The 144,179-nt window shown below is 39.2% G+C and overlaps 3 protein-coding genes across 8 annotated transcripts in view; 2 read left to right on the forward strand and 1 right to left on the reverse strand.

Moving 5' to 3' along the window:
• Positions 1-16,129: 16,129 nt before the first annotated feature.
• On the forward strand, positions 16,130-88,064 carry USP9X (ubiquitin specific peptidase 9 X-linked; the record flags this gene model as incomplete). The annotated part of the gene is made up of 44 exons (XM_079539686.1): positions 16,130-16,225; positions 17,508-17,653; positions 17,963-18,042; positions 24,369-24,481; positions 25,250-25,468; positions 26,597-26,712; positions 26,971-27,222; positions 27,299-27,437; positions 28,659-28,811; positions 33,971-34,075; positions 34,439-34,645; positions 35,492-35,628; positions 40,147-40,280; positions 44,889-44,976; positions 46,502-46,844; positions 48,405-48,500; positions 49,686-49,897; positions 50,758-50,998; positions 51,199-51,348; positions 51,470-51,590; positions 52,041-52,175; positions 52,374-52,648; positions 54,855-54,980; positions 57,170-57,295; positions 60,556-60,722; positions 65,379-65,487; positions 65,718-65,864; positions 65,995-66,141; positions 67,042-67,264; positions 69,184-69,404; positions 69,791-69,981; positions 70,432-70,605; positions 71,831-71,972; positions 72,169-72,919; positions 73,401-73,524; positions 74,760-74,985; positions 75,538-75,667; positions 78,723-78,908; positions 80,545-80,765; positions 82,635-82,723; positions 85,192-85,348; positions 85,738-85,950; positions 86,414-86,509; positions 87,930-88,064. 44 exons carry the CDS (start codon positions 16,130-16,132, stop codon positions 88,062-88,064), a joined length of 7,659 nt encoding a protein of 2,552 aa, XP_079395812.1.
• Positions 88,065-99,254: 11,190 nt separating this feature from the next.
• Positions 99,255-102,158, reverse strand: RPL8 (ribosomal protein L8; the record flags this gene model as incomplete). The annotated part of the gene is made up of 5 exons (XM_079549228.1): positions 99,255-99,454; positions 99,697-99,812; positions 100,492-100,710; positions 101,148-101,289; positions 102,021-102,158. 5 exons carry the CDS (start codon positions 102,156-102,158, stop codon positions 99,296-99,298), a joined length of 774 nt encoding a protein of 257 aa, XP_079405354.1. The 3' UTR covers positions 99,255-99,295.
• Positions 102,159-129,465: 27,307 nt separating this feature from the next.
• DDX3X (DEAD-box helicase 3 X-linked) overlaps positions 129,466-144,179 on the forward strand; it is a 14,921-nt gene continuing 207 nt past the window's right edge. Inside the window, exons 1-16 of one of the 6 annotated variants that reach the window (XM_079534759.1) lie at positions 129,466-129,550; positions 131,944-132,001; positions 133,046-133,096; positions 136,716-136,843; positions 137,960-138,090; positions 138,178-138,277; positions 138,845-138,980; positions 139,397-139,482; positions 140,046-140,144; positions 140,216-140,376; positions 140,574-140,718; positions 140,811-140,955; positions 141,278-141,459; positions 141,551-141,668; positions 142,693-142,849; positions 143,721-143,848. In XM_079534759.1, coding sequence (XP_079390885.1) covers positions 129,506-129,550; positions 131,944-132,001; positions 133,046-133,096; positions 136,716-136,843; positions 137,960-138,090; positions 138,178-138,277; positions 138,845-138,980; positions 139,397-139,482; positions 140,046-140,144; positions 140,216-140,376; positions 140,574-140,718; positions 140,811-140,955; positions 141,278-141,459; positions 141,551-141,668; positions 142,693-142,849; positions 143,721-143,848 — 1,870 coding nt within the window. In that variant the 5' untranslated portion in view covers positions 129,466-129,505. Of the gene's footprint in view, positions 129,551-131,943; positions 132,002-133,045; positions 133,097-136,715; positions 136,844-137,949; positions 138,091-138,177; positions 138,278-138,844; positions 138,981-139,396; positions 139,483-140,045; positions 140,145-140,215; positions 140,377-140,573; positions 140,719-140,810; positions 140,956-141,277; positions 141,460-141,550; positions 141,683-142,692; positions 142,850-143,720; positions 143,849-144,179 lie in introns of those variants that run through there. The other 5 variants (XM_079534760.1, XM_079534757.1, XM_079534758.1 and 2 more) reach the window with 5 other exon arrangements.

The following is a 144,179-nucleotide window of genomic DNA, read 5'->3' on the forward strand; positions in this document are numbered from 1 at the left end:
TGTGTTGTCTTCTGTTTTAATGGTGAAAAATTAAGACACAGATCCAGTTCTTTCAGAAGGAACTTCTCCGGTAGCATTTCTGCAGGTTTGTGTTAGATGTTCAGTTGTTACAGACACAGCTCAAGTCAACATACGTTGCTCTTATGCTTCTTCAGTCTTTGTTTTACCCACATATCTCAGTAGCCAGAGAAATGGGGAGAAGATGAAGAGGTTAATGTGGGGGAAAAAGCCCAAGCAAGCAGATTTCTTCAGCAACACATGTGATTGAGATGCAGACAGAGTTCAGTTCTCAGTGCTTCTGTTTATCTGCTTCCAAACCCTGAGACTTCCCTTTGACTTCTTTTCTTGTGAAACATCATTGAATTTCTTCAACAAAAAGGTAAAGGCAATTTTTCTTCCTGGTGCCTCAGGTGACTGCTGTCCATACAGATGACTTAGTTTGATGGAAGAAAACTTTAGCTTGCTGCAAGTTAAATTAGTGTGGAATCTGGTTTACTCTGAAGATCCCCAATTGTGCAGGAGAAAAATGACAAATGGAGCCTTTGAGCAGTTTAGAGAGCACGTGTCTTTCTCTCTCAGAATTGTTATATGAAAGTTTCTTTTGCTAACAGGTAGTGAGACTTGACTGTTATGGTGGACACTGCTCTGTCAAGTCCATTTTTTTGATATGTATGTGCAGATAATATTTGAACTGTGCAGAGTTGTTTACCATTTCATAACTCTGCCCGTTTTCTTGATCAACAGAAACAAGTTTTGCTTGCTTCTGTGTGTTGCACACATCTTCTGCCTTACCTGCTGCAGCTCTCTCACAGTTACATGTAGTTGCGGTCCGATTATTCCAAGCTTTACTGCTAAATCAATTTTCCTGACTCACTGTGATCTGAGTGCCATTTTCTGTTGCTCCTTGCAGTGGTTTTATCGTAATGTCTGGGACAAATGCATTTTTTTGCCTTCATCTTCTTAAACTTCTCGCACTTAGCCCATATTTGCTCTGGCTAGTTAATATTTCTTTCATGACTGAACTTGTACTGTTTATGAGTTGGCATTCCTGGCATTTATTGTACACTAATCAGCTTTCTCTGTGTGCTATTTCCTGTTAGCCATTATACTTAAGAAGTGCTTCAGTCTTCGTGACATTTCTGCATTGTTAGGACTCATCTCTGGTTTTATATGTGTGAATCTTCATTGCTCTCATAGATAAATAAATGCTACCTGTAATTATCCAATTATCCATACACTGTTCTTTCTTCTTTCTTCCATCTCAGGTCTATTTCATTACAGATTTGCTCTGATGCCTAGAGTCGATTGTGTCCAAGGACATATATATTCTACCTGCCTCTTGTGCCATTGTTAGTGTTCATATGGCGTGTGATCCAGATAAAAATGAAAATTTTCATTCCTTTCCCCTAGTTACTTTTCAGCCAGAGTGATTTCTTGATGGTGGCTCACTGTGTGATGATGTGGTGAGGAGCAGGATAGGATGAAAGCAAGCCAGATCATCTTCCTCTGCTTGTGACAACATGGGCTTACCTGATTTCAAACAGACTGTGAAACTGTACCTTCAGTTGAGGCTTGTGCACCTGCAGAAGCGCAGTGAAAGTCTGTTCTAAAATGTACCGAGGTATAATGCTTTTATGGAGGAATAAGATCACCTTTTCTCATTGAGATTCCAGCAATACAAGGAGAGCAGAAGAATTTAAGCACTGTGATGGTAAAGCTGCCTTCTGAGAGTTCTGTTGCTTTTGTGTTGTGCCAGTATAGGCACTGGCTGTTGAATGGTTGAACAATCTTGTTCTCTCCTGGCCCATTATGGGGTTCAGCTGAAAACCAGCTTCTTAATTAGTCTGTTTGTGCACTGGAGGGAGATGGTGCCTTGGTGGTTCTTGGACTTGCATGATTTAACGCTTAACCATTTTACTGTGATTTTTGCTTTTGTTGTTTGTTGGCTTTTTTTTGTTCTGTGGGTTTTTCTTCTGTTGTTTTTTTTCAAATTCCTGTTTTGTTTTTTAGTCATAACTTCAATTTACAATTTTTAATTTTACAACCCGTCCTCAATCTTTAGGATGTAATAATATAATAGGTAGCTATCACCTGCATTTCCTGGAAAGGAAGGCTGTGGCAAACTTTCTGATAGGTTTTACAGCTATGTGAGAGTACTGTGTTTCTGGAACATTGGAGACACTTTTGGGTTTTGTGGGGAAGTGGGTATGCAAATGACTCCTGTTTCTAGCCCTGCTTGTTTCTTCATGTGTTTTCTTGGGGCTTCCTTATTCCTACCCAACTTCCTCTGCTACTACCTTTTGGCTTTTAAAACAAGCTACCACTTTTGTTGTCTTGGCAGAAGGAGCATTAAGAAGATGTTCCTGTTGCCACTTATTTTCCTTCAAAGAGGCCAGGATTTTTAAGGGGATTTGTTAAACAAGCCCTCTGGAGCAGATAGATAATTCTTAGTGATTGTTTGAATGTGCAAATGGCTTGTGTGAGTTGAATTGGAATGGAGTGTGTATAAGGCAGGCTGTCTTTGTGAAGCTTCTCTCTCTACAAAACCTCCTGGTTACAATAGGCAGTTGGTACACTGAAAACTAGTTCTAAGTTTGGCTAAGCTTCAAAAGCAATTAGGAAGAAACAGCTTATAATTAAAATCAAAATTGAAATTTTGATGCTGGTAAAACTTTTATCTGTGTTTGAGGTATTTTAAGTTAGGCTTGATGGTAGTGGTAGCGTCTGAATTCATGTGCTTAGTTTGTGCTTTCTAATAGAGTATTACATGAAACTCATAAAGCTTAAGTTTTATAGTTTTTCTACGTGATGCCATATGGTGTGGAATATCCCTCTGGCCAGTTTAGGTCCTGGTTCTGTGTCCTCCAGCCCCCTCACTGGCAGGGCAATGTGAGAAGCTCAAACATCCTTGGCTCTTTGCAGCACTGGTCAACAACAACTAAAACACTGCTGTGTTATCAACACTGTTTTTCTCCTGAAGCCAAAGCATAGCATCATACCAGACTTGATGGAGAAAAGCAACTCTATCCCAGCTGAAACCAGGACAAAAATGCTTTCAGCTTAATATCTGGCTTGGATGCTGCAGCACTCTAACTTGCATTAAAGCAAGCAGTAAGTTTTCTGAGTTTTATTCTTTGAGGGAGAACTTCTATAAGTTGTTGATAACGTCGTGGAGTGTTAGGAATACACACTCTGAATATTTTTTTTTCATGTTCTGCATAGAACATAAAAACATAAAGGGAGTCAGAAGGGGCAAGCTAACTTTTAACTACTTTTGTAACAGAAGTCTTAGAGTATTATACTCTTGAGTTGCTTGAAGTCTGAAGTGTGTTATGCTGTAAATACTTTCGTATTTTAAAGTCATAGGTGGAATGAATATGGAAGATCCCATTTGCTTCTCTTTGAGTACTTACTAAAGAGTGAAGGTAGCAGAGCCTATTTAGCATCTGCCAGCAGCCTGGTGGAAAGTATGAACCTTGTAAATGATAGAAGCCGGAGGTATCTGTGTGTCTCTGGCAGAAAACAAGCATAGGAATGGCACAGGGAATGAGAAATCATAATTTGAGCATTTGTACAGTTCTGTGTTAAGTGGGATGTTCCAAGTGTTACTGCCTTTTTCGTTTTATCCCCCAGCAAGAATTGAAGTTGTGAAATGTATTAAATTACTCTAGTGTAGGAGATCAAAAGGAGCATTTTGTTTAAACTTTTTTCATTAAGTTTTTCAATTTTTGTCTGCTGTGGTAGATAGGAGAATTGTTATCTCTAGCTCTTTTGTTGGAGAAGGAGATACATACTTCTTGGTTACAGCTTCATCCCCGCTGCCTACAAAAACGTGCTAAAATTCCTAGAGATTTTTGTGAGCCCTGCAATAAAGGAAGAGCACAGTTCTCAAGGAAGTTCCAAAGGTCACTAGAGTTAAAGCGTAAAGGTTCTTCGCAGTCCTTTGTGGTTTGAGCCCAATTAAAAAAAAGAAAGTGAGATATTTTGTAGGAGCTCCTTGGAATTTACAAACCTCATGTTCTTCTCTGGTTAACTGTAGATGTAGAAGGAAACCACAGATCCTAATGCAACCTAAAATCACAATTAAAACTGCTTACGTAAGTTGTATGTAATATCTTTCATTGGTTTTCCCGCTACTCTTATGTCATCAGAGGCAGAAAACAAATGTAAAAGTTCAAGGATTTGATCATGAAAGAAGAAAGGAATAACCCTTTGTATGCAGAGTTGAAGGAGATTGTAAAATTAACTAAGAAAGTAGAGTTTGCATTTTGGAGGAAGACTCTGTAGACGCATCAACATTTGTTTATTTGAATGCTTTAAATTAAAGCAACCTGAGTAAGAGATGAGCTGTATTTACTGCTCTTTCTCTGGCCTGATTTGAATCTTAAAACATCTTTTTGCTGTAGTACTTCTTTTGGCTTTGTTTCTCAACGGTGAGGGCTTGCCAGTATTCTTTCCTGTACATAGCTGGTAGTAGGTGTTTTTACCCTGTTATTTCTCATTTTGTTTCAAGCATATTGAATCTAGAATTTCATCTCCATTTAGCTTTGAACTTTGTCTATATTTTTGTCTGCTCTCTGCTTGAATTTCCAGTGCAAAGTTAAAACAGTGTTAATTAGTTAGTTTTGTTTGTTGTGTGTCGGAGGATAAAATTTCCAACCCCTTTCAGCAGGTTGTTCCTGAGTCTATTGCAACAGATGGAAATACCAACCTGATGTTTTGAGTATACATTCGATATCCTCCTTTTTCATCTGGTATGAAGAACAGTGTTACTGAACTTATTCTTTTCCATCTGCGTTTTCGAAGTTATGTTCAAAGATGGTTTCTGGGCATTAGTTTTTAATTGAAAATGTAGCTCTGTATAGTTAGGAGGGACATCAGCTGGTCTTCTTAGTTTTGTGTGCTATTTCAAACAGCCAAGAAACGTTTTTGTTCATACTAGCCAAAATTTAGCAAAACACACATTTCAGATGTATTAGTTCTGCTCTTGAGGTCTGCAGCTTAAAATCTCATAGCATGAAATAATATCTTAGTATATTTATAACTTTGTGCTTGAAAACTGAAAAGGATGTATTATGTCATGTTTGGAAAACAACACCTCTCCTCCAAAGTTGCAGGGCGATGGCAGGTCCTGTCTGCTTTTCATGATTTTGTTTGTGTGCCTCATTGGCAATGATTGCTTCTTTGAAAATGTCAGTTTCAAATACAGTTTGTGCAGTACTTGCCTGTTGACTCCTCAGGGTTTTTGTCTCTTCTGAGCGGCTCAAAAGCTGAAGAATAAGAGTAGAAATGGCAGTCTGAAAAGGATATCTTTATTCCTTTACTGTAAGGATGTAAGATAAGCATCAGTTGAAGACCCTGAAATAAGTAGGCTGTCTGAGAAGTACGTGGTCTCTATCTATAGGTGCCCTATCCTGTGGCCAGTCTTATAATTAGTTCAGATAGTTAATACAGCATGTAGCTCTCTCTGGGTGATTAATTCATATGGGTGGTATTTTTGTTGCCTAGATGTAAGAGGCTGTAATTCACGAATTTCTTACCAGTTCTGCAGATAACATCCTAGAATTGTAGAATGGCTTGGGTTGGAAAATGATACACTTCTTCTAAGAAGATGATGATCCTGAGATTTGTTGTTGCTAAAAGCATGCCGTTGTAGTGTTTGCGTTTGGGTGCTTTTCCAGTATAAGCATTCTTCCAGTTCTGTTTCCAAATACACAGAAAATTTTCTGTACACCCTGTTTTTGTAGTTGGATGACCTGACACTTGGCTATGTTAGTGCACATTCTATTGTGCCAGGCTTATCAGATGATAGAGATTACTCTATTATCGTCTCATTGTTTTATTATCCCATTTACTTGTCATGTGCAAAAATGTATTAGAGATTGTATAGTTCTGTTTAAGTCATCAGTAATATTGAGCACTATGGAATAGAGAATTGATATCTGTGGGGCTTTGCTAGAAGTGTTGGCCCATTTCCATTAAAACGCTCTTAGGAGTTTATTCAGTGATCTAGTGACCCACCTGGTGGATGAAGGAAAGGCTGTTGGTGTGGTCTGCCTTGACTTCAGCAAAGCCTCTGACTGTCTCCCACCGTGTTCTCCTGGGCAAGCCAGCAGCCCATGGCTTGGAGAGGTACGCTCTTTGCTGGGTAAGGAGCTGGCTGGATGGCCAGACCCAGAGAGTGGTGGTGAATGGAGCTAAATCCAGCTGGTGATCGGTCATGAGTGGTGTTCCCAAGGCCTTGGGCACCCTCAGTAAGTTTGCACATGACACCAAGCTGGCAGGAAGTGTCGATCTGCCTGGAGGTAGCGAGGCCCTACAGAGGGATCTGGACAGGCTGGATCGCTGAGCTGTAGCCAATGGGATGAGGTTTGAGAAAATCAAATGCCGGGTCCTGCCTTTGGCCACAACAGCCCCAGGCAATGCTACAGGCTTGGGGCTGAGTGGCTGGAAGACTTTGTAGGAGAAATGGACCTGGGGGTATTGATTGATGCTTGGCTGAGCATGAGCCAGCAGTGTGCCTGGGTGGCCAAGAAGGCCATGGCATCCTGGCTTACATCAGAAATACTGTTGCTAGCAGGAGCAGGGAAGTAATTGTCCTCTGTACTCAGCTCTGGTGAGGTTGTGCCTTGAGTACGGTGTTTGGTTTTGGGCCCCTCGCTGCAAGAGAGACATTGAAGCCCTGGAGCGGATTCAAAGAAGGGCAGCAAAAGTGGTAGGGGTCTGGAGCATAAGTCTTGTGAGGAGTGGCTGATGGTACTGGGATTGTTCAGTCTGGAGGAGAGGAGAATCAGGGGAGACCTCATTGTGCTCTGAAACTATGTGAAGGGTTGTGGTGAGCTGGGTGTCAGCCGTCTCCCTTGTTTAGCGTGGTAGGACCAGAGGGAATGGTCTCAGATCGCACCAGGGGAGATTCAGGCTGGACATTGGGAAGAACTGCTTTTCCAAAAGAGTGGTCAGGCAGTGGAATGGGCTGCCCAGGGAGGTGGTGGAGTCACTGACCCTGGATGTGTTCAAGCAACATTTGGACATTGTGTTGAGGGACATGGTTTAGTGGGGAATATTGGTGATAGGTGGATGGTTGGACTGGGTGATCTTGTAAGCCTTTTCCAACCTTGGTGATTTTATGGTTCTATGATTTATACATTTAAATATTTTTAAAAAATTATTTGATATTGCCTGTTTTGTTTACTGTAAGCTTAATCAAAAAAGCATGTAAAAGTGTGAAAAATCAGGTAATCTCCAGCATCTTTCACATTAAGTGTTAAATTGCTCTAATTTACAAGACTGTAGGAAGTCTTGTATCCTGCATTAAAGGCTGCGTGTTTTATGAGATAGGTTCATGTACAGAAATGGTAGTTTGATTTCCTCTCTTTATTCCCTCCACTTCTCCCCCTTTTCCTTTCTGTGCTATTGTGGACTATATCCTGTTTTCAGAGATCTACTAGGAGTTGTACCTATAGATTTCTTTGGGTTCTTCAACTCATAAAGTAATTTTATACAGCTTACCTTAGTTTTTAGATTTTAAAATATTTAGTATAAGTTATTATCATGTGGTAAATGGTATGTATTGGAAACACTTTTTGTTATGACATTGAATGCTAGACCAGTAATGCATCTGATCCAAAGCAGGAATATTAATATCACAGCAGAAAAAGTAGAGAGGTTTAATATTTATCTAATGTTTCATATGATGATTGCTAGGATGTTTTGAATGTCTTTCTAAATTATGGATGGTGATCACATGTCTATGCTGGGAAATATGTACTAAATAAGAATAATCAATTAGAATAGTTTTTTGGACTGTATATTAAATGAACTGTGTGCAGAAAAAATATTTAGAAACACATTATTGTTTTGTTAGTATATTGCATTGTGCTTACTTAAAAATTAGTCCTGTTTCAAAGTGTGGGAAAAATGAGGTGTTTTCTACCTGCCTTGGTGTACTAGGCCATATATTCTGCTGAAAATTTTAAAGACTCATTTCACCAAAAGAAATTTGCTATGGCTGCCCATTTATTGCTTCCTGAACCGTTGCTACATATTGAATGCTAAGAAGAATACTAATTGGCTAGAATGGGAGACTATATTGTATGTATCTTCATGCAGAGAGAGTGAGGAGATGAGTACTGTTATGTAAATGTATGCTTCTGGTCTGCTGGCTCTTTCAAACTTCAATAACATCCTACTTCATACATTCTGAAAACTCTTCATTTTCCCTTTGCGGTGTGCTTGGGGAACTCATAGGAAGTCAGTGATATGTCAGTGCTCAGAAGTATTCACATTTCATCTGTTCCCCTATTGCTTTGCTGTAGGAATTCGTATCTTACTGAGAAAGCTTTCATTTTTTAAGTGGAGTTAAGCCTATATTTTTTGCTACTGATAATTGTGGGAATGTGTTTTGATTTTTCCCATTGACTTTTGAGCATCCAATAACAATGCTTTTTTTTTATTATTATTTTTTGTAGGAAAAAAGCGAAGCAGTCAAGTTGAATATGAAATAATATTAAAAGTTAATTATACCTTTTTTATAAATCAAGTGAGATTAAATCTTTCCAAAAGCCTAATAGTGTAACATCATGTAATTACGAGCATTTGAATTAATGCTTAAGGAACGAACAGCACTCTTGAAGTATTGCAGACTGTAAACTTTGCTATGCAGCTTTGAGAGGTGTAATTATTATGAGGACTACTCTGAAAGTAATGCCTCCTATTTTGTATGTTGGCCCACAACATCAGAGGCAGATGTTGATGGTATGGCAGTAGAGGCTGAGCCATCTCACCAGCATCCCATTCCATTTTGCTGCCGTGTGACAGATGGCAGCGGAGGGGCATTATGACACAATGGCATCTGATGTGGAAATGCAGATGAAGCAGAGGTGTGGAACTGAAATCCTCCATGCAGATAACACGGCACCCAGTGACATTCATCAACACCTGCAGAATGTTTATGGAAACTAAGCACTGGATGTGAGCACAGTGAGGCATATTCATTACTTTCCTGCACTAGCAATCAGTAGACATAGTATTTCCATAGCTAGTAGAGTATCAATTGCAAATATGAGTATTCTAGGTTTATAAAAAGGACTACAATATAAATATAAGCATGAAGCCATGATTTGTCCTTGCTTGTAGTGTTCTAGTGCTGCCTGAGAAGTACCAAGATTGCACTCAAACCCACAATATCAACTTGATCCTTGTTGGTTGCATTGCTAGGAATACATTTTTGGAATGCAGAAGTGTAGCCTCCTGAGTAAATAAACAGTAGCATAACTGGAAGAAGCATAGCACTGTGTTGCTTAGCTGCATGAGATTTAATCTAACTCTGAAACAAATGCACATAATAAAATTCTTTGATCTGATTTTTTTTTTTCTAGTCTCGAACCTGTTGTAACTTGTCATTTCAATGTAAAGTGGAAGGAAATCTTACCCACTTTTTTTGCATATTCATTGTGAATTCAGGAAAAGATTTGCATAGGCATATGCAATGGCATGGAAGGCGTCCCTCAAGACATTTAAACACTTTTAAAATAGATATTAACATTTTTCATATAGAAGTAACTCTAAGTTATTTAGGTTACAGTGTGTGCATTTACCAAAGCTTTGTTTATTTACCTCTCCTGATGATGTTGCAGAGTCTGACTTGTTTTACAGCAGTAATCAGAATTGTCCTCTTCCAACATAACAGGTGCTTTGCATACTTGCTTACCAGTGGCTTCAATGTAGTTTCTTGATTGCCTGGAAGTGTTTAAGAATTGAAGTATATTGCAGGATCTGTAAATCCCATATTCCTCTTCATTCAAATGTATTAAATCTTACTGGGACACACAGTTTCATACCAGTTGAACCAAGTTAGCTCTTTCTGAAAGCTCTTGAGAATGAAAGAATGATCATACTCATTCTGTCCGTGTTTTGTTTAGGGCAGCCTGAACTTGTGCCTACAGAAAAATATAGCAAGGCTGTGGCTTGCTGTGGAGCACAGTTAATTGCCTTAATATTTGCTGGTTTTGTCTGTAAGGCATTGACTATTTTCTTTCTTGGTGCTGTATATATGGCATTCTGCCCCACGCACAATCATATGAGCAAAGCAGTTTTTCTTGCTCAGAATAGGAACTGAAATTGATTTTGTTTCCGTTTGGTGGCCAGAGGAACTGTGTGTAAGATCTGAATACTTGACCTCTCGCTGTTACGTTATCTGGGGAACAAGTATCCTGTAAGTTGGGGATCCACTGGTGTACTGTTCAACTGTTCAGAGTCCTTGGCAAGTGTGTGTATTCTAAGCTTAGGTGGTTGCACCTCTATCCAGTTCCCTTTTGAGAGATTGAACTTCACTCATTCTTGACTTCAAGCAAGACAATCCTTCCTGTGTTCTAAAGGATATCCTTGTTGGTTTTGTTTGTTTTGGTGCTGTTAGTGTTTTATCTTTCTTTGTTTTCTTTTAAGTCTTTTGGGAAGTTATTCCAGGTGGAAACAAGAAAATAATGTTTTGATTATTTCAGTTTTGCTGTCTGCAGGACCAAACTTTGGTTTCTCTGCATTAGCTTGAAGATAGCTTGCTTTGTTTAAGACTTCTTAGATGAGATCAAGACTGAAAAAATTGAGTGGAAATCGGGCAGCATTAGCCATGGAAGCCTGAGAAGAGGCTTTACTTCTGATGACCTGATAAGGTTTCTATTTGAGCCATAAGCTTAGGCTGGCTGGCTGTTAGATCTGGAACAGCTAAATGCAGCCAGATTCTGCTCTTCACCAGTACGTCTCAAGTCTCATTTACATGAGAAGCCAGTCCCAATTTCGATTCAAAAAAACTTCTTAAAAGGTCAAATAATTGTTTTTGCAGTAACAGAACGATCAAAAAAACATTTCTCTTTGCATCTCTAGCCCTGGAAAAATACAGAGTTCTTTGTGTTCTTGAGTTGTGCTACATGTATCGGTATTACAGTTCTTCTAAGGCAGGGTGTGTAGATGTGACGATTTAATTGCTTTGGTGGTGTTGAACTTTGTTTTCCACGTACCTTGATTCACATCAAGGCTTCAGTCTTTGAGTGTCTTCTGAATTGTAGCTTTTCCACCAGACTTCTGCATTCCACAATTCTCTAAAATACGGGCGGGAGGCTCTCACTTCTCTAAATCTGTAATACAGATTATATTCATATTTGTTACTCAAGCAGGATGAAACACTATTGTGTAGAACTAGCTTTTTCTTTTTTTTTCTTTTTTTTTCTTTTTTTTTCTTTTTTTTTCTTTTTTTTTCTTTTTTTTTCTTTTTTTTTCTTTTTTTTTCTTTTTTTTTCTTTTTTTTTCTTTTTTTTTCTTTTTTCTTTTTTTTTTTTTTTCAGCTTTCTTGTGCAGTCTTTTCAGCGCAGGATGCTACCTACTTGGTGCGGGATGATTTGAATGTGTTTAGACAAATCCTTTGAGACCATCCTGAAGCAGTTGAGAGCTGGGGTCCTTTTACTTTGCCCTTGAGGCAGTAGTAACAGGTGATACTTTGTTATGGTAGTTTACTCTCTTGTGCTTGTGCAGCTTGCTAAATTCAAGTGAATGGTGGGAGTAGGAGCTTATGGGTAGAAATGAAGTTGCGTGCCATTACGTAGGTGTAGTTCAACCTTAACCTGTCTCAACGTTATTTTGAAATTTTAAATATTATGATGATCTGTAAATCATTTCCTCCTTCCCGAAAGAGACAATACACAGAGAAGGCTAATGAGGAATCTGCTGGGGTGTATGTAGAATGTAACTGCTGAATCGGGTCAGTGTTAGACTTCTGGAAAGGTGTTTCTAGCTTAGAAGGCGTTTTGATGGCAAGAGAAGAATAGGACAGAAGGTCAAATTCCAAGTCTAGAACTTTGAAGATGAGAATCACATCATATCCCTTGTGATGAGTTAGTGTTTTATTAGCACTTTAAGAAGGCAGTTCCCAGTATCCTATATGAAATGAAGCTGCAATACCTTTGAACCCTATATGTGTATTGCTGCAGTTATGGGTTTTGCAGTACAGCACTAAGGAATAAAAAGCTTATCTTCTTTGAGATGCTGGGAAGGTAGGAACGTGTCTACAAATAATCTTGGAAAAAGCTCGTGTTCTTTCTTAGCATACTTGTATGATTTTAGGGAGCTCCATTCTTAACATGTTGAGTATGTTAGAATTCTGGTGTGTGGTGTTAACACCGCAGAGGAGGTTTGGTTTTGTGGCAAATGTAACCGGGATCTTTTCTATAGAAGGAAAATAGGTTTGTGTTTCTAGTAGGGCTCTAGGTAATGCATGTGAATGATGAGTTGTATTTTGAGGTCTGCTGTGATCATCTGTCTGCCTGCATTTGCTTTTTTTCTGAGACTTGGCATTACAGGTAGCTCACTTGGAAGACTGCACGTACTGAGATATTTCAGGTATTTCAGAAGTGACTTTGAGAAACTCAGATGAAAGGTGTTCTAGAAATGAACTGTATTAGAAAATTACATATATTTCTTCATCGTTCCATGCTGGAAGTCAAAGCTGAAGTCAGGTTTAAGCATGCTACTGTCCCAGTGGAACACTACCAGCAGCTGGTGTATTCTGTACTTGCCTTTTCCCAGTGTCATTAAAGTGGCAAAGAGACAGGTGAAGCAAAAACTGGAATTTACCTGTCTTTTAACAGTGGGTTGACATGATGTGAAGAAATGGAAGATGGCACAGCACATCAAGATTTGCTGAGTTGGCAATCAAAACTGAATGGCAGTGGGATGCATTTGACTCAGTTTTCATAGCCTCGTACATTGCTTGATGAACAGTGCAGTAGTTAATGTGACAGTTAACAGGTGTGTCTTCATTCTGATGCTGTATCAAAACATCCATTGAAAGCCTTTTGATGAGGATGGTGATTTTTTTAAAACACTGCTTAGTATGTTGAAACCAAATTTGAATATAGTAGAAATTAGCCATGGATTTAATAATAATAATACAAAGGCTCCACGTGCTTCAGTTGAATACTGGCAGTGAGGGCTGCCTACGGGTGCAAAATGAGGTGGCATTACATCAGTTTATGTTTGCTTATAGACAGGTTAATTATGAGTAGGTGCAAAGGTTAATTTGGAGCTGAGCCATGCCACGTGCCTTAGGGAGTTCTAATTCTTAAAAATTGAAATTGAGTAGTCTGGATGAAGGGATTGGAATTCATCATTTCCTGGTTAACAATTCCTGTAAAAGTTAAAACGGTATTCTATGGGTGTGTACCATTTAATGTATTCTGTAAAACAAACGATTAAATTGGCACTGGTAAATGACTCCCTTGTAATACTGTTTAAAATATATAAATTGACCTTGATTTGTGCTTACACAAATGTGTTTCCTTCTCTAATTAGAAGGAAAACCTCAACAGGGATGTCTTCGCAACTTAGAACATGTGAATACTATAAGAAGCAGTCAGGTCATTTCTTGGAAGTGGAGTGTGCTTAGCTGCAGCATAACTTGATGTTACTTCTATATCTCTGAAGATACATCAACACCTTCCCACCACCCTTCCCAAATATTGGGGTGGAAGGGATAGGAATAGGAAAGAGAGCATCTCACTCATGTAGTTGTCCTTGTCTTAAGCAGTCACGGAATCATGGAATTGTAGGGGTTGGAAGAGACCTCTAGAGATCTTGTCCAACCCCAAAGCCAAAGCAAGTGATGAACTTCTGGAAGTCCTGACGTGCATTTTAATGAAGAATGGGAAGGTAGTACATGGAGCCTGTCACAATTAGATGTGATCTGAAAGTTACTTTGTAAATGTTCTGTTTACTAATATCTACAGAATTCTGGATGTTTTTCCTACACAGATTTTGTTTTAATCTGTGAATCTGCAAGATCCTGAGTTACGTGATCATTTCAGTAGTAGTTCTCTTGTGTCTCTTAGCTACATTGTCACACATCTTGAGCAGGAAGGAATTTACGAAAATATTGTACCCAAAATCTTGAGATAAGCACAGAGGCAAAATCTGAGTGTAAATTCAAGCTAGTATAAGGTCAGGAAACAGGAGACAGGAGAGCTAACAGGAGAGCTGCAGGGTTGTATTGGCTCTGTGGCTTGCACTAGGATGAGTATGCTGTGGCTTATTAGTATTTGTAGTTCAGGTAATTACAGAAACTGAGAAACAATCAGTCTCTAAGGTTTTCATTTTGGGATGTTTGGTTTGTTTGGGTTTTTTTTCAGGGTGGGGGGTGGACATGCAGTTGGCAAAGTTTTCTTGTTTTTCATAGGCTGAATGGGATCACTCAAGGATGAGCCAAGCAAAGGAATGAAAAGGGGCAGGACTGAAGCAGTTCCCCTTCACTGTGAATTGCTGGGGCATTACAGCTGTCGGGAGGTTTGCAGTTTAGGGAACTGCAGGGAACCAGGACTATTGCTGAAAGCAGCTCTTACGCCCTTTCCCTGTCTCTTTGCTGCCTCACTCAGTGTGGTAAATTTATAGACCAGACCTACTGAGGAAGGAGGGAGATGTTTATTGTGGTCATAGAGTTGGTTTAAGGCTGTTGAAAAGTACAATGTAGGTTTTGGAGAAGTTTGATTTCATTGGTATAAGCAAATACCTAGAAGCTTCACGCAGGTAATGCAGTGGAAATGAGTGCACTGAACTGCAGTAGAGCACAGTGTATGGCTGGAAATTTACTTTTATTCATATTTTCTGCCTAGCAGTCTTTCTAAACTGAATAGAAAACAAATACTTAAAGGAGTGCATTTGAAAAAAAAGAAAAAAGCACCAATGAAAGCAAGTTGCTCTGTAAGACTGCATTTTTAAAAGTAGATAGCCTGCTAAAGAAGGCTTGCCTTGGTAATGCCTTTGCTTGATTGGGCTCGCTGCACTCTTAGATTTTAGTATTAGTCCTAAAAGATGGTGATGGATTGCAATTGAATGTGTACCAAGTACACAGCTGTGTTCAGAAAGCAAGCATTATTTTAATAGCAATATTAGTATGAGTTCCCTAAATTTTTTGGTAATGTTGGAGACTGAGTTGAGAAGAAATAGCATATTTGGTCAAAATTGGTATTGTATTTGAAGCTGGCTTTGCAAATTTACACAGTTCAGGAGAGGATTTTGAAGGGTCTTAAGGAAAGACAGCAAGAGCCTATAAAATGAATTGGTATGTTTTAACAAAGTAGTTATTACCATACATACTGATGCAGCAGAAACTTTAACTTGTTAATGTGGATAGTTCAGTTGTAGGAGCTTGCAAAGATCTTTGCTTTGAAGTGTGATCTCTTCATTGTTAACCAAAAGTGAAAGCGCCTTATAGAGGGCATTGCTCAAATGCCTCTTGAGCACTGATAGACTTGGGCATCATTAGCCTAAACATAATGAAGTTAAATATGTAACATTTATGAATCTGTTGCTTTGTCACAGTTACAACATCGGAAAGTAAATCTGATGTCCCCATCTTACTGGCTAAAGTACTTGTTGGGGTTGAGGTGGACTTTGTACTGGGCTTGAAAATTCAACAGATCCAGGTGTCCGTACACAAGTGCTGAAAGAAAAAGGAATGCAGGTCAGACATTGGAGTGAATACTGGTGTACTAATAGAAGTGTGGCTGCCGGCTCTGTTAATCTTAGCTGAGGTGGAAACAGTTTTCCTCCACTCCCACTCATACAGCTGCAGTTTGGACAGTCAGGAGTAGAATATTCGGCAATGTGATAAGTGTGGTGGTTTGGTTTTTTTTTTTTTTTGTGCTCTTAATCAGGTCATATTAAGCTGTTGCATTTGGACTTGTCTGGTTCTCAGTGATATAAAGGCGGAATTCTCACTTGGAGCATTAAAACCGTGTTAATTATTTCAAATGCTACCTTCTTTTGATGTCAAATGTACTCAGTAAAAAGAAATAGTAAGTCTAAAATAAAAGAGTTTTTTAATGGGAGTATGTTTGTTTTTGTAGTGCTCTTTTCAAGATTCAAGTGACTTTTCTTTTATGTGCATGTATCTCTAAAACATACTGTCTTTTTTTTTTTTTTCCCCCCAGGTTATGCAATGGTCTCTGCAAGATGGCATGTTCTTGAGTTGGAGCTTTTTAAAGCAAGCATATGCTGGTACTTCAACTTTACTAAGTGGACTATAATTTCTTCTCTCACAACAACTACTTAAGCAGACAAAATTGCAAAGATCTGCCCTGTGTCGAGTATGACAGCCACGACTCGTGGCTCTCCGGTAGGAGGCAATGATAGCCAGGGCCAGGCTCCTGATGGACAGTCCCAGCCTCCCCTCCAGCAGAATCAGGTATGATACTAGCAATCAAGTTATCTAGAAGTTGGTTCTTTAGAACAGTGTTTCTGATTTATCTGAACTGTGAGTTTATGTAGTGCTAGAGATGTCTAATTAAGTGAACTCGTTCTTTGTTTTTGGGAGTGCAAAAGGAATTTAAGGGATAAAGACAGTGCTGTTGACAAAGTAGATAATGTTAGGGAACACCGTGTTGCAAAAAATACTCCCTTTTCAGGCAGTGACATAGTTCTGTAAAGCATATTTATTTGGAATATGAAGTCATCTTGGAATGATAGCAGAGGCTTCCTCACAACTCTGTTGTTGAGTCTGCCACACGTTGGTATAAGTACTCTGTGACTTCAGTTTATGCTCAATTCTGTAAATGCACTTTGTGGATAAAGGAGCTTATGGAGGTGGTTATCTTCTCTCTTACATTGTCTTCTGCTGAGTCCCTGTTCATTGTACTAGACTGCCTGAATGACATGGCATGTTTCTTTTAAACACAGTGTTCTGCTTTCAAAGAAGAGTAAAAACCTTCAAACATACAGCATCATAATGCAACGGCTCTTCTTTATCAGGAAACCAGAGAAGATGCATTTAAAGACTGTAGCCCAAACCAGTTAATAGAAAAAATACTCCTTTGCTTTTATACAGTATTTAGATGATGTTTATTAAATATCATAGGTTTTAATATTTATTATTCTTGAGAATCAGTTGTTGTTTGGTACATGTGTGATGGGTAACCTCAACTGGCAGGTAAGCCACTGTGTCACTTGCTCACTCCCTCTCTGTGGAATGGGCTTAAGTAATTGTGTGCTTGTAGTTGGCTAGTAAAGTACAGTACTGTTCTACTTGTTGTAAACTTTCAGAAAATGTTTTCATGATCTTTTTGCTTTGCTGTTGCTGAAGTTTTTCTACATATAATATTCAACTTCAAAAGATAGGTAAAAACAGAGTATCCATATGGTTTTTATTTTCATCTTCTAGATAGCTGGTCTGCTGAAAATCAATCTGTTACAAAATGAAATAAAAAATAATAATAATTTTTTAAAAAGTTACAGCAATTTTCTCTCCGGGAAAGTACGTTAATGCTTAAAATGTTCAAATAGAAAACATATAGCACATTTAATGTCTTATTATTTTTTTTAATAGATCTAAAATGAAATTATTAAATATTATTGGTAGTGACAGATGTACAGTTCAAGTGATAATTTGAAATATAATCTGAATGAAAAAGCCAAAATAAGTGGCACACAAGCGTAGACTGTATTTCAAGTATTTTCCGTACCAATTTTAGACATCTTCACCTGATTCTTCAAATGAGAACTCTCCAGCTACCCCGCCTGATGAGCAGGGCCAAGGAGATGCTCCACCTCAGCTTGAAGATGAGGAGCCTGCGTTTCCACACACAGACCTGGCAAAGTTGGATGACATGATCAACAGGTACTTTCACACTTAGTGCATTTTTTCATGTAGATTATTTGTGAAAACATCCTGATAGTGAAAGCAGGATTTGTGCTTCTTCGATTCACTGGATTGCTTGAAAGACTTCTTGTTTGGTTAGAGTTTGAAAGAAATGCTCATATCAAGTTTTGTGGGCTTTTTTTTTTGTTTGTTTGTTTTTGAAAGCAGAGCCTTCATCAGGGCCTTTAAAAATGGGTATTTTTTATCTTTCATTAAAAAAGAACAAAGATTCCTCATTTTTAAGAAGCACAGTTGAGATGCATGGTTTTGTTTTGTTTTTGAATATAGGCCTCGATGGGTTGTTCCTGTGTTGCCGAAGGGGGAATTAGAAGTTCTTCTAGAAGCTGCTATTGACCTGAGTAAAAAAGGTAAGCTGAAAAGGGAATGAATGATCATTGAACTAGCTGACGAGTGATAGGACATGAGGAAATGTTCTGTGTTGGACCAGGTGACAAATGGTCTTAGATTGTGCCGGAGGAGGTTTAAGTTAGATATATGGAAGAATTTCTTCACAGAGGGATGTGGTTGAGTCTCTGTCTCTGGAGGTATTTAAGGCATATGTGGCACTGAGGGATGTGGTTCAGTGATAGAACTTGATGGGTCAGGTAGGTAGTTGGATTTGATGATCTTGAAGGTCTTTTCCAATCTAGATGATTCTACAGTTTGCTGCATAAGCTTTTCGGTTGTGAGGATTTTAAGCCTCCATTGGAGGCTTAGAAGTTCTCAGTTATTTCTGTTACAGCCCTGGTCCTAAAGATTCAATATCAGTGAGCAGTATGCAAAGCCTTCATAAATCAATAACTTGAAGAAATTATCCATGTATGTAGAAATTAGATGCCTTATATGGTATAAGTAGAAAGGTTGAAGAAGCTCACAGCAATAAAAAAAATCTTGTCATTCCTGTCCTACCTGTTTACTCTGTTTGCTTTGATATCAGACCTGGGGGGTTTGGTCTTGATAGCAGATACTAAAACTCAAAAAATGTTAGTTTTTATATGGTTTTTTTGTTTGTTTTTGTGTTATCTTAACTGAGTTGCTAATCTAGATTCTCAGTTGTTTTGCCATAATTTTAAAATTCAACTTTGGCATATGCATGCTTTTGAGAATATTAGAGGAAAGTTAGAATGGTAAGTAGCATAATAATAACCTACCATATTTTTTGCTGTGTCTGACTTGCTTGGAACTAGGACAGTTCCCTGTCGAGATTGTGTACATGTTCACTAAATTGATAATTTGTCATGTATCTGTAATCTTGTTCTTGCCTCAGTATGTGAGTGATGCCTAAAGTTAGATACTTTTCTAGTGTACCTATACTTGCCAGTTGTGTTTTAAATATAGTGACATACAAAATGCCTGTTCCTTCTGTGACATAGCTACATCGAGATGACTTCACTTCTATGATGATAAAGGTTATACTTAGGCGGTGCTAAGAATAAAAAGCTGGCTTTGGTCAGGAAATTTGGAGTTACCCCTTGTTTGTTTTCTGTCTCTTCTTTCTCTGGAGAAACAAAAGTTGAACTGCAAAAGTGGTCCAAAATAGGATAATGATGCACTGTTGCTAACACTGATTTATCAGCTGGAGTTGCATTTTAAATCAGCTTTCTTTGCATATAGCTGGATTTGGCAGGAATTTTAGGAAGACTGCAGACTTTTTTAAGAGATTGCACCTGTTCAGGAACTACAAAATTCACCCTTCTGTGTGTGTAGGCTGTTGAAGCAGTGCAGTGAGAAGAGATTTTCTGCTTATGATTTACGGGAGAGGAGATGTATGTACTGCCAGCTGTTAAGTCATATTAAAAAATAAAACGGACACAAAAACATGTCAGTGCAATGCAATGAAGTAATATGAGTAGAATGAGATTTTTGGCTACTCTTAACATCGCTGTTCTTCTCAAAAGCATCAGACGTAGCTGAAAGTTCTCAAACAAAGAGTCTTTTTCTTTTTTTCCTCTTAAAGCTATGGAAAACAGTGGGAATCTACGCATACTCTTCATGTGAAAAGTGCTTCTGCTTTGCTATTTCCTCTTGCCCTCTGGATGAATTTCTTTGTGTTGACATATAAAAGGATTATTGGCTAAGGATAAAAAAAAAAAAAAAAAAAAAAAAAGGGAGAATAAGGGAAAGCTGATAGAAATAGTTGCTCTTTAACCGTTATTTTTATAGTTAAATCCTAGATTCTGTTTTTACCTGCGATTAGAAGTTATCCAGTGGCTAACACTGTCCTTTTCCATTTGTTTTTTAATGTACTTTCCAGCATTCGATGTATGTGGTAGGGCGCTCATTTGCTGTAGCAGGCACTGCTTTTATAGTTCCAAACTAGACTGACACTGTTTTAATAAGTAATACAAATAATTATGTAAGTATATATACTTATATATGCCTATACTTGAAAATGTATTCTGTTACTTCAGTAAGACCTGAAATGGCTACCCATCTGTGAGCGTTCTTCTTAACCTGGGCCCTGTTTCAGGAGAGAACTGACAGGAGAAATTGAGAAGTAACCGACTGTTTGAACTACATACATACATGCAGCCTGTATTTCATTTTATCTCACGACTTCATTTATTGTATTTGTTTTGATTAAGCACCTTTTTCTAGTGGTTGGAGCTCTCAAGTGGCTTTTTATTCCTCATGTTGTCAGTGGCCATTGGCTTTCTGGAGGGACTTTGGGGGAATTCCTTTCTTTGTGACCTTATCTTTAGAAGAAAATGGCTGCATTCTCTTGAAATAGTTTCTGGAACTGAAATTAAAGGAACTTCAGAATTGAAAGTATTCATGAAAACACAATTTCGTCATTGCCATATTCAAGTGCAGTGAGCATATTTGACAGAGTAGTACAAATCCCGCCTAGACTGTGACTTGCATTATTCCTGACAGATGTTTGTTTGTGGAAAAGTATCTTTTTGTGTCTTGGCATCAATGGGTTATTATTCATTAAGCGAGCCATAAGACTATCAAGTGATAGTCTGGAATAACTTCTTGAAAAATAGCACTGAACAAGAATGATGTTTATCTTCACATAATTCTGGAACATTTGTTAACTGTTTTGGATGAAATTTGCTCCAGAAATAAATGTCATGGTTATTTGGATACTAGAAGTTTATAAGGGAGAAAAATTGTTCTTAGTTCTGTTGTTTTTGAACGGCTGAAATGTTCTCTGCTCTTTCTTCTAAAATTCCCTCAGTAGCTCTATATTGCTTTGTTCTTTATAGTGTTTATGTTCAGTTTTTAACGTGCTGCTAAAGCTTTGCTGTGCCACATGTAGAAATGAGATACAAGGCAACTTTACATCTCAGAGGTTATTCAAACTGAAATAAAATGTCACCACACAGATTAAATCTTCAATTTCAGTCCCAAATCTTTGTTTCTGATGGATCACAAAGGCTTGTAAGAGAGGCAGGTCCTTAAAAGTATGTTAAAAAAATAAACTTTTATCTGGATGAACATCTGCATTTCTGTGGGACCACCCTTGAGTTCATTACTGAAACTATATTCTGCATTTTCTTAGAGTACTCTTGTGTTCCAAAACTTAGCCAGTTTTGTTGGGCTAGAACCAATGGAGCAAAATGATCAGCAGGTTCACTGTGATGCTCTGGTGTAAAAGGACTCAAGTATTCCTGCTGATTAAGAGCAGAAAGAGCAGCAAGAATCTGAGTGTGATGTGGATGCACTGCATCTGTGAACAAGTGTTTTTTCCTCAGAGCTCACTAGCTCCAGGTCACTGTTCTGCAAGGTCTGATGTATCCTTGTCAAGCCACTGTTTGCGTGCTGCACTGTCTGAGACTCCAGGTCTAGGGGGAGCTTCAGGTTGCCATGGCAATGCATGGAGTCAACTTAGGTCTGAGGTTGCAGCTACAAAGTTATTTAGTTCAGTGTACTGGAGAGGAGTTGGGTGTCTGTGCGTGGGGTTTTGATGCTCCAGCTTTTCCTCCTCCAGTCCCCCTAATTACAGCTTCCATATAACTGTATGCTGCATATCACCTTAAAATACTTGCTTTGTTCTCTCTGCATCGTCTATTCCACCACCTTTCTCTAAATACTTAGCTTGGTGCTGCGTGCTTGCACTTCTCAGCCATTTTCTTCCTTATCCTTCTCTGTCCCCAGAATTTGGAGAATGGGCAAAAAAGGCTGCTTGTGGTCTTACCTCAGAGTTAGGGATAATACTGAATCTGATTCAAACAGTAGATGGCAAGTAACTAATGTAACTAGTGGTTCTTTTCTTGGTATCTTTGAATTGCTGATTGCTTCTTCTTCCACTCTACTCTGTCTCTAAGACTCCTGTTACCCTGATACTCATGTCCTTGTAGACACCCAGCCCTGGTTCCTTCCATGAGTACTATATGTTATTTCAAGAGCTTGGAACACTGTAAAAAGAGGTAGAAGGTGACTATGTATCTAGGAGTCATACAAGTTCTGAGATTCTCCATCTTCCCTCTTCTTCCAAGTTCATTGAAACACAGAAAGGACAATACATTTTTGAAACATAATCTATTTTAGTGTTCTTTGAACCTGATTTGAAAAGTCTTGCTGATTGAAGCTGGCCCACCACTGTGGGAGGAGATGGTGCTTGAAAGAGAGATGTTAGTGCTGCACTTGTACTCAAGGGAGCATTAAATTGACTTGAGGGCATGCTTTAAATCTGTGTTCAAGAATTAAATTCATTGTTAGATTTGAACGGAACATTTCCTCTAGGTCACACTGAATGAGTTGGATGGCTTCTCTTATCCTCGTCTTTTTGTAGGGTGAATTTGTAGTGTTTACACCCTTGAGTTTGTCAAGTTCTTTGTTTTGTTTCTTTGTTTGCAAATGCCAAAGTTTGAGGCAGTATCCATCTCTTGCGTTCTCTTTTTGTCATTTTGTTGTTGTGGTTTATGGCCTTTTATTGTTGCTCTTTATACTTCATAGTAGGGATATCAGCCATCCAGACTATGAGTTGCATAGGAAGTTAATGTGGAATTTTTGATACTTGGCTAACAGTGTGTGTCATGTACCTCTGGTAGTGATAAAAGAGAGTGCTGGCATAGGTCTCAACATAGCTCTCCAAAGATTCTTGCTTTACTCAAGCTGCTTGAGATCTGCACCCACCGTAAATGTATAGGCTGACAAACACTGTTACAAGAGTTTGGAAAGTCTTTGTGGGATGTAATAACATGCAGCACAGAAGTTTCTCTTGAAAACATCTGTTGCACAGTTATTTGTGACCATGAACAACTTTCGATTTGATAAGCCAAATCAGTCCTTTGAAACTAGTAGAACTTTACTGTCAGGAAGTATTAAGAAGTTAAGGGTTGAGGAGAAGAAAAAGACAGCAATTCTTGTGAATCTGGGTGCTGTGGGTTTATTGAATGCTAAAATTACCTGATTGAACATTAAACTTGTTCTGTAGAGAAACTGTGAGCAGGTCAGTTTTCTTTAATGTGCCCAGAGGCTTTTCTTGTTTGCATTGTGTATTCATGCGTATTGGGTATGCTTTCCTGTTGACTGTTAGTCCTATTTTGTTTTTTGTAATTGAACTTTTAAAAGGGAGATACAGTTTTATATTGAGTTCTAAATAACTTAAGCATTTTAAATAACTAAAAGAAAAGTATGGAGGACTTGTACTTAATTTTAAATTTCGTGCATATTGGATTGAAAAGATTTATGGCAGTGTTGGCATCTAGTTATATTGGGTTCATCAAGTTATATTGGCAGCAGAACTACAGAAAACTGTACTTTAGTTGACAGTGGCAGAAGAAAAGATTAATGTTTAATTCTGCAGATCAGTTGCATCTGGGAAGTTGAGCAGATCTTACCCTTTCTCCTCTTTGCTTGCTGAATTTTACTGGTACATCAAGAACACAGAGGTCACACCTGGAGTACTGGGCCCTTCAGTACAAGAAAGACCTGGACATACTGGAAAGACCTCAGTGGATGGCTACCAAGATAATAAAGGGACTGGAGCACCTCTCCCGCGAGGAGAGACTGAGAGAATTTGGGCTGTTTAAGCTGAAGGGAAGAAGGCTTGGAGAAATGTTTTCAATGTGTATTTGACCCTTTGTACAAAGGGAAAGTACAAAGAAGCTTGAGCCAGCTGCTTTTCCATGGTGTCTAGTGCCTGGACAAGAGGCACCACTAACTGGAACACAGGACACTCCATCTAAACACCAGGCAGGACTTCTGTGCAGATGACAGAGCACTGGCACTGGGTGCCCAGAAAAGCTGTGGGGTCTCCTCACTGGAGGTCTTCAAAAGCTTGCTGAACGTGGTCCTACACACTGTTCTCTGTGTGTCCCCACTGGAGCAGGGGTTGGGCCCTGAGACCTCCAGAACTTCCGACCAACCCCAGCCATGCTGTGATTCTGTGAAATGCATGTATTATGGAGGTGTAAAAAGCAAAGATTGTTCTTACTTTTGCTATTATACCTCTGGTGTTACAAGCACAACAAGAACGATTAGTTTTAAAATAACTGAAAAACTAACTAGAGGAGTGAAGTTGTTGAAATGTCTTTACTAGAATATTAATTTACCATATATTTTGTATGTTTAAGCTTATGTAAGTTTAGCTTCATACAAGGCGTCCCTTTTAAAAATAATTCTGAAACTTTGATCACCAAACCTTTGTCTAAATCACTACTTTCAGTATTTGTAAGCGCATGCTAATGACAGCTAATGAAATTACATATATCGTAATTGTTTCTTTTTTATTTTAAAATAGGCCTTGATGTCAAAAGCGAAGCATGCCAGCGATTTTTTCGAGATGGGTTGACAATATCTTTCACAAAAATCCTTACTGATGAGGCAGTGAGTGGCTGGAAGTTTGAAATCCATGTAAGTTGATTTTTTTGTTTGTTTGTTTTGAAAAGCAAGTGATTTTAAAACAAGAATGGAGGCTGCATTTGTGATGTTGAGGCGACAGCAGAGACTGAATGTCATTTTCAAAAATGAGCACAACAGAGAAATGGGAGAGTTCTTACATATGTGGCTTTTGGAAGGAAAATAATCTTTCGTCATATTATTGCCTCTGCTGTTTTTGGAAGGAAATAAAACAAGGGATGATGCTGGCAGAAACTGAACTTTGTACGTTCAGTAGAGCAACTCCTGTTCAATGGGCTGTCTTTGGATGGATGTCTAGATACCTACTTATTTTTGTGTCCATGCTAGGATGAGAAGGCTTGCTTTTTTTAGTAAAAGCTTGTAGCTGCCTACTAAATTCTGGATATTTGTGGCAGCTATTTTAATATTCAAAGCTATCTCTTGGACAGCTGGTCATGTGCTGTATGAGAAACTGTTGAAGATCTTGATAAACAAATTAAAATCTGTGACAGAAATGACTGAAAGAAGGAAAAGTTGCTAGTTTGTTGGTGATTCCTAAGTGTCTTAAATAACCAAAAATATTTTAGTCTTTTTTCTAAATTAATTTCTAGCTAAACTCAGATTAAGTTTGTTCAAAGCCTTTATTGGAAGAGGTACAAAGTTTTAAGTACAGTGTTGTAAAACTCTTAGGCAACTCTGAACCATTTGCAACTAGCTTTCAGAGTTTATAGGTTGTATTGGAATAGTCACCTGCTGTATTGGTGTGTTGTTTTTTCTTAATAGAGATGTATTATTAACAACACTCATCGACTAGTAGAACTCTGTGTGGCCAAGCTGTCCCAAGACTGGTTTCCCCTTCTTGAACTTCTTGCCATGGCCTTAAATCCTCACTGCAAATTCCATCTATACAATGGTACACGTCCCTCTGAAACAGTTCCTGCAGGAGTCCAGCTTGCTGAAGATGAACTTTATGCACGTCCTCCTGACCCACGCTCACCAAAGGTATGACAGTTTTTTCAGAACTGTTAAACTGAATGTATTCATTTACTTAGTGTTACCTAACTATCCAGTAGCCATAGAGAAGAGTTTCTGGGGGAGGCATGGTGGGAAGTACTTTTGTGGGGTTACTTTGTTTGTGTATCACCAAAAAAATTTTGCTGGTTTTGACCCTCAATAAGTCTTTATTTGATGTACACTTGCCCTTACAGCTCTTTCAGTCATTGGTCCACCATTGAACTGTATTGTGTTTTTGTGATAAGCTGGCGTAACTTTTGCAGTGCCATTCCTTCTGTGTTGTTAGGCTTGTTTCTGTTTGCTGGGTGGTGGATGTAACTTCTCATTCCCTGTGATTTTTTTAGATGCCGTATTTTAAGAAGGGGGTTATGTAATAATAACGTAGGATTTTTTTGTAATAGATCCCAAGTATAGTTTTGTTGTGTTTTTTGTTGTTTTGTTTGTTTTTCTCAACTGACGATTCAGTTTAGTAACCTGTTTCAGGCCGTGGGTCTGGATTTTTTAGAACTGTGTTTTAAGTGGCATTGGTACAAACTCAGAAGCTAACTAAATTGTATTTTGTTGCTTGCTTTCTTTCTTTTCTCTCTCTCTCTTTTTTTTTTTTTTTTTTTTTTTTTTTTTTTTTTTTTTTGGTAGTACTGCTAGCTATTGATATATGAGAGCAGAAGATAAAGAACTGTGTCCTTGGTCTTCTTGCATTGCTGGGTCTTATAAATAAGAATGTTATTTTGTGTTTTTTTGCTGTGTTTTTATGCAGCATTATCACATCTAGGACTGGAAAAGAATACCAAAATTGACCTATTTTCTGTAGAAATTTAGCAGCCAGACCTGAAATACAGACATGTTTATTCTTGGGTATTTGATAAGTTACCTTGAGTAACTAATATACAGCATTTGTACTTTTCTATGATAATGGGAAAGTTAGTATTTCTAAGTATTTCCTTCAAACTTAATATTTAAATTATATTAACTAGTTCCTTGTCAATTCTGTTACCTTCTAGCAACTTACTGTGATAAGTCATTTTTTTAAAGTAACATGATTATCAGTAGATACTTGAAAGAAATCCTACATAGTTATTTATAAATGTCAGATAATCTTTGGTTATTATATTGCAGGGTTGGCTAGTAGATCTTATCAACAAATTTGGCACATTAAATGGATTTCAGATCTTGCATGATCGCTTCATGAGTGGATCAGCATTGAATGTTCAGATAATTGCAGCTCTCATCAAGTAAGTTTTTAAAGAATGTTTTACATATTTGGGAAAGTTGAACTATGTTAAATAAAAATATGAAGTTAGCATAAAAATTAGTGTTTCGCTGAAGCACTCTCTTGCTACATCTTATTTTTTAAATAGATCCCTTTAATTTTGTATGTTAGTAAGCAGACTTGAATTTCTAGAATTAATTGCTCCTTACTATCTTAATATTACACAACTATTAATTGTGGCATTTTGATTGATTTTTTTTTTTTATTTCTTTCCTTTTAGGCCATTTGGACAATGTTACGAATTTCTAACATTGCATACAGTGAAGAAATACTTCCTTCCAATTATAGAAATGGTTCCACAATTTTTAGAAAATCTAACAGATGATGAACTGAAAAAAGAAGCAAAGAATGAAGCCAAAAATGATGCTCTATCAATGATAATCAAATCTCTAAAGAACTTAGCTTCAAGAGTTCCAGGACAAGAAGAAACTGTAAAAAACTTAGAAATATTTAGGTTAAAAATGATTCTTAGGTAAGATGCTACTCCTAATATGATATGCTGCTGTTGATACTTGTTTCACACTAACTACATTCAATTTGTCTTACAGGTTATTACAAATTTCTTCTTTCAATGGTAAAATGAATGCACTAAATGAAGTTAACAAAGTAATATCCAGTGTATCATATTATACTCACCGGCATGGTAATCCTGAAGAGGAAGAATGGCTTACAGCTGAAAGAATGGCAGTAAGTTCTCTTCCCCATAAATTATTGAGGAGACTTTCTTCCTCCTTATTGCTTTAACTGTAGAATGGGTCCTGCACACTGCTAATTTTGCTATGTAATATTCTAAACATCATGGTAATAAGTCATTTAAGTAGTAGTCTTTCTGTTAAAAATTGCTGCATTTGTTCCAAAACTTGTGTTAAATATTTTCTGTGCTACAAAAATCCTGCATTAAAAAGAGATCCTTGAATAGCATGGTTTCTATATAGTGTTTAAAAAGCAAATGAAAAAACTGAATCACACCAGTTTCATCTTTTGAAACTTTAGTGACACCAGACCTAAAAATGGGTATTCATTAAATAAATGTTTGTTGAAATAAGGATGTAGTCCTGTTGTGCATCAAATAATTTTTTTCTAGTCAGAATTCTGAGTAATCATTCTGCATTTCATTTTTCAGAAGTTGAAATGTGTAAAAAATAAAATGTTGATTCATATTGTTTGATAAAGGAAACTCTAGACATCCCCTTTTGTGATTGTTTAATATTCAAATACTTCAGATATCCTTCTGCGCTTGTGTGTGCGTGTGGCTAACTAATAAAATGAGGGCGTATAAAGTTAAGAATTTAATTCTTCTTTTAAACTTCGTAGAACTTGAAGTTATTTTTTCACCATTGGTCAACATCGTAGCTAGTTACTGGCCTGTAATCTGCAGAAGAACTGCTGGCAAAAAAAGATATTATTGCAAAATTTGACCTTTTCAATAAATAGAAGGAAATGCTTTTTTCACACATTCCTTGTAGTTAGTCATCTCAGACAAGGCCTCTGTTTTCAAGTAAAAATATCTAGATTTCAGGATTTTATGAGACTGGATTGAATGCTTTTCTTCTGTAGTCAAGGATACTGTATTTGATACAACACTTGTTTTCTGACATTAGAATGCTGCTTTACTTCAGTTGGTGTATGAAGCTATTTTCAGGCATTTACACCACTGGGATAAATGCATCTACTTAAATATTGCTTGAATATTTGCCTCTAATTCAATTATTATTAACACTGATTCTTTTTTTAAGAGAAAATTAGATATAAACACCTTCTTGACTGCATCCTTCATAGCTTTTCCCAATTGGAACATTGTGTATAAAAACATCAATATGTAACAGATTGAACTTTCTCTTTTTAGCCTAAATATTATTAGTAGCACTTGAGTAATTTGAGATGACGCTACTTTCTTTTTATAATCAGGAATGGATCCAGCAGAATAATATTTTATCAATTGTGTTGAGAGATAGTCTTCATCAACCTCAATATGTAGAGAAGTTAGAGAAGATTCTTCGTTTTGTCATCAAAGAAAAAGCCCTCACTTTGCAGGATCTTGACAACATTTGGGCTGCACAGGTAAAGTATTAAGCTGTAGTCCACTCCGATGCAGGAGTAAACTTGTTCTGTGTCATGAACTGAGATGACTTGTGCTTCTTATGACTGGTATTAGACAAAACTTAGGAAAAATCTGCAACCAAATAGCGTTTGTTTTTGGGATTTTCTGTCTCAGATTCTATCTTCTCAAATGTGTTCAGTAAAGGAGATCAACTGCGCATGTACGTAAAGTCTTCAAAGAGCTGTGTCCTCTAGGAATCAGTTTTCATGGCTCAGGTCCACAAGTGCTGGTTACTTAAGAGCTACCTTTTAGAAGCACAGGATCGGGCAGTCCCACATGCCGTAAGTCGAGTAAGTGGGACAGAAGACCGTCTTGGCAAACGGGACTCTACTTGGAATTCAAGCAGTTAAAGAAAACGTATGATCTCTCTAATCAATGTCAGGCCACACAGGAAGATTACAGAGCTGCAGTTTATACTTGCAGGAAGAAAACAAAGGCCAAAGCTCAACCAGAGTTAAGTCTGGCTGGTGATGTTCTAGAGAGCAAGGAAAGCTTTTTAAATTGTGTTAATGGCAGGAGGAGGTTTAGGGAAAATGATTGTTCGTTACTGGATGATGCTGTTCTTCTGCATTTCTGCAGCCCCGCTTGGAGTGTTTTTTGCAATTCTGAGCTCAATAGTTTAAAAAACAAAAAACAAAACAAAACAAAAAATTAAGATACTTAACTGTGTCCAGAGGAAGGCAACAAAGCTGATAAAACAGCTGGAAGGCATGTGTTATGAGAAGAAGCTAAGGGCACTGGACTTGTAAAGGCTCAGAGTTCTTCAGTGTTCTCTCCTTTTCTGAGCAGGGCAAGTGGGGAGAGAGGTATTCATCTTTCCCTCATGTTATCTAGTGACGAGATGCTTGAGAGTGGCTCAAAGTTGCATCAGACTGGATGTTAGGAACAACTTTTTTTCCATGAGGGTGGTCAAACACTGGAACAGGCTTGCTGGAGATGTAGCTGATGCCCTGTGCCTCTCATTGAGGCATTTGGATAATGCCCTAAATGATATGTTTTAATGTTTTTCGATGTGTTTTTTTTTTTTTTTTTTTAATATTATTAAGTGTTTAGAAACCCTCAAGCTTGAGCAAAGTCTAAGTTATTGGAAAAAAAAATATATATGTGTGTGTGTGTGTGTGTGTGTATATATATATAGATGAGGATTTAATGTTTTAAAATACATCAAGAATATGTGTTGTTCTGTAAATTCACCACAGTTGTACAGCTTTTCCCCTGTGAAGGGAACTGTTTAATAAGGCTTATAATAACAATTGTTCTAGATCTTGTTTAACAGCAAGTTCTTTGATCTGTGTTCTAATAATTGGGTTGTTCTGTTCGTTTACTGTTTATTTTTATTTTTATTTTTATTTTTATTTTTTTCAAAAATTGTAAATTTTGGAATATTTACTTGTTCACTTAAATGATCATTGAGGCTGGACTTCTTAGTTGTGTGTACTGCGTGAAGTTAGTTTACATAAAGGGCAGTTAAAAGGACAAAATGATAATTAAATGTTGAGTAGTCAGAAAATAAAGGGTAGTTTTAGGATAGCAATAAGCATCAGTGAATTTATTTGTGAACAAGGATATATTTATAGTAAAGCTCTAAATATAATTGTATAAGACCTAATATCAATTCTACTATAGGAAGGAAGGCTACATCCTGGTTTGAAGACAGAGGGCTAATACAGGAATTGAGTGATAGTATATCCCTTCTTTCCTTGTCTTCACACTCTTCTGAACACTCTTCTCTTTGACTTAAATGAATTTGCCCAGGTGTCCCTGTTTTCAGGCATGTCATTTTCAGGATACTTTTAAACTACTTGGTACTCCAGGTAACATAGTGAAGGGTTGATTTTTTTCAGATTTCTGGTGTTTCAGGCTGGATACCTGGGCTGAAGTCAGTGGGATGAGGTTCAGCAAGACCAAATGCTAGGTCCTGCACAACCCCAGGCAACGCAGCAGGCTTGAGGGAGAGTGGCTGGAAGACTGCATAGAGGAAATGGACCTGGGGGTATTGATTGATGCTTGGCTGAACATGAGCCAGCAGTGTGCCTGGGTGGCCAAGAAGGCCATGGCATCCTGGTTTGCATCAGTAATGATGTTGCCAGCAGGAACAGGGAAGTGATTGTCCCCCTATGCTCAGCTCTGGTGAGGCCACACCTCGAGTACTGTGTCCAGTTTTCAGCCCCACACTGTAAGAAAGACATTAAGGCCCTGGAGCGGGTTCAAAGAAAGGCAACAAAGCTGGTGAGTGGTCTGGAGCACAGGGCTTATGAGGAGCAGCTGAAGGAGCTGGGATTGTTCAGCCTGGAGAAGAGGAGGCTCAGGGGAGACCTCACTGCTCTCTATAACTACCTGAAGGGAGTTGTAGTGAGCTGGGGGTCGGCCTCTTCTCTCATGTAACTGGTGATAGAACTAGAGGGAATGGCTTCAAGCTGCGCCAGGGGAGATTTAGGCTGGACGTTAGGAAGTACTGCTTTTCTGAAAGTGGTCAGGCAGTGGAATGGGCTGCCCAGGGAGGTGGTGGAGTCACCAGCCTTGGAGATGTTCAAGGAACGTTTGGACATTGTGTTGAGGGACATGGTTTAGTGATAACTATTGGTGAAAAGTGGATGGTTGGACTGGGTGATCCTGTGGGTCTTTCCCAACCTTGGTGATTCTATATAGTAAGTGCACAGGCAAGATCTTTTTTTTTTTTTTTTTTTTTTTTCCCCTAGTTATCCCCAAATGTCATTCAGGAAATTAAAAAATGTAGCTTAGAGTAGTATGTGGATCACTTGAATGAAGGTCTATGACCATACTGTTTGCTTTTGCTTGTGGTCTGTAGAAGTTTCCAAGCTATCTTGGCAGAAGGAAAGACTTAAAAAAGTAATTATACTACTAGTAGACTTGTATTAGCTTTATTAGAGCCTCACCTGCTATAGGAAAAAGTAACTGAAATTTGGAAAAAGTTTTCCAAGCAGTTAAATATTATTGCTAAGTATTAATAACTAATAACTATTGCCTGAAATTTGGGATGTATGGATAAGCTAGTTTAAGCCATGCTTACGTTATTCCAGAAGAGTGTGAGCATGTTTTGCAACCCTTGAAAGATAGGGGAAGTACACTCCAGCAGTTGCAAAATAACTTCAGGAATAAATCTTTCATGCCCTCAAATACTTGGCTTGCTCTGCTCATTCCTTTTTTGCTTTCTGTTAGATAGTTGCCACAGTGCACTTGCAGGTTTGTCTAGTTTTTTTTGTTTTTTTTTTTTTTTTTCATTGAAATTTGGATTCAGTAGGCCTTATTCAGGTAGATGTTTTCACCGTGGCTTTGCCCATGGAATTAGATCAGATAAGGGGGTAAGAATAAATCTGCTAATATGGAATGATTTTTTTTTTCCCTCTTCATTACTGTACATGTTTATAAGTTCTTATTAAATAAGTGCTTCTCAGAGCAGGTGGAGCACGAAAGTCAGTAGTGAGGAGTTGATTTACTTGGTAGCTTTATATAACAGGCAGGCTATTTTAACTCTGACTCAGTGCAGTACTGATGTGGTTCTGCTTTCAGACTGGAGCCATTATGTTTTTGCCTAGATTTAGAGGTTGAGCAGATACAAATATACAATTAATGATATAGAAGTGCTCTGAGAATCTCAGCATACAATAAGAATTTAAAAAAAAAAAAAAGTTCATGAGAAGTAATAAAAGCTTCTTCTGGCTTTAAAAAGCAGCATAAGTTTTACTGATGTTTTCCATTGTCTTAAAAAGTCAGCACTCAAAATCAAAGTATATTAGATTTGAAGAATAATGTTGATGTATCTAAAGGCAGGCATGAAGTTACAGCCCCTGCAAGAATTCATCCAGTTGGACAAGGAATAAAAGTTTCATTACTGATACTCCAAAGTATTTAACTAGAACTTTAGGCTTCCCTGTTTCCATACAGCAAGTTCACAGGGTCACACTCTGGATTCCTTATCTCCTCCTGTGTTACCCACCTCAGTGATACTTCTTTCATATGTCAATCTAGAGATGCTCTTCCAGTTTTGTATGCTGTTCATTTTTCTTTCTATCCACAAAGTAGCCTGATGAAAGAGGGGGGAAAAAAAAAAAGCAGATGATCTCAAAATTGAGTGCTGCAACTGTTTTAGTAATTCCCTTTCTCCTAATCTGACACAGAAATAAATGTTACAGCTTTTTTTGGTAAATGTAGGGCACACAATTAAGATTTCTAAGACACAGCATATTAGTTTATTTTCTGCTGTTTTTAAGTGAACCACTGATGCGAGCTTTAAATGATTTTCAAAACTGCTTATGCATCCATTTTTAATATTGTACTGGATTAATTGCATCAGAGGGTTGTTTTTTTCTATGTATGCTTTTAATTTTTATTCTCCGCTTAGAGGAAGTTTTTCTACAATAAATCAGCTATTGATTCACACAGTCTGAAGTTGTTTTTCATGAGTGCAGATGCAAAGTATGGAATGCATTTATCCTACTGGGAATTGAAGGAAAACTCACACAGTGTTAAAAGTCAGCCATTTTTTTCTTCCTCCTTAAATGTCAAAATGATGATAAACAAACTGATTAAAAATGCTACCAAGTATATAACTCAACACCTTGACAGTTGTAGTAGTTCAGTTGCTATATTTTATAAAGTTATAAGGTTCTGCTTAATTTCAAAATGCTATCTTCTAACAAGTTCTTAATGAAACTGCTAGCACAAAGGAAATACTTCAGAAATACTAAAAATTGTTTTACAGCTTAAATTCAGTGAAATACATTAAAGCAGGTTTTGAATACTTAAGAAAAAACTGTGTTAAAATGTTTATTTGTAAATTAAAATACATTTACAAACTTTCTTTTACTATCCTGTCATGATTTAAAAATGAATGCTGCGATGATGCAGTATTCCTCCTACAGAGTAAATACGCATTTGCAGTGTGTGCACTTGAATACTTACATACCAAATAAATCCGAATACTGTGATTTCCAGTGAAGTCAGTGCCAGTTTGCCCACAACACTGGACGTTCTTGCTAGCCACTACAGATGGCCTTCTTGTAAAAACAATAGAGGGTATGTTAGTACTTAATAAGAGGATGTCTTAGTACTTAATATTAATTGTTACAGATGTTGATCGATTTTGTTGTCTTAACAGGCGGGAAAACATGAAGCCATTGTAAAGAATGTACATGACCTCCTTGCAAAATTAGCTTGGGATTTCTCTCCTGAACAGCTTGATCACTTGTTCGATTGTTTTAAGGTAACCATGCATGTTTTGGTTATATTCAGGAAATGGGTTGCACTTCCAAGAAGTAGCTATGTCCAGTCTGTTTTGCCGACTAATGAACTAGTTAGTGGTGTATTGTTAAGTTTTACAGGCGTATCTGTGATGTTTATTTAAAGATCCTTAAAGTCTCAAAGTTGAGTACATCTTATCTGTAAATGCTAGAACTGCTCAATTTTGACTTACACATTGCAATTATTTTTAACGAAAGAAATATGACTGAAATATGACTGTTTATATAGTTGCATCTTTTTATTTTCTGCTTCATATTTACAGTTCAGATTATAATGTATGAAATTAAAAAGCGCGGTTTTCATATTGAGTAAAATCTTTCTTTAGGCAAGTTGGACAAATGCAAGCAAAAAACAGCGTGAGAAGCTACTCGAGTTAATCCGTCGTCTCGCAGAAGATGACAAGGACGGCGTGATGGCACACAAAGTGCTGAACCTTTTGTGGAATTTGGCTCACAGTGATGACGTACCAGTTGATATCATGGACCAGGCTCTTAGTGCCCATATTAAAATCTTAGATTACAGCTGTTCACAGGTGGGTAATCTGGTATGATTTTGTTGCGAAATCATTAACTAACAGTTTCATTTTACTCCCTGTGGAAAGTATGTGGTATTTGATGATTTAATAAAAGAGTTCTTTATAATGAAATGAAAGAATGAATATTCAGGCATTTCTTAAAATATGACAATGTATTTTAAATAGCACACTTGTGGCTTTAATTGGAGAGTGAAATAGAGATTTTCCTGTCTTGTGTGCAACTACTAAAGCAATTGGCAATATACTATAATAACCATATGTGAATTGCCAAGAACCCAATCAAAGTAAGTAGGAGAAGCATCCCTCCGTTCATCTTCTGAATTGGAGAGGGAGATGTCTTCTATCTTTGCTATTCCCCAAATTTTTATGCTAACTTGTCTTTTCAATAAGTCCTTACATGCCTTAGCTAATACCAGAAAAGGCCTAGCAACAGACACTGAAAACTACTACTTTTTTTTTTTTTTTTAACAGCCATTGACATGTTTTTTTCTTAGTTAAGAAACAGCTCCTTATTGTTTCTTAGTATACTGTAGCAATTTAGTCTGACCAATGAGTAGAAATAAGTGAAAGAAGAAGAAAAATTAATTTAAGACCATTGATCCTATCTGGCTATACTTTTTCTTAAATACAAGTGCTTGAGTGGATATAGCAGGCAGAGATACTGTATCATGGTAGTATCTTCCTAGCATGCAGTCCTGTTTGGTTTATCTTACAAATGTATGCTTCAGAGCTCAGTTGGATGTAGTATTGCATAGCTGTGCATATTTTGTGTTAGAAGCAGGTAAGTAGGGGGATGATTATGGTTTTTGAGATGCACTTAATTGCAAACACTTGTTCTTTAAGGATCGAGATACACAAAAGATCCAGTGGATAGATCGTTTTATAGAAGAGCTTCGCACAAATGACAAATGGGTCATTCCTGCACTGAAACAGATTAGAGAAATTTGCAGTTTGTTTGGTGAAGCACCACAAAACTTGAGGTAAGAATGAAATGCAAGTACAGAACTGTCTCTTCAGCAGTGCATGGTGACAGGGCAAGGGGAAACATCCATAAATTGAAGCATAGGAAGTTCCGCCCAAATGTGTGTAAGAACTTCTTCACAGTAAGGGTGATGGAGCAGTGGAACAGGCTGCCCGAAGAAGTTGTGGAGTCTCCTTCTCTGGAGATATTCAAGACCCACCTGGATGCCTACCTGTGTAACCTGTTCTAGGTAGCCTGCTTTGGCAAGGGGAGCTGGGCTACACGATCTCTAGTTGTCTCTTCCAGCCCCTACAGTTCTGTAATTCTATGTCCCTTGTAAGTTGAAAAGGTAAAGATGATCAATTCTTTACAGGCTTTTTTTTTTTCTTTATGGAGGTAGGGAGAACTTGAGTTAAATCATTTGTATTTGAAGATGCTTTTGGTTTTTTTTTTCATGTATATATAGACAGCATTCAAATACACAGTGTTTAGTAAGAAAACTAGCATTTTTTTCTCAAACACGCTTTTATTCATTTTTAGAATGGTAGATGTGTTGTTTATGGACTTCTGTGCCTAACAGTGAAATTAGTACACGACGTATAAAGAATAAACATTATTTTGTGTGTAAGTTTAAAAAAAAAAAAAAAAAAAAGTTTGGACTTGATAATATGTAGGAGCTGGGTTTCATTACACTATATTCTCTCTCACCACTGAAATTGAGAATTTTTTTTATAGCCACGTGAGTCAATAATGTTAATTAATTCTTTTGTTTTAATTTTTTGTAAGCAGGTAAATTATTCAAGACAGTATTACTGTCTGCTTACAAGAAAGATCAAGGAAGAAAAAAACCCCAAACCTTCAATTTAGCCAGCTCTACTTTTTACTGATATTAACTTAAAGGACCTGTGATAACATTGCTTTTCTAGCTATTAAAGGCTTCTTTATTAATTTAGTTTACAGTATTTCTTGCTTTCATGATATTCTAATCCTTTACAGCTTTTTATTAACGATCATTTGAATTTTTTCTAGCAAGGTCACAAAGTTACCAACTTACTAGGACGTAAGTCAGCTTTTTTGTGTCGTAGAGTCCTTAAACTGTTACGTTCTTGAAGATCTAGGGGAATTGTAGCTATCTGGTTACTTGTGGTACCTGTTCAAGTGAGGCAGTTCTTGGTACGATGCTGTAACAAAGAAGCTTTGCTTTAATTTACTGAAGTAGAACTCATTCAAAGCACCAATTGAGTTTCTGCTCCAAATTAATCTTGGGAAGAACCTAACTTCTCTTTTTACTGTAAAAATTCAGGCTCCTTGTAAGTCAAGCGGTTAGATTACTGTCCATTTGTGAGATCATGTGTCCATTTGTCACATTTCAAGGAAACCTTCACAAAGTAAAATATCAGTCTTATGCAGAATTTGAAAATATGTGGTTGGAAAACAAACTTTGAAATAAAGGTTTTTTAATCGAGGGACATATTTCTCTTCTTGTGAAGAAGCCCTTATTAGCAAGATACATTTGAGGGAATTCTTTAGTCAGATGTTACTGCAGTGGTGACTCAGACAATATAGTGAGTGAAAACATGTTTTTGAAGTAATTAATGACTTTCCCAGTCCTCTGAACTTTCTGATAACTCTTAACATTGATACCGTTTGGAAATTCTAATGCATGCAGTCTAATATTTAGCAGCTTAGAACTTTAATTTCTATCATCCTTTTAGAATTTGGGTTGAAAATAATTGTCACAAACATGTTTCAGTCTGTCTCAGAATCATTTCACTGAGCTTTCTGCATGCGATGTTCATTCTGTTATCCATGTACTACTCTTCAATTTATTGACTAGTAGAAAGTCACTCCAAAACAACTAAGGCTGCAGATGGTTTGCATAGATAAGTTACGTTATGCCATTGGTATTGTAGAGATTCTTTTAGGGATCGTTGAAGTGCTGCTAGTAAATTTTGAAGTTGAGCAAAGCGACAAACTGGTTATACAGTTGCTTTGGCAACATTTAAATTCCAAAAACACGCGGCATTTCTTTGTGGAGTTTAGCTTAAGTAGAATTGCTGTAACATTAGAAAGTAATTATTGCATTGGTCGTAGGATACCTGTTTCTATTAAGGAATAGTCAACTTCGTTACTCAGCAGATTGATTTTCAGTGTGTAAACAGTTGTCGTATTTTTCTGTGTTGGATGACAGGGAATGTCTCTTGTAAACCAGTCTTAGTTTGACCTGGATCTATCCTAGCGATATGAGATTAGTCTCCAGAATTACTTGTTGAGAAGAATAAACTGAATATTGGTAGGACCTTGTGCAAGAGTTAAGGAGTTTTGTGGCTGCATTAGGGCAGCAGTCAATTTGGTCTCAAGTTTTGGGTTTTTTTTTAACCCAAAAGTAGAATTTGCTGTTTTCAGCCTGTTATTTACACTTCTAATATCTGTTTTTAATGTTTGGCCGTGTGTATTGGTCTAATAGAAGATCCATCAACTTTGAAAACTGAGTTATGTGCAGCATTACATTAAGCAAGTTATACATGCAGATAAATATTCTTACTGTTTTAAAATAAATCCATTTAAATTAAGTATTTGGGACTTAGTCACTCTGTGAATAGTTGTGAATAGTTTTCTAGCAAATAAAGATGCAGTTTAGTTATTGTATGCTCTTATTAGCATTTCCAAAGTATTTTGGCATCCATTTCAAAATGAATATTTTTTCTTGCTATACATTCTCTTTTAATACCCACTGAAGAGAACAGCAGTGAGAAGATGACAGTTTTGTTGTTAACATCAATTTTTCAATGCTCATCAACTTAATAGTAAAGCGGTATGTCACGCAGAAGTGTCATCAATTAGCCCAACCTTAGATGCTTAAGGAATAATTCTGTAGTTTCATGTGAATTTGTTTTAATTGTAGAAAGCAAGCTTGAAAAATCTTGTCAGATTAGCTTTTTTTCACGTTGCCTTGGACTCTGTCCTAGCAGATGGGCTAAACTAGCAGTATACCTGTTCCTCACAAATACTGTGCAACCACTTGTAGCTCATAACTCTAGTTATTATAATTAAACTTTTTGAACTGGTTGCTAAGCAAAGTGAATCCATGTATCCAAATTTACTATTTGTGCATGTGATTGAGGGGAGCAAGGAGAAGCGAAAAATACATCTTGGAAGATCTACTTATCTTTTGCAGATCATGCTTTCCTATGGCTGTGTTTAATAAGATTGGTACAAATGCATATTATTTTGAGTACATGAGTATGTATGCCAGTAGCTTGATTCAGCAAAATATTCACTTGTTTGTGCTTTTTCCTTTGGTTTCATCATATGTATTTCCCAAAGTATCAGAGTTCTTTTTTTAATGTTGCCCTTTGTAAATGCATCTTCTTGTCTAGAGCTGACCTCCCAGGTAGCTACTGAAACAGGCATCCAGTTTTCTGCTAGTTTTACTGCTAGTTTATGCTGAGCAAAGGGAGTTGACAGAGCTGGAATGAAGTATAACTGGAAGCTTCTCACAGAGAAAACAAAGGATATTCTTTCTGTGTATATGAAGTTCTTTATGTTTTCTGCCTTTGTGCTTTCATTTCACTTAAGCTTTTTAACACAATTTCTATTTGTTGCCTTTTTCAAAGTATTCTGAAAAACTCTGCATGTTATGCAACTTAATCTTTTGATGACTTCTCTGCTTCGCGTGCCAAATTCTCTTGGTAGCAGATAATATAGCTGGATATCTGCTAATTGCTTCTGTCTTTTAAACCCAGATTGACAGTGCTCTTTGGTCTGATGAATCAATTTAGCTGTTGTTGCATCTACAGTGAAATGTGTTTTTCAGATGCATAATCAGTAACAGCTGGGACTGGAATCTCTTGCCTTCCCTACTGTTCTCAAAAGATGTTGTGATAACTGTAGAGTGTTGTAGGTATTGTGGTATGTAGACTTAAGTATCCAAGGAAGGTGTTAGTTCTACCAGTAATTTAGTCAGCTAATTCTGGAGTCTACTTTAAATGCTGAAGGAAGGAAGAATAGTTCTGAAACCTTGTTTAACTTCTTCTTGGACAGCTTATGGGGTCAGCAGAAAAGCAGTACAACAAACAGCTGCTTTTTTTTCCCCTCTCTCTCTCTCTTGGGAGAACTGTGCAAATTGGTGTTAGTCATGCAGATGATACTGAGTGCCCTGGAGGAGCTAAGGCATTCTAGGGTTATTCTGCAGGGCTGATTAGTCCCATGCTCTAGAATTTGATAGTGTTCATCGCATGTGGTTTTGGACTCTAAAACTGCATCATATTTATCTGCTCAGATGCTTTGATATTTTTTATACATACTGCAGCTGTGCCATCCTTGTTAAGTAACTACTGCTAATAACTGGTAAAACTACTATTGTTTTCAGAAGAGGAAAAAAGAATACTGTCAGAGAATTAATACTCTGTATGTTGTAGATACTTTATCAGAACTTGAAGCTTGCATTAAAGGCATGGATTTCCTAAATACATTTATGAACTGTTACATCCAAATCCTCTGTGCTTTTCTGACAACGTTTGTATTTTAATTTCAGTCAAACACAGCGAAGTCCCCATGTGTTTTACCGACATGACTTAATCAATCAACTTCAGCACAATCATGCCCTAGTGACATTAGTTGCGGAAAATCTGTCTGCCTATATGGAAAGCATGAGGCAGTATGCTAAAGGTAAGTTTTAAATAAAAAATTAGCCTCATAAAATAGTGTGTGAGAGCTCCAGTTGAAAATGAAGTTGAAAGCAGATTCTCCTCATGAAGTAGCTGTAGGGAACCTGCTGTAGGGAACCTGCTTTGGCAGGGGGGTTGGATACGATGATCTCTGGAGGTCCCTTCCAACCCCTACCATTCTGTGATTCTGTGAAGTAACTGTCGTTCATTTGTTTATTTTAGAACGTTTGTGAGTTTGATGGCCTTTGGGGTGTTGTCAGACTGGTCAAGAAAAACTTGAAACTGTTTTTATTCATGATCCCAATTATCAGGAAATGACTGTTCTTGTTTATCTGTGGACTGGTAATCTTGCCCTACTTAGGCTAGAGTGGTTATTTTTGTGGAAAGTCCTAATAATAATCTTGGATTTTCTTCCACATCTGTTTTGCATTTTTTAGAATCCTTTGAGAAGTTCTTTAATCACTTCTGTTGTTTGTTTTGTTTTTCTTTAACCATACAGTTCAATTTCTGTTTAGCTCTCTCTGTATTCGTTAACAGCAATACTTTGGCAGCACACTGTTGCAAGTATTTCAGCGTAGACTCAACCCTGCGCTATTTTACCCTCTTAACCTTGAAGGAAGCTAGCTTTCTAGCTACTGAAGTAGAGAAATGAGAGTGTTGGATATGGACCTGCCCTTTGATACTGTATTGCAGTACTCTATATTAAACAAAGCCAATGAAATTTCACTCTTTCACTGACGGAAACTAGGGACCATTCTACTCTGGAATAGAGTGCTACCAGGCTTTCAGTTGCATCTCAAAAGTGACACAGTATATTCTGTAGGAATTTAGTGCTGATCAGAGAAGACAGGGTATGTGCATACTGCAGTGTGTGTTTGTGTGTGGCTATCTTTTCCTATGCCTACATCCCTTTAGTTCTGCAATTGATTTAGTTTTGGAGTACCCAATATGAATACCTAAGATAAGTCTCTGAAGACTTGTCTTAATAGTGGTGCAGTGTGAAGAAGACAGCCTCAGCTTGGTACGGGTCGATGAAAACATTTAAGCTAAATCTGTGTACCGCAGTAGCAATGTTTTGCTGTTCAGTGAGGGGGAGTTTACCCTAACCGGAGTTACTTTGTTAATGATAACATTGTTCTAGTTAGTATTAAAATGTTACTAAGTGCTTTATTCTCTTCTCAAGCAACAGTGTCTTAAGCTTAATCTTGTCTGAGAAGGTGGAATACAATATATGTTATTCTGTATAACTACTGTAAACTGTTAAGGTATGCAAAAGTGATGTAAAAACAGTTCTATTTATAATGAGTTTCTGTCTCTTAACTGTGTGGATAACTCAATTTACTTTGGCTTTGGCCAGCGATGAAAATCTAGGGTTCAACCTTAGAGTTATGAAGGAAACGTAATCATCAACTATATTCCAGTGCAATTTTGTGTTTGTCCAAAAATAGCCTACACACGTTATTCAAAAATGAACTGTCATCCATTAACTTTAATTTTTAACTCTGAAATGAAAAGGTCATTTTTGACAACATTTACCTATCAAATGGTCAACGACTTTGGCAAAAAATTTAAGCTAGTATTTTGCAGTCTTTTTTTCTTCGGCCAAACAGCACATCCCATTTTCCTGCTCCACCCACCTCATTCTTCGCACACACTGTGACTCTTAATGAAGTAGTAATTTAATTATCTCTAGCACAGCAGGAATTAAAAACGTGTGGAGTATAACTGGTATGTACACAAAAAGCAATTAAATTGAGATGAAGCTGCTGCAGTACTTCTTCCCATTTGCAACAAAATGCAAAAACAGAGGAACAGTAATATTTTTTTTTTTGTTTTTTTTCCTGTAAGCTATGAATGCCTCATCCTCAGAGGGAGATGTTCAAGGCCAGACTGGACAGGGCTTTGGGCAGCTTGATCTAGTGAGAGCTGTTCCCTGCCTGTGACAGGATGGTTGGAACTGGATTATCTTTAAGGTCCCTTCCAGCTCAGGCTGTTCTGTGATTCTTTTTCTGCTGTCTTTATACTAAACTTGCTCCTTCTCCCAGCTCTGAAGAGCTGGGGAGAAGTCGACAGTCCTCTGTGAGCTAAGGTGACTGGTACTGTATTATTATCCTGAAAAAGGGCATTGTTGTGGTTTTTTTTTTTTTTTTTAAGTAACCATATGTTATATCATTAATTTTATGTGTCTCTGCTTATTCTGTCTCTTAATGTAGACACTTTCAGTTTTCTTTTGTGCTGGTTAATATTATCTTGGTGACAAACAATGCTGTTCAGACGCTGAGTTGATATATGAATGATAGAAGATCTTAATTCTAAATACCTGAAATTTGTTTGTCATAAACTTTGCGAACACCAGACTTGACATAATTTAATTTATTTCAATAGATTAGATTTTCTCCATTTATACTTCTTTGAGTTTCTTGATTGCCCTCCTTTTCCTGCTCACCTTATTTCTAGGTCATGTTTCAGTCTGTTGAACTCTAAGCATTGTATAGAAGCATAAGATGTGAAACTTGCCACCTCCGTTTTTTTTTCCTCAATTTCTTCTGCTTTTTGCTCAGTGATGAGTTACATCTTAGCTCACAGTTCCATCTTGACTTTTTATTAAAGACCTTCTCAAAAGTTGGATGAATTGCCAATTCTTCATCTTCTGTTTTCTAAAAAAAAAAATTGAAAAAACAAAATCCAGCTGTGTGAATGAAACGTAATTATTTATATAAATTTTACTATGTGATCATCCATATGTGTTTGTGCCTAATTATATTTAAATTTTCAAACATTTTTTTTAATCTGTAGTTTTACTGACTGTTCCTTTGCTCTTCTATGTGGAGAAAATTTGTAAGGAGATTGTGATTGGACTCCCTGTTAGGTGTGTGGTGTAGAAAGCAAATTGAGAGAGAAGCTGAGAGTGGAGGATAGTTGTAGAGACTGAATTTTTTTTTTTTTTTTTTTGTAGTTCAGTGTTTTTCAATATTCTTAAGCACTTGCACATTGGCTTGGGGCAATCTTTAATACTTGAATTCTTCAATCCCTGCCACACTTGGCACTTCTCTGTGAATTAACCTACGTTCATCGGGGGAAAAAAAAAAAGCCCAGACATTCATTCTCCCCTCCAATAGGAATAGTTTAGCTAGCACTAATTTTAATTTCTCTGCAACTTCCGTAGTTGTTCTTTAATTTCTTAATTGCCTTAATTATTTCTTTTTTCTAATGAATATTTTTTATTTGCTAATTTTATATGCTTTATTTTGTTGTTTTTTCTCGGTTTCTGTAATTACTCATTTATGCTCACTTCATTAGGGTTTTGAAGGTGGACATAATGTTTTCACATTTTTAGTCATTATCACTTAAGTACTGGAAATCTTCTGATTTCCCTTTTTCATTTTTAATGTACCTTTTGTATATTGTATGTAGTGTTGTATTTATGACAGTTATTTTCTGTTTATTTTGAAACACATATGATGCACTTCAGATGTTAGACTTGGTGTCTTTTTGTTTTTATATATAACAAAGTGCTTCCTGTTCTGAAGGATTTAAAAATGTACAGATGTCCATTGATATCTAATATACGACTAGAAATTATTATCTGAGCTGCTGAACAAAAGGAATATTTTTTTCTGAATTTGAATTGGTGTAATGTATTTAAGTTCTGCTTCTGAAGGTAATGTCTGTATGCAGTAGTATTTCAACAGTAAATCTCAATCAGGGTACTCATGTTTGGAAATACAACTGGCTCCTTGATGTAGCTGTTCTCTTCAGTTTGTATGAGGAATTAAAGAACGTGATTATATTAACAAGTAGAGAGATACCTAGCCTTCAGCTCCCATAAAGGAAAAAATCAAAACACAGACTTGTTTGTATGAAGCAAACAGCTGTTTGCTAAACATTACTCTGAGATTTGACAAATTGCAGATAAAAAGTTTTATGTATTATTTTCACATTGTGCAGCTTCTGTTTTCAATTTGTCAGTATCCACAGGGATTTGTTTTTATCCTTGCAAGCTTTATAGTAAGTAAACATCATACAATTACTTCTTCTGTGTGTTCTCATGCATGTAGCTACTTAGAAAAGAATTAAAGAGCTGGAGTTGTGGTTATCTCTGGGGAGCAAAGTCCCTAGCAGTGTAAAACAAGCTATGGAAAAGATGTTCTGTAGTGAAACTAGAACATCTTTAGGAAAAAAAAGAAAAAGAAAAAAAAAAGAAAAAGAAAAAAAAAAAAAACTGGATAATATGAATTGTGTGCTTTTACTTTAATTGACTTATTTCCCAAAGAAAATGTGTTTAAGCAGGGTAAAATGTAAGTTGAATGCGGATTCTTAGTTATTCTGTAATACTTTAATTATTCTGAATGAGGAGCACATGCATCTGCCCTTAAGAATTTGTTGATAATTCTCAGCAATCTTTTCCTGTACCCATTTTCAATTAGAATGTATATTAACTGTTAGCAGGTTTCTGAAAATGACTTTCTTACTCCTTCCTGAAAATGCAGTATAATCAAATGCAGATTTTGATTGTGTTCAGGCCATGAAGTCTTCAAATATGTTCTGTCTTTCAGAGTCTGCGTGTCTTCTTAGCATGTGTTGTCTGATAAGATTTTTATATTTGCAGAGCATGGTGAATATGATCCGCAAACTGTAAGGCCAGGAAGCAGATACAGTCATGTGCAAGAAGTACAGGAGCGACTTAATTTCTTACGGTTAGTTTTAACTTGATCATTTTCTTGACTTCTCTAGGAGTATTTCAGATACTTGAAAGAAAGTCATGGTAGCTGTTTCTTTGTCTTTCAAAACTCAGACGCAATAATGTTCTAAATGTGTTTTTTTGTTTTCCTTCAATTTTTTTATTCCAGTATTTTTTCTAGTATAAGAATTAAAATTTATTAGCATCTATGTAATTCAAGACTTTAATTGTACTGTAAGATCTCTATGGGATATTTCTGTGTCCAGAACCCTACTGAATTGAGTACAGTGTGTATATGTATGCAGTTACACACATATTAGGATAATGTACCTGATAACTTTAAATACTCCATAGAAGATGTGTCCATATTTGTTGTACGACACCAAATTTAAGGCCAAAGTCATAAACTGACATGTGCTGATAGGTTGTTAGTCTTAGGAGGAATAAACAACAATTACTTGAATTACTTTTTAATTTCAGCTGTTTTGAATGAAATAAAAAGCAGAGGTTCTCTGCTTGTGACAGAGCTGCAGTCTGTTGATGCTTTGCAGGCATTCTTGCAGCTTGCTTTTACTCTGTTCTTATGTTCAGGCAAGCAAAATTATATGAACTGTCAAGTTGCGATATGTTTTAAACTTATTTTTAAGGACATTTAAAAAAGTATTTTAAAACTTTACAGAGTAATTTCTGCGAATTAAAATGAAGTGCTAAACAGCCACTTAAGTTATACAGTAGTATACACATAGCCAACTTGATTTATTTATCACTTGATTTGTTTATCACTCTTAATTGGTTAAAAAAAAAGATTATCTTAAGTTCACTGTTCACTTTTTAGTTCTTGATTGAAAAGAATTAATGATGTCCCATGGCATTTCACATGGAAAATATGTAGGTAGCAGTTTCTGAACAGTGATGTCGTAACGTAGTCCCTGTTTTCTTTTCAATAAAAAAAGATCGAGTCAAAAAAAAAAAAAAAGATTCTGGAGAACACTGATTATTCTGTGTTTTTCCTGTAACACTCTTAGTACTAACTTTCCTAATTAAAATTTTTAGTGGTTCTTTAATAATAACGTAACAAAAGAAAAACTTAAGACTAGTGTTTTTTACTTTTGACTTCTGCTCCTAGTTCTGCTCAATGTAATTGGTGCATCCTTTTGTGATTTTGCTGATGACTGTAGAAATAATTCAATTTCTTATTATGTGACCTGACTGTTAAACTGAATTGTTTATCTTAGGAGATGAACATTTTTATATAGTATGTATAAAACACCTGGTATTTTTCTGTAAAAATATTTCTCTCTAATTTTATTTCTTAATTGGAATGTGATGTTTTGATGTCTGCAAACTTTTGCTAAGAAATCACGGGACTACAATGAGAGGGCTGATGATATAAAGTTTTCATTATCGTATTTTCATGACTGACTGTTGTTGTTGTGTTTGTATAAGATACATATTCAACTTGTTCCTTGTATTTCTTATTGAATTGTAAGTCCAGATGCCGATTAGACAGTGCTGTTAATTGTCTCTTTGTTTTGCTCAAGATTTTTATTGAAGGATGGTCAGCTGTGGCTCTGTGCCCCTCAGGCGAAGCAAATATGGAAGTGTTTAGCTGAAAATGCTGTTTATCTTTGTGATCGCGAAGCCTGTTTTAAATGGTATTCCAAACTAATGGGGGATGAACCAGACTTAGACCCTGACATTAATAAGGACTTCTTTGAAAATAATGTGCTTCAGCTGGATCCTTCCCTATTAACAGAAAATGGAATGAAATGTTTTGAACGTTTCTTCAAAGCTGTGAACTGTCGAGAAGGAAAGCTAGTAGCAAAGAGACGAGCCTATATGATGGATGATCTGGAATTAATAGGATTAGACTACCTTTGGAGGGTAAGTTAATTGGAGGAAACATCTGAAAGATTAACAGTTGAAGTCTTTTTCGGTCTTGTTTTCTTTAATAAACTACACATTCTTGAAAATATATGTTAGTTACTGACTTAAATTACAGAAAACTTATTTTTCAAATTAAACACGTGGGCATAGTCTCCTGTATTTCTAGAAGGTAAGTAAATCCGTGGCTTTGCAGGCTGCTCAGTGAACTTGAGAGTTTGTGTATGCGCATGAGATGAAAAACTTGCCTATGCTGTTTAGGAAGAAAGGGTCATTCCTGGTGAATTTTCTGTGGGTCTCTTTTCCCCCCTCTATAATTCACCCCACAGACCTTCACTTCATTTTATGTGCTTCGTTGTTCCTTCTAATATGGTAAACTTGAGTGATTCCAGATTAGTCTGAGTGATGACTGGTTTGATTCTCTCTTGTATCCACAACCTTTTACCTAAAGATGGTTATAGCTTTTCAATAGAAGCATTGTAATATTTGTGTAAAAGCTTTCTGAAACTTGCCAAATCTAGGAGTGAAAAACAGAAATTTGGTGCTTAGTTGTTTTCAGACTTTGTAATATTGAAGAGCTGCATAGAACCCACAGTAGCATGTGGTATGATTATCGTGGCTGTGTTTCAAACAACGTGCTGTTCATAAAGCAAGAATCTTCAATAATTTTGGCTGTGGCTTGTTGAACATGTAGGTTTTTTAAGCATCATAATCATCATTGTAACAGTCAAAACCAAAGTAGATATTTTCTTACAAGTAAGTTTGTGCAAAGTGCTTGTGCACATAATGCATATGTAATGCTAGACATAATGACAACATATATTAGTTGTGGAAATCAACTTACTTGGCTCTGCCCAACTGTTTGGCAGCATGGGAACTCATGACACTTCAGACCAATATCCTGTAGAGGCCCCCTGTAGGGTCTGTTTTCAGTATCCATTCTGACCTGATGAATAGTAATGAAAACTTAGATTATCAGGTAAAAAGGACAACTCAGATCCTTACATTCCAACCACCCAGCCCTAGCCATCTAAGATACTTGGAAACTCTGGTGTTTTATTCATCTTTAATGTAATTTGTTTAAGCATTCAAGAACTTCTGTTTTATAATGCTGTTATTATTGTATTTTAAATGCCCACGTATCCTCAAGGAACGCTAACAGAGTTTGCAAATCTAGCTCATTTAAATGGAGCCAAATGTATGTTACTTGAAGACAGACTTGAAGGCTATTATTTTAACAAGTTGTTTTGTTCTCTGAAACGAGTGAAAATAAATATTCGTGTTCACACACTTTCGAAGTCTACTTTCATTCTGTTTGTAGAAATATTAGCTTTTGTTCTGAACTCCCTTAAAGTACTAATTTCTTAATTTTGAGTCTTACACAGTTATTCATAATTTGTATTGGTTATGTATAACTAAGAATTTTAACCATATGTAAGTCTTATAAGTTAGACTACTGTTGTGTGAATGTATGTAGTCATCTTGCTTTTAAATTTTATACCAGAAAATTGTATCATGTTCTAATACTTGGTTGGTTGGTTTGTTTTTTTACTGTGCTAGGTTGTGATTCAGGGAAATGATGACATTGCAAATAGAGCAATTGATCTTCTTAAAGAGATCTATACTAACCTTGGTCCACGGTTACAAGTTAATCAGGTAAGATTATAATATGCATTATAATATGGTAGGAAAAAAAAAAAAGTAATAAAATTCAGTGCAGTATTTTTATACTTGAAAGTTTGAAATCAGGGAATATTTTCCATGTTTTAAAAAGTATACTCAGGAGTCCAGCTGTCAGATTCTGGTCAGATACAGAATTAAGAGCACCAACATGTTTGTTAGCTAGATATGTTGAGTGTTGTAACAAGCTAGTCTAATATTTTTATATTTTGTCCCTTTCAAAGGATCACAGTGTCCCATATAATTGTCAAGCTGAACTCTAACAAATCAGATATTTCCTCCCTCTATTAGTATTTGCTGGGAGAGATTTCAATGGATAGAGAGAAGAGAAAATGAGTTTCTGATAGGTGAGGGGAGGTACGGTGTTGGGATTTCATGAGTTTGTGGGGGAATATTGTCCAGACAATCTCCAGCTGGTAGCCTGCCAGTTGTATTTCTTAAAAATCTCATGATTTGTCCTCAAAAAATAAAAGAACTTCTTATATAGTCTTCAGTGCTGCCAGTCTCATAGATTGAATACAGCTGCTGTAGGTGGTGTGCTTACAGCCATGCGAGCTGCATCTTGCTGTAGTGGCTGAAAACTGGTAGGCATGCATAGATCTGTCCATCTGCAAGTGATTACATCAGATATTTCTAGGAAATGTTGGTTTTGCTAAACGTAAATGCGAGTACTGTGCTTCAGTATGCTGGTAACTCCTCTGCTCCTGAATTGTTGCCAAGAAAAATGAATAGTGGATTGGGTTTACTGCCATGACTATGATGTAATGTAGTCTGCAGTAGAAATGTTTTTCTCACACCTGGAAATTTTTGCAGATCTTCTTCAATGATACAACAGGTTGTATCAGTGTCAGTCTAGGGCAGATGCAAGTTGATGCTGTGTTAGGAATCAAGCAGAAGGAAAAGAGTCCAATTTAGTTATTTCTCTGTACAGACTTCCACTTTTTCTATTGAAGGGCAGATTTGCACTCTATGCTAAGAGCTACCAATGGCCTGTGCAAGATTTTGAAGTGCATATGAAGTTAGAGTGCGTCATCAATGGGAGCTTATTTTAACACGGAATAAAACAACTTTATAGAGCTACTTACCTGGTTTTTTACTTATGATTTGATTATCCAGGTTTTTCAGCATTTCTTGTAATTATGACAATTTTTATGTCATTAGGTAGTGATTCATGAAGACTTCATTCAGTCCTGTTTTGATCGTCTCAAAGCCTCCTATGATACATTATGTGTGTTGGATGGAGATAAAGATAGTATTAATTGTGCAAGACAAGAAGCAATACGAATGGTGAGAGTGTTGACTGTTTTAAGAGAATATATAAATGAATGTGACAGTGACTACCATGAAGAAAGAACTATTCTACCTATGTCAAGGTACGTGTGAAAATGGGTTTATTGACCCCCTTCTTTGAATACATTTCTTGACAAGAAAATTAAGAGATCCTGCTTCTATCTGCTGTGACAGAGATTGTATTTCTCCTACAGCATTGTTGTTGCATACACTGATTAGATAAAATACGTGTTCTGTTGTTTATTGCAGATGCATCTTGTCTGTACGGGCTGCTTATGTGATTAGACTAATTTTTTTCATAGGTCTTGCTAGCAAGAAGCTCTTATAAGAAATTTTTGCCTTTTTTGTTGTTGTTGTTTGGGGTTATCTAAACACACACTTAATAGCAGATGCCCTATCATACTAAGTGTGGTCACTAGTGTTGTGAAAATTTGTATTCCTTTTTTGACCTTTACTTTTTTAAACCATGGTGTTTTTATAAGCAGACTTCTAATATGGAACTTTTAAAAGCTTTGGACAGAAATGCATATTAAGACTTGGTGACCTGATGGCTTTTTTTCATCTTGCTATTTTTAAATTTTTACTGTTAACTGCACTGTTACTAAAAGAACAAAACATAGTTTCTAGTTGGAGTTTTATTTCCTTTTGATTAGGAAATTACAAACAAGAAAGAGGATCTAAAACCTTTATAAAGGACTTGATATGCTCCAATTAGTGTTTCTAACCTGACTATAAAATGACCGTATTTTAATGTGCTTTTGCAACTTCTTGAAAGTTACTTTGTGTGTTAAGCTTGAACAATTACTGATACCTTCACAAAATTATCTGGAGTATACCATCGTGTGTACAGATTTGCTGTCATAATATCTGAAGCACAAAATGCAGAAGGAATGAATTAACTTAGTGAGGTCAAAAGAACTTTATCCGGTTTGTTTATTTGTAGAGCTTTCCGTGGAAAACATATCACACTGGTAGTTCGTTTTCCAAACCAAGGCCGACAGGTGGAAGATTTGGATATTTGGTCTCACACAAATGACACCATTGGCCAAGTGCGGCGTTGTATTCTCAATCGCATCAAAGCCAACAGTGCGCACACAAAAGTAGAACTGTTCATTGGTGGGGAGCTGGTGGATCCTGCAGATGATAGAAAATTAATCGGACAATTGAATCTCAAAGATAAAACGGTAAGTGTTGCAAGTTGATATTTATGTAAGTTAAAATATTGCTTGCCTTTTCTAAATACTTAAAAAGTACCATGAGTGGAATCATTTATTCTGGTGAAGTAGTTCTGTTCATTCTTATAACACGTCATTAAAGTTATGTTAGACGATTATTTAATGAAGAATTTCCATTTTTGCATTAAAACTCTGATTATGTTTTGCAGCTAATTACAGCTAAGCTTACACAGATCAATTCTAATATGCCCTCAAGTCCCGATAGTTCTTCTGACTCTTCAACTGGTTCTCCGGGCAACCATGGCAATCACTACAGCGATGGCCCAAACCCAGAAGTCGAAAGCTGTTTGCCCGGAGTGGTAAGCGTACGCTGAAGTGATGGTTTTAAAATGTTTTTTCTTCTCAACTTGTCTTTAACTAATGATTTTTATGTGTTGTGTTTTTATTTGTTTTTTAATTTATTTATTTGCTTGTTTTAAGATCATGTCACTGCATCCTCGATACATTTCTTTTCTTTGGCAAGTTGCAGACTTGGGCAGTAGCCTAAATATGCCACCTCTTAGAGATGGAGCACGTGTTCTTATGAAGCTCATGCCACCAGGTAAAAATTAGTTTCTTCATTTACTTTAATGACTTCATTTCTTGCCTGTTAGATAAAAATTATGGTTGAAATATTTTATATTTTCTGCTAATTTATTGGGTATTTTAATTCATTACGTTTATGCTAATTGGGGTTGTAGATGTATGTCCTAAATTAGTTATTTCACGTCCTAAAAATGCTTGCAGTTGACAGTGGGATCTGATGTCACAGTGCGGTGAAAAGGGAGAGAAGCATTGTATGTTGAGAGGTTTTGTTGTACTAATTTCTGTCTAGTGACAGAAATAAACATTGCACGACCTTTCTGCAATAGTCTGATCTTGTCTGTCATTCATGTTTTTTGCAACTTTTTTGGCATACTGAATTTTTTTCATATTATTAATTGTGAACAGTACTGACTTGTTCTAAAGTAGCTACATTTCAAGATATTTATAAGTTTTCTTTGTATTGCAGATAACACTACAGTTGAGAAACTAAGAGCTATTTGTTTAGATCACGCAAAACTTGGAGAAAGCAGCCTTAGTCCATCCCTTGACTCTCTGTTTTTTGGTCCCTCTGCCTCACAAGTGCTGTATCTAACAGAGGTTTGTGATACTTTGCTTTTCTTTAAAAATAAAAATCTCCAACTCCTTTTTTTTTTTTTTTTTTTTTTAACTATCTTTTCAGTAACCTTGTGAAAGCCTGTAGTAAGCTGGTGTACAGTCATATTCCAGCATAGTCTGTTTAACCACTTACATTCAAACAAGTGTATCTCTGTTAATTAACTCTCTCTTGTTCTACAGGTAGTTTATGCCTTGTTAATGCCTGCCAGTGCACCTCTGGGAGAAGATGCCAGCGACTTCCAGTACAACTTCTTAAAAAGTGGTGGTTTGCCTCTTGTATTGAGTATGCTGACTCGAAATAACTTCCTGCCAAACGCAGATATGGAAACTCGGAGGGGTGCCTACCTTAATGCTCTAAAAATAGCCAAGTTATTGCTAACAGCAATTGGATATGGCCACGTTCGAGCTGTGGCAGAAGCTTGTCAACCAGTTGTAGAAGGCACAAGTACAATTTCACCGGTAATATAAATCTTCCTTGATGCAAATATGAGTGTGTCTTGTATACTGTCTGCAGCAAATATATATCTACATCCATTGGCAGTCTCTTTGAATAGTGTGTGTACAAAAAACTTCCAATACTTCTGGATAATGTTGTCTCACAAATCTTAGTGCCCTGTTTCTTTCAATCTGTGAAAAGTCAGGCATGAGACTGACTGGCCTTTTATATGCTTTTCAACAGTTTGTATGATTCCCAGTACAGGCATCTTCCAGTTTTCAAATATGTCTATACCATTAACATAAACTCAGATTCTTTTGGCTGTTAAAGTGTGTCGCAAAGTTAAGTGATTATAGTAGAAAGGTATCCTACACGAAGGCGTCTTAGAATTGGAAAGGGCAAGTGACAAAGGTGACATATCACCTCAATGACATGTTTAAAGCAGTAGAATTTGTGCATGTTTAGTATGGTCCATACATTTTTCTATACCTGAACAAATATGTTGTAGGCCAAGATTTTATTTCTGCACTCTTAGAATATGCCTTTGGCAAAGAGCTCAAAGCTTTAGAGCAGTTTATACCAGAATATTTAGCAAGTTTTCTCTTTGAAGCAGAGAATTAATTTCCCCTTAAATCTGGAAAAATAAATACCTATTCCGGTTATGTGCCTCTGTTGGAGGATACCAGATTCATTCATTTTCAAAGAAATCAAATCTTGATGACTGTTAAGAGGTGTAAAGAAGTTTTTATGTCGCATGAGAATGTGCTGGAGACACCTTGAAGAGGCTTGTTTGCCATTCTAGTCTTCATCTATTAAAATGAATAAAATTTACTGCCATTTTTTTTGTGCAGATTAAAAAGGCAGTTTGGAGCACAGCATCAGTTTAGTGTCTTAAAACACATTTATGCTGACCACTTATGTGATTGAAACCTTTGTCTGTGACAGCTGATATTCACTATATAGAGCTGCAGACATCTAACTTTAATATTAACTGATTTGCTGCAAAGAGCCGTTTTCACAGCTTTCACCATCGTCCTCTTTGAAGGACTTGGGTCTTGATATTCCTAACTGCTGCAGAACCAATAAGCTTACTCCTTGAGATGGAGGTGGGATTTGTAAATTGTATCTAAATCAGAAGTAGCATAGTTTAACTCTGCTTTGGCTTTCTAGCAGTACTCAAGAGAGTGAGGAAACAAAGACTGTCTACAGTCTTCTTGTTTTCAGTCTGCTGCTATGACTAGGGCCTGTTAAAGGCATTGCAGTATTTTTGTTCTTCTGTTGAAAGTTGTTGAATCAATAGGGTAGTTAAATGTAGTATTCTGGTACGTAGATCCATGAGTTGCCCCATATTATGCATGATCCTTTTATAGCCTGCTTCTGACAGCTAATTGTCAACTGTTGCTGTTTTCAGTGGGACTTATGTGATTTTGTTCCCTGAGTCAAGTATTTTAGTGAAGCTGACACAGCAAAGGAAATGACCAGTGCCAGGTGTTACAGACCAGCTTTGTAGTGTGTCTTCTGAGCAGCATCTGAGAGAGGTTTTTTGAATGGAGTTGTACCAAAAAAGTGGATAAACCCTTTTGTACAAAAAATGTTAGCTTCTATCCACAGCAGTCTTTTCAAACAAGTTTGCATTAAAAAAGGAATCCTTTCAGGTTTGAATGATCAAGACTGTAGAGTCAGACTAAGCTTCATGCCCGAACCAATACTGAAGGAATAAAAGCTTTTCTTGCTGCTCTTTGTCCTGTGAAAATATGGTAAAAAAGAGGACAAGTTAAGAGCATTGTTAAATTCTTTTTTAACTCAAATGCTTAAAATGGTACTTAATTATAGTGAACTGTGTTCAGTGTAGATGGTATTAGATAATCTGGAGGGAAATCCATTTCTTAACAAACCTTTCCGTACATCAACAGAAAAAGGAGGAGGTATTGTAATTGACAGTATTCAGTTAATTTGAAATAATCTGACCAGTGACAAACCCCTGAATAGAAATAGTTTCAAGTCCTCCTAACTTCATGATTTTACACTATGGCATACGTACAGTGAATCTTGATATGTGATGGTATCCATTCAAAAATGTTTCTTTTTTCTTGGTCTATAATTTCTCTAAGTATTTATCCATGATCTTGCCTACTACTAATAAATTATGTTAAGTAAGTTTATATTTTTGTATCACTTCGCTTTCTTTTTTTCTTTTCTGTGTAAGAAGTAAGAAATCCTTTCTTACAGATAAACCAGGCTACGCATGACCAGGCAGTGGTGCTACAAAATGCCCTACAAAACATTCCTAATCCAACTTCAGAATGCATGCTAAGAAATGTAGCAATACGTCTTGCACAGCAAATATCTGATGAGGTTAGTGAATTCCTTTGTGTATATTTCTTCTGCTCCCTCTCCCCCAGTCAGTTTTTTTAATGCTTAAATTTATAACTTTGTAATAAATGGATTTTCTTCCTGCAATGCCATAAAACCTTAAAGTACCATTCGCATGGTTAATAAGCTGTAAACTGTTTAAAAGTATTTCATGAGAAGGTTCCATATGCAATTATGAAATACAGTCTAATGGTGTGAAGAGGCTTAAGTGAGATAAGTTCTGTACAAGTTTTTTAATGGATTGTGAATACTGTTGCACTTGCACCAGAACTTCAGAAACACATTGCAGTGGTTTTAAATAAGTTAATTATAATTATTGCAGGTATTTTGTTTGTTTCCAAGAGCATTTTTGTGATATTTTCTTGTTTTTATCTTCTTTTACACTTTGGTTTCTAAGTAATTTACTTCTCTTGAGGAGAAACACAGAAAACAGGAGGAAATTTTAAATATGAATAGAAATGCTGAAAGATAAGTGTGAAATCTCTAACGGTGTATCTTTAAATGCTGAAAATCCTTTAATGGTGCAAGTGAGAAATTTGACTGTGGAGCTAGTAATGTTAAGCAGTGTCCTTTAAAAACAGAGCATCTGTATGATACTGTATGGTATGACCAACCCCATTTGGAATTGAGTCATGTTAGTGAATACATCTGTAAATTTTGCTGAATTGAGTAGAAGCTAAAATCAGATCTGCTACAACTATTTTCAAGATCAATTGAGAAGCTTCTGTTTCCAGTATGGAAGCAGTGAATATTGATTTTTCAGTACGGTATAGAATCTCTGCAAAGCTATCTTCAGAACATTTGTAAGACACCTAAATAAAAGCAATCTTAAATGACCATCTTTATGCTGAAAAGCATACAGCAACTCTTGTGAAGAAAGAGTACTGTCTAAAGTACACTGTAGTAGACTGTCTGAGACATCTGTCTTCCATTAGTGGTGGTTTTAACGTCCATAGTTGATTTTATGTGTAAAAATTGGCCAGTTGAACTCCGATGTCATTCCACAAAAGCCTCTTTTGAGGTGAAGTGTGGATAAGGCTCATCAGAGCAAACAAACACTGGATGTCTTTTACATGTGGGTACACAGTATTACTGTTGATATTAACATCTAATGTTCTGAAATTATTGGAACTGATATAGATCTAGATTTCATATGTATTCTGTTTTCGTGGTCAGAGACTTCCCTCTTGACCTCATGATTAAAAATAAAAAATAAGCATCTGGCATTGTTTCTGTATCTGCCAGAGAGCACAGAAAAAAATCTTTCACTGTTTAAAAAAAAAAAAAAAAAGTTTCAGCTTATGATTTTAAAACTGCAATGAGATTAAAGCAGAAAACATTCGTTTTTTTTCCTGTGACAATTTTTCCTTATGATGCTGCTGTGGTTCGATTGCTTTGCTTGTGACAAGGGTGAAATACCTATCTTCTAGCAACTGTGAATGTGTAGAGCAAGAATGCATGTTCAAGTCTCTTAATAAGATTGGCTTATTCGTTAAGCTTTTAGAGTCTCATTTTATTAGTAAATGAGACTGTTAGAAAAGGAAAATTTGAAACCGAGAGCTGTCTGTTATTAAAGATTGCTAAATGTTTTGACAGTTTGAGTTTGAATATAGACTCAAGTGATGCAGACTATATGTAATGACAGTAATACTTAGGCAGAAATTGTTTGTGTCATGATTAATGTACATCAATAGAAACTACTGTATATCAACTCAGATTATGTCCAAAGGACTGAAGAGTGATTCTGCATCCATAAGATATGTAAACTGCATTCTTGCTCACTTAAAATCCTGTGTAACTTGAAAACAAGGGAATCCCTTTACGTATTAATCAGGTACTTGATAAGCTTTAGTTTGTCTAGCTATTAGCTAGAACAGGGAGTAGTAAGTCAGGGGGCGAACTGTCAAATAACTTATATTTGTCATGTTATTTTCTATGATGTATGCCTTCAGGTGCTTGCTTATTTTTGTTTCTATCAACTCCAGGAATTTTTAGCATTTAAGTATAAGCAAAAGATGGAACGTTTGTTTCAGTCGTCCCTGAAGTAGCCGATGGCTTGTTCTCAAAATTTAAATTTCATTTGGTGGTTGTAATGTTATGATTTAAGATTCTGTGATACATTTAAAACACATGCTTATTTTTTAATCTCTCTTCTCTCACTCCCCTTCCAGGCTTCAAAATATATACCTGATATCTGTGTTATAAGGGCAGTGCAAAAAATTGTCTGGGCGTCTGGTTGTGGGTCAGTTCAACTTGTGTTCAGTTCTAATGAGGAAATCAGTAAAATCTATGAAAAGGTAAGAATTTCTTTTTTATGACTATTCCTTCATTTAGAAAAGGAGTAGGGACAGCCAGTTCAGAAATAGGAGTATTATGAGGTTTTAGGTAGTTGTCTTGATTGTGTATTTTGGAGTCTAGTATTGTGTTTGTGTGTCAGGTGTCCTGCAACTCCTTAATTTCCTATGCTGAGTTCCTTTTCTCTGTAACTGTTGCATTGTAGCTTGAAACTAGTGTCAATTTAAAAATAAAAATAAAAAAAGCATCTGTTCTATCTGTTCTGTAAGCCACTATAACTTGTTTCCAGCAAACTTAGATTCCACACCTAAAACAGAAGTAAGCGCTCCTTGCAATGTTCATTTCTCCTAGTCTTCAGATTTAAAGGTCTGTTCTACAAAAGTTTATTTGAAACATATGCGATCTGCAAGAAGAGACGAGCTGATTTTTCTGAAAATAATGCTGAAGCACTAGTGAAATTCTGTAAACGATAATCATGGTGTTATTTCACTATGACACCACACTGCATTTAACAAGTGCTTATAGTTAAGTGAATCAGTAAACTCTGTCTTGACTGCAATTCATATTTTTTGTTGCTGGTCTCTAAATTTGTCTTAAAACATTATATTTATTACTTGTTAATACTTTCCTGAAGGTAAAAATGAAAGCAATGCATAGGTAGATTTTATTCTGGATATATTATTAGCTGTTGTCTTTAAATGTTCTGTTATTTACTTGAGCAAAATGTAATATCTTTTCGTTTAGCTTACATAGGGGATATGATAGCATCTGCTCCTATGGCTGCTAGAATGACTTCACGAAACAAGTTATTTTCCTTCTACTCCTTTTGTTTTTGAGCTGATAACTTGCATTTAAATGCATACAAAGATGTGCTCTTACATCTGTACATTTGATGTGAATACTAAGAGAAGTGTAGAAGAGAAAATACGCTTAGACCAGAACTAAATAAAATCATGTGCGCATTTCTCCTTTTCTTAACATGCTGACTAATGTAACTTATTTTGGTTGAGTTGAGAGCAATCCCTTTGCTGTGGACTTAACCATGGCACTGTCTATTTCCTATCTGGGTCAGTGATCAGGTTGCTCAAGGGTAATGCAGGAGGATTTTGTCTTTTATTGCAGCTTAAAAATACTGTTAAGCCACGACTGTTCCTCCTTCACTGACTAACATTGTTATGGCATTTACTTCTGTTGTTGATAACATATAAATCATTCTTCTGCTGCCAGATATGCCTTATTTACTGTTCATGATTTTAGGATTAAGTAAAGAGGCATTATACAAGCAGTATTTTTCATTTGATTTCAGTATCTTGCTTTGTTTCTGTCATTTTTTCTGGGTGAGAATTTTACAGTTGAATTCTGTAAAAATGTTAAGTGACTGTGGTCTTAAAATATGTGAAATTTAAATTGCATAGATCTCAAGAAAAGCTTTTCAGTATTTCACAGTACCCGTTGCTGGTTATTCTTCAGAGCTGTTTGTTTTTATTTGGTTGTTACTCTTATATGGACATTTTTAATAAATGACAGCTGCATTTGGTTTATGTTAAGGAAAAAGGAAATAAAAGTCAAAGGGAAAAACTGACTGAAAGAAGTAATAGGAACTGAGAATACGATACAGTTAAATAACATTTATAGAAAAACTTAAAACAGATTAGTATGATGCAAGAAAAGATGCACTGTTTATCTCAGACATTGCATTCAGTGTTAGGGCAGAGGGAATAACTCCTGTGGTAGTTTTTATGGAGATTGAATATACAAGTGACTAGAAAATTCTGGCTTACACGGAGAGAAAAAATGATTTAAGGAAAACTTTGTTTCCTGAGTTGACCACTAAACTCGATTTTATTTCTTTAATTTTCTTAAATTGTAAGAACATTTTGCCAAGTCAGTGGGGCAGAGATTTAACATTAACTGTTCAAGGGAAAAAAAGTGGGCTAAATTTTGTGAAATTAAGATTAAGCAGCTCTTCAGAATAGTAATGTCAACTGTGACTTCTGAAATAATGTTTGTGAGGACTTCAGGAAGATTCTGAACTACACTAAATTCAATTAAACTAAAAAACCGGAGTAAATTGTTTTGAGAGCACAGATTTTACAGAAATTCTTCTGCATACTGCCTCAGAAAATGTGGTATGGCTGTCCTCTGAGTGGTGGATTGAGAAGACTATACACTGCTTTTTGTAGTATCAGACATCTTGTTACTACCTCAGAGAAGGCCCATAATCTTAAAGTACTGCAAGTACGGAGTTTATGCAGACCAGCCAGTTCCTGTTGATTGAGTGTAGAGAAATACTTTGAATATGAAAGGCACCCTACACTTCTAGATCCCTGCCTGCTTGCAAAAATATTTTTTTCTAAGTGAGGTTTCAGTGCTAACCAAGCATAGTCCCAAACTTGTTAAGTCTTCTGCTGTTACTTTCGTATCTTGAGACAGCTCGGAATATCCACATCCTCCCGTTGTAGAAGTGACCTTACCTATTTTGTCTTTACACAACTAAAATCAGTGTTTTTAGTTATCTGTTCAGTACTGTAGTCCATTCTTTCTGCCTGTTTAGTCTTTCCTTGTATAAAACAAATGCATATTTAATTCATAGAACCGTAGATTTGCTTAGGTTGGAAGGGACCTTGAAGATTATCTATTTCCAACCCCCAGTTCTTGTGGTTAACATTGCTAACCTGCAGCCAAGATTACCAATGACTTAAGATTGAAGCCTGCTCACATTCAGTTTCTTTAGAACTTCTTCAAGCTAATTAATTTTGGCTTAGATGGAGAAGAGGGCTTACTTTTATTCTTAAAGCAGTTATTTTGCAGAAGTGCACCAAAATCAACTCACTAAGCATTTAATGGAGAGAATAATCTATGTACTAATTAGAAATATCCTTTTGTACTTCAAAAATCACCAGAGTGGCTATGTTATGAATCAGCTGAATCAAGTTTCTGTTTCTGAAAATTAGAAAGTAAACAATAGTACTAACTGATGTAACTTTTACCTACAGATTTTCTATTTAACTTTGGACACCTTAAGTTTGTGATTTAGATCCTTCCTTGAAAATCCAAGAGCTGGAAATTCAAGGCATCTGATGTGATGCTTTGAATAGCACCTGAGTGAAGTGCATAAAGTATGTGATGTTAATATTCACTTTAGTCAACAAACTCACGGTTTGAGTTTGTAGTTAGAATATATACCTGGAAGCTGCTGGGGTTTCTCTGAATTATTTTTTTTGCTATACCTACTTTGTCCTCTTTTTGTTTATTTTCACAGACAAATGCAGGAAATGAACCAGATATGGAAGATGAACAAGTTTGCTGTGAAGCATTGGAGGTGATGACCCTATGTTTTGCTTTGATTCCAACAGCACTGGATGCTCTAAGTAAAGAAAAAGCATGGCAGACGTTTATCATTGATTTGCTATTGCACTGTCACAGCAAGTAAGTTTTGTTGGTTTTTTTTTTTTTAATTCTGTGCATTATTTTCCAGTGTGGCATGTGTATATATATCTTACACATAGAGAAGTGACTTATTTTAACATTTTTTTCAGCAATCGTCTTGATTTACTGTTTTGCAATGTATAAATCTGTAATTTGGATACCTGTCATAAGGTGATAGTGTCCAGAGAAACATAACTAAGCTGGTAAGCTGGAAGTTGTGTCCTGTGAGGAGACTGTGAGGACCCTTGACCTATGCAGCCTGAAGGAGGCTGGGAGGCAGCTTCCAGAGGAGGGAAAGCAGAAAGGAAGGTTCCAGTCTCTGTGCCCTGGTCATGGATGACTGGTTGCATGGGAATGGCACAAAGCTGTGTCAAGGAGTAAAGACTGGACATTAGGAACAATTTCTTTACTGTAAGTGTGGTTAAACTCAGGAGCAGGCTTCTTAGAGAGGTGTCAGTGTTCAAGAAGCACTTGAAGGTCAGTGCCTTCATTAGTATGCTTTAACTTTTGGTTAGCCTTGAAGTGACCAGGTAGTTGAGCTTGATGGTCTTTGCAGATTTGCAGATCCCCTCAAACTGAACTATTCTATTCCAGTAGTCTTATCTTCCATGTACTCTTAAGGAGGATATTGTCAAGCCAAGTCATTGTCTGATAATATGTAGCTTTAGAATTCTTAATTTGTTTAGAGTAAGATATTAGGTGATTTATATTGTTCACGTGATTTCTGAAAACTACATTAGGAAGTTTAAGTGAATTAGATACAGGAGAACTTTCAAATAAATACTTTCTTTCTGGTAAGTAAGGGCAAGATGCAGTCCTTCGAGGAGGGGGGAGGAAGATTTAGTCCTTTGGTTTTCTTGCATGAGAGTGGAAACACTTGTGACTCTTTGTGTTTTGCAAACATTTGTATAAAACTGCCACATTGGCGTTGTCACATGATGCAGTGACTGCATCTTTGTTGAACCCTCAGCACTGGGGGACATGTTGCATGTCTTGTGACTTTCAGCATGTGAACTACAGTTAACTTCTTGTACCTACTGATGAGACTGGATTGTTACAATGAAGATCCACAAGCTTTATTATTACTCTACAACCTGGTATATGGACTGTTGCATTGAATAGCTTCACTGAACCTTGTTACTATCTTTTAAAGTTAGTAAATTACTTTTAGTTACTTTACAGCACAACATAAAGTATTAAAATAGCTACTAACAAAATAGCAATGTTTTGTTTTTACAAACAAAATAGTGCCAGTGCCAAACCTGCACCAAAGATGACTTGTTACCATTCTTAGTCTTTGAAAATGGTAGGTGCTCTTTGCAGCTATTTTTGTTCTGGTTCTGTTTCCTTACGTAAGTGAACTGTTGGTTCAAACAGGGACCCCCTGAATCTATACATGTCAAGCAGTTTGGTCTTCACATTTTTTTGTGCAGATTCCTTTCAACAGAGTACATTACTGAGGTAGAATGTCCTTCTGGTAGAACTTAGTCTTGATTTACAGATGTGCAAAACCATGACAGTTTTTCCTTCCAGTGGTTAATATCCTTGCTGATTTGAACTTTGTCTGAAATTTGAATCCCAAATATTTCATATTGTTATGCCTACTGAATAGTTCATTGTACTTTCCTTCCTAAAATACTGGAATAAACTAGATTACTCCTCAGGCTGGGACGACTTTTTGCACATGTTTTGTTGGGATATGAGCCAGTCTGAACAGCGGTGGCTTAATATTGCAAATATATTGGCTTTTCACCCTTCAAAAACATAGTAGTATTAAGGAATAGCTTTTACTTATGTGGTGTTCTTGTTTGTTTATTTTTTGTTGTCAGAGAAGATGAAATTCTGTAAGGGTTCCCTTTTGCAAAGTGGGCTGCTGCTCAGTTACTTCTCTCTGCTTTGTTTTTCCACCAGCTTGGGAAATGAGCTGAGTTTGTATGGAGAAATGATTCATACTCCTAATACAAGAAGTTGTGCTTCATTTATTTTCTCTCATATGTTTGTAAAATTTCTGATATATAGCTAATGATCTCACTTGGAATGCAACAGTACTATTCATTATTAGATAATGGTTAGAATAGCCTGAACATTGGTGGAAACAGAAACCAATTTGAAAATGAAGACAGTGAAGTTGAACTAAAGAAATGTTCCTGTTTTGAATTGATGTGCGAACAAATTAATGTTTGCAGAGCTGCAAATATCAGACTTTCAGAATCCTTTACCTCTCAGTTTTGACTGTCATTCTCTCATCTCCTAACCTCTATCAGAACAATATGAGCAAAATTATGCATGTGAGAAAACATTTTTGCTGTACCATAAAGGACAGGGAAGATGGTCAGGCTCACATCTCGGATACTGTCTTCCTGGAGCCAATGAGATGAATTGTTGTGTCTTAATTGTTGGTTCTTAATTTTTTGAGGTTGTATGGGACTTTTGCTGTTTCATCATAATATAACCTCACCATATATAAGTTGAGAAATAAAATGCAAAATGTTTAATACTAAACGGCAGAGCAGTTGTTCTCTCCCGTATAAGTGATTTTATACTAGTGAGCCATGAGTGCAAAACTGACTTAGTAAATGGTAGTTGAACCGTAGTCCTAACTGATCCTGGAACCCAGAAGTATGCCACTGATGGCTGTATAATGTTTGATGGTCATACACGTAGACCATTCCCCAGATTCTTGCTGCCCACGATAAGCTGTGGTACTTAAGATCCATTGAAGAAGCTAACTTATAACTAAATAGAGATATGTATCCTGGAGCGACTAAGGGTATAGATTGCCCATTTTAATGGAGGAATTTGGTCTCCAGCTGTTTCACCAGGTGAATGAGGGTTCATCGTGTGACTTGTGTGATATCTGCCAGCTCTACATTGTTTTCATGTTGTCTAATGTGGCACTAGATGTCTCCTGAGGGAGCTGAATCCCTCTCTTGGTTCGTTAAGAATGTAGGAATGTTCCTGGAAAGTAGTTATTGTAGCCTCACAAAAATGTGATACTTGTGTTCAAATACTGCATACTCCTCAGACGTAGCAGTGTGAGACTGTGTTTCATCAGTCACACTTCTCACTGTAGGAAAATACTGTGTTTACCTATTTCATTTTGCCTTGAAGTGTACGAACCTGAGGAGTGTCTGTGGGATTGACAGTAGACAAATGAAAGTATGCATCCTAAAAGACGTGTCTGTGACAAGTTTTAGGAAAGCAGCAACTCCGCAATCGGTTCCATAAATGTCACAAGTCGTTACAAACAAAATAGACCTTCTCCCTCCCATGGTCCTTCTACAACTCAGAGCATTGCCATAAAACTTGCGGAGATCAGAGAATGGTGACAAGGAAGATCAAACTCTGAAATTACTTCCATCTGTGGAACAGCTGAATAGCTTGAGGTGTTATTTTTTTTTATTGGAGAAGATATAAATGGTGGGAGGAAAATACCACAGAGACCTTTAAAATCAGAAGTAGCAAAGGAAAAATTAATAGGGAACAGTGTTTCTTTCCCTTTCATACGTGTAAAAACTTTTTGAGCGTAATATTTAAGTAATGTAAACCGTCAGTTGAGAAATGGCTTGAGGGGATTCTTTCATGAGTTTGGCTCGTGAAGGCTACAAAATACTGCTTTTGGTATTCTTGCTGAACCATAAATTGCTAGAAGCTGAGAAGACATTCTGGAGGAGTATCACTGCATGCTTCTCTCCCATCGTGTGCTTTCTTAGGTGTTCGCCAGAGGCAGGGTGCTGGGTTAGGGGCGTCTTCACTTTGACTTCATGGCCATTCTTACATGTCTTAGAAGGACAGTTAACCGCACACAGAAGAACTCTGGAGAAAATAGGATTCTTCTGCGTGCTTTCCACAGTGATCTCATGAGCAGAAAAAATTACAGCCACACCAAAAAGACACTGCAAAATTCAGTTCCTTGCATGTTGAGACACTCCATAGAATGCAACAGTGATTTTTCTTTTTTTTTCCCCCTCTCCACCCAAGCAGAGTCTTTTTTCTAACAGTTTTTACAGGACTTGGTACCACTAACTAACTTAAATGATTTAAAACTTAAAATAGTTTTCTTTCTTTTCCTTTATGTTTCTCTATTCCCTAGCCCAATTTAACTGATTGGATTAAATTCTTAGATAGAAAGCTTCATTTAATTCCAGCCATGTTAATTTTCAGGAAACCCTCTTTTATCTTTCTGATGATAAATTTTGATTGCACTGTAGATGAATAGCAAACTATTACAGTGATATGTATGAGTATTTTTACTAGGATCATTTTATTTTGTCTTTTAGGCACAGCTTATCCATAATGAAAAAAAAAAACAAAAAAAAAAAACCAGTCAGATGACTTCTTAGGCCTGCAAATTGCTTGTTTAGCTATCCAGTATATGCTGGTATTGTGCAGGATTAGGGGTTTGTTGCTGTTAAGTTTCTTGTATTTTGATATACTGGATTTATGGATCTGATTTCATAATATTAACTCCTGTCTAAAATTTCACTAGGAGAAACTTAGTCAATAGCCGATGAATAATTAAAGTATTCCCATCTCTTGCATTACATGTTTTAGGAAAATGACATTAAGGAGTGTGACAGATAAATACAGATTTCATTGTTCTGTTTAGATAGGGGGATTGTATTTAATCTTTTTTTTTATTAAATGTTGTTTTAGAATTGTTCGTCAAATGGCACAGGAGCAGTTCTTTCTAATGGCTACCAGGTGTTGCATGGGACAGAGACCTCTCCTTTTCTTCATTACTCTGCTGTTTACAGTTCTAGGGGTAAGTTGCCCAATTGAAGGCTTTGGTACAAATGTGAATCTTTGTGAAAGTTCTAAGACAAAATATTTGCAGATGAACACGAATTTTTGTTAACAAATCAGTAAGATATAAAGTTCCTTTTGACCTATAAATAAGCAGCACAATCAATTTCGGTTTCAATTGGAGTGGGGTGCTGCAAAATAAGTAGAAGCATGTATGAATTACGAATCGTTCACTTTTTGTTTGCATAGAGTACTGCCAGAGAGAGAGCTAAGCATTCTGGAGACTACTTCACTCTCTTAAGACATCTTCTTAACTATGCCTACAACAGTAATATTAACGTGCCCAATGCTGAAGTTCTTCTCAATAATGAAATTGACTGGCTGAAAAGGATCAGGGTAAGTTTGAGAATTAATGTATTTTTAATAATGAGATTTTTGGTGCCTTGCTGTGAAGTACAGTTTTAAGCTTCCTAGATGGTGATGTGTATTATTTAGTAGAGTATCCTAACTTTCTCTTCTGTGGTAGGATGAAGTAAAAAGGACAGGGGAAACAGGTGTTGAAGAAACCATTTTAGAGGGTCACCTTGGAGTAACAAAAGAGTTGTTAGCATTCCAGACACCTGAGAAGAAATACCATATTGGTTGTGAAAAAGGAGGTGCTAATCTCATTAAGGTAAGTTCAAGTTTTTTGAATTGTGGGATTTTGAGTGTCATTTATAAATAAGTAAAAAGAGATTTTTTTTCTTGTGGTTTGTAGCCATGAAATTCCCAATTCAACTGTTTGAAGAGTTTCTTATTGGGGTTAAAAAGAGGAAGAAAAAAAAATCCACATTTAATTCATAAGAGTACTTGGCATTCTCATTCTTCATGAGCCACTGTGTGTACAGTTGCTGTGAACCTGTGAACTTCTTCCAAGATTCAGCAAACATCACACATGGATAGTGAGCTAGACACAGGATAGACCTGTTTAGAATCATAGAATCACCAAGGATGGAAAAGACCTCCAAGATCATCCTGTCCAACCATCTGTCACCAGTATTTCCCAGGCTAAACCATGTCCCTCAGTACAGCATCTAAATGTTTTTTTGAACACAGTAGTATAGGACTACTGTCTTTCATTATGCTGCATTTTCCTTTCCTCCATGTTTCTAACTATTAATGTTAATGTTTATGGCAAGTTTGAATAAATGCAAGACATCTGAGCATCTCTTTAATTAGACATGGTTTCTTTGTATATCTGATTTTCTTTTATGCAGCAACAGTGTTTTTTTCCAGCAGTAACTGATAAAGGGCTTTGTAGATAACACTGATTGGGCAGAATTAAAATTACTGATCAAGGACAGTATAGATTTATTTTTAATTTGGGGAAGGAATTTGCAGTGAACTGCTTTAGAATAATGCTATTCTTTTCTAAATATAAAAGCTCATTAGGATATTGGTCTAAATTTTAACTCCTATTTTTAAGTATGTCTCCAATTATTAGACATTCATTTATGTAATAACTCATAACTTGTTATAGAATAGTGTTTATTTTTACGATAACAAGTGATTTATTTTCTTTTATCTTTTTCAGGAATTGATAGATGACTTCATCTTTCCAGCATCCAATGTTTATTTACAATACATGAGAAATGGGGAATTGCCTGCTGAGCAGGCCATACCAGTCTGTAGTTCACCAGCTACTATTAATGCGGGCTTTGAGCTACTAGTTGCACTAGCAGTTGGATGTGTCCGAAATCTCAAACAGATAGTAGACACCTTGACTGAGATGTATTACATAGGTACAGCAATCACTAGTATGTAATTCTTTTTAACTATTTCCTATTTTTTTATATGTATATATTACGTATAGGTTTTGTTTATAATATCAACTGAGCTTTTTTTTTTTTTTTTTTTTTTTACACTGTGGTTTTAATGTGGAATGTGCTTTATTGTAAAATTAGGCCTTTGGACCTTACAAAAGTTATTATAGCCTTCATTTATGCAGTTCTTTATGCAGTTCTATTCTTTATGCAGTTAGTAAACTGACTTCATTACATGATTGCATCCAAGTTCCATTCACTCACACAGGCAGACTCTCTGTACTCTATTCTGTGCCTACTCCACTTTGCCCCTACTAGATCCCAAGAACCTTACTCTGTCTCATTGTTTCAGGCTTTGCCTAAGCAGTCCCAGCACCTCATCAAATTTCTTCTGCTTACTTTTAGTGCCTGTCTCCTGGTTGCTCACTTGATCTGTTATTCTTAGCCATACACAGACACAGCTCCGCTGTCCTGTTTTTAACACCATACTAGTGCTCTGCTTGTGTCGCAGCCTTTTCTCTATAGTTTTTCTTTCCATTTTGGCCTTGTCTTTGCACTGCTCTACTCTAAAAGATCTTCATTCTCATTGAAGGAAGATAATAGTAATTGCAGTATGTACAAAAAAATACAGACAAGTTAGTGTTTCAAAAGTTATAGTTAAATGAAATCGAAGCTTATTTTCACAGAGATGGCAAAAATCTTTTAGATAACAGATTTTTTATTTTTTTTTTCATCAATCAAAAAGCATTTAAAAGATTTTCTTTAAAATGAACAAACTAGATTGTATTTTGTGCAATCCTGTATGGAACAGCTAAACTTTTCAACTGTAATATTAACAGGGGAACAAATAGGCTGGTATTGGAAATTTCATTACTTAAGTGTGTAGAATTTAGCAAAACTATAAACAACTAGAAATAGTGTTCCTAGTGGGAATAGCAGTGCTGCTAGCATGGTTTGTGATATCAGTCATATAGTCACAAAGTCATTTGAGTAGTTATGTATGAGGTTTTTCAGTCTTTCGCTGTTCAGTTCCATCTCAACAAATGAAACGGGCAGATTTGTGGTTTTACCCCTTGCCTCATCCTTTTGTCTTCACCTTTTTCAGTGTGAAATAGTGCAATATAGTGAAATATAGTGAAATATTCCTTGTCTGCTCACAACTGGAAGGATTTTATGGCATTACCTTCTATTTAAATATTTGATAAGGGTGCTAGGTCACTGTAGAATGCTACACAAAATAGTACACATGTATGAATTGTACATATGCCAAGGAAAGTTTGTGTACTTTGTTGTCATTTGTTTATGTTAAAAACCACAGGACAACACATTAGTGTAGGAAATCTGTGATTGTAAGTGTATTCTGAGGAGATGTTAGAAGTGTAAAGGAGAAGGCTGAGGAAAAATCTTTCACAAGGTATACAGGTAGCACTATTAAAAAATGCTCTCCTGGCTGGCAAAGGGAAGAGAGGCATAAGATAAATATTGTAATGTTAAAAATACTACAAATTTATGAAAGTATTATTAGTTAGTTATATATTCTCGTTTTGTTATTTACTACTGACAGATCTGGAATGCTTAAACTAGAAAATTTGCTAGTACTGATAGGAAGAGTTATGTTTTGTCCATAAATAAGCTTTTTTTTTTTAATATAGCTACTGTTTTGATTACAAAATGGAAGAGTGTGGTGTAATCTTAAGGTTATATGATTTATAAAGGTATTTATAAGGTATTATGATTTATAAAAATGTGTTGATTTTAACAATTGATGTTCTGGTGAAGTATTTTTGTTAAACTGCAGCATGATACAGACTAATACTAATTTTATGCAACTGTCCTCTGTACTACAACTGAAAAATCTAATACTTTATAACAAAGTAATTTTTCTAATTGCATTCTGCTATTTTTTTTCTTAGCTTGTGAAGCGCTTACAGAATGGGAATATCTACCACCTGTTGGGCCTCGACCACCAAAGGGATTTGTAGGATTAAAAAATGCTGGTGCCACTTGTTACATGAATTCTGTTATTCAGCAGCTGTACATGATTCCAGCCATCAGGAATGGGATTCTTGCAATTGAAGGCACAGGCAGTGATGTAGACGATGATATGTCTGGGGATGAAAAGCAGGACAATGAGGTAAATTTAGTTAGGTAGAGCTTCTTTATTATCATCATCAAAATTCTTTTTGATCCAGAGATTATATATAATTTAAGTGACCAGTCATTTTGCTTTCCATTGCTAACGGCGGGGGGGCAGTCGTATAATACTCTTATGTGAGTAGGCTCCTTGACAGAGAAACACCTGAAAAGATACAAGTAGCAGAGTTTGCAGAATTCTTCCTCATGTATATGTGGCTGAACATACCATATGTTGCTTCTGTCACCAGAATTCTATCAGTGCATCCAAAGACAGTGTTTATTTCTTTTGATTGTTAAAATCTAGGAGTAGATCTGTAAGGCATACGACAATTATTAGATAATAAATACCGAATTTGGTTGCAAAAATTCTCTTTCACTTTTCAGAGCAATGTTGACCCACGAGATGATGTGTTTGGCTACCCACATCAGTATGAAGACAAACCAGCACTGAGTAAAACAGAAGACAGAAAAGAGTACAATATTGGAGTCCTGAGACATCTCCAAGTAATTTTTGGTCATTTAGCAGCTTCCAGGCTACAGTACTATGTACCAAGAGGGTTTTGGAAACAGTTTAGGTAAGTAGAAAATTTATTACTTGATATCTATTTGAAACACTGAAATGCAACAAAACAAATTGCAGTAGAAGAAATTATATTAAGAACTGTAAATTAGCAAAACCTGTGTAGATTTGTATTTGTTATCCTACCTTTTCATCCTTCTGTGAAATTCAGTTAATAAGCCAGAATTCACAAAAAAATGTTGATTTGGAATTCCAACAGTTTTTGAGCTTGGTATTTAATCTCTGAACAAAGTCTGAAGTTACACAAAAGGCACTTACTTATCAGTAAGTAGAAAAGTAAGTGTCAAGAACAGAATGGCAGTTGATATATTACATCACAAACCAGTAATTTTATCTGTAAGTTCTTACCAGTAAGAAGAGATTAATAACTTCAATAAATCTTTATTAAGGAATTACTGAGGAACAGAACAAAATGCATTTGACAAGAATGTGCTTTTGTTTTCAGACTCTGGGGTGAACCTGTAAATCTGCGTGAACAACATGATGCTTTAGAATTCTTTAATTCCTTGGTGGATAGTTTAGATGAAGCTTTGAAAGCTTTGGGCCATCCAGCAATGTTAAGTAAAGTTTTAGGAGGATCCTTTGCTGATCAGAAGATTTGTCAAGGATGCCCTCATAGGTAAGTGTTTGAGTCTACTTATAGAAAAAATAACCTATGTTTTATTGGAAAGATATAATTAAGGTGCTCTAAAGCAGACAACCTTATAAAAATGGAGAATCAAGGCTGGTATATCAGGTTTTTTTGAAGCTCATAAAACTTGCTACCTTGTTTTTCTACAGCATTCATATAATTGTCTTGAAGTGTCTTTAAATATTTAAATTTTAGTTAAATTTTGTGTTGCAAGCAGTTAATCTTCTTACAGTTGACATCTTTCTGATCATAGAATCATAGAATGGCTCATGTTGGAATGGACCTTAAAACCCACCCAGCCCAAACCTCCTGCTGTGGGCAGTGTTGCCAGCCACCAGCTCAGGCTGTCCAGGGCTTCATCCAACCTGGCCTTGAGTGCCTCCAGGGATGGGTGTTCATTTGTGAGTCATAGGACAGGTGTCTCTACACGTTACTATTGAAAATACTCTGTGGAAAGTGACTGTTCAGCCTTACCCTTCAATCAGTACATAAAAGTCAGAGAAGACTGATAGAAACCCATTTTGTTGTGATAATCTTTCAATTTCAGTTGAGTTTACATGTGGATTAAAAGAACAGCTCTGGTTTCGTGGGTTAAAATGTGTGACCAGAAAAACTATTGGAGCATAGCAAATTAACAGACTTTGTAAGATAGTAGATAAATTTAATATTACTGTTTTAAGCATTTCTAAATACTAATGTATTCACTGTTATAAAAGCTTTTGTGTGTTTCAGTGTGTATCAGAGAATCAGGCCCTGTACGGTAATGCTGGAATAGATGCAACCTTTTTAAATTTTTAATTACTTGTTTGTCTGTTGAAAAATGTATCCAAGATGTCTTAACCAGTTGTCTCTCAGCCATTTCTGGTTCATTTCTAGGAGTTCCTTTGAAAGTTTTATCACAACAGAGCAAAAATCTACACAGATAGGCGAAGAAATTTTTATGATGACAACTATTTAGTTCTATTCCGTTAGAAAAATTAAAAGGCTTTTCTAAAATGTTTTGAGCTGTTGTGTGTAGGCATGAAACAATTTTTGTACAGTGTTAGTCTAATTGCTGATGGTAAACCTCTTTAACAAACACTAGTTTGTACAGTACGACTACTGTGATGTAGCTGTGGGCAGATTGCAATTTAAGAGAAGGGACTCATCAACATAAGTTGAACATGTTTTACCTTTCTCTTACATATATCTGTTCATTTTTATTCATTTATAGGTACGAATGTGAGGAATCCTTCACAACTCTGAATGTAGATATAAGAAATCACCAAAACCTTCTTGATTCTTTGGAACAGTATGTCAAGGGAGATCTATTGGAAGGTGCAAATGCATATCATTGTGAAAAATGCAACAAAAAGGTAATGATTTGTATATAAAATTTGTGTACGACTGTATTGATACAGCTGTATCAAGTTCAGTCTTAGTTTGTGTTTAGGAAAAAGTTACAATTACTGAATTTGGCTGTTGGTAAGAGTGTTATGAACTCTTCAAACACTTTTTGAAGGAGCTTCAGAACTCATGACTGCTCATGTCCCTTTTTTTGTTTTTCCTTAGGTTGACACAGTGAAACGCTTGTTGATTAAGAAGTTGCCTCCAGTTCTTGCCATCCAGTTGAAGCGATTTGATTATGACTGGGAACGGGAATGTGCAATCAAGTTCAATGACTATTTTGAATTTCCAAGAGAGCTGGACATGGAGCCTTACACAGTAGCAGGTGTAGCTAAATTGGAAGGAGATGATGTAAATCCTGAAAATCAAATAATACAAAATGAACAGTCAGAAAATGAACATTCTGGGAGCACAAAATACAGGCTTGTTGGTGTGCTTGTACATAGTGGCCAGGCCAGTGGCGGACATTATTACTCTTATATTATCCAGAGAAATGGTGGCGATGGTGAGAAAAATCGATGGTATAAATTTGATGATGGAGATGTGACAGAGTGTAAAATGGATGATGATGAAGAAATGAAAAATCAGTGTTTTGGTGGAGAGTACATGGGAGAAGTATTTGATCATATGATGAAGCGTATGTCCTACAGACGCCAGAAGAGGTGGTGGAATGCTTATATTCTTTTTTATGAACGTATGGATACAATAGACAAGGACAGTGAACTAACAAAATACATTTCGGAACTTGCTATCACCACTAAACCACATCAAATTAAAATGCCATCAGCCATCGAACGAAGCGTACGGAAACAGAACGTGCAGTTCATGCATAATCGTATGCAGTACAGCCTGGAGTACTTCCAGTTTATAAAGAAGTTGCTTACTTGTAATAGTGTCTACTTAAATCCTCCTCCAGGTTAGTATGAGAATTTGGTAATTATGGATTAATTTCCTGTGAGAGTAATTTTGATTGTGTTGTCAAGAATTTGTTTAGCCGAGGAGAACTTTGCACTTTCTGCTATGGCTGTTTCTGGATTTCTGCAGTTAGACATCTGTTGTTGAGTTGGTCATCGGTGATAACGTGCCAGAGTATTTAGTAAATACTGCTTAGTTTATGTACTAAGTTATGTTAAAATATTTACGTCTATGGGAGTTTCTGCTGAAGATAATTCTCACAAGTGAAATGCTGAATGGTTGGTAAGCATCTGTAACCTGCAATGGTAGGTTAACATGTGCTGATCTTAAAGCTTACATTTTCAAATAAAATGGAAACTTTGATGTTTCCTTTTAGAATTTGGACACGATGTCGGACAAAATACCAGTTCTGAATCAGTTAAAGTATTAAAACTAAATTACCTTTACTTTGTTTACATGTGAGTATTCTGGTTTTTCCTTAGGACAAGATCATCTGTTGCCAGAAGCAGAAGAAATAACTATGATTAGCATTCAACTTGCTGCTAGATTTCTCTTCACCACAGGATTTCATACAAAGAAAATAGTCCGTGGCCCAGCTAGTGATTGGTATCTTATCTTTTAACAACAGCTACAGTTCTGGAAGTTCAATGTTTTTTGAAAGATCCTAGTTTGTGTGCATATGACAATGAAGTGTCAGTGGTCCATCCTGTCTTCTGCCCCTCCCCCAAATATGTGGAAAAAAAGAGAAAATACTGGGAGGGAAATGAGTCTTAAAATAAGCTACTGAGCTGAACTGCTTTAAAATTCATTTTTAAACAGAGTTTAAATCTGCCCTTTTGCCTGCCTTTATCATTAGATTCTACTTTTTTAGAGCAAGACTAATAAGTTACACATTATAATACGAATTCAGAGTTTTGTTCATGGTTCGGTAAATTTTAAACAGAACTGTTTTCAACCCAGTTAAGAAGCTTATATTTGCTTTCTAAATTTCTTATTTCTAAAACTGTTCCTTTCAGATTCTAAAACTATAGATTTCATTAGCAGAGTGCTTATATACGTTGCTATGAGGCCTGTAATTCAAATCTATGTAAACTGTGTGTAGTATAATTAACCATGCAGCTTTATTTCAGCATTTTAGTTGTTTTAGTTTAAACTGTTAGTTTGTTCTGGGGAGAGGAATGTGGGTACTGTTAGAACTAGGAAGAAAATCTCATATTTGTGAGTAGTTTACCAACAGCTATAAAGTAGTTGTTCAATATGTGGCAAACATGTGCCTCACCTTTTTCTTTAACAGCAACTTTCAAAACTAAGTTATACCTGTTATTTTAAGAGATCAAGAGGCATTGAAATATTGCTGCTGAGAGGACAGCAGTCACGAGTCCTCTCCAAAACAGGCACTTTACTGTTTGTTTTTTTTTTATTATCTCTAAATGAGAATGTGAATTCCTAACATGTTATGTATTTAGTTTGTAGTCTTATACATAGCTTACACATGTCTTGCTGCTCAGCCTCTCCCCCAGTCTGAATACAGAGGAAATGAGAGCTACCTATTTAGGACTGCATCTAGTAGTAGATGGGAGGACAGGGAATGCAATTCTTTTGTTGTGGTTTTACTTCTACCATCCATAACAACAGCTTAATACTGGAGGTTTTTTTAATTCAAAGTATTTCGGTTTTTCAGAATCATCTGTGATTGTAACTCGTTCATCTGACTGTAAACACTTTGTGAGCAAAAATATGTGGGGATCACCTTTATTGTATATTTTCAAGTTCTATAAAAAGACTACAGCTATCCATTAATTAGTGTCATGGTCTCTAAGTTGTATCATCTTCTGTTTCAGGTATGATGCATTATGCATTCTTCTCCGTCACAGCAAGAATGTACGCTTTTGGTTTGCACACAATGTCCTTTTCAATGTTTCAAACCGCTTCTCTGAGTACCTTTTGGAATGCCCTAGTGCTGAAGTGAGGGGTGCATTTGCAAAACTTATTGTATTTATTGCACATTTTTCGTTGCAAGATGGACCGTGTCCTTCACCTTTTGCCTCTCCTGGACCTTCCAGTCAGGTATTTAATTTTCTAATGGAAATATTTGAAAATGTATTCTTATCTTTATTAATGGCATTTAATATAAAGCTAGTTCCGGAGTAGATGTTTACAAGAAAACTGTAAACCCTGTACAACAGCCTGTTTTGCACTACTTAACGTTACGTGACCAATTTGTGTGAGAGTTGCTGTCAGAGGGGTTCAGTTTCACCTCATTTTTAAATCTCTGTCATAACTAAGTAAGGAGAACTTAGAATTTAGTTGCAAGTACAATACTACAAAATAAAAGTAGGTAATTAGATAGTGTGAAAGGAAATGAACCTTTGTTTTCCATTTAGAATTTTAAAGAAGACATGTAGGAGCTTTTCAGAGTATTCAAACCTGGCTGCCATGGGAGAAAAAATTCAGTTAAAAACTTATGTGTGCATAATTTCTCAGGCATCTATGATATTCAGTGTAGCAAGTATTATTCTCTGTATAATACTAGTATACTAGTGGATACACATTTTCTGTCATCACAAAGTATGAACTAACTTCAGGTTCAACCATTAATAGTACAACTTTCTTTTATAGGCTTATGATAACTTAAGTTTAAGTGATCACTTACTGAGAGCGGTACTAAATCTTCTTCGAAGAGAAGTATCTGAACATGGGCGGCATTTGCAGCAGTATTTCAATCTGTTTGTGATGTATGCCAATCTAGGTAAGCCAATTACATGCACTGTACTGATGCAGTATAATGTTTTTTATTAATGTTTTAGTTTTCCAAGTAATTGCATGAGAATCCAGTTTTTCAGTTTCAAGCAGATTGTTAAGATTAAATAAGTCACGTGAATGCTCTCTCGAGAACCTTTGCTCCTCCTGTTTGGGTTTTGAGGTTTCTGTCTTCCTGCAGTCTTCAGAAGGACAACTGAAGCAGCTTAAAGCTATGAAGCTGTCTTGAGTTCTTGTGGGGATGAAAATACAGGAAGATAAATTATTCTTCATGCAGACCTTTTTCGCAGGGAGGTCATGAGATCCAGGAAGTATGTGGGAGTCTTAACGTTTTTGGTCTGAAGAAGTTCAGAAAGGTGGAAGTTCAGAAAACAAAGAGATGATTTTTCCTTAAAGTAGAGTAATGCAGCTGGTCATGTTTTGTCTGTGTGTTCCAGTTGTAGCCTTTCAGTGTTAATTTCAGTTTAGTTCAAGTAGGAACTTCACAGCTACAAACACAAAACATTAGCTCTGCAACACTCTTTCCCTTTAAAACCTCTGGGAGGCTTAGGAAATAGCTCTATGTCTGTTCTTAAGGCATCATTGCTTGCCAGAATGTTTTCACTAAAGCATCATATGAGGTAAAAGAATGCAAAAATCAGGAAATTCCACTCTAAGTTTATCAAGTATTGTCGTTCATCCAAGATAAACATTGGCAGGAAAAGAGGGTGTTTTTGCAATATAGGAAGGCTTAAGTGAAATTCTCCCAAGCTTGGAAAAGTGATTCTTTTCCTGAACATTAGAGTCCTAAATTTACTGATGAAAAATTAAATTAGAAATTGAGTGTGATCTCCCCGTAAGTTTAGCTTCTTTGAATGCAAGGCTGGTAGGACTTCTCTGTATTTGCAGGTGCTGTATTTAAGATTCATCCATCATACGCATGCTGTAATACAACTGACGTGAGGCGATTATCAGTTTTGGAGCAGTAGCTGTGAAACACTGGCTATGGCCTCTGCAGCATCAACTGTTTTTGCTGTGGGTCTTGATTATGTCCAGCACTACAAAAATAGTAATACGTGCAATTTTAAAAGTATGAAAACAAACAAACAAAAACACTTAAATTCTGGATTGTGTTTGTTCTTTGCCCAGAAGAAAGTTGTTAGCGTGTATGCTAAGAACTTGATAAAATAGTATCTGAAGTAATAATTATAACTGAAGGTAATTCTTACTGTTAAACTGAATTAGCTCCATTCACATTAATGTGAAAATCCGTATTATGCTTTCACATAGCATTACCCTCACACTGAAAATCAATGATAAACTGTTTCTGAAGTGAGTTAAAACATTGTGCTTCATACTTTTACACTCAGGAAGAGCAATTAAGAGGAGTAAAATGCAAATTAAATGAATAAAATATTGCTTCTGCACTCCCAGATTGAAGAGGGTAGTCGCAATTTCTGACTGAGTAAATTTCTCACTAAACTTTTTTTACTTTTACCAGTTATTTGGACTCTCTATCAGGGACCATTTCTCATGTGGTAGCCTGTGCAATCAAGCATCTTTCTGTGCAGCATTTTCTACAAATTATACAGTACTATTCCATAGCAGTAGTCTGTTGGACTCTTCCTCGTATGTAATGTAAAATATTCTCATCCTTTGCGAAGCAGTATGAAGTCAGGAGATTGTTCCCTTGGGAATTCTACAACGTTTTACAACATATATTGAGCCGCTCAGCTGTTGCTGGTTATCACCTCATACAGGCTAAAAGTCTGAGGTTTTTGTTGGATTCCTTTGTGCCTAAAATGTTAAACAAGAGTATCAATCCAAACTAAATTATTTTAATATTCCCGTGTAGAAATGACGCACAAAGTTTTGGAAGTTCTTTAAAACTGTCTGTCATCACAAAAGGAATTAAATTTTATGTCTGTAGTGTAACTCTAGGTAATTACTTCAGTTTCACCTGTACTGTATTTTATTTTGATAAATCTTTCTGTTAGGCAGATATTCCACTATGGCTGGACTTAATGTCGTTACAGAAAAGAGATGGAATTCTTCTGCTTTGACTCATTTTTTCTGATTTTTTTATGTCATTCAGTGCATTTGAAACCCCACAAAGATAAACATGGAAATATTAAGCAATTTGAGTCAGCCAGTTGTGCTTGTATACACTATGTACAAGCTGATGGCATCTGTATGGATGTACAGCATGCATTCACCAAAAGCTACAGTACATCCTTCCTGCTACACTCTTTAAGTACTGTGAATAAGATTTCCTGTTTTGAGAGATGAAGTAATTCAAGCAAGAGAGGCCCATTCTATAAAGAATGTAATTACGAAGCTAACATAACTAAAAAAGTACTATAAGAGAGCTCTAATAAGGTGCTCTCTGGATTCTTTCCTCTTATTACAGAGATGATAGCTAAGATTCATTTGTTTTAGAATAAGAAAAAAATTTGCAAATGTGTGAGAAATCATGACTTACAGCTAAACTGAGAAACAGTATACAAGATCAGAAGGGGCATGTACCACGTGTAATGGTAGATATGTGCAAGGCACCTTTGCAGTAAAACCAATTGATGTTTGGGTTAGTTGGGTTATTGATTGGTGTTGCAGGTTTTTTTGTTTTTGTTTTGTCTTAAACTGATTTTTGTCATGCTTATTTGCACTTACTGTGTAGTATGACACAGTTGGAAATGTCTTAAATTTGTAACTGATGTATCTATGGCATAGTGGAAAAATCACAAAATACACTACTCCTGGGCCACATAATGATCACCTCTGGGGGGGGGGAAAAAAAGAAACTTTTTGTTCCAAAATAAACACAAATGCTAATTACTCAAGTGCTAATGAGTACTGTTAAGAAATTGCTGTCATTTACAACTCTTGTTCAGCTGACAAAAGATCACACTGAAGATAATTTTGTGTACATTTGACTGATTTTCTTTTCCAGAATAGGTAATAACTACACTAAAACCCAGTAACTGAGAAGTTACCAACTGCATAGTATTTTTTTCTGAAAAATGTATGTCAGTGCTAGAAATAAGAAAAAAATTTTCACTCTGTAGGTGTAGCAGAGAAGACACAACTTCTGAAACTAAATGTTCCTGCGACCTTCATGCTTGTGGCTCTGGACGAAGGTCCAGGCCCTCCAATTAAGTACCAGTATGCTGAACTGGGGAAGCTGTACACTGTTGTGTCCCAACTGATCCGATGTTGCAACGTGTCATCGCGGATGCAGTCTTCTATCAATGGTATAGTGAATTTTACATTTTCCTTAGATCAACTGGATATATTAATAAATGTATTTTGTGCACCTTTTGTTACTATATATAAAATGAACTAGTTGAAAAAACGCCTGCCTTCCGTGTTTAACAGCTCCTTTCGTTTGAAGTTTTTTTGCACACAGTATTGATTTGATACTGACATATTAAAAACATGTAAAACAAAAATCAGTTCTGGAGTTTGTACTTCGTGGTTTATTAAATAAAGATAGAAGAAAACAGATAGTGAAGTAGTTACTTGTTGATGCAAAATATTACAGATTTTAGAATAGTTTAAACTGATCACAAGGACTTGCATAAAGATCTTTTGATTCTGAGTAGGAAATAAAATAATAAATGACTTTCACGCTACCAGGACAGACTACTCTGTGCATGGAAGAAGCTGTACCAGGCTCTGAAGTAGCTGAGTGGTTATTGGAGAAGAGACGTTGCTTTGGATAGCTCTTGAAAGCTCACTTGGTGCTCATTTGCAGTCTGAAAGACAAATAGAATCGAGCACTTTGATTTACAAATGAATCAGCTAGAAATTATCATAGAATAAATCATTAATATCCACACTGATTGAAGACACTGCGCAGTTACTTTTGAGAAATGATGGCAGAATATTGGGTTAGATGAATTTTATAGCTTGTCTTATAACCTGTATCTGTATGTGTTCTATATTAAGTATATTTTAGAAAACCTAATTAGGAATCTCTAGAGAAGCTATTCAGTGGTAAACTCATTACGGCTCAATGTGTCAGGCAGTAAAGTCAATAGGCTAGAATGTACCATAGTAAGAATTAATGAACTGAACATTTTATTGTGCTATAATGAGCTGCAGAACCATTTGGCAACTTTGATTTGGTTTTATTTCCAGTACATTATTTGATGATAACAGCAAGAAGATATTCTGCTTTTGAAAATGAATAATATATTCACTATATTCATAATATACTAAAAATGTGTTTTATGTGAACATTTTATGACTATTAATTATGATTACTATTTGCAGAGTTAATTTATTTTTTGATTTAGCATAATACACTAGGAAGGTTCTCCTTCGGACTTTTATTCATATTCAGTAACTAAAAATGTAACACTGCTACATCAATAAACATCAGGAGCAAATGAACAGTCTTTCTTTGTACAAAATTAACACCACTGAAGAAATTGTGTTAATTCTGATTTTTTTCAAGAACAGTATTCTGTCTACACTCTGTAGATTCAGACGGGAGTTTTCTACCAGCTGTTCCTATGGTAGATTTAACGTGTCCTTAAATTTGATGGATTTGAACTGTATTATATAAGCCTGGAAGCAGATTCAGTAGTAAGAGGTTTTCACTGAGAAAACTTCCAGCAGTTCCTTCTCTTGCACATGAATCTGTCTTCAGATATTCTGCTTTGGTTGTCACAGTATAACTTTATCAGAGAGTAGCAGCTTTATCTTGGTCAGCAAGAGTCCAGCTTTGCAAACAGAAAGTTATTTCGTACCATTGCATGTTTCAAAGCAAATTGACTGTTGTGTTTTTGTGTTGTTTTTTTTTTCTTTTTTTTCCCTTTCTGTTGTTTATTGATTAGTTACAGTGACTTAGATCTTGTTCACTAGAATAACTGCTTGTTGCAGGTAATCCTCCACTTACCAACCCCTACGGTGATCCTAATTTATCTCAACCCATAATGGCACTTCAGCAGAACGTAGCAGACATTTTGTTTGTGAGAACCAGTTATGTGAAGAAAATTATTGAAGATTGCAGCAATTCTGAAGAGACCATCAAATTGCTTCGTTTCTGCTGTTGGGAGAATCCTCAGTTCTCTTCCACTGTCCTAAGTGAACTTCTCTGGCAGGTAAAAACAAATGTTAGGATAAGGATGAGCATATGAGCGCGTGTGATGCAAGATACTGTATTTATGTATAGGAATTGTCTTACTGAATACTGAACAGATGCTTGATAAAGAAATTTCCCTTAAGGTAGTATCTTTTGTCAGTGTTCTTTACTCTTGGGTGTATGCATCATAGCATAGTATTATGAGAAGTCCTTTTATAAATTTAGGGAAGCAGTAAATGTTTTTGAGTTAGGAGCACAAGGTTAAGGATGAACCTCAGGGCTCTGCGTTTGCCCCTTGGAGGTCTATATTAGGACTGAAAGTACTTAATATTGCAATTGGAGATGTGGTCAGAGTGGGATTGAGTGCACACTCAGCAAAAATGCACATGACAGCAAGCTGAATGGTGCATGTTGATACTTCACAGGGAATGGATGCCATCCAGAAGAACCTAGACAGATGTGAGAAATGCGTCGACAGGAACGTAATATGGTTTAATAAGGCCAAGTGCAATATGCTGCACTCGGGTCAGGGCAGTCTCGGATATAAGTAGACTAGAGAATGAATGGACTGAGAGCACCCCTGTGGGAGAAGGGCTTGGGAGTACTGGTGGATGAGAAGCTCAGCCAAGAATTTTGTGTTTGCAGCCCAGGTGACGAAACATATCCTAGATTTAGTCAGAAGAGAGGTGGCCAGCAGGGTGAATGGTGTGGACCTATTGGATTGGGTCCAGAGGAGGGTCACAGAGATAATCAGTATTGGATCACCTCTCTTGTGAAGGCAGGCTAAGAGAGTTGGGGTTATTCCACCTAGAGAAGAGAAGGCTCTGGGAAGACCTTAGAGCAGCCTTCCAATACCTAAAGGGGGCCAACAAGAACAGTGGGGAGGAATTGCTTATCTATGAGTGCAGTGGTAGACATAATCTATTGGTTTTAAGCTAGAAGAGGGTAGGTTTAGAGTAGATGTTAAGAGGAAATGCTTCACTGTGAGGATGGTGAAGCAGTAGGTGTGAATGACTTACCCAGGAATTGTTCAGCCACTCTGTGGATGGCACTTCGGACAGCCTGATCTGCCCATGGCAGGGAGGTTGGAACTGAATGGCCTTTAAGGTGCCTCCTAACTGAAGCCATTCTATGAAAGAAATAGACAAGGTTGATCTCCTTAGTGCGTTTTGTTCATTTTCCATTCATAATCCATCTAACAGCTTGTTTCATTAGCATCAAACTTTGGGATATTTTCTAAAATCTCCCTTTTATTTATTTTGACTCTGCATGTAAGGTCTTTTTTTTTTTCTACAAGTCTGTAAAACATATTTGGCTTCAGGTTCAGGAAATAATCATTGTTTGGAACTGCTTTGTTTTTCCTTTGTAATTTTTATAAGTTTAATCACACTTTTCCACTCCAAATAAAGTTTGTTTTAACTTTAGTTAGCTAATCATTATCTATGTAAATGTGAAGTTTTTCTGCATCCTTCTTGAAAAAAAAAAGTGAAAGTCAATTTACTGATGTTTTACTTAGCTGCATATTTTCCGTTTTAGTATAACTTTGAACATACTGACCAGAAGTAACAATATTAGTGGAAAATACTATTTTGTAATTTTACTTTTCTAAAGGTACTTTTCAAGATAACTTACCTCTGTATCATGCCTGGCACTTCAGTTGTTAGAAACTCATGATGAAACACTTCTCCTTTACAAAACCTACCATGAATTTAGAAAACAATCTGATGCTACCAGCATTGAAAGTAATAATAGTGTGCTTTGCATCTTGAAATATCCCATACATTACTATAAAATTCACTTCAAATTAATTGTATTATTGTATTGCTCTATGTAATCTACATACTTTGAAGAATGCTTTCTTGTATTCTCTGCATTTTTACTTTTTAAGGTTGCATATTCATACACGTACGAGCTTCGACCTTACTTGGATCTGCTTCTGCAAATCTTATTAATTGAGGATTCTTGGCAAACTCACAGGTTTGTAGTTACCTATCTTTTCATCATTTGTTACCACTGTGTTTGGTGCAGCCAGTTCTCCCAGTGATTCTGCTGCTAAGCCTTTCAAGAGGTTAGTTTTAGAATAAAAGATAGGGAATAAAGCATTTTTTTCTCTTTTTATCACAAATTTCAAGACAACTTGAATCTGTATTTTTTTAACCTGTCTTCCTTACTGTTGAGAAATTTGCTACTCAGTCCTATAAATTCAAGATTTTTCATATAGAGGAGAAGTTAAGCTAAACATACTGGTATTTACTATAGATTGCTTAGACTGATTCCTGCAAGCATCTCTTTTTAAGAGGGTTCAGTGATATTCTGGCCTCACTAATACATGTAGCAATCATAGGAATGATACTAAGGCGTGGGTGAAGTGTGAACCTGGGAGAAGAGCAGATTTCGTAGATGTGAATATTTTGTGTGATATCATTTCAGTAGAATTTTATCTTGTAAAATATTAAATATTCACCCAGTTTCAAACCAAATTTTCATGTCTAGGGAATGAGGCTTATGAAAGGTAAGATTAGGAAAATGTAATTATTGCAAATGATGGTCTGACTGTCTGAGAGGTTAGAAGTCAGTTCCTCAGAAGTTTTACACAGTAATAGGTGAGGTAGCACAAAATAAATGTAATCAGCATTCTACACAAAAAATTCAAAATTTCTGTTTCATAATTGATGAATATTGGCAATACTGGATTTACTAAATAATTTGCAGCCATGTGTCCCATGCGTATTTTAAATATTTTGAGTAAGAGCACGCTTGACTTTAAAACTGTCTACCACAGTGAAGTTGTTGGAGTGAACTCGTAAATACATCCCTGTAGATGTAGACTACTCTCAGGATTTCAACAGTTGCCTAGCCTTACTCTAGAAGATATTTAGAGAGGATGGTAATCTGGCTTACCACACTCCAAAACCCGAAAGCTAGGGTGGAGGGGTTTCTTCATTTTCTTTATTGGAATTACTCCTAAGGTAAGGGATGAGAGTACCCATCATACGTGGGCTTTTCATGTTTGCATAGATATGTAATGCAAATATAAAGCGGTTTGTTAGATGTACTTCCTTCTAAGCAGATGTCCTGTCCAAAGTCCATCCAACACTGGAGGATGGGCATATTTTAGGAAGTCTGAAGTAAAAGAAAACATGGCTATGGTGAAAATGTAGGTGGCAAACAAGCTTGTTTAGATTAGCACTATGTTTGAAATAATGTAGATATGAAAGAGGTTGAATGTGGTGTGGCTCTTATTATATTGAAGATACACATCATTTTGTATTCAAGACTAGTCTCAAGAATAACAGCTTTCATTGGATTCATGCTAGGCTGCAGCAGAGGAATATAGAGTGTCCAACTGCAGTCATCTTCTGATTTCTTGCTGTCAAGAACAGTGTAACTGTCCATAGTAAATATTAATGCATATAACTTCCAGAAAATTAGAATCATATGTTCTTTAACAGTGTGCATCCTTTAGTGCTTCTTGTATTCTCTTACTGGGATGGCTGCTGCCATTCTTTGGCATCGTGATTTGACAAGTTAATGCCCCAGTTTGGGGATGATAATATTACCATGTGCCAATACATTAAATCAACTGAAGCTCATTTTACTTTCTTGGTGAGTCATAGAACTGAATAGAGAAGAATCACCTAGGTTGGAAAAGATTTTCAAGACCACATGTCAGCTCAGAAAAGAAGCCCATGCTCCTCTTGCTGTGGTCTGGTTGAAGAGCAATGAAGTCTCCCCTCAGCTTCCTCCTGCAGTCCCAGTTCCCTCAGCCTCTCTACATAAGACTTGTTTTCTAGTCCCATCATTGGCTTTATTGCACATCACTACATGTGCTAGAGCAATGCAATGCAGTCCATGGAGTGAGGCCTAGGTTGTCAGCTGCCTGGAGACTTTGCTGATTGTTGTCAGAAATTGAACGGGAAAGAGGTCAGCAGCTGGTCCTACAGTGAATGTAGCTCTTAGAGATTTTGACAGTCTAGGATCTGTGTTCTCCTCCAGTATTTTTTTTCAAAACCAAAACTAAGTAAATTGGGAAATAGTGCAAAAACTGAGTGTGTCAGTTAATTCCTTTATCTGCTCCCTGAAGAGTAGAAGGCAGAGAATGTGTGTTTGGTTTCAGTGATTGTCCAAGTCCCTTATGCACTTGCATGTACCATTCACCTCTCTTCAGAGAAACTGCATCTAAAAGGTTTTATCTTGAAGATCTGTAACTGTAACATAGTCCTTCTGTCAAGGATTTAACTGTTTCAAACTCTGTAGGAACATAACGAACTTAAAAATACTGTTTTGTAAATGCAGTTTATATTAAAAAAAAAAAAAATTTACCAAAAAAAAAAAAAAAAAACAACACAAGAAAAAAAACATTGCTGTGATTGGTTTTATTTTGTTCAAAGAGCTTAAACTGTTGACTGGCTTAAACATTACCAAATACTGGAATATTTTTGTAGGATTCACAATGCGCTTAAGGGAATCCCAGATGACAGGGATGGACTGTTTGACACCATTCAACGCTCCAAGAACCATTATCAGAAAAGAGCTTACCAATGTATAAAATGCATGGTAGCCCTCTTCAGCAACTGCCCTGTAGCCTACCAGATCCTTCAGGTAATAAATTTTGTTGTCTCTTGCTGCTGTTTTTTTCCTGCTGTCTGTTTAAAAAAAAAAATATATATATATATATATATATATATATATATATATATATATATATTCAGTTTTCACTGGCTTGACAAAATTATGGCCTTCAAGTAAAAACTCATGTAAACCTTCTGATATCAGATGGTCAGTATATTGAATTCAGAGTTTTTTTTATTATACTTGTGTTCATGTGATGCAACTGCAGATCCTCTTATACTTCAGTTTTGAAGCTTATATTGTGAAAAAATGAGTGTTTTGAACGACAGCATATAAGTTGGTTTCTCTTGAAAGGAAAAAGTATTCTTTTCTTGAAGTACAGAGAAAATAATTTCTAAATGTTAACTTTGTATCTGCAGAGTAACGGAGATTTGAAGAGAAAATGGACCTGGGCAGTAGAATGGCTTGGAGATGAGCTTGAGCGTAGACCATACACTGGCAATCCCCAATACACCTATAATAATTGGTCTCCACCTATACAAAGCAATGAAACATCAAATGGCTACTTCCTAGAGAGATCACACAGTGCTAGAATGACTCTTGCAAAAGCTTGTGAACTCTGCCCAGAGGAGGTAAAGAGTTATTTCAGCATGGGTTAAAAGCTTGGAGTAAATATATCTATAAACAAGTGATTGATAAGGAGTTATACTTTTGTTAGCTTTAGTTGTGTACTCATGTTTTTATCCACTTCCTATCCACTGGTTTTACAGACATCCGTCAGTTAAAGTATTAGTCTAGAATTGAAATTAAATGTTTGAAGTAGATTACAAATGATTACAGTCTATTTTTCCAGTACTATGTTGATAGGTGGGAATTTAATAGAAATACATCATAACCCTAATACAAATCATTATTATATATTATCTATACATATTATATCGCTTGTATAGATACGAGCTACAGGTGGCACTGGGGGTGGGGGGAATGTTTTTTCTTAGAGCATGCCTGAAAGGGTCGCTTGCACAAAGCATTGGTTCTGAATAGAATAATCTTAATTTGTTTTACCTGAGTAAATGAATGTTTTTAAAACTTCAGGAACCAGATGATCCTGATGCTCCAGATGAACATGAGTCTTCTCCACCTGAAGATGCACCACTGTATCCCCATTCACCTGGTTCCCAGTATCAACAGGTAAAAGCTTAAGAATTACTCAGAGCCCTGGGTTAGCTTTTAACGTTAGCATTCATGGTAACTCTCATTACAGGTGTTTAGCCAGAAGCATGTTACTATCAAATATCACCACTGGAGAAACACAGATTCAGATCCATTTTGCCAGAAACAGTGTTCCCATCACTTTCATGAGAGAATTTTAATGTTACCAGATCAGAGATTAATCATCCATAGAAACAGCAGGGGGACAGATGTCATCCCAGGCTTGTGCATACGAAATTAGATTCTGGTATTTGTTTGTGTTGATATTTTGTGAGTTGCTTTTCTCATTTTTTAAATTTAGAATCAAGCTCAAGGCCTGATTTTTGGTTAGAGTTGATGATAAAGCTTTCATAAAAGTGGATATCTTTGCTGTGTGCAATGAACACTGATCTCCAAATTTTAAGTACATACAACATGTAAATTTGTTCCACGCTGAATGGCTGCTTAGTTAAACTTTTAGTGGAGAGACAGATCTAAAAGAAATCATTACCAGATATTTTGACTGACTAAATTAGTAGGTTCCCTACTTAGTTCCCATTTTTCTTGTTCCAATTAATTTTATTTATTCTGAATCTGCTAATTTAATTTCCTCTCCTGCCCAAACCCATTTTCCCTCCATCTTGCTTTCCTTACTTGGTGTTCTCAGCAGAGCAGTTGGTAAGTTGTGCAGATTTTCCCACTCCCTTCTGAGCTCCTGAGTTCAGACACGTATTGTAACCCCACCGTTACCCGTGTGATGTGTTCACTTCCTTGCAATAGGTGGCATTTTTCACTAACGCACACAATTCCTAATTCATGTTTCTGATTTCTCCACAGTTGGTTAAAATCTGCAAAACAATAGGTAGATGAGGTATTTTCATTTGTCAGCTGTGTGTACAGCTTTTTAAGTTGGGACAGAGCATCTGGAGAAAACGACTGGTCTAGATTTCGTTCAATTCTGTAACATTAAAGTTTTCCCGTACATCAGTGTATGTTACATAAATACAGGTCTGCTTTTTCCATTGTCGTAAGGCAACCATGCACACCAATTGAATCTGGTCATAAAATATGCACAGCTCAATATCCAGAGCACACAGGCAGCCCATTTTTCTTGCTTTTGCTTTGCATGTAAATGTTCCTTAGTCAAAAGCTACAATGACTGTTTAATTCATCATTGTATCTTTACAAGTTGAAAATCTAATTACACTGTGTTAGTTAAAAAGGTAAGTGAAGGATGTGATCCAGAGGAACGGCGACGCTGTCGTGTACGTTCCTGCAAATACTGCCACACCAAATGTTGGGTGTGCTCAGAGATACTCCTCAGTAGTTTGAAGCGAGAGGTGAAAGCCCAGTAACTGATTAGTGAACGGTCTGCAGATTCGATGTAATGTCCTTTTAAAATGTTTATGCTTTGTTCCAGAATAACCATGTGCATGGACAGCCATATACAGGCCCGGCAGCACATCATATGAACAACCCTCAGCGAACTGGCCAACGAGCACAAGAAAACTATGAAGGCAGTGAAGAAGTTTCCCCGCCTCAGACAAAAGATTAGTGAAATGCACATAATCAATTAACTTGCTCCATCAAGACTGTGCACCCAGGCCTTACAGTCCAACCTTTCTCTGTGTCTGGCTAATATTTAAAACTAGAAAAACTATTCCTAATCAACATGGAGTGGAGAGTCTATTCACTGTCTTATCTGCAGAAAATTGCTGTCAATATATAACCCGCCTGCAGTGGAAAGTGTATAGTGTTTTGTAATAAATGGCCTGATGCTAATGTGTAAATGGCAAAGGTGTATATAGTATATTAATGTTTGACTGTTAATTCTTAAGCAAGAAACATTTTTTTTGTCTTGATGAGACTCACAGATCTACAAAAAAAAAAAAACAAAAAATAATTTCTTGATATATCTGCTGCGCTCTGCGACCAGTGTTGCCTGCCTCACGGCAGTTGGATCAACTCCTTTATGAAAAAGCCTATCCATGTCAACCACAAAAATAGTTTCATGTTAATTCTTTGCCACTGGAGTCGATTTTACTATGAGCAACGTAATGGCTGGTAAACTTTTAATTATTTGGTTGATGTGGAAAATTGGTGATGTAACATTGTTTCTAGATCTTTTTTCATTGCCTTTTTCATTCTGGTATTAGGTTAATCACTTTGAAGCTATAGTTATGCTGTAACATTTAGCATGGCTTCACACCAAGTTAGTGTAGCCAACGAGGGGGGAAAAAAGTGACAGCAGTTGTCCCAATGTGACAACTGTATCGCTCAGAACTTTTTCTTCTTACACCTAGACTATAAAATGGGGAGGGAAAATGTGACAAACAAACAAGTGGTTTTCAGTTTCACATATGTTCCTCACATCTGATGTTTGACAGTTCTGTCTCTGGGTGGGATAAAGAACACTTAGTTTTCAGTAATAGGAATTTAAAAGATTTAAAACAAATATGCAAAAATTTGCTATGCCAGGATGCCTGGAGCATAATAGACTGTATTTGGTGTGCTTGTTTTGTTTCTTTGGTAGAGCTTATTAGATAAACTTCTAACACTTTCCTTCTACTGCATCCCAGTGAAGTGGAAGTCAACAAAATCACACAGTACTTGTGAGTGCCACTGCACCAAGTTAACTTGCTGGTTTTCTGCTCTTTCACAGTTCTACTTGAAAGCGAGAATTGTCTTAGCTCTTTATCCATATGCAGGAGATCTTAACATTAGAAGCAGGGTTTAATGAGAAGAGAAACTACTGGTTAGTCAAATACAATTCTGAGGTATCTCTATTCCAGAATAAACATTTGTTTAAAGACTTCGAGAAACGCATCAGTAAATACTGTATTTAAATGAAAATTGGTAACTTGAATGTGTGTAATTTTTTGGAACCTGTCTAAAAACCAAATACCCCTGCAAAACAGATACAGCCCACCCTATACTATTTAAATATTTTGCTGTTTTATTTTATAGAAATTATTTTGCTGAATTCACAAATAGAATTTGATTTAAGAAGAATGTTTTGTCCTGTGGTGTGTGTTGATTTTTTTTTTTGGTTGTTTTTTTTTTTGTTGTTGTTGTTTTTTGTTTTGTTTTTTAATGGACTGCACAGAAAGGATTCTGTGCAGTGGCACTGTGCTGAGTTCTGGAACAACAGTCACGTTGAGATTTCTGTGCACACACACACAAAAAAAAGAGAAAATAAAAAATTGGCCCATCAGAATAAAATAATCAGGACAATTACACTGTAAAAGTTTCTTAATGTGATTTATCTTGTACTTTTTGTATGTTTTTATATATACATATATATATTTAATGAGCACAAGCTTGATGGTGTTTTTTACAAATGAGTTGATAGAAACAAAGCTGCTTATCTAATTAAAGGTCTGTAGTTTTGAAATGAACCAAGGAAAATTCAGTCGCAGGCGCATTCATAGGCATTTTTAGGGACACAGAAGATTTTAGAATACGCTTATGTAGCAACGATCACTTTTATGCTTCCATGTTTTCTCAGTGCTCAAGTTAATTCAGATTTTTTCATAGTTTTTTAGTAATGCCATTTTACCTGGACTTAGTAAATTTGGGTAAAGTTTTTTCCCATTTATGTTTGGGAACGCTTCTTGAAAGTTTTAACTCAAAAATTGCTGGCCTGAGTACTGATGTTGAAATAGTTCCTATTTATTTGGACCAGTAATTGTTAAACGAGCTATCTCAGAGGTGATTATTACGTATTTTTTACTATATAGGTAAAATATATAATATTCTAGTTCAGCCTTGCCAAATGTGTTCACTTTTAATAGTGCAATGATTGTAGAGACGTGTAAAACCTGTGACATTTTAAGGCTGTGACTTTTTCAATCATCTACATCCCTGCCCCTGAACGGAAGGTGACTGCAGCAGCAGTCATGTTTCAGGTGACAAGCTGAGGACTTGGTGTGTCTTTGTGACTTGGAAGAAGGATAGCCTACGTTGTCTGTTGCAGCTGCTGCTTTTAAACAGCTACAGTAAAAGGTGCAATGCTCTTTTCTTTTTCTTGTTTTTTGTTTTTTTTTTTTTCACTCTGGGCAAAACAATTTTAAATTGTATTTAACAAATGTTGTACAAGCAAAAAGTTTCGTATGCATTTGACTGTCGCAGCATTTTGGCAGTGGTCATTTTCTGGCGACACCCAGTACCTCATTGTCGACGGCACACTTTAAAGCAGTAGTCCTCAAAGTGCCTACAGATTGAATTCCCCCATCACCAGTTCCAGTTTTCTGTTTGTTTAGGACAGCTGTTAGGGAATCTTTGGTCTTCCGCAAATAAGCCAATAAATAGTAAAGCAAATGCTCGTGTTCCTGACGATGTAACATCCAGTGCATAGAAACTGAACGTTCGTAAGTGATGTTATATGGTGGTGAATGTGTAGCTTGATGTAGTGGGAAATCTGTAACCTTACCAAGCAGAATTTCTCCCTCTGTACAATTGGATTGTTGTTGTTTAGTATCTAAGTTTTTAACACTTCTTACTCTGAGTGTTGAAAAAGCAGTACTGCCATATACGAAAGGAACTTTGTTGCTGCTGTGTAACAGTAAATGTACTAAGCTTTGGTCGGAGAGATTGGTCACCCACGCTCATGTTACCCCGTTGTCAAATGAGATTGCACAGGGCTCAGCGAGAGCTCATTTCATGCACAGAGCCTTGCTGTATGGCAACGTGCAAGCAGAAGAGGACAAAACTCAGTTTGGAATTCTGCAGAATTGTAATTTTCCCTATCTACCAGCTCTGGAAAGTCAAATCCTCTCTTTAGAACTAGTGTATCTCGCTGAGATTGAGCCAAAAAGAAATGAAGTTCCACAGCACCATTTCATATTAATTTTCAGAGTGGAAAGACTTTATTTTGAGAGAACACGAGAAAATTTTGTGAAGACGATGATGATGATTATGCTTTCTCAGCCATTTTGTTATTCCTCGCTTGTGTTTTGGCGTATGTACCATGAAAAACATCCAAGGTTCCAAAACATATATATATATTTAATTCCAGGAGAGAACAAGATTAGCCATTCTGCCAAAGCTGAACAGGCAAAAATTGGCTGCTGTAGCAATTCATTTTACTTTGAGTTTCAATAAATTTCTGTCTACCTCCGAGTCTTTTGGAAGGAATGATTAGGCTGATAAACTGTGATGGCAGAATGGCTCAGTGCATTTGTTGGTGTGTGTTTCGGTTAGTAGCCGTTGCGGTGAGGCTCACAGCAGTGGTTTGTGTGGAAACAAAGGGAAATTAAAGATTAGTTATGTAAATTACAGGAAAAAGTGGCACGTTAGGAAATTTGCAGAGAAGTTGTAGGTGTTTAAATATATTTAGTTAAGCTTTCTTTGTCCACACTGCAAGCCAAGTTGCTCCTAAGGTAAAAGGCACGTACCTTAGGTTTTGGGAGGGGGAGATGCTCTTCTCACAGCAGTGTGGCAGTTCCTGTCGCTTGTGGCCCCGCTCCAGAATGGTGAGTTCTGTGAAGCAGGACAGCAGTAATATTGGCTCTCTTTCTTCTCACCTCCTGTGCTCTCCATCGTATTCGTGTCGTGCTCTTCTCACAGCCATGAGGTCTTGGGGATAAGGTCTAAACCTGCCATCTCTCTAGAGCAAAACTAAAGAAGTTTCCTGGGGGACAAGTAGTAAACATCTTGTAAGCACTGCATGCTGCGGAACAGTACTGTAATAAACAAGAAGTTGAAAGAAATCCAGCTGTATCCTTGTGCATGATTGCTGTTCCTCTTGCAAGTAATCTCTCGAGCAAGACAACAGCAAACGTTTCCTTGGACTTGCGGCTAGAATCAGGACACCAGTGCAGTAAAGATCCTTGCAGCACAAGCATCACACCCTGCGTATGCCCTCAAACCTGCTCAAGGGTGTTCACTGCCTCTTCCTTCTTTTGGTCTTTAGGGATTGCTGCGTTAATGCATTCACGTGCAGACCGGGAAGTCGTGCTGCACCAGGAGGGCTTTAACCCGGTCTGAGCACTGTCACTTTTTACTCTGTAACTTTTTAAGGCTTGTACTGTAACTGTCCTTTTGTTTCTAAGGTATAAAACTTCACTTGGACTTGCCATTTTTAAATGCCAAATAGCCTTGTTTATTTTATTTAAAATGAACAGTAAATGTGTCCAGTCCTGCCCTCGTAGCTTTGAGCACAGTAGGCTGTTCTCAGAAGTGCACTGACAGAGCCTCCAGCGCTCCAATTCAGAGATCCTTATCCTGTAGTCACATTTTCCAATGCAGGCTGCAGTGACTAAAGGATCCAAGGATTTCAGTGATATCTGTTGGAGGTCTGCTGATGTTGGCATTTGATTGTTGATGTACTGTGAGGATCAGCGCACCCCACATAAACTGGTGTGAGATGGCAGTATGCTGTCTTACTTGCTTTATTTACACTGACTTGCCAACAAGCACAGGAGAACCAGTTTCTGGAGGAGAAAAGCACTCCTGCACAAGGGCTAATTTTTCATTAAATACCCAGTTCTGGATTTTTTTAGCCTTAGAATTCCTTAAAGCCACTTCTTGAGAGTAGAATCAGACCTACAGGCTGTTTCCTTTGATGAATTTAATATAGCCTTATATTGATCAGCACAATTCTAAAGTGACAAGTGTCATTCTTTAATGTTGGAAATAACGTGCAAGTGTCCTCTTGTTTTAATAACAGGCTAATCTTGAAAATGAGATGAAGTTAACAGGTTTGGTGAAGTCCTACAAAATCCAACCGTGGGTGAGCACTTAGTGCAGAAAACATGATAGTTCCCTCCCTATGTCTGCAAGCTGCGATGTTGGATAACATTACTTTTTATTCTTAACTTGCCCCCTTGCTATTTCAGTAGCCGTTTGTATTGCTCTAAGCTGTGTCACTTGCACAGTCTGCAGCTTCCTGATGCACGCACAGCCCTTACTGAAGCAAAATCTTCAAACAATTGGTTTTCCTCCAGTATAATTCCCTACACCTCATTCCTGTTCCCATTGCTACGATGTGCTGTTTCTGACTTCATCAAATGACCAGGACTGAATGAATGCTTTATGAGTGTGGTTTCACCTGAAGAACAGTTAATCTTCCTTTTCCGTCACGACACCTCTGTGGATGCAGCTTTTAAAGGTGTTAGCCTTTTTTGTAGCTTTAATCATTGAAAGGCTGCTGCGTTCTCATTCATAACTTCAAATTCCAGTTGATAATTTCAATTTCTCACAGTGTTTTCACACCAAGTTTGTCGTTCTGGATGGCTGGGATCACTTCCTAGTTACTACTTTCTTACTTCCTATGAGCCAACCTCCCTGACTTGGAGCCTTTCTGAGTTCTGTGGCAGCAGCTCCGGTCTGGGCCAGGTGGGTTTTGTCGTCTCTCAAATCTCCTCACAACTCATTGAGATACGAAAGCTTTGTGGTGCTGATGGTGGTCTTGATTTCAAATAGCTTCTAGCTTATTGTGTATTTTTGTTCTGCTCTGTTTTCTGTCCTGAGCAGTAAGATCCTACAGGTGAATAGCACTGTTAGAGGGGGCTGGCTGGAGTCTGTACTAGGAAAAGAGGGCTGGCTTGAAAGCTTGGCCACTTCACAGTATACTAGATATTTAAATGTCTGATGAGTGCTTCAGCATCCTTCAAAGTCAGGAAGTAAATCTGAAAACTTAGAAACTGAGTCTTCAAGATTTAACATGAGCATCACAAATTCTATCTCACCTTCATGCCGAGTGACGAGGAGGAGAAGGAAGAGCAGAAATGGGAATGTTTTGCTGCAGGGAGAGGCTGTGCTACTTCATGCCCATGGGGAGCTGTAACACTGTATTTGGCCTGATTTCCCCCCTGGTAGCAGAGCCCGAACCCCCCATAAGCCACAGTTTCCCCAGCTCTGAGACATGAGTGAGTAGGAAGGAGATGAAGTGGTGGTATATAAAGCATTTCCTACTGTTTTTCTCCTCTGAGTTCTGATGAGTGGAATCCCCTCAGCAAATACAGACCAGCTGGCTGAGAGGCCCCTCAAGCTTTTTCTATCCATACTTTCTACCTCTTGACGTTCATTGTAGAGCCCCTGTGAGCTGCTTGAGGTGGGTCAAAGAGCACAAGAGGGGGCCAGACTGGCAGGAGCACAGAAATACCCAAGGGTGATACCTGCCTCCTGCAGCAAGGATCCTGTTGGGATCATTTGAACCCCATCTCAAGAGTGCTCACATTAAAACTAAGGAACCTTTACAAGGAATACCCTGGGATGGGCTCAGGAACACTTTCACTCAGCCTCTCATGCTACCTCCGTCCCCATCCTGTGTGTCAGCGTAAAGTACTTCACAATGGGTATTGGTTAAATAGTGCAATTGTAGGGAGGTGAACTGGTTTCCAGCTATTCTGACATGTTGAGGGGCCCAGAAAGGGAGGGTTTCGTAATGACGAATTCTACTACTCTGTGTGTTGGCCTGATTGTTCGTTTAGAAAGGAATGTTACCAATTGCTACCCCGGTTGTGTGTAAGACTGAACTGCCGCAAGAAAACTGTGTAACCCTTCCACTTGGAGTCTGTGAGGCACCCGGTGCTGGCTTTCTTCTGCAATCTGAACAGAAAAGCTGCTATTGGAATGTAGTCTTATCATAGAGATGCAGAAGGAAACTTCAGTTGTGTCACTTCTCTCGGCTTCAGAGCAGTCAAAATTATTTTGATGTAGGTTTTAGACTATGTATATAAATCTGATTGAAGTACCAACAGCAAACCATAAATAAAATGTGGACTTAACTGAAGAATGGGCTAGTGGAGAAGTTTTGTGTTGAATTCATTAAAATATAATGCGGTGAACTTGCCAATGGAAGAGACTGTGATGAAGACAGGAGAATGAAGCTTGGGTCTCAGAAAAGCAGCCAGGTTCCCTGTGGCCTTAGAATCTGTTCAGCTGTCTTAAGACTGGTGTGGTTGCTTGGTGCTCATTGAAGAGGTTTGCTGCATGGAAATGCTCCAGCAGTTGGTAGATCTTCATGGCTGCTGAAAGCTAAAGGTTTCTGCAGGTGACACTTCCCTGGCGAAAGTGTTCATTCAGGACACATTCATGATTCTTGAGCTGACGAAGGCACTGAGCACCTCCCTAAGGTGCCAATTACTCAGTCGCTTTGTGCTTTCAGAGCAAAGGCCTTCACATAAAATGAATTGGAAGTGGGTACAATGGAAAACCAGTGGAAACCCCTGCTATTGGCACTCACTTTGAAGACAGGCAAGTGCAAAATAATGAGAAATTACTGAGAATTTGTAGCGCTAATGTTAAATAATAATCATTTTTGAAAAGTTGATAACGTCCACATTAGCAGGTTAAACACCCAAGCTGATTGCAGCTCTCCATTCCTCCAGTGCAATCCATCCAAGTGGGCGCACACACGGTGTTGGTAGCAGTAAGAATTCTGGATGAACCTTGTATGGATCTCAACAGCTCTCTGCCACCCGGGGGCTCATGCTGGGAGAAGAAAGTTCTCCCAGTTCTCAACTGGGAGAAGAAAGCATATTAATACAGGCAGCACAAGAAGGGACCCTTCTTCTTTTTCCCTAAACTCTCAGTTTTTCTGATGTTTCTCTGCCTTGCAGTTTTTCTTGCATTTCCTTGTTTTCCCTCTCTGCCTCGTGTGGCAGGATATGGAGCCTTCCTTCCTTGCAGGTTGCAGCAAACACCTAAAATATTTCCAGCAATTGGTTTCACTTCAAGATTTCAGAGCCTGCTGATCATTACTGGAGATTCCAGCTGCCTTCTTATTCATTCTAATGAGCACGGCTGTAGCATTTGATGTTTGACAGCGTGTTGTAGTTATATGAGCAAATAACTGTGTGATCCATCACAGACTTTTAACAGCTGGGGCAAGCGAGAAGCTGCTCTGTATGATGTACATTTAAAACACGATTACTAGGAGCCGATATGAAAGCAGGTGCTGTGGGGATTGAAGAAGCACAAGGCAGTGCAAGGGTGCTGTGTTTTTTTCCACTCAAAGCTCTTGCTTATTTTGCCGATTGACATTCCAAAGAGTTTTGTATTGAAGCTTCCTCAGTGCAGGCAGGAGCACAGAGGGTGCCCATTTCAGCAGCACGCAGGCAGCCCTCCACCTCAGCACTGGGGGTATTGGTGCTGGATGGGGAGCAGAAGGGTGTGCTGCCCTCAGCAGCCGCGTTGCTGCCCCCCCCCCCCGGTTGTGTGCAGAGCAAACCTTTCAGTAGATGTGTCTAATGGTGCCTTGCTCACCCAGCGTGAACTCCCTGTTTGACACCATCATGGGGTAATGTGTGAAATCAATACCCGGGGATGTTTCACAACTCTGGCTTTTGTTTCCAGGCGTCCTGCCAAAGCACAAGTTAGAACGTGTTGTGTACATGCTGAGGCCTCTGTATTAAGAAAGTTTGCTACAAATTGGAGACATAAGTCCAACCTCACTGCATGCAGTAAGGGCAATTGTTCCTCAGTTCGTTAAGAGAATGGAATCAAGTCTACAGACTCCTCAAACGTGTGAATTTAAAGTGAAATTTAGCATTGCATCCTGTGTGTCAACATTAAACATAGTTGTAGCTGCCTTCAGCAACAGTATTTATGCGTGCAGTTTTCTTGTACTTTATTTTATTGCCCCATTTTTCCACCTGTTGGCTGTGAACATCTGACAGTAGCCAAAAAGGGAGAAACCAACCTTCCCCAGAAAACATGGGGACAACAAATCCAAACATGGCTGGAAACCATGGATTCTGAGGCGCGTTTGGGTGTATTTAATGCAAATAGTGCCACCAGTTCTTTAAACCAACAGCCTTATCAGAATCTCTCATGCAAGCAAGCTTTCAACGTACTTGAAGATTCTGAAACTTAATTCTTAACTTGTATCTTGCCACGTTAGTCTTTGGAACACTGAAAACTGTTCTTTTCTTATGATAGCCTGGGAGACAGCATTTGTTGGTGGAAATCAAAATACTCCTCACTTTTCATTCCTTGAGGTCTGGCTCTCTTACTTCAGGACCAGTGGAATAACTGACTGCTGTATGTGAAATGCTCTACACTCAAAGGGAAAGATTCTTGATGAAACATTTTTTTGATTCTGTCTCACTGTCGTATCTTTCAAAGGATCATCATCACCGTGTTCCAGGAGCACCTGGCTTAGAGGAACTGGCACCTGTTCTGGGACCAGGTCCAGCTATAGAAGAGCTGTTACTGACAGAGAGAAAAAGTGTGAAAGTGTGAAAGTCTGCAAGCAAGTCCGTACCAGCCTGGACACAACGCCAAGGTAGCAAAACAGGACTGGAAATTTGTTTGAGAACCTCAGTCTCAGGTATGTTGACAGCTTTACTTTTCCAAAGGCCAAATGAGAAAAGCCTTGAGATTCAACTATTTTGCAGTAACAACTTCTTTCTACCTCATTTCTTGCCCCTGAACCTCTCCCCCACAATAAAAAAAATCAAAGCTGCCCTTTCGTAAGACAACAGCTTTTCTTATGAGACAGAAAACAATGTTGGAGTCCACTGAACTCGGAAGAATCAGTGCCTTTAAATGATTTTGGCAAGATGGACGGATTGAACTGAGTGCTTAAAGGATTTCTTGATTGGTTAGAAAAGCTTTGTCAGGCATACAGCCATGTACCTAGGCTAGTGTCAATAATGACAATCCCCTTCATAGAATCATAGAATCATAGAATCACTAAGGTTGGAAAAGACCTAAAAGATCACCCAGTCCAACCATTCACCTATTCCCAATAGCTCCTACTAAACCATGTCCCTCAACGCAACATCCAGTCTTTCCTTGAACACCCCCAGGCTCGGTGATTCCACCACCTCCCTGGGCAGTCCATTCCAGTGCCTGACCACCCTTTCTGAAAAGTAATACTTCCTCATGTCCAGCCTGAATTTCCCCTGCCGTAGCTTGAAACCATTCCCCCTGGTCCTATCACTAATGACACAAGAGAAGAGGCCGACCCGCAGCTCACTGCAACCTCCCTTCAGGAAGTTATAGAGAGCAATGAGGTCTCCCCTGAGCCTCCTCTTCTCCAGGCTGAACATTCCCAGCTCCTTCAGCCTCTCCTCATATGGCCTGTGTTCCAGACCCCTCACCAGCTTTGTTGCCCTCCTTTGAACACGCTCCAGGGCCTCAATATCTTTCTTGCAGTGAGGGGCCCAAAACTGGACACAGTACTCGAGGTGCGGCCTGACGAGTGCTGAATATAGGGGAACAATCACCTCTCTGCTCCTGCTTGCAACACTGTTTCTGATGCAAGCCAGGATGCCATTGGCCTTCTTGGCCACCTGGGCACACTGTCCGCTCATGTTCAGCCGAGCATCAATCAATACCCCCAGGTCCATTTCCTCTACGCAGTCCTCCAGCCACACCGCCCCAAGCCTGTAGCGTCGCCTGGGGTTGTTGTGGCCGAAGTGCAGGACCCGGCATTTGGCCTTGTTGAAACTCATCCCATTGGCTCCAGCCCAGCTCTCCAGCCTGTCCAGATCCCTCTGTAGGGCGTCGCTACCCCCAGGCAGATCCACGCTTCCAGCCAATTTGGTGTCATCTGCGAATTTACTGAGGGTGCTTGAACATATGGACAGGAGAGCACCTACACAGACTATCATTCCAGGCTCTAACTCTGCTTACAGAGTGAAAGCAATGGCTGAAAGAATCCCTGACCTGCTTTTTTAGGGGTTAGTGTGGTGTGGAAAAAACTACCTCATCCCCATTCAAACCTTCCTCTGAACTTCAGCCCCGTTTTCAGCAGCACTTTAACAACAGACAACTTGAACATCACACAAGCTAAGTTTTAAAAATTTATTCTTTAGGCTCCATACTGGGTCTTCAGTTCTCCTTTTCCTGCACAGTCTTTGTTCCACGCAGTCTGCCCGTACGACGAGCAGCAATGAGACCAACTTTGCGCCCAGCAGGAGCATCTCTCCTGATGGTTGAAGGCTTGCCGATGTGCTGATGGTTACCACCACCAAAGGGATGTTCTACAGGCTGTGGAAAAGGAAGTAGAAGTCAAGTAATCCGTACAACAAAGCTATCATTTAGCAGCAATAAATTGATTTGAGGGAACAAGAACTTCAACTGCTTCATTTGTGACACAGCACGGTACCTACCAAGCACATACAGCTACCCTAATTAAAAAGACATCTGGCAGCCTGCCCTGTGATACTCCACGCCCCTACCATGCCAAGCAAATCCTTTTTAAGCCATAAAAAAGCAAAGTGACGACTCACATTCATGGCCACACCACGGACACGCGGCCAGCAGTTTCTCTTTGCCTTGTATTTATGGTAGGCACGGCCAGCCTTTAGGATGGGCTTGTCGATACGACCTCCACCAGCAACGATTCCTGAAATATACCACAGCAACAGTGATGTGCAGGTGCAACAGGCAAGATGCGGGAGAAAATGCCTCAAAACAAAACCAACTCCTAACAAATATTCAATCTTAAGAACAAGCTTACAGAGACCACCCTCAAATAATCCAAACTGTCTGTCTGAACCAGTGTTTTCCAGCCGCCACACACAGGATCAAGTCATCCAGCCAACTGCACACTAAGAGCTCTGTCAGGTGAAGAGACCATAGGCTGAACTTTGATGTTGATAATGGTACTGCTGTTCATTGTTAGGCTTTCAATTTCATTTTAACTGATGACATCCATAGCAGCTTCAGCACTAAACCATCAGTTAATTGTTGTTTTTTTTTTTTCCCCTAACTTTTCACCATCTGCAGATTTTACAAGCTCAGCAATTCTTTAATCACTTGAGGGCAAACAGCACTTATTTTCTGCTCTCCCACTAGCTCAAAGCATCCCCAAATCCAACAAGTTCCATTACCAAAAGTAAAGCAGGTATACCACACAAGTTAGACATCTGTCTAAAGACCATATCTAAGTATCTGCATCTAGACAAATACACCTCTAAATCACACTGCTCTCTAGCTAGTGTTGGAAACAGGGCCTGTTTTGACAACTTGCTGAGCAGCACATCAGCTCAGCTAAAGACAAGCTCCTAGTTATCCCTGCTTACCGACAACAGCTCTGTTGGCAGAAGAAATCACTTTCTTGGAGCCAGAGGGCAGCTTCACTCTGGTTTTCTTTGTTTCAGGGTTGTGAGAGATAACGGTAGCATAGTTGCCAGAAGCACGGGCCAGCTTTCCACGATCACCAGGTTTCTCCTCCAGGCAGCACACAATGGTGCCTTCCGGCATGGTGCCAACAGGCAGGACATTGCCAATGTTCAGCTGAGCTGCAAAGAGCAATCACAGAGCACCAGCTGCTTCAGTCAGGCTCCCAGATATTACTCCAGCCACAACTCTATTTAACAAGGCTCCCTGTGCACAGAAGGGCACTGCATACATGCATACGCATACCAATAGGTAGGGGCGCTTATTTGAGTTGCAACCCAAGTTTCAACATCCACTGGGACATAAAGGCGGGCAAGAACTGCCTGTATAGTTAAAACAATCCAAACACTTGACAGCACTGCAGTCAGGCTTGCTGAAACAGGCTGCATGAGGAGACTTCCATCTCCCAGAAGGAAACATGTCCACTTACAGTAAGTAAAGCTATGGCCTTTGTAAAGGCTCCCAGCAGCACCTCAGCATCCCATACTGTGTATTCAGACAACAGCTGCTTTAAGCCTCCTGAAACCTCTCAGGCAACCCAAGTTTAGTCTTCACTCACCTTTCTTGCCACAGTAAACAAACTGACCGGTATGGATACCCTCAGCAGCAATGAACAGCTCGGTCCTTTTCTTAAACCTGTACGGGTCACGGAATGCTATCTTGGCAAGGGGAGCACCTCGACCAGGATCATGAATTATATCCTGTGGGAATAAAGACGTGCTTTGGAACAGGATACAGAATTTGTCACAGGTTCAACAAAAATCCAAGGATTACAAAAACTGAAGATGATTGCTCTTAAAGTAATTTCCACTTGGAGCCCCCCTTTTTAGGGCGATCTTGATTCTTCCAGAAGTAAACTGAAAATAAATTCATGTGTAAGAACACCACCTCACCTACCTCTATCACAGAACAGTAACTCAAGTTTGTAAGTGTTTCTAAACTTCCAATTTTTTCTCGTCAAACTCAATTGTTTAAATGTCAAAGCATCTCCTTCTGTGCTCTGAAGATGACCTTGCTCTGAAGGGGTGAGGAGGTGGTTGCATTTTTGGGGTGCCCAACTGGGCATGGGCACCATGCTGCTGATCAGAGCCTCCATCACTGACAACTGACCAGTACGTGCAACACTCCACCTTTAAGTATCATCACAGCCCAAACAAAAGGCACCACCTTGTCCCAGTGGGCTGTACATACAAAGATTCTTTCTTTAAAGTGCATTCTACTATCAGCACAACTCCCTCACTCCCGTTTCTTGCATTACAGACAGCTCCTAAGTGACAGAATCGATTCCAGAAGACGTCAGCAGCCTACAAGAGTAAGTTCTGAGAGCAACCGACAGCACTTCAGTCCCTTCAGACAGGTGAGGTTTCGGGATCGCAGGTTTTGGGGCCCACTGCTCACTGCGGAAGCCCGCAGAACCCCCTTCCCCTCTTACCTTCACGATGCCCTTGATGTAGCCGTGCCTCTCGGCGAAGTCGACGGCGCGGAGCTTGGCCGGGCCCTTCCTGTGCTTCACGTGGGCGCGGAAGACGGAGCCCGCACCCTTCCTCTGGCCCCGGATGACGCGGCCCATGGCGCTCTGCGGGAAGAAACCGCGGGGCCACACCGGGCGTTACCGCCGGCGACAGCGAAGCGGCCCTTCCCCCCGTCCCTCCCCGGAACAGAGAGATGACAGGCGGAGAAGAACATGGACAGGCAGAAGCGGCGGCTCCGCCGCGGCCAAAGCGCGGATGGCGGCGGATAGGGGAACGCGGCGGAACAGCACCCACCTGCGCTGCGGCCTCGCTGGGAAAGAAGGAAACGCAGACGTCACCGCGGCGCCAAGGCCCTTCCGGCGCGCCGAGGGCAGCTGCTGGTCGCGCTGGTGTGACGTCACTTCCTGGCAACCGAGCGCGCGGAGCTGTTCACGCGCATGCTCCTCCCCCCTTCCCCCCCCTTCCGGCTGTGAGGTTATGCGGACAGCGGCGCGGGCGGGGCGGGGCAGTGGCTGCACGGCTGTACGCTCAGCTGTGTGATAGCGGAGCTTAGGAGTCTGTTTTGTTACTGGTTGGCTCTTTGTGAATGAATAAAAAGCTCACTGCTGTAGGCTTAAGTAAGCGATTGCTCCCCTGGCTTTGAACTGACTGTAAGCACCAATGTAGCAGCTAAGCCTTCCCACCAGCATGGCCATCCTTCATAACGGGCAGAACGTCTGAGTGCTGAGGGCTCCGAGCCACTGTTCCTGTGGGAGCAGGGTGGCTGTTAGGGAACATTTCTTCTCAGGAAGAGCGGTGAGGCAGTGGCACGGGCTGCCCACGGAGTTGGTACAGTCACCATCCTGGAGGTGTTCAGGAACCGCGTGGATGTGGCACTGAGGGACATGGGCAGCGGGCACGGTGTGATGGGCTGATGGTTGGACTGGATGATCTTAGGGGTCTATGATTGTGTGGTTCTACATCTATGACTTAGCTGCAGTGGCTATGGATGCTCTTGCAGGGGTGGTGACCCCTGCAAGCAGATGATGTGCTTGCTCCCTGAAGCCCTGTATGACGTATCACAACTTGACATACTGCCACAAACATACTGACTCATATGGTGTGCACAACTTGAGACTTTGATTTATGGTTCCTGTTGGCTTTAGTTGCGTTGTTCAGTAGCTTTTTGCTACTGAATTGGTCAAGAATCAGAGCCCTAAAGAACAACCTGAATTTCCAAATAATACCCATATTATCAACAGCAGGTTACCTTGGTCACTCCTCTTTCATGTTCTGCGCAGCAAATTAAGTAAGGATTTGGTCATCAATTACACAAGAAGATACACGGTTGTGTAATTATTTACTACACTCATTCATTTTATTGTCCGGTATCAACTATACTGTGTATTCATTTCATTATTATTTAATTCACAGTGTAGTCTTGCAGTGCTATCACCAGGAAATTGCAACCTTCAATTATATCATGGGCTTGGTTGGACACCTCGCTGCTCAGACAGTGCTGTAACATGGAGGGTGAGTCTGAAAGCAGACCAGTCCCTTGTTCCTCCCCACCAGCTATTTGGCTATTCTGAACGTGGATACAAATGTCTGTACCGTGACAGTGTGAAGAGCTGGGAGCTCACTGCCTCAAAAGATGCTGTTTGAGCCTTTCCTTTCAGCAGTGATAAACTGTTGTTACTCATTTGTTTCGCTGCAGCACCTCAGGCTGTGTTTCTGCCTGGTCAGAGCACGCTTCGTGCCCACAGTTGCCATCCCTCTCTAGTCCAAACCATTCTCCTGGTGTAAAAGACATCTTAGGTAAACACTTTATCATCAAGGAATGACAGAATTGTGTTCCCTGACCCAGCCACGCTTGGGCTGAACTCACAATAAGGTTAAATATGTTGTTTAACTTGTAATAACTTCAAATGCTCACTCATCTGAAGAAGCGTAAAGAAGTAGTTTACATCAAATTGCAAGCAAAGGAATTGTGCAGGGTTTGTCCGAAGAGTGTTGCTCTGTGATACCATCTGAATCTTGGTGCTAAAGAAACAGAAGTGCCTACCAACAATTACTGTTCTGCTGAAGTTTTAGGACACAGAGGAGGTGGAGGTGCTGTGGTTTGAAGAGAAGCTGTTTCCCAAAATCCTATTCCCTGGGCTGAAATTGTCTCGTTGTTGGTGACTTTGCTGCATGAGGAGGAGGTGGCAGAGGTAAAGTGGAACAATCCTATGTTGGAAGGATAGTATAAGACACAAAGCTGCTGATCATGTGAACAAAACTTTACCTGCCAGTCTGAGTGCCTCTGTTCTGTGGTCATTCCCTGCTGTAGCTTTGAGTCCTGAGGTTTTCGAACATTGGACATTAACTCTGGCAGTTGCAGCTGCATTGGCTGAAGACATTACTGTCTTTACTACTTGCCCTGCCTCTCTGCCAGGAGTTACAGCTGTGTGGGAAGAGAAGCAGAGGCAGGATTCCCCTGGAGAAGGCTTCTTTTTCTATCAGAGCTCTGTGTTGGAATTTGAGGAACTTGCTCATTTGCCTGATTGCTCCCAGAGGCCAGGCAGCAAGAGGGAAGCTGTCCAGATAACCTGGGCATGTCCACTGCATCTGCACAGATCCACTTGGCTACGCAAGGGCCAGAAGTCTAAGGCTTTCCAGAAGCTTTGGCCTCCTTGCGCATGCATTATTCCTCCTGGATGCACACACAGAAATCTGGGTCTGATCTGACAGTGCTAGGCAAGATAGGCTGTGTGTCCTGACCACTGCTGCTGTGCATCACAGCCTGATATTTTGGCAGCCACTTCCTTCTTTGGCTGTATAAGCTACAAGATGAAGCTGAGGTGGCCGGGGCATGGCCCCACATTCTTTTGCACAAATTCATTACCACTCAGCAGAGGGGTAACACAAACACATTGAGGAAGGCCAGGGCTGCTTCCATTGGATCATGTCTCTCAGAGCCTCTCAATGTGTATCTCCCTGTTGCTGGTCAGTTTGCCAGTATAGACAACAAAAAAATACAGCCCTGATCCTGCAAATGCAGTGCACCACTTGCACGGAGGGAACAAGTGAAAGGTGTGTTGCCTTAATCCTTTCATGATGGTCACAGGTTAATTTGCTAAAGGTTAACTGTACTGTAAATAGCAAAAGGTGTGGTGTTCTGTTTGTTACAGATGGCAGCCAGGGAGAAATTCTGATGAGACTGCTGTTTGGAGAGGAGGAAGGAGAAGCAAATGTTCTGTGGGACCCTGCTTTGAAAAGAGAACTGAGAAGAAGAGAAGCCCCTAATTAATTTGTGCATCTCTCTCAAGTGAAAAGCAGGAACATAAGGGATGGCTGTAAGACTCTTATAAACGTTTCCTCTCTGAGATTGATGTGCCCCAATGCAAATAACCCAGGTGGGTACATTCCTCTGTTTGTGGCCTTGATGCCCTCTGTAGGGCTTTGCCTGGGATTAGGAACCGACACATAGACTCCAAACAGGCTGCAGCATCACAGTCCCAGCCTGCAAAAATAACGTGTGCTAATCTCAGCAAGCATGCTCAGGGCGATCCTATTACTGCACTACTCCCAGAGCAGGACACAAGGGGTGCAAAGCACCTGCTGCCACTGAGCCAAGGCAGGACCACAGAGGAAGATGGAAGTGGCTGCACAGTCTGTTGAAGGGGCAACTTCTTGTTTCCTGCTGCATATTCAGAAAAATTTCCCTGCCCTGGGTTAGCAGTACCCCGTATCTGACAGCAAAGGAGCTCTGTGCCCCTACGCTGCCTGTAGTGACCCCACAAGGCACAGGTTACTTGGCTATGTTCAACTCTTCTGGCTTTTCAGAGGAGAAAAAAAAGCCTGTGCAAGAAACACCACAGGCCTCCCTTCCAGTGGCTGCCCCAAAATAAATACCTTTGCTCTTTCCAGAGGAGCTTCTCCAGAAAGGACTGGGTTCTGTTTGCTGTCTTGTAATAAATATTCTCCTCAGCTGTCCCCAGCTCCCTCCTCTGCAGCCTGCTTCATTCCTAAACCGTGGAGAGGGCTCAGGAAAATTACTTGAGCTTTTCCTTCTGCTCTTACGTGAAGTAGATGAGGCCTCTGGCCTCATGGCAACCTTTTAATCATAATTAAATTGTAGCTTCTCTCTAAACCTTCTCTGTAGAAATAAGTGACCTGGAAGGCAACTTTACTCTTTACGGGGATTTTTGCCTCTTCAGATAATAAGTCACAAGGTAAAAAGAAAAGTAGAAAAGTCTTTACCAATTATTTAATGTGCACGTGCAGCCTGTGCTCTGTTCTGAGTCACTGCTTTCCTGCACCAGTGCTAGGGAAAGAACTGGCATACTTCATGGTTTGGTGACACTCACAGTATTTACTGGGCTTACAGATTTGGGGCACGAGAGAGCCCAGACTCCAGGGCAGGTTTTGTTTGCAGAATTGTGCAGGTGAGAGTCTGACAGGAGATGTTGATGTGGTGACTTGCTTTCCTACACCAAAGGGACCTGACTTCTATACAGTGAAGTTTGTCCAGGAGGTTATGGTTTTTCTGGCACCTGATGTTATTTGCTATTTAATGATGTCTGGATTCTTTGTGAGAGGGGACACAGAGAGGTTTAAAGTCTCCATCGAAACAAAGCAATTTACACTCCGTATCTGTGCTTAGCTATGCCTTATTAATTATGTGCTGGTGACCTCTAGAGGCCTCTACCCAAAAGCACCTGATTTTTCAGGATCAGAAAACCTCAGAATTCACTGTTCTGGAACAGTGGGCAGAACAAGACTTTCACATTATTTCAGTTTCAGTCTTTCTTTTAGTCTTAACACTGAAGGTATTGCAGAGTTAATAATTTATAGTTATTTTTTTCATAGAATCACAGAACCACCGAATATGCCAAGTTGGAAGGGTCCCATAATGATCACTGAGTCCAATTCCTGGCTCCACACAGCACCACCCAAATTCCAAAGCCTGTATCTGAGAGTGGTGTCCAAATGCTCCTTGAACTCCAGGAGGCTTGGTTCTAGTTTCACATCTGGATACGCATTTTTTCTTAATGAGGGGCAGCTGATGGAAGAGGGGAGGAATCCTCTAAGCTACTTTTCTTTCCTCTTGAGCAGCTGAGGTATGGGATCAAAACAGTACCAAGAAACCAAGAGAACTGAAAGGAGAGACAGAGAAGCACTGGGACATTAGGGAGTTAACTGGCAGAGGCTTACAGCCACAGAAAGGCTTAGCATGAAGCAGATAGAAAAGCTGGAGGACATGGAGCATATCTGGAGCAATGAACTCAAAAAACTCTAGCAAGCTTGCAGTTTTACAGTGATGTGTGGTAGACCTCCTAAAGACTCCTAATTTACGAGCACCCAGCTGTTCTTCCAGACTTGTGCATTAGTTGCTTTTCCTAAAAAGACCCTCCAGCCCTGGCATTTCCTAATGGACCTCCTACCAACACTTTAATGACAGCACTTGTGTGGTGACAACATCCCTGGAGGCTACATACAAAGCAGTTTGTGCCTCAAGTTTAGAGAACAAATACAATAGCACGAGATTTTATCCTGCTTGATAGATATGGCCCATAAGAAAGGAAGAAATACATACATTCTGGATTTTGTTTTCTTGTGGCATAATGCTGGATGATTCATTTTTCTTAGCCAAATTTTTGTTATTCTCTCTTGTTTTTTTCTTTACAGTCTCTTGCCTTGTTCGTGTTCCTTTTGCTGTGTAGGCAATAGAGCTGGGGGGATTTCATGCCTCAAAAAAGAATGAGACTCTGAGCTAGTGAGGAGAATTTAAAACACTGAGTAAAGGAGAAAGATTTAAAGACAAGACTTTAAAAGAATTTTTACCCAGACTGCACGAAAACTTGTCTGAGATTGAGTCAAAACTCCTGAGAAGCATAAGGGAGAAAAGCTCCTTCCTTTCAGAGAAAAAATGGGCAAAAGGGTAGGTGGGAGAAAGCGTAAAAGGAAAGATGAGAGGAAAAAATAATGGGAAAACAGAGGAATGAAACTCCTCCTTCCTCCAAATCTTTGTTGGTTTGGTTTTGGTTTTTTTGTTGTTGTTGTTTTGTTTTTCAATTGTTATTTAATACGCCATTTAAGATTTCCATTTGCAGATGGAAAAAAGTGTGACCGGCTCCAAATATAAGAACAATGCTTGAGGGCAGGCCGAGAGAGAACAATAAATCAGAGCAGAAAATAGTTCACACAGGGAACACACAGTTATTAGAACATAAATAATCTTGTTTTCTCCTATATCCAGCAGAAAACAAACACAGCTGTGTGTGCACAGGCGCACACACACGCACGTGCTCGCACACACACAAGCACATGTCTCAGTCCAGGCTCCCCGGGGCAGTACTCTGATAGCACTGAGGAGAGGCAAAGGGTACACAGAGAGGTCTGTGGCACGGTATCTGCTGCACCACCTCCATGGAGTGGGGCAGCAGAGCAGAATGCACAGGGAGCACTCGGAGATGAAGCCAGCTCCTGGCTGCTGGCCAGCAGGAAGCCCTGGTCCCCACAGTAAAATGCAACTTCTTTCTTAGCGATTGCCACAGTTCCTAAATGCTTTCAAATTCTATGTGGTAGTATTACAAAGTGGATGGTGGCCTTAAATTGGGGCCGTGCTTGGGAGCAGGTGACCTGGGCATATATCCACTCCAAGTGCTACTCCAGAGCTACTCCAGAGCATCCGACCACTGCAGAAATCACACAGAAGTTGCCCATGTAAGTCAGATACTCTGATTGGGTGAATCACTGAAGACTTTGTTAGGGAAGCTTGCTTGCCTCAGTGTCTTCAGGGAAGCTTCCAAAATCCAGCAAATGTGGATGCAGAGTGAGCCATGCAAGTGGGAGCAATGATGGGACGACTGATTTCCAAGAAGATAATTCATAGAATCAGGGAATCATTACAGTTGGAAAAGACATCTAAGATCACCCAGTCCAACTACCACCCATCACACATGGGCCCACTGCCCATGTTCCTCAGTGCCACATCCACACAGTTCATGAGCACCTCCGAGGACGGTGACTTCACAACTTCCCTGGGCAGCCTGTGCCACTGCCTCACTGCTCCCTTCAAGAAGAAATTTTTCCTACTATCCAGCCTGAACCTCCCCTGGAGCAACTTAAGGCTATTCACTCTCATCCTAAAATTGAAAGTGAGTCTGAGGCATCCAGACGAATCCTGTGTAGGGCTTTTTTGCCAGGAGAGGAGCAAGCTTACATATCTTTCGGCAGACCTTGCTGGGATCTGTGTGGCCATTTCCTCCCTGTCAGTGAAATTTTTCATGACGTGGATAATTCAGCATGATCACGTCAACTTAACCCAGTTTAATCACCACTGTTCTGACATTGACTTATTTTGTGCTTAGTAGAAACCAACAAGCAAAGAGGATGCTTCATAAATGATCCTTGGAAAATCTCTCCTCATTTTCTAATGCACTTGAATTTTTTCTCTTAGTTCCCTCACAGTAGAGTTGGTAAGTTCTGGGGCCTAAACCACAATACATCTTGGGCTTGCTAAGATAAAAATACTGACTATGATACTAATGATACTAATCACTGGAAGCCTAACCTCCCCATGGAAACACATACAAGTGGTTAAACGTCTAAAGATGTTGTGCACCCTCTCTGCCTGGAGCACTGTGTACTGAGATATTGATCCAGGTATCACGGGCAATTATTTTCTTTCTTTCAAGATTTGTTTTTGGCTTGTTATTTGGCATCTAACAATCTACAACAGAATGAACTTTTATTTAGAACTAACATTTGATAGGGGATTGTGAAGATACAGCCACTTCTTCCCCCATCTCCTTTCTCCATGGTCGTCTGATGAATATTTCCTTGTTCTTCTTCAAGTGGTAATAATTCTAACTGCTATACTGTAATGACACCTGCACGCATGATATATGAGCTTGGCTACCTTTGTATATCTATGTGGTGCAATTCACAAAGGGGAGCACATACTAAGATTTTGCTGTCTAGAAAACATTGCTTCTTGAGAACATTGCGTGTTTTACACCTAATCAGACCAAAAGTGTTGCTTTTCTCCCTTCTCTGCTATGTGTTGCGACCTTTTTTGTCTTTGGTTTGTAGATTTTATATTTGTCATGCTTTGGCTGGGATAAGGTAATATTCTCTGTAGAGGCTTGTATGATGCTGTGGTTTGGATTTGCAATGAAAATAGAGAGGTTGTGGATGCCCCATCCCTGACGGCATTCAAGGCCAGGCTGGATGTGACTCAGGGCAGCTTGGCCTAGTGGTTGGTGCCCCTGCACACAGCAGGGGGGTTGAAACTGGATCATCATTGTGGGCCTTTTCAACCCAGGCCATTTTATTATCCTATGATTCTATTAATAGTAGTGATAACATGCCGACATTTTAGTTGTTGCTGAGCCGTGCTACAAATAGCCAAGGACATCTCCACTTCTTACACTGCCCTACAGTGAGGAGCTGGGAAGGCACAAGGAGTCAGGAGGGGACATAGCCAGGACAGCCGACCCAGATTAGCCAAAGGGATGTCCTATACATCCATGCTTTCCTGATGGGGCTGAACACCCACTTGCAATGGGAAACTGTAAATGAATTCCTTGGTTTGCTCACCTTTCCAATTCTCTTCCCCCATCCTGCCTGGGGAGAATGAGCGAGCAGCTGCGTGGTGCTGAGCTGCCCAACAGGGTTAAACAGCAACAATACTCCACTTCCTTTTTTTAATTTTATTTTTATATTTTCATTATTTGTTTAGTTAGGTTTCAAACCTCAGTCTCTGAAACATGTAGCATACTGAACGTCTTCACCACCTGGAAAAAATCTCACAACCCACATTTGGGACCCAAACGCAATTTCAGTTGCCTGATTTCTCTCTTCATATCTCACAACCAATTATATCACACTCTGCCTTCACAGCCAAGCTCACTTCTTCTGAGATGACCAGCATCTCAGCACTGTCCATGGGTAAAGTGCTTTGCTTAGTTCAAACCTGTTGTGAACATCAACATTTTAGGTTGGACATAAGGAAGAACTATTTCTCCCAGAGAGTGGTCAGGCACTGGAAGGGCTGCCCAGGGAGGTGGTGGAGTCACCGCCCCTGGCAGTGTTCAAGAGGCGTCTGGACGACGTGCTGCGTGATATGGTTTAGTGCTTGTGGTGGCACTAGTGATGAGGAGACGGTTGGACTGGATGATCTTATAGGTCATTTCCAACCTTGTGATTCTATGATCAGAAGTGAGTAGGATTTGGTGTCTCCACAGACTCTGTGCCAAGGTGACTTCCTCTTGTGGGCCAACCAGAGGTGGGTATCCAAGAGCTGGCAGTCTTCCTATCTGCTACAGTTCCTGACTCGTAGCAATGGAAACTTACTCATTTATGGCAGTGTGATTGTTTAAGGCAGGGTCTCAAACAGCAGATGCTCCTCTTACCAGTCCAAGACCCTAAACTGGAGAAACTGAAGATGAGGACAGCTGAAGGACTCTCACCACCTATGCATTCCTACTGCAGGAATGGCTGCCAAGGAATGGGAGGCAGTGGAAGTGGATGGCTGGGCTCTGGTAGGTGTTGATCCCAGAAAATGACTGCTTATAAATAACCGAACAAGGCATTATATCCCCAAACACATTGTTGGCAGAGAAGCACATTGCTTGTGGTGCCTGACTGCTGTCTAGAATTCAAGGACAGTCTGCATTTAATCCTTTTGAAACTTCACAAGTAAGAATTCTTTCAGCATGAACTGAAACTTTCGACCACCACAAAACACATGGTAAGGTTACATGTCCTCACTTCCTCCCTATTGCCACAATATGGCCTTCATACTTGTGTGATTGAATCATCAGATTGCCAATGCTAACACCCAGCCTCCAGCACTGCTACTACGCAGTAGGGAAACAGAACACACGTCGGACAGAACCTGACAAAGCAAAACTCGGATTTAGGTCAAGCAGAGCAAACAGGAGTTACTTGTACACTATACCTGGATCCCATTCAAACACAAAGCCTGATGAATTCACACTAGCCCAGACATGCAGGATGGTATCTCCCTTTTTCTTTCTGTAGAGATTTCTTTCGAGATAGTATGTTCAGCTCCTTGTTTTGGTGCCCCCACAACATCCATTTTCACAGGCTGCCTGGCTGCCGCCCGCACTATGGCAAGCAGACAACTTGCATGCTCCACTTATTAACACAAACTGCAGAATTCACGGCTGACACAGGGCATGCCTGAACCATCGAGATATGTGTGTCCCTTACTGCAGCCTCAGCTCTGCCAGCTTGCCGTTACTCACTCATTTACCACTCAGTAGAGCTACAGCTGCTATCACAGAGCAAACAGTTCAGACTCAGATTGCCTAGCTTGGCCTCCTCCAAACTCTGACCAGGAAACCCTCTGCTCAACACAGTAACTTCTGTTGGGCAATCGAGGCTCCACAGGGCATCCTGCCTTCACGTGATGATGTCTACGGTGGTGAATACCTCTCATCCCGGTGGTCTTTGAGATTTTGTCTCCCACCCCACTCTTCCTTGATCCCTTCCCAATTCCCTCTGGCTGCTATTGCTTCTAAGATAGCAGACTTTCCAGAGTTGGCAAAGGCTTTCGACTGCATTTTAGTCTGGTTTTGTAGAGGCTTCGGTGAGTAATATCTTAATTCCTGTTTCGCTGGTTGCTGGAGTTTTGGATGTTGTCCCTTCCTGTTCTCCGGGCCACCTCAGGGCTCCTCAGTGTAATTTCTTCTGCAATAAAGATGACATATAGTACTAATCTTTTGATTCCTGTAAGTATTATTATTCCACAATAAATGCATATGGGGATTATTTTTTTATCAGTTATACATTGAAAATTAAAAAGAACAGATATCACAGATATAAAATACACTGAAGCTAGCCACAAAGTATTTCTCAGCTTTGCCAATTCGTGATGGAAAAGTGATTAAATCAGACTGAGAGTTAAGCAACCTCACTTAAAGGTTTAAGATTGATTTGGCAGTTGGAGAGTACAAGGATACCCGGGCTTTCATGGGAGCACTTGGGACTAGGATGCATCCTGAGTGTTTTGTCAGCCTGTACAAAAAACCAATTTAGTACAGTCCTATGTGTTCCTCAGCTCATACTCAACATTTAACATGTACGCGCCTCAATCTTGAAACAATTTTCAATGTTTCTATTAAAAACATATGCAATCTAGGCAGTCAGCTGCAGTATGATTTTCCTGGGACATCTCTTACACTGGGGTTACTGAAATGCTCTCAAGCTCTTCTAAGGGAAGCCCACAGCTCCCCTCTACAGCACATCCACCCTCCACTTCTGCACCTGCAGGTGGGTCTGGAAGGCCAACACTGTAGAGCATAGTTAACACTTACTCTTCCAATTTCTCTCCACTCTGTACTTTATAACAGTTAATTAGCGTGAGTTTTCTTCACATCACCAATTCACATTGGCTCTCATGTGCTTGGGTACCCCATCCATCACTGGTAGAGTAACTGCATTTTCAGAATACATCTCACAGTCCAGAGCAGGGCAGTGAGTTAGACACAATGGTTCCTATGTGCTGTAATTGTTGCCTTGAATGCATTCATCACTTTCCTTTTCCACCTTACTCATCTACTTGCACATAAACTAGAAGTCCTGGTGGATATTAGACATAAGGAAACACTTTTTCTATCAGAGAGAGGCCACGCACTGGAATGGCCTGCCCAGGGAGGTATAGAGTCTCTGTCCCTGGCAATGTTCTGGATGAGAAGCTACAAGACATGGTTCAGTGGCTTGTGGTAGCAGTGGTGATAGGAGGAAGGTTGGAATGGATGATCTTGTAGATCCTTTCCAATCTTGTGATTCTATGATTCTATACTGTTAGTGCAGGCTCAAGGACTTGGGATTTTATTGTTTTGTGGTAGGATAACATTGGCAAGTCACTAGGTGCCCATCAAGCTGCTCTCTCACTTCTCTTCAGAAAGAGAAAATACAATGGAAGAGCTCATGGATTGAGGGAAAGACAGGGACAACATTCAGTGATTACTGTCACAAGCAAAATAGGCTACCTGGGGAAGATTAATTATATTTATGGCCTATTATTAATAGGACACCAAGAAATAAAAACAGACTGAAAACATCTCTCACCTTTTTTCAGGCTCAACTTCTACTTCCTTCCCTCAATGAGCACAGGGGAACAGGGAAAGGGGGCTACGGTCAATCCATAAAGCTTCATTTCTTCTGCTCCTCCATGGTCACTCTGTACTTCTGCTCTTTGTGGATCCTTCCCATGAGATGTCATCCTTTCTGGTCTGATCCCACATGGGCTTTCCACACACTGCAGCACTCCCAGCACTGTTCCAACACTGTACCAAGCTCTGTACCATGTAGTCCACGCTTCAGGCACTGCTCCACACAGCTCCCCACAGGCAGCAGCTCCCTCTGCCCTCCTGCCCCTCTGCACATCGCTCTCCATGGGCTGCAGCTCAGGCCTGAGCTGCTCCTACAAGGGCTGTTATCTGACATGGGGCAGCTGCTGGGCTTCTTGCAGGCCACCCCACTGCAAAAACCTCACCACATTAATCCAGAGGAGGAGTATGAGTTCTTTGTCAGCCAATGCATTGTCTGTATTGTTGCCATACATTAATGGAGCTGGAATAAAATTGGCACAGTATCCAGTTTCATCCAAATGAGGCTGTTGAGCAGGATCCAGAAGACTGGTATACAAAGAGAGTAAGCACACTGTTTAAACAGAAACAAAGTCCATGATTTATTTCATTATTTACTAAGTGCCGCCATGGTGCTTGCTACCATCTAAACACTGTCTGCCCTAGGTCATTAGTACTACTAGACAAACCAGGTTCAAGATTCAAATACCTTACATGCACCATTTTCAGAACAAAACTTTTAAGAGCGACTTAAAAGTTTCTGCACGGCAGAAATTTGTAGAGGAATAGTGCTAATTAAACATTAGACATCAAAATAGGTAAGTATTCCAATGCAAAGAAATGCCCATTTGAAGAGCTAACTTCCTACTGTCCCCTATAATTACTCCTCACTGAGTACTGCTGTAACACATAATACGCCCTGTTGAAAATATAAGGAATGCCAGACTGGTCTTTTTGTTATACGATAAGGAACATCCATTCATCCACAAAGTGCGAAGAACTAGTGAGATATTAAATATCTTAAGATATCAGGTTGAAATAACGCTAAGAGCGTATAATTCCTCAGTGAAGATGTCAGTAAGTGTAAAAAAATGTGTCTGCATGCTTAGGTCAGTAAAGATTGTATCTTAGATTAGGCTGCTTAAAAGATTGAGCTCTCAAAAGAATTACAGATTATTCTAGTCCCACAAAAATCATCCTGTTTTCAATTATAGCATTAAAGACAAAACCACAACATTTTAAGTTTCTGCCGGCATAGCAAATGGTCATTATAAACCTGGACAAGGGATCACAGAAATTGTACATAGTGACTGTGAGATATCAGAGAAGTTGGTGGCCCTGCATGTGGCAGGGGGTTGGAGATTCATGACCCTTGAGGTCCCTTCCAACCCTGGCCATTCTGTGATTTTTGTCTGTATAAATGTTTTATATTTCAAAAAAATCACGAACACTTGTGCTTAGCCAAGCAATGCTTAGCCAAGCAACTTGGTCATAGGACCTTTCAGCATAAGCTGTTCTTAAAAGGACACTGTCAACTCAAAACTGGTCTGTTTCTCAGAAGTTTTTCAAGATGTTTTAGTATATTAGTCCCTGGGGCAATGCCTATTCTTTTGTCACAGTTCTTTACTGATTTTTCAGTGCTTTACTTCACCCTGCTGCAGCATCAGTCTCTACGCAAGCTCAGTGAATCAGGAATCAAGGAGAATAAGGGCAAGCTGAGAGCCTGAAAAGCACTATCAAAACATGAAAATAAGCCAGTGGAGCTACACACAGAACTAAAAATGTATATTTTCTTTTAATTCTCAGTGCCAGGAATAGTTAAGAGAAAGAGAGAACCATGTAATGATGTTCCTGCAATTTAACACTTAATTATAGCAAATGATGTAATAAAAAGAGGAAGGATGGACAGAATAGAAAATTCTCTTGAGACTGAAGTAAGAAAATGACTTTTTATAAAGAAAAACATTTTTTTTTAAATACAAAAGAGCCAGCCAAAATAAGAGTGCAATGTGTTGTGGAACAGTTGTACAGCACAGCTCCTCTATCTTCTTGGCACTCAGAAACAAACTGTTTCTGAGTTTGCTATGAATATCATGATCCAAAGCCAGGATAAACTGCTGGAGATCATTACACTGACTCAAGTGGATACTGCAGGCCAAATGGGGAAAGCAGTGCCTCAGGCCACCAGACAAGTGTTGTAGTGCATTTTATTATGTCGCATTCGTTTCAAAAAGGCCTACTCCGCTGATAGGATTTGTGTAGCTGGGCCCTTCTTTCTGCAGGAACCCCAAATGATACCAACACAAATCCTTCAGCACACTTTCAGACACTACAAACAGGACAAAAAGTCCTCCAAACTGAAGGCTCCTAGAGTTTAGGGTATGCTGCTTGTACCAGGTGTAAGATCAGTAACTATATAGATGCTGTATAGCATTGTACGATCAATAAGCATGCAGAGAAGTTAGGCTGGTAAGATTATCACATTGGAAAAGATAATGAGATAAATGAAAAGTGCTCACCAGCATTGTAGGCTCACAAGAAACTCCACAAGGAGCAACCTCCAGACAGAGATCCTTCCTCAGTGGCAGTCAGTCCTTAAATGGGGTCTAGGAGAGGTGCAGCCAGGCTCCTTCCCTTCTGATCGCACAGCTGAATTGCCTTCACCTGGGCTCTGTGGCTGACTCAGTGCTCACCTCAGGTGATCAATCAGAGGTTCAGGCCGTGATTCAGCAGTTCCCATGCAACCAGATTTATCTCAACACTAGTTACATGACCAGCATCACATCAGAAAAAAAGCTCAGACTGATTCTAATTCTGACTGTGCTGTCAGTTTGCCTGGAGTTTTACAAGTTGCACTGTGTGTTTATCCAACTGTTTCTGATGACTTTCTTGGAAAGCTATTTGCAAGGTTGGAAAATCCCTAACTCTTCCTGATTGTTGCAAGAATTTGTGACTGACAAGTCAATACTTGTACAGCTAGACCTCTGTAAATAAGGAACACGAGCTATTATCATGTTTGGGTAAGTGGGAATTCACTTCTTGAAAAGTGAATCATTCTCTATGCAAATGCATAGAGATGCGTGAAGAGGTAGAATTGCTAACACACATACAGGCAGATACATCTGCTGTGAAACCCTTTCCCTCATCTCAGCTCCTTTTTAGCAACCAACGTTAGCTGTCTAACTTTAGATGACAAGTAGGCAGAAGCACCCTTTGGAGGTGCTGGTGTCTCCCATTGACTCAGCAGATGACTAACCTCCACGCTGGTGCCTACAGGCAGGCTGTGTATATCTTTTCCCTCCCACTGTGCCAGACCCTCACTGGGCAGTTCTCAGCACACAGCAATGAACTCGCATGCTGCACATACATCATCCCTAACGTCTGCTGTGATCTTCAAACACAATTACAAAATGGTTATTTGCCAAAGGGCATGCTTCTTAAAATGGCAGCCAAAGTAAAAGCTTGGGACACCGCTCTTTTCCTCCGCTTTCTTTTTTTCTGGTTTGTCTTCCCAGCTGTTCTAATTGTTGCCTAGTATTTGGCAGTGCAGTAAAAGCTGCTGTTGCTGGAGTGTTTGAAAAAATAAGATAACCTTCTGTTATACTTTATACTTGGGTCCATTCATGAAGATTGGAACTTTCTGTCTTGCAAAGGCAGTGTGCTAATATTCCTGAGATACTCTATAGTTCCATAGGTGTGGAAAAAGAAGCTAAATCAAATCTAAAGGAATTTTTTTTTTTTTTAAATGGAAAACATATTCCAGCTTTAACAACACACTAGGATTTTGTTTTGGTTTCTTTATTGCAATGACTTATGATGTGCAAACTTCACACGCGCTTGCTGAAGTCATGTGTCTGCCTTATTTTAGCTTCGAAAATAACAGCGATGCCAATATTCTTTACTGTCATACTGGGCAACTTGAGAAGTTCTGAACCACAACAACTTTATGGTACTCAAAAAAGCAAACAGTGCTTTTCTATCCTTTGGCTGAGGAATAAAGTGGTAGGTTCTCCAGAAGGGCCCTCTACACATCATAAGACTTTCTATAAACACCTTGACACTGCTAAGGCTGGTAAACCTCCACTGTCGTCAGTAAAGGTGCGTTTCCCATTTGGGATCATCTGACAAAAGGTTGTCTCATTCCGTATCTGCCTGGCCTGCCTTAAGCCCAACTGAGCTACAGACAGGTAAAAACACCAGAATTCTGTTAGTATTGGTAGCACCAATGCTACGTACATTATTAGAGCTGTACTGATGATTAAATCCTTCAAAATAAAGACAAATAGAACCCAGAAACAGCTCCCCAACCCTCTCCTTACCTTTCAGCTAGGCCCTACAGAGGACTTAAACTAAGCAGGAAGTCTTCCACTGCTGTCATTTAAGTCAGTTTCCTGAATGTACCTCTGCAGTTCTGCAAACAGCCACAGAGAGAGAGGGGTGGAAAGGCAGGCAGTAGACTTCCCTGTTCCAGTAAGTGCAATGCTCATTCTTGCAGGTATAAAAGGGCAGCATGCAGCCATCTATATAAAGAATGTTCTTCAGATGGGTTATGTATAACTCCGTGATGGCAAGGGTATCAAATGAAGGTCGAACATCAGAGACCTTTAGGCACTTACGAAATATGACTCATGGATTAGTTAACTGCCTGTCAGATTTTCCATTATAAAACTTTAACCACATTCCGTATCTGCACAGAACCAACCAACACCTGTAAAAGTACAAACAAACAAGTGGTTATATGTGCATTTGCACAGCAGTGGGACAAGAGATGTGCTTTGGTATCACAAGAAGGTTTTTTTCTTAATTATAAACTATTAACTAAGGAATAAAAATGAGAGGAAGAAAATGGAGACAATTCAATGGTAGTAAAAATAATATTTTCGAGTGCACATTTTGCAAAGACTCCCAAAGATAAATCTTTAGAGTTCAACTGTATCAAATGAATACAACCCCAAAATTCCTCTCTGCAGAATGTCATTATTTTAGCCATGGCGTTTCCTAATCCAAGTGTTTGCTTTTTCAATTCCACATGCTGGCATGAGCAAAAGTGAAAAAGCAACTACTCCTGTTCTGAAAAATGTTTATTGTTAAGTTTTGTAAGTATTAAAATACTTAGTTAAAAATGAAGACATTGCTTTTCATTTTCAAAATTAGTGAAAGTCTTGGCCATCAGACCTTGATACATCTCTCAGAAGCCATTGTATCTTACTGTTCCAAGGTGTCCATAAGTTCAAAAAGGCAAAAGGTGTGCTCTGAGGATTCCTAACAGGAAGTGGTGCTTCTGACCTATGCATCATCAATTTAATGAACTCAACATGTGACTTTCAGCTCATCTAATTTTAGATGTCTATCTTGTCATCTGCTGCACCGTTGACACTTGACTAAGGTATGTCTTATCTGATCTGGTTTAGGTATCTACCTTAGGATGAGATGATTCATCAGAGTGTGATTTTTCTTTCCAATGGCTGTAACCTTGTCCTGGGCTCTAGCTAGGCTAGAGAGCCTTTATCTATAGCCATCTACAGCTGATAAAATGAGCCTTGCCTGAACGAATGTTCTGCCTCCAGAGAGTTGGTAATTTGTGCAAAATTGGTTGGTTACCACTGTTGCTACTGGGATGTTTTGTCTGTATCACAAAAACACTACCACATCTGGCACAGACAAATCATAATAGTCTGAAACAGCCTAGAGGCTAATGACTTTAGAGGAAATCCCAAACACTTAGGTAAACATCAACACCACATAATATTTGTGCCTCTAGAGATGTTCCAGATCAGAAGTTAGGTATGGAGTTCTCACTACACCTACCACTGTGGCATCTAACCTGTGAAGACAAAAGTCTCAGTATCCATGCCTGTTAGTCAGGTCAATTCATAAACACTATTCCCAGGGAAGCGTACAGCTACTGCTCTGTTGGAAGTTCAGAAGATGTGGACTATAAAGGTCTATGAAGAATAATTTAGTCTTGAAAAGTCTGAGAAGATGCCATTACACAAATATACAAAACAAAGCTGCAAAGAGGAAGGAAATAAGCAACTCTTCCCGTTTACTGTGAGTAGTCTAAAAAATAATGAGCTTATAGTACAAGGAAAATTATGTTAGCGTAAAGAGAAGTGCCACACAACAAGAAGCCATGCAGCCACTCCTTTGAGCTGAACAGAAGCACCATGCCATCTCTTACACAAAGGGCTGTATGGCCAGGAAGTCGATCTAAGAAGAGACAGCAGCTCCTGCTTCCCTGCCTCTTAAGAGAGAGCAGTTCCTGCTGGGGTTGGGAGCCCTCCCCCAGCTTAGGAATGCAGTTGTTCTGGAGATCCAGTTTGAGAGCATCCGTGCAGAGTAAAGGGACGTTCCTAATCTTAAGGCAGCGTGATGGACTGGGTGTCTCACCTCCCCTCTAACTTACATGGTATGTTAGCTGCAAGGGGTGTGATTGCGAACTGAAGCCTAAGCGTTATAACCTCTTGCAACGGAGTGGACCAGAACACCAGCTACATCAGCTGCACAGCTGGCCAAAGCAAGCAAAAGGGAGGGAGGGAGGATTTGAAGAACTCATCTGGGAAGAAAAAAAAAGACGACAGTTAGAAAAATTTTTCTCCTAACAGAAAAAGAATTATGACTTTTTCCTCCACAGCAATCACAAGAGAGATGACTGAATTATGCAGCTGAGCGCTCTTTTTAAATGCTCTTTCTATAGGAAATACTGTTGCAACACTTGTAGAAAATATCAGGGATGCGAGGAAACTTGAAGAGGCAAAAGTAAGGACTGAAACAAAACTCACGCTAAGTGTGCGGTGCCCAAGAAGTCCAGCCACAAGCCGGTGCACTCAAGCCACTCAAACCCCACCACCATTAAGATTATGTCCAGATCTGTTGCGAAGGAGGAGAAGGGACGCCATCTATCAAAATCCTCATGACTCCTGGGTGAATTCTTAGGCTTGGTTGCCGTGAACAAGGTTTGCACATCCTTTTGTGTCTTTTCAGAGCTGACGGTATCTCCATGCAGCCACGGCTCGGGGAGCCATCGGGACTTAATCACTCTTGTTTGTCTCCAAATCCGTCTTTGTGAAGCAGCGGGCAGATGCCCGGGGGCTCGATGACCTGCTAATCAGGTGTCATTAACACAGGCATTCAGAGCCCTTTCTGCTGGGCGCTCCCACTGGGGCTTCCACCCGCAGGCCTCTCCACTCCTCACACCAATACGAATCTTTCCAGTTATCGTTATAAATCTCTGTACCGCTTTCACTCCCTCCCGGCTGTTGGAAACCCCTCAGTGGCCGAGGGACACACGTGGGGAAGGGAGCCTTCGCCCTTTCTCTTGAAGACCAGCACTGTGTTTGGCTCGTGGGCCCTCGAGGCATTCAGAAAGGGTAATTGGAAGAGAAAGAAGTTTACAGAAACCATATGAAGAAGCACTAGTGCCTTCTTCAAAGTATGATATTAATGCTGCTTAATATAGGAGCCGTCTTGACTGGGTGCCTATTTGGATTTAGATAATTGCTAGCTTACCAGTTCAAACCAGTTCAAAATGAGAATGCACAGCATCCAAGATTTACTCATGTGCTTCTTGTTGTTTTTTTTGTTTGTTTGTTTTTTTGTTTTGTTTTTTTTTCCCCTGCTGAAGTCTGCCTCGTTTCATCTTCCTTCATCTCCTGTTACTTTGACCCTGCCAACAGGAGAAAGATGACTTGTAAAACTGCAAGTTGTTCATAACCCAGTACAGGCCAGGCATTCACAGAGCGATCAAAGAAGGGCAATAAGTGGATACGTATGATTTTTTTTCATATTGGGCAAGACTATAATCTTATTTATCGATTTTGTAAAAGGTTGTGTTTTTAAGTATTTAACCTCTGTTCCATGCATTCTGTCTTCTGCTGAGGTGAAGACCCTGACATTCCATTTCTTCCCATTGGGAGAGCACAATCCACAGTAGAAAGTACTGGACTCTCTTTGTTCTGGTGTAGCTTTGCAAGTTCTTCCTGATCGACCTGATCTAACTTGAAATAAGCCATTTATATTCCTGCAAAGGAATACCAGGTTATCCACATGGCCTTTTGCCCAGGCTTAACATAATTCCTTTAAGACAAACTGCAAATGAATAGTTGTGCAGTTTTCCTGTGCAGGCAAGCCCTTAATCTAATTGGAGCATGGAAAACAGCATCTGAGAAGGCAAAACAGTGTGTAGACTTGGGCAGTGAGAGTGGGAGGTAATCTAAGGTGGTGTCCACTGGAGCTGATGGAGAGATCTGAATGCAGAAAGCTAAAAGTGATTAAGGTTTTTAAAATCCAAACTAGCAAGGATTGCAGGGATATGAAAAATAGAACCTGAGCCTGAACTTTTCCATGTTCCGAGAACTTCCATCTTCCTTTTGTTTTGAAACGGACAGGGTTCTGAAAATGCTAAACCTGCAGCATATAGGTAGTGCTGCCTCTCAGTATTAACTATTTAAAAATAGAGCTCTCCCTTAATAAGGAGTGCTAGCAACACTGGGCATTCCTCAGATAGTTGAGGCCATAGCTGCTTAACATGAACACTTCTGGCAGCTGCATTATGTTGCACAACCACCACCTTCAAAGGTCAAAGCTTGTCAGGTGTTCACACCTGTCTGCACCAGAGGGGAGAACACTGGCAAGGCACCTCCTTAAAATGTCAGGAAAGATCTGACCCATCCCATACACACAGTGTGACCAGGGCAAATCCTCCACAGCCACGAGAGGCACGTGGCAGACTGAGAGACTCACTGGTGCAGTGCGGACATTTAGCTGAGGTATGGGCCTGAGGCTGGAAGTGAGGGACTGGATGTTTCACCAGGCTCTGGTCTGGGTACCAGCCAGCAGCAGCAGCAATTGCAAGAGTTGAGCATAGCTTTTTTCGGGCCAGCCAACAGATGTGTCAGGAGCCTACAAATCTAAAACTAACGAGTACTTTTGTCCTTTCCACTGTTTGCCCTTACTTTCATTCCCCCTTCCTTCCCTCTCAGTGGCAGCCTTGTGTAGCACTCAGGTCACCAGTTCCTAGGCCAAGACCCCAGCACAAGAAGTATCTGCTGTGGGCCTGAGCTGCAAGCAGCTCTTAGAGCGATGCCCTAGGGATGCACTCAGCATGGGGATAGAGATAAAAGCCATGTGAAGTTCACGAGATCATTCTTCTCCGTGTCTGATCTGAGCATAACAGAGGAAATAGGACAAAACTTTGCTTGTACTTCTTCAGTTCCCACAGACACCAGTGACTACTTACTTGATTGTGTCTCTAAACTATTGCAGAAAAGAAAAAAGAAGACTCCACCAAAGAAAAACAGAAAAGCATCACAAGCTGCTTCAGACAAGGACTAGCATATGCTTGAACTGGTGAAGTCCTCTCCTTATATCCCTATTTCTATGGTAATAGCTTGTAAAACTTAACTGATTCTGTATATTCTTTCTGTAAACAGTCTCTGCTTTCTGTAAACAGTCTTTTGTGGCTTTTCAGGGCAAGATGTGAACCCCTTTGAAGTTTTCAAACATGCTTCAGGCATCTTTGCAGGGATCAATCTGAATCTGCTCTTCATTAAGGCTTCCCCAAGTCATTATGTATGTACTATTGGGCCTCTACGTACATTCTATCAGCCTCTACCTGTCCAGGAAAGGAGGGAGATGAGGGGAGACTGCAAGGCTTAGATGGCAATACACTAACCAAAGAACAGAGAAGCTCTTCATCAGATTACCTTTTAATTCTTCATATAAGTTAAATTCATGTAAGTTAAATTCTTCTTAAGTTTAGAGGTGTACTCAGCATCGGTAATGACAGAACAAAGTACTGCAGCATGATGTGGAAGATTTGGTAAATTTGCTGTCAAATGCTGTCCAGCTTAGTAATCATATTTTTTATTATTAGCAACTTCCTTTATTTGTTGAAGTAAAATTTTGTATGAAAACAGAGAGAGGGAAGACAGACAGTGCTAAAATACCTGATGCAGTTCTACAGGCAACAGAAGACGACATGGATTTTCTTGAAATTTCCCAATTTCTCCTCTTGGTTTGTGTAATGCGTACTTCAGGGCACACCTACCCTGAGAAAATGTGGATAAGCATCCTTCACTCTCCTGTCTGCCCCTGCCTATCCAGGGAACAGGGCTGTGGCTCTGCACAGGCTCCTTTAGAGCAGTGCCAACAGCAGCAGTTCCAGGTCTCTGACTTGCTTGGGGCTAGTTACCTCTACTCACGTTGGAGTGGCATGGGCGTTTGTGTAGCCACTCCAAACAGCTGGTTTATTTTAGAGACTAAACTGAGCTGGGGGTGCAGAACGAGGTAGGGACTACCTAAACTGATAATGTCAGTGAAAGAAATGCTTGGATTAAGTGTACCAGCTTTGCCCTGTGTACTGCGTAAAGGCATGTATGGCAGGAAATACACTCCAAACTGAGGGAAGTCACCGACTATGAAACAGTATCCCATGGGCATTTCCCTGGGCAGCAGAGTTGACTTTTTTTTTTCTTTTTTTTTTTTCCTGCTCCTACAAACAAAGTTATTTTAAGCTCAGATCAGCTCCTTCATTCACTGCACTGGCCGGCATCACTAGCAGCTACGCTGGGACAGTCATGGGGACGCCTTGAGGACAGGAACAAATGGCAAACTGGGAACTGCCTTCACCAGTACTGCTCTGTGTGAAAAATCTGAAAAGCAAGCCTCCAAAATGTGAGGAATCAGGGAAGGCCCTCTAATTCAGTAGATCTGGGCCTGTTTTGAAGTTAGAGGAGTGGTACCACCTTAAAAAATGCTTTTAAATTTCATTCTGCCTGAGAATTGCTTTTGCATGCATTATTTAAAACTTCTCCATTGGTCAAAGGAATTTTCTGGCTGTAGATAAACTGAGAGTTTGTAGTGAAGACTTCATTAATACCATATCAACAGCTGCAGGTGCTTTTTCTTTTCATGGTATTGCTCTAAATGTGTAAGACTAACTTTTGTTGCCTAAAAATGTCCCTGGAAATTTGAGAAGTGATCATCAGCATTAAAAAATTACGCTATTAAAAACAGATATTTGATAGTTCTGAGACAGATGCACCACTGAGAAAAGACTGTTTCTTAGTTACTTTGTTAAAAACAGTCCTGATTTTGGTTGGAATAGAGTTAATTTTCTTCCTCTCTGCTGGTACAGTGCTGTGTTCTGAACTTGGGATTAGAAGAATGTCGATAACACAGCAGTGTATAAGTTGTTGCTGAGCAGTGCTTACACAGAGCCAGGGATGTTTGAGCTTCTGATGCTGCCCTGCCAGCAAAGAGCTGGGATATGTAAGGAGTCAGGTGGGAATGCAGGCAGGACAGCTGACCCAGACTGCCCAAAGGGATGTCCTGGACCAGGTGGAGTCATGCTGAACTACAAAACTGGGGGAGCTGGTGGGGGGCTGTTCAGGGACTGGCTGGGTATCAGTTAATGGGTGGTGAGCAATTGCATTGTCTGTCACTCATTTTGTGTGTGTTTGTATTATTTTCCCTTCATTTTCTGCCCTATCTGTCTTTATCTCAACCTACAAGCATTACTTTTCTTTCTTGTTTTTTTTTTTTTTTCTCCTTGATTCTCTTCCCTATCACTAGGGGAGAGTGAGCCTGGATGCTGCCTGTGAGGTTAAACCATAACAACATTCAGTTTCTGTTGTTTTTTGTTTCTTGTTTTTTTTTTTTTTTAAATTGCTCCACCAGTTTTCAAATGTCATTCTACCTGGCCAAAGTTGTTCAAAATCTTTTGAAGCAAAAAATGCACTGCAGCAGAATTTATATTAGATCAGGTAATGTCAGAAAAAGTATTCTACCTGTTCTCTATTGAAGGATTCTCATTACCAGTCCCTCTCCCTTGTATTCAAGACACTGCTATGCTTGTGCACTTCAGGTTGGGGTTACCTCTGTCTAAACACTTGTTCTGAACACTGGAAGAAGAAATAAAAGAAAAAAGAAAGGAGCATGTTCTACTGTGGATGTGGAGGAGGTGGTGATCATGCTCTTAAAACATGTGGGATAGAAAGAGGATGTAGCAGAGACCAGAGGAGTCTTGGCAAGACGAACGTAACATCCATAACATGGCAACGGACTGCCTGGTGAAACAGATAAACATGTTTTTACTATCTAGCAATGAGAGAGATGGAAGTTCATGGCAGAGCCAGTAGCTCTGGTGGAACAATCAATAGAGAACAATAGCACCTATGTGGAGCACCCTGTCCCATGTCTTCGACTAGGAAAAGGATGGGTGAGATACCTCATGCATCCCATCATCCCAACCAAAGTGAAACATACATGATGATACACAATGTTTAACAGATACATCTGGCTGACAGAAGTAGAAGCTGAAGGGATGGAGTGCAGAGAATATCTGCATGTGATCTGTTGATAAGTTTCAAAACAGATAAGGAAACTCATGTATGCAAACTCAGTGTCCATTAGCTTTGAGGAAGAATATTCTAAAATGCAGCTACAACTTCATAAGCTTTGTTCAATTTATATCCCAAACTGATTGGTGGTGATCATGGATACCACTTAACTTATGCATGGCAACTATCTCCTGAGTACTCAGAAAGTTGTATCTCTAGCTGTTCTGAAGACAACAGCATTGCCTTTGAGAATGAATAATAGAGAAGGTTCTGTAGGTGAGGACATGGCAAATCTAGAAGTCCTGCTGGGACTTAAAATCTGAGTGTCCAAGCACTCAGTACTGCCTGGAGCAGCTTTGTTTGAATCCACCAACAAAAACTCAAGTCAGTTTAACAGACACTGAACAGGATTTGTGAGGACTCCAGTGTTAGCTGAGTGCTTGACTCAGGTACTTGTTAGCTTCCTCTAGCAAACTGACTGAGTCAGCTGCAGGAGAATAAAAAGTGAAACAGAAAATACATAGTCCTGTCTAACGAGGATTGTAAAACTTATAGACAAAGGAAAAGCCAACTTCCTCAAGCAATGGAAGTGCTTGTGTGCCTGCAGCACAAGACTCCAAGGTTGTAATTTGCTCTGCCTTGGGTAGACTACATCAAAACACACCTCCAGCACAACACAGTATGACACACACACACAGGTCCCCCTGCTATCCTATCACTCCCTCACATTTTGTAAATGATGGAGGCATGTGGGTCCACTGGCTTTCCTGACTGCAAGGCCAAGACTGGAATTGCTATGATGCCTCTAAAACTTGTACAGTAAACAAGAATTAATTAATGCCATTTTCTAGGGTGTATGAATGACATAAAACAATACTGTTGTTTACAAAAGCTTTGCAAACATTGTAGCATTACCAAATTGTTAAGAACTCAGAACTGCCCTTAAAGTTATAAGAAAAAAAAAAAAAAAACAACAAAAAAAAACAAGACTTACTTGAAATTTGCTTTGGAAAAACAAAACAAATTTGGGCCTAAGGCCAGTAGTGGCTTTCTTTATAATGTAGTGGTCTTTTTTTTTTGGGAAAACAAAACAAAACAAAACAAAACAACTGATCTCAGGCAGCCCTGTTGACCACACCTGCAAGCATTTAAATGATATAAATAGGTGCATCTGGAGACAAATACAGGCTTAAACCCTTAAGTCTAGTGCTGCAGCTGACCACGGAAAAATTAGGGAAGACCTAAGCAGAAAAATGGTAATTGTTTTGTCTAAAGATAGAATTTGTCTTGTACGGTGCTGTGTGTTTTTTTTTGTTTGTTTGGTTTTTGTTTTGTTTTGTTTTGTTTTTTAAATGAGGAGTATGCATGTTCTTTTAAGGGTTTGTTCATGGATGCTTAAGCCTTGTAGGGTTTAGCTGGAACAGATGACTTAAGACTTTAAAGCCCAAACTTCAGGGGTAGCAATGTGGATGAACTCTGTAAGCAGGAGAAACTAAGTAAAGATAGGTGACTTTATTTTTTAGTTTTCATGTATGAGTGCAAAAAGGTTTCATTTTGCTTTTAAATTCCAGAGTGAGATTTTTAGAACAGATATGTTTCTTTTACTTCTTTGTTGAAAGAGGCAGACTGCCAAAGAGGAGAAAAATAGAGGGGTAACTGCTATGTTTGTATAAAGGACAAACAAATCTTATTTCCTTCGCCCTGTGACCTTATAGCTTGAGGTATCCTGATAATATAACATGCTTGTCAGTACTTTACTGACCCAAATTCAGGGGAACAGCTTGAGGGTTATTGTGTCACCAGGCTGCAATGTGATGGATAGAGTACTGGAGATGTTTTTTGTTTTTAAGCAGTGAAATGGAGTCTGGATGGTTATTAATTGATGTTTTATGGGCTAACAGTAGGCTTCTGCCTTGATGAGGCAAAGGTGGAGCCTTCTGGGGTTATAATGGGGTAACTTGATAGAAGTTATTGCATACTGATGACCTTAGCATATCACTGAATCTGATAGCTCAACAAGGCTTACGAGGAAGAAAGATGGTATCAGCAGTAATTAATGCTGACCCCCAACCTCAGCATGTTGGGTTGAGTAGCTCAGTTGTGTGTTACCAGGCAGTGTGATAAAACACTGTGCAGTCCAGCAGGTGCAGCCACAAGTTGATGTGTGGCACTCCAAAGGGGTTTAGCGTTGGAGAGACGTGAGGCCAGTGTATCTAGTGACGCAGCCCCTCCCCCGCAGACTGTTGTCCCCCTTTCCGGTGCAGGTGACACTCAAGCTGGGAAAACACCACAGCGTGCCATTACCGGATCCTTCCTCCTTCCCACGCCGCGCTCAGGCCCGGCAATGCGGCCCTGCGGCGCCTCCATTAGGACCTGCGCCACTCCACAGGGGCAAGCGCACAAGATGGCGGCGAGTGCCGGCAGGGACGGCCACGTGACCTAGATTCCGACTCCTTCTAGAGACATCTCAGAGCGCGCGCAGCGGGCGCTCTCGCGAGCGTGCCGAACAAAAGGAGGGGGTTAGAGGCAGGGGGGCGCCGCGATCTCGCGAGAACTAGCGGACGCCCCTCCAGGGAGAGCAAGACGTGGGGGAAGAGCGGGCCGCCAGCAGCAAACCTCGCGGTGTCGCCGCCGGAATCCCAGAGAGTCTGCCGGCCCGGCGCGCGAAATCTCGCGACACCCTCGGAGCTCCCTCCATCCAGATCTAAGCTAAAGAGAGGCACGCAGATCTCGCGATAACTCTTCCTCCTTTCGCCATCGGCGCTGCGCGGTCGGTTTCTCTCGCAACAGCGCCGCGCAGGAGTAGGGAAAGGGAGGGGTGGAGCGTAGCGTGCGGGCTGAGGTCAGCGCGCGCCGCCGGGCGGGCGGGGACTATATAAAGGCCGGGGCCGAGGCGGGGGGTGTTCAGTCAGGAAAGCGATTCGTGGTGAACGAGCGGCAGCGGCGGCGAGTTCCCGGCCCGGCGAATCTGAATTTCTTGAGGCGGAGCGGGATATCCCGAGACGATCTCTCGTTATGAGTCATGTGGCGGTGGAAAATGCCCTCAGTCTAGACCAGCAGGTGAGGGACGGGCCCCGGGAACGGGCCGGAGGGTGGGTGGGGGAGGGGCGCTCCGTTAATCGGGATATTGGGGGGGGGGGGGGGGGGAGCGGGGGGGCGGCGGCGGCAGCGTGTGTTGCGAACGGTGGCCCACACGGCCAGCGCGGGGCTGGCTGCGCGATCAGCGGTGGCTGTGTCGTGATTTTGTTTCATTGCTCTCTTTCCTTCCCCCCTCCACCCCCCTCCTCCACGGTGTTTTCTCGGGTGCGCCCCCCCCCCCCCCCCTGCGCGGCGCGGAGGGTTTGTGGCGTGTTCGGTTGTTGCGCAGTTGCCGTCGTGCGGCCCTTTTTCCCCGCGTAGAGTCGGGGGGAGGGGGGTTGGGGGGGGGGGGGGGCGGCCGCCAGCAGCACCACCAGCAACACCGGGCGGGAGGAGCCACATCCCCGCGTGCCCCTGCGGCCTCCTCCTGGCCACGCTCCGCTCCCGGCTTTTGTGTGCCGGGGAAGCGACGATGGTAACGCTGCGGGACCCCTGGCGGCGGCGGCGGGGAACGGCAGCGAGAAGAGGGGGAGGAGGGGGCAGGGAGGAGGCTGGCTCAATGGCGGCCATTGTGCGTGTGACGGAGCCGAGCGGGGGTGGGGGCGCTTTGTGCTGGCGCCCCCGCGGAGGGGGGCGGGGGAAGGGGGGCGCTCGCGGCCGCCTTTGTTCGGGCTGCGGCAGCGCGGCCCCGCGGCGGGCGCTTCGCCCGCTCCTCTCGGTGGGCCCCGGTGACGCAGTTGCGCTCGGATCGGCGGCGCTGCGCCGTTGGCTTTCGACCCCACGGTGTTGTTGTTCTTTTTTTCTTTTTCTCCTTACGCCTTCCATCCTCCCTTTCCGCCCCCCCGCACCTGCGGGGCGGAGTCAGGCCACTGCCTGGAGCCGGGGGACGGATGGTTACCTAACTCTCAGGGAATGGGGGGGAGGGAGGGGGAGAGGAGACCGCGGCTCTGTAGCGGGGCCCCGAGCCTGCACGGAACGGCAGAAATAGCCCTCGGAGCCTAAAGGTTTCGGGCAGCCACGGCTCTGGGGCGAAGTAGGTCAGGGAGCCGGTCCTCTCCTCCCCCCCTTTATTCACTCCCCCCCTTCCCTCCCCCCCCCTCTTCGGAGATACAGCACGTGACGGGTGCCGGCAGCCGGATTAGTTGGGCGGGCTGCGGCTGCTCCCTGCTGCGCCGAAAATCCCAGCCCGCAGTGCCGGCTGCACCGCCGCACTGAGATGGCGGCCCCGGCCCTGCGCCATATCCCAGAGCCACCGCGCTGTGAGGGGTGCGCGCCGGCCATCCTCTCATCTGCCCGCTTCTTCCTCCGTATACCCAGCGTTTGATTGTTAGTGAATACCCCAGTAATATTTTTATCTCGTTTTAATGCTGGGATCGGCTAAAGAGGAGAAGTAGCTTTTAGAGAGAGCAATCCTAGGCTCTCCCCATCGGAGGATTTATTTCAAGAATCCGAATGACAGCACGCATAATAGAACCATACAATCATTGAGGTGGGAAGAATCCTCTAAGATTACCTAGTCCAACCGTCAGCCTGTCACTGCTGTGCCGGACATCTTGAAGGATGATGTTTGATTTGGATTGACTACAATTGCATTGGAAGATGTGCAGTGCAGTTGGCCTCGCATAAAATTTAGCGGTTTTCAAACTTATTTCAGCACTGCTAATAAGTTCTGTGTTGTGCCGTGTATGTAAACAACTGCAGCAAGCTGCCACTTTGTTATGTCTGTGGATTGCCTTCTGCTGATCTGAATGCACTTAAACACGTTTTGGTAGGCTGAAGGCTGCAAACAAAGCTTGCAGAAAGCAAATGAAAAGTTGTATTTGCCAAGAGTGAGGGTAGGAGGAGATGGCCTATTGTTCTGGGAGCAGAAACTGCTTCTTGCATGAAGATGCTAGTGTCTTAGTGATGTTTATGCAATCAAAAAATGAATTCTACAAATGAAGAAGTACCAGTTGGGCACTTGAACGATTGTATTCGTGTTTCAGAAAGAACCCCAAAAAACCTGACCTCAGTCAGAATGCATTTCAATGGAATGGGAGACCGTTTTAGGTCCTTCTCAGCCCTCATTTAGTGCATTAAGCAAGTCAGCAGTACTTGATTTGGTGGGTATACAGTAGTTTTCTGGCCTTGCTGGCTTTTTGGTGGGAGTTTATTGGTGACTTTGAGGATACCCAAGGATAATACTCAGTTCTACTGTTACTGTGGTATTGAATGTTACAGTATTGATGGTTCTCCATTACAGGAGATGTAACAAAAATAAATTCCTTTGCAGCATTCACTTCTCAGAAATTTGCTCTTGATCTGTAAATAAGCTTTTTGCATCTTAGCATAAATTCATGATGTTGATGTTTACTCAGCTTTTTTGTTCTTTCCAGTTTTCTGGTCTAGACTTGAATTCCTCAGACTCCCAGAGTGAAGGAACCGCTACAAGCAGTAAGTACATGCAAGTTGTTAACACTTTCTAGTGTGCAGGGATTTTTAAAAACAGGGCTGGCTTTTGTACCTGCAAAAGTAATCTTTTCATCAAGAGCTACAGACTTTGGGGAAATGCAAGGTGGCTACTAGTTACTTGCCTGCTTTAAAATTACACACTTCAGACAGGAACACTTAATTGCAGTGATTGTGTAAGTTGAGTGTTTTGGTAGTGCTTGTAAGTACTGAACCAACTTGTGAGAATCCAGATTCCCAAATTTTCTGTGGCCTCTGGTCAGACAGTGAGGCCAGTAACTGTAGTAATAATTTGGTGACCTGGCTTAGCAAAGCATTTAGCTAGTGTTGCTGCAGAGGTAAAAATTTTTAGTGGTTACCTGCTCTAGTTGAAATTTGTTAGGTAGAAACAATGCTATCTGGCGTGCCAAACAGACTGCAGTGTGTTAAGAGGAGAGAGAATCTTCAGGGAACTCCCACTAAGCACGTGCTTGTTACATTCTGTTTTATGCTGCTTAACAGTCCAGATGCTTCTGGATTGTAACTGAAGAACACTAATCAGAGGCAATTGCACGTGGCTTCTGGTTAGATCTAAACTGAACTGAATGGGATGGTTAGATTCTAAGGGAACGAAAAATACTGGCAGTAATACTGTGAGTACCAGTGTTGAAGTGGTGTAGTGAACATCATAAGCTGCTCAAGTAGCCTGGAACTGTGTGAAGCCTTAGTTCTAGGAAAACAAACTAAGGGGTACTATATGTTTGGAAAAGGCATGTCTGTATTGTTTTTACAAAATGAAGCTAATTAAATGTGAGAATTTTACGTTTTCTGCTTTGGGTCCTCTGTGAGAAATGTATTCAAAAACTGTAGTTTAAAAATGCCCTTAAAGGCCTGAAAGCTTATGAGGCAAACTATGTTTCTTCCTTTGCAAAGGGAGTTTGTTGAAAAGGCTGTTATCCATAAAGCTACTAATATATAGCATTATATAGCAATATAGCTGCTGCTAGTATATAGCATTATCTTTAACATTGTCTATCTTTTGTCCTCCAGAAGGCAGATACATTCCTCCTCACTTAAGGAACAGGGAAGCTTCCAAACAGGGTATGTATGAGAAATAGAGGCAACTCTTGTAACTGATTGTTTGAGGCGTTAAAGGTTTTTGGCACTATTGTCAAAGTGACTCTGCAGGCTGCTCGACTATTCTGCACAAAACACTGCAATTTCACTTCCTATTTTCAGTGTGCTGCTATTGGTTCCATCTCCAGGTGATGTTCTTAGCTTGAGTTTGGTGTTTGATAGGCAAAATGTCTTTGTTATATTATCAAGCATGTAAGTGACAGAAGCAAGTTGAAGACTATTTGTCTACCAGTGTAACCATGGGTATAAAATACTAAATTTCTTTGGAAGTACCAGTTCTTATTATATTGACTGTAATGTGAAACTTGAGTAACTAGTTGCTGTGAGCAAATAGCACAATTTTGCATCATAAATGGATGCTCTACACACACACACACATTAGAGTGGGGATTCTGAGAAACAATTACAGGTGTTGCCTTATAATGGAAATCTGCAAAAGTGGTTGTGAAAAGCAGGATGGGATGCTGGAGTATGAAACATGAAATGCTTGAACAGTGTTTTTGTACAGAAGGACTGCAGTGAAAAAGTCAAACTTACCTTTACTTTTAGGATAAGAGGATAAAGTGTTTCATGGAGTACTTCAGTGAAATAAATAATAACCTATTTTGGAGAAAGATTTCAGTTTTGTAGTGGTCATTAGATAGAATGATAATGTATCGTGTAGATAACAGTTGCTAGAGGAAATGTTCTTTTAAATAGACTTCAGATAAACTGAAGTGTTGGACTATGCCATGAATTGAAAAAGTTGTAGAAACTTCACATAGCTTGAATTTTAAACCTTGTACTTTTAAAACAGTGGACTTGGAAAGGTTGTCTTTATGGTGCAGGAGGTCTCTTCCTTGAAGGAGTGGGTAAGAGAGTATTGAAATACGTGCTGATACCTTCTGAAGTTCCTCTGGAGATGCTTAATGGCTAAAACAAATATTCTGCCACTTGAAGCAACAGATTAGAAATGTGAAGATGGAAAAAGGAACTTAGAATATTGAACAGGCATTAAATTGGCCTAAGGCACTCATTGATGTGAGCAGGCTGTGATGGGCTTGACTTAAGTGGAGAAGAGTACAGGGACGCTTTGGCAGCTTGGTTCTCTTGATATTCTCAGTAACCTAGGTCTCAAATGTGAGCAGCATTGGAGGAAATATCATAGATCAACCCAGGAGGAACTTTGGTTGCGAGAAAGGAGAAATAAAAATTCTGGGGAACACTGGATACGGAGGTATTTTCATTTTGCCTTGAGCAATGTGATATGTAAAGGCGTCCGTATTAAGAGCTGCTCTCAAAACAAAAACTTTGAAACAGAGGCTTTCTTGTTTCACTAGATATTTGAACTCTACAGTGTGGAGTTCTCCTTTGAAGTAAGACAAGTGTGAATGTTGCCCTTTGTATCTGAGTAACTATAAGATCATAGGATGTATTCATGGTGTAATTGGATTTTCTCATTCATTCCGTTCATTTGGTAGTATAGGCACTAAAATGTGACCTTGCAGAAAGGTAAAGTCATGAAACTCAACTTGAACAAGCAGTGTGGTAAACTTAGTTGTTACAGGATATCAACTTCCATTGGTACCCTGTTGCTTAGAAACTTCCTTGAAACTGTTCAGAGTTCTTTATCACTGGATTCCTGCTGACTCCTTGTGATGGGAAGTTCGTCATAGTGAAGTGGAGAAAACCAGTTCAGGGCTCGTGCATTGTAGCAAAGTGTGTCATCTGCACCAAGGGGTTGGCAGTAGAGCTATTGCATGGCTTCAGGTCTGTAACGCAGTATTCAGTTGTATGCAACTAATACAAGTTAACTACTTTTTGAAAAAAGAAAAAACAAAACTTTTTCTGTATAATGGCTGTTGACTAAAAGTCCTTTGCAGCTTCTGAAAGGTGTTTGTACATGTTAGCAAGCAACAGGAAGAGCACTCTTTGGATAGCAGTAGTATTTGACCATATAAGGAAAGTCTTGAATGCAGCCTTAGAAGTGTTCAGCCATATTTCGATGTCCCCGGAGAATTCACACAAGCTGTGCCCTCCTTAACTTTCATGAAAGCTTTAAAGTAATGCTGCATTCAGAGGAATTGTTAGTTTATCCTGTGTGCTGTTCCCTTAAGATGTGTTTTTGGAACAACTGGTCTGTAGTTTCTGGCTTGGGGTTCTCAGTTTCCTCTGTAGCTGATTATGGTGCGGTAATACAGAGAGGCTGTTAATGTTGCACAATATACTCGTGGCTAAGTAAGAAATTGCTTAAGGCAGTGGACTCAGTGATTTAAACATAACAGTTTTTTCTTTCATGTGAAGAGCTGAGTGTCCTCTGGATTTGAAGAGGTATTGGCAGGGGAAGAAGGCTAAAAGATTAGAGTATTTCTGTTGCAAAACCTTACGGTGTGTTCCTTGTCTGTTAGGTAAGCTTTAGCATAATAATTCTGTAGACCTGAGGATGTGTCCCTGTGAGGTTGTGACACTGATAATGCCAGCTTTGTATCTGAGAGCAGGACAGCACAGAACTGCGGGAGATAATGTGTTCAAAATTTAGGCCACTTAGTGGCAATTCTGCTTTTCAGCAGTTCAAACTATTGTACATAGAGCTCAGAATCAGTAGCTGTGAATACTGACACATTTGGCTTTGAATTTTGCTTGGTAATACTGATGTTCTGTTGTATGGCGTTCTTGTTGAACATTCTTAAAGCTACACTTGGGTATTTGAAATCTGAGTTGATCTATAGTAGATCAAATGAAAAAAAGTTAAACTTCGTTCCTTTCATAAAACTGATTGCTGCTTTGCATGACAGCTTTTCAAGTGGTGTAACCGTGATTGCTGCTAAAACATTACAAAGTTTGACCTAAAATGCTGATGGAAGAATGAAAAGCAGTAGTTGCTATATAGGTGCGGAAGCTGCAGAATTTCATTAGATGTTATTATCTCCTTGGGAGAAAGACGGGTTGGATGGAATCTGCACAGAATTTTCTGTAGTAATTTTGCTGTCCCAGTTGCTTCTGTTGTGTGTGACATACGTGTCTTCATTGTTTTTCTGCTGCAGAATTTGCAAAAGATTTTTTTTACTGGTAGGATTACTTATTCTAGGGTTGTAAACACTTGGTTGTTCCTGAACTTTTTGTTCTGTTATAGTTGAGCTCCCTGCTTTCTGTTACTTAAACTATTGTCATCCCAAAAGCACTCATTAATGGGTTAAGTTTGTACCTATTTAGTATAAATAAGGCATCCAACTTTGTATAACCTCAGGCAATTCAGAATCCTGCAGTCATATTGGATTCCTCAGTTTGAAGTTATTCAAATGCATCATGACCTCTGTTGCCTTTATGACCCTCTTTCCAGAGGAAGACAAATACTAGCAGTGATGTATGTGCATTGTTTTAAATGTACAATTTCTCCATTCATGAAGGTGCTTCAGCAGGTTTGCTTGGCAATGAGAAATATGTGGTGCCTATTTGAGCAAGTCTTGTCTGTCTGTCTTTTTCTTTAAAGACTGACAGTATTGAAATGATGCAGATCTTCCAATGAAGGTTTACTAGACAGACATCTTTCTTATAGAAGCTTGGGCTGTGTAATATATGGCTTAAAATACTGTCTCTCTACTAGGTTTTGATAGCGGTGGCTGGAGTTCTAGCAGAGACAAGGATGCATACAGCAGCTTTGGTGCACGGTCCGACCGAGGAGCAAAATCAAGCTTCTTTGACCGTGGAAATGGATCAAGAGGAGGAAGGCAAGTGCTTGTTTCTATAGGTGCTGAATTTCTGTTGCAGTTCTAGTGGCACATATGTAATGTTGCTGTTTAAAATGGAGTTCTAGGTGTAGATCCCCCTCCCATCTTTCTACTTCATAGCTGTAGGAATTAAATGATGGGAATCTTGCATGTTGTAGAAGATGTGCCTTATAGCCCATCACCAGCCACTACTGCAGTTCTCATGACTTCCTGACTTTCCATGTCATCAATGAAGTTTTAGATGGGTGGCTGCTACTACCAGAAATTCATTAAGAGCTGTTAGGAGCACAGAAAATACATCAGAACTGACTTTTTTTTTTTCCATTTTTTTTGTTGAAAAAGTGTAGTTAATAAACCTGGGTGAGACTCTTGCAGGTTCTCTACCTTACTTGATCAGTCTTACACACATCATGCGTTGTATGCACAAGTGTGGTGAGTGACCTTTGTCAACTAGTAAGGCTGACGGTGGTAGTCCTGCATCCAGACTTTTCTCAAACATGATTTACCAGGCCAAAATCTAAACAGTTGAGGTAAGGACTTTTTCCACCTTCTTTCTAAGTCAGTAACACAGGTGAGCTCACGCTTGGTAAAGTTGGGAATGTGACATGTTCATTAAGAGATTTAGTTTTCTAATGTGGTGGGAAGGAGTAGGGGAGCAAATTCAAGTTCTTTGGGGAACTGTTTGGGCTTAGAAGATGAATATAACGAACATGAGGCACTGTGAAAGGGGGGAGTACCAAGTAGCATCTCACAGGAGATTCATATGAAGCTTCCTATGAAAACAAAATAGAAAAACGGGAGTGAGAAACTTAAATGGAAAAAAGGCAGCTGCAATTCAAGTTGCGCTTAAAATACTGAGTGCTGGTTTAAGTTCCAATGTATTAAGCTAAAACTAAGCTAATAGGAACAAACTTTTCCTGTCTGTAATGCAGAATAACGTGACCTAGTCTTATAAGTAGTGCTAAAATAATTTTACTTCGTAGGTCAGTTTGAATATCTGATTATTGTGGTATGGTCACGTATGTAACATGCAGACCATATTCAGCTAGATTATAACTGCTTTGGTGTTTTGTTCCTGTGATGGTGGCCTAACAGTGGTGCTGTATTTAGGTATGAAGAGCGTGGAAGAGGTAGCGACTATGATAGGAGCGGCTTCGGTAGATTTGACCGTGGTGGAAATAGCCGTTGGTGTGACAAATCTGATGAAGATGACTGGTCAAAGCCTCTTCCCCCAAGTGAACGCCTGGAACAGTAAGTAGTGGATCTGCACAACACAAGTGATAGTGCTAATTGATTCATCTAATAAATAAAACACTTTTTTTTTTTTCCTACTTTCAGAGAGCTCTTTTCAGGAAGCAATACTGGCATTAACTTTGAGAAATACGATGATATTCCTGTTGAAGCAACAGGCAGCAATTGTCCTCCACATATTGAAAGTGTAAGTTATTTTTTCCAAATCAAGATTTGTTTAATCTTTACAGTTTTGCATGTGAAACTTGATGTTTTGCTGTGTTTCCTTTGCTCCCTAAATGTAACATTGTCTTGCATTCTTATGGCAAAGATTTTTTTTTTTTTTTTCAGTAGAGGAGCTGTATATAATGAACTAAGACATAGGAGAGGTTGTATAAAGTTAATGCCTGTGGCTTACTTAACTATATGATGTCTCTTTAAATAATAAACGTGTAAGTAGTGGAAGTGCTCAGAGGTGGTATTTTGCAGCACCTGTTTAAACATTGCCTCTAAGTGAGGTGTTAAGCATGGTATGGCTAATGTAGTTTGCATTTGAGGCTTAGTTGGCTTTTCAAGTATCACTTATGTGGCTGGACTGAGTTGGTACTATATTCCCAGTTAACTGATTCTTTAGTATCTGACCTTATAAGCAACTCCCATAGGAAGAAATAAAACCAAAGGTATTTTTATGAAAAAACTGCTTGGACTGAGTGGCTTGTTCAGGGAGAAATGAATGGTAGGGATCTCAGATTTAATCTTCTACAATATTTTACAGTTCAGTGATGTTGATATGGGAGAAATTATTATGGGAAACATTGAGCTCACACGTTACACTCGTCCTACTCCAGTCCAGAAACATGCAATACCTATTATTAAAGAGAAGAGAGACTTGATGGCCTGTGCTCAGACAGGTAAGTTTGTAACTATTGCTTATTACTTAGTCTCTGTCAATGAGAAGAGATTCTTGCATTCTTGAAGCTGTGGGCAAGGTTTCCTTAAGGCAATAAACTTCTTATTTAGAATATATAGCAATACCTCTTGGAAATTATAAGTGTGGTCTTGGAGTTGTTTTGCATGTATCTTGTTAGGCACATGTGTTACTGCATCCTTAGAGAGCTGTTAATGCGCTAAATCACTTCAGCAGTGCTTAGTGATTGATAGTCTTCTGTAGACAACTTTTCTGGCTGAAAAATACAATCAAATGACTTGAGCGTCTGTATACCTAGCAGAGATGATACTAGGAGTGTTTATGGTACAGGATTATGTCAAGTAGATAACAGTATGATAGCTTTAAAAATAACTAATAATACTAAATTGTATCTATTAGGGTCTGGGAAAACTGCTGCGTTTCTTCTACCAATATTGAGCCAGATCTATGCAGATGGACCTGGTGATGCCTTGAGAGCTATGAAGGCAAGTATTTTATTACCTAGTCCTGAAGAAGCTGAGTCCAATATATGCATTTGCTTCATATGCTGATGTCTGCTACTGCAGTAGTTGAGCTCGAGTGTGTATCATCATTGTTTTGGGTAGATGGAGTTTCTCACCTTTCAGAAGCCTTTTCTTGGGCATGGAGCAGCTTGTTACTTTTTCCTCAACCGAAGGGGAGAAAAACAAGATTTTTTTTGGAGGACGTTTATGAGTAGTTTCTTGCTACTGAGAGAGTTGTTTAGTTGGACATGACATGTTTATATTGTACGTTTTAAGATGAGACAGTACATACCTTGTTTTCCATGGGCAGGCTTACTCTTAGTTGTAGGTGTTGATACAGGTTTTAGAGGACGAGCTTGTGCTGCAGTTACGCTGTTAACATATTAACCAAAAGTTTAATCTTAAAGCACTGCAGCAGGGCAGTCAGATGCAGTGTGTAAAACAAGCTGATGCTCCACTGTTTGATTTCTTGTTAAGAGAAGCTCAGTGACAACAGGCAGTGTTCTAATTTGCCTTGTATCTGGGGATTTTTCTTCCTGTTTTAGGAGAACGGAAGGTATGGACGCCGTAAGCAATATCCAATCTCACTGGTCTTGGCTCCAACTAGAGAACTGGCTGTGCAGATCTATGAGGAGGCCAGGAAGGTATGTCTAGGAGTTTATTAGAATAGGATAGCTCACGTATAGTTCTTAGCACTAACTTGCTTGTTTTGTAGTTTGCATACCGTTCCAGAGTTCGTCCCTGTGTTGTGTATGGCGGTGCAGACATTGGGCAACAAATACGTGACTTAGAACGTGGATGTCACTTGCTTGTAGCAACTCCAGGTCGACTGGTTGATATGATGGAGAGGGGAAAGATTGGACTGGATTTTTGCAAGTAAGTGAAGTGATTCAGTCCATAACCTAATGAGTTGCTGACATGAAACTGAATTCCTTTTGAAATCTAGAGATGATAACTCTTGATCTGGCATTCAAACTGTAAATGTCTGATTGAGAAATGTAGTCCAGTGTGTACAGTGTATATGTGTATATCATCTCTAAAACCATCTGAAAAAAGCCTTTTTATTACTTCAGATACCTAGTGCTTGATGAAGCTGATAGAATGCTCGACATGGGTTTTGAACCTCAGATTAGACGAATTGTTGAACAAGATACAATGCCGCCAAAGGGGGTTCGTCACACCATGATGTTCAGTGCTACTTTCCCCAAGGAAATCCAGGTACTTCATGGAAGTTGAAATGCCTTAACGCTTAGTCTCATCCTATCTCTGGAAAGGGGGAAAATGCTGATCTTTTGCCTTTCCCTCTTTAGATGCTTGCTCGTGACTTCCTTGATGAATATATCTTCCTGGCTGTTGGCAGAGTAGGTTCTACATCTGAGAATATCACACAGAAAGTGGTCTGGGTGGAAGAGTTGGACAAACGATCATTTCTGCTTGACCTGCTAAATGCCACAGGTAAATTACCAGTTTTAGATGAGTGAATAATGCCATTTAAGATGAGGCAAATCTGACAGCTCAAAATAATGTGAACTTGGATTGAGTAGGTAGGTGGAGGAAAGTAGTACCTCTTCGTATTCCTTCAACAGGCAGTGAATGTCTTGCATTGGCTGAAGGGTGGTTTTATGTTTTGATGAAAACTCAGTAATGCAAAATAAGAAAGCAGGTCTGCAGTTTAGAGTAATTGGAAGAAGAGAAGTAAAGCTGCCTTTTTCCAGGACTGTGATGTATTCATCTGTACAGCTTTTCTCTTTTAAACTTGTGGTTCGTTTATTCTTAGGCAAGGATTCTTTGACTCTGGTGTTTGTGGAAACTAAAAAGGGAGCAGATGCTCTTGAGGACTTCCTCTACCATGAAGGATATGCTTGTACAAGTATACATGGAGATCGTTCTCAGAGAGACCGAGAGGAAGCACTCCATCAGTTCCGTTCGGGCAAGAGCCCAATTCTTGTAGCCACAGCCGTAAGTCCAGTTTTTGGAGTTTGAGTTAATAGGCATATTATCTCATTGATCTCAGCTCAGAAATTTTTTTTTTTTTTACTCTAACTACTAGGTAGCAGCAAGAGGACTGGATATATCAAATGTAAAGCACGTCATAAACTTTGACTTGCCAAGTGACATTGAAGAATATGTGCACCGTATTGGTCGTACAGGCCGTGTAGGAAACCTTGGTATGTATAGGCATGTAGTACCTGATTTTTCTGGGTGTAGAGGTATTGCATGAATAGCAAATTGGGGCTATGCAGAACTTGAAAGGAGCCGTTGTGCTTTCTGTGCCCAGACAGCATTGCTAGGAAACTCTGCAGTATGGAGTGCAGCTTTGTTTTTTTTTTTTTTTTTCATTGGAATTCTGGGGGTGTTTTGCTGTTACTTACAGCTGGAAGAATGAGTAAAGAGTACTTAATAGCTGAAACTGAAGCCTAAGCTATATACTAGCAGTCTGTTTTTAGCTTGGATCTGGAGAGTTCTATTTTTGCTCCTGCAGATTTCTACTGAGTTTCAAAAATCCCTACAAAAGGGAATATAAAGATGTATTGTACTTACACTTTTTGTAGGAAAAGCTTGTCTGAAGCCTATTCTAACTTCCTGCTCTGTAAGACTATTTCTAGGGGATCACATCTATTACACTTTCTTGAGGAAGGATGGGGTGAATGGTCTCTGAGCAGTTTTCTTGCAGTACTCTTTCTTACGCTTACATAACTACATACTACTCAGCATATTTAGAATTCTAGTGTTCTTCACTTGCATTACTGTTAAACACAAAGTAAGTGCCACTGAAAACTAATGCTTGTGAAGTCAGGTGGCATTAAATAGAGTGTTTTGACGATACTTTATCTGTCAAATCATGCAGTGCTTCAGCAATATATAATTTTTAACTGAGGTCTAGCCTATGTAGAAAGAAACCAATTCTTTTCAGCCAGCTTGTTCTTGTGTTGTTTTTTTTTATACTGTTAAATGAAGATTTGATACCATAGGTAAAATATCTGTCTGTCTTCAGTGTGTGTCTGTCAGTAAATATGAGATTTGTGAATGACTGGAAAATGAGCAGTTTCTGTTCAGAGAATTCTAACACTCTTTGTTAGTTGAGTTTGAGAACGTGGTGAGTTTGTCACAGCCACAAGTGGAATATGGAATGGGATGAAGTGCTGTGGTGTATCTACTTCATGTGGGGCTAAAATCTAATATGTACTTCAGGTCTTGCCACCTCATTCTTCAATGAGAGAAATATAAACATCACCAAGGATTTACTTGATCTTCTTGTTGAGGCTAAGCAAGAAGTTCCATCTTGGCTGGAAAACATGGCTTACGAACAGCATCACAAAGGAGGTGGCAGCCGTGGGCGATCTAAGAGGTAATGTTGAGGGTTTTGGCTGAAGGTGGATTTTAATGACTTGTGAAGGGCAGTTCTATCTAAAAGCAGTTAATTTGGGGGGAGTGCACAAGCCAATGCACTCTGGTGTCCTCTTCACCCAAAGTTTACAGCTCAATGCCTGCTCTGTACTGTAACTTTTTCCTTCTAAGCTAGTGGCTAGATACTGCTAACAGCTGCTAGCAGAAATAGCTCTACAACTCATTGGAAGCATTAAATACTTGAGAGAAGTTCTTAAATGCATGAGCCACAGTTGTGCTTGAGCACCTGCTGAGAGGCTAGGGAGATAGTAGTGCTTGTTTATTAACATTAAAAAAAGTAAAAAGTAACGGTGCAGATGTGAGAACACTTTGGAAAAAGTTTTGCTACAGGGAGCTGAAACGTCTCCTATAAATTGGAGCAAATGGCTTTAAAATAATAAGGACAGGGAACCATCACATTTTCTTTCAATTTAGCTAGTGTGAGTAGACCTTGTGAATTTTAGTTGTTTTTCATCAGAGTCATGCTTAGAAGTTGGTTGTCCTTTTCTACAACAGAAAAAATGGGCTTGAATGAGTCACTGAAACTATCACTTAGAAACCCTATGGAACAGAGGTTGTACTGAATTAAATCTGAGTAGGTCCTGATAAAGTAATTCATAGTGTAACATGACAAGTTGAACATGGACGGTAATTTTCCTTTGCTACATTGAATGTCCTTTCTAGATAGCATTGGGGTACTCGTTAAGAAGAACGTGGGAATCATCATTTGCACTGATTGTTGGGCAACTATAACCTGAGCCGAAGAAACCTTACGCTTGAGCTTACAGTGCTTAAATATCACTGACAAAAGCATTTTTTATTCCTTTCTTAAGCAGTAGGTTTAGTGGAGGATTTGGTGCCAGAGACTACCGAACAAGTAGCGGCGCTGGCAGCAGCAGCTTTAACAGCAGTCGATCAACCAGCAGCCGTAGTGGAGGAAGTGGCAGCAGAGGATTTGGAGGTAAGAAAAACAGGGCAGGTGGGACTGGCAGCTACGAAACAAGGCTTTAGGATAGTTGATATGGTAGTGCTTCTGGAAGTTATGCAGGTAACTGCAGTAAATATTAGAGGTCATCTGGTATGTTGTGTCTGGTAGGTTGTGTGTGAAGTTCATCATCCTATTGGGACTGTATTAACACAAGTTATATGTATCTGTTTGTTTGCAGTCTGTTTTGATTACATGTAGCAAAGCTTCTGGGGTGGGTTTCTTTAATAGATAGTGGGTGTCTTGTTTGTGCCCTGGGCTGTTTTCTATTGTAAAGGTGCAAGTTACCTGTAGCAGGTTGATTAAG

Source organism: Tetrao urogallus (assembly GCF_951394365.1).
Source record: "Tetrao urogallus genome assembly, chromosome: 1".
NCBI lineage: Eukaryota > Metazoa > Chordata > Aves > Galliformes > Phasianidae > Tetrao > Tetrao urogallus.